This window comes from Motacilla alba, chromosome 2, assembly GCF_015832195.1.
Source record: "Motacilla alba alba isolate MOTALB_02 chromosome 2, Motacilla_alba_V1.0_pri, whole genome shotgun sequence".
Taxonomy (NCBI): Eukaryota; Metazoa; Chordata; class Aves; order Passeriformes; family Motacillidae; genus Motacilla; species Motacilla alba.
The window spans coordinates 107,185,063-107,329,241 of NC_052017.1; the positions used below are offsets into that span (position 1 = coordinate 107,185,063).

At 37.3% G+C, this 144,179-nt stretch overlaps 2 long non-coding RNA genes across 7 annotated transcripts; both read left to right on the forward strand.

Moving 5' to 3' along the window:
- Window positions 1-17,261: 17,261 nt before the first annotated feature.
- LOC119697868 lies at window positions 17,262-69,030 on the forward strand. 6 transcript variants are annotated; one of them, XR_005255964.1, is made up of 4 exons: window positions 17,262-17,390; window positions 18,863-18,946; window positions 38,297-38,487; window positions 68,315-69,030. It is a non-coding gene; the product is annotated as an uncharacterized LOC119697868 (long non-coding RNA). The 6 variants fall into 6 exon arrangements; XR_005255966.1 differs by lacking the exon at window positions 68,315-69,030 and adding an exon at window positions 19,861-19,960 and having other exon boundaries at window positions 38,297-40,231; XR_005255965.1 differs by lacking the exon at window positions 68,315-69,030 and adding an exon at window positions 38,791-40,231.
- A 1,069-nt stretch (window positions 69,031-70,099) lies between these two features.
- Window positions 70,100-107,823, forward strand: LOC119697869. The gene is made up of 3 exons (XR_005255969.1): window positions 70,100-70,125; window positions 80,726-80,922; window positions 106,615-107,823. It is a non-coding gene; the product is annotated as an uncharacterized LOC119697869 (long non-coding RNA).
- Window positions 107,824-144,179: the final 36,356 nt, after the last annotated feature.

The following is a 144,179-nucleotide window of genomic DNA, read 5'->3' on the forward strand; positions in this document are numbered from 1 at the left end:
TGTATTTTTCTTGAGTTGTAGCTTTCCCTTCCAAAGATATTATGGCAGGCCTCCCTTTCTCCCTGAAGCTGGGGTCAGCTTATTGTGCTGTTTTAGGATTACAGTAAATAATAAACTTACAGAAAACATAAACAAGAAAAAGAAATGGCAACTCTGAGCCACACATCATTTTTCCTTCACTTCTTCTTTCACCTACAGCTATTACTTTAGTCCTTTATGAACCCCAAAGACTCCTTGCTCTACTGTGGCAAGCACTTTGTGAATTGTTTATTAGCTTGGAAAACTGTTTCTGTCTCTCAGGACAGGTGTCAGTAGAAGATATCTAGGACAAATACTGTGTGAAGAAAGTACCTTTTTGCCTTAGGAATCAATGAACTATTCCAAAAGATCCAGTGCTCTGAACCACGCTGCACTGAAGACCAGCAAATGTTACCTTCCATCTCTTCCAGTGACTTTAGTGCTGTCTTCATTATCATCTTCTGTTCTCCCTTGCCAATTCACTCAGCAGTTTGCCTCCTGTGCTACACACCAGCTGACAGATGTATCCTTTTCATTTCACATACTCTTAAAGCCTTGGGCACTGCTTTCTGGAGATATTTATACAGCTCTGGGACCCAGTTGCTTGAAAAGTAGTTTGTACTGAATATTTGTTACATGTTCTACAAGATCCCACACACTATTACTTTGCATAGAGTAAAACAACAACAAAAAATGCTGATGCCTTTGCATTTATTTTGGATGAAACTTAAACAGTGCACCTCGCTGGCAGTACGCCTCATACTGACAGCCTTTCAAAGTTAGCCTCTATAACAGCCTGAATTACGTGACTAAAAATTTTCCTTTATGCCACAGTGCCTTCAGAACCTACCTACCACCAAGTTTCTTCATCTCTCACAAGCAAATAGAGTAGAAGTATATCTTTTGCTCGCCACAAGACATTTCTTGTGTCCTTAACTCAAACAGTGGTAGAGGAAGGACATCTGCAACAAAATGCACCACTGACTCTGTCCCCCCCCATTAGTCAGGAAGAGCAATCAGTTTTGTGCTAATTGTGCTGTTGTAGTTTCTTCCCCTTATTTTAGTCAACACTGGGCAGAGTGTGGAGCTGATATACGAATCAGTTGGTTTTATGTTGAAATTCTCTTCATGTGCATTACATTTCAGCATACCTTATAGATATGTTAGCTGTCTATTGAATAACCATTTCATGACTCTGCCACAGGAAGGTGTCCGAATCTGAAAGGTTTTTTTGCCAAGTGTTTTACCACAGTTTTGTCATTTAGATGGTCTGCTAGAAAAAAGTGATAAACACAGAATATTTGAAAAATGCCACAGAAGAACCCTTAAGGTAAACCAGCTGGCCTTTGCTTCAGTTTCTAGGGCAGCATTTTAATAAACATTAGTCATGGTGATTATGGAACATTTTATCAAGGATACATCATTTCCAGCATTATCCCATTTTTGAGTCTATATTAGCATAATAACTTGCATTATTAGTATAATTTGAGACATTTTAAGGACATGGCTGGAGAATAAGAAGCTCAGGCTGGAAAGCCTCTGATTGCCAACTGCTTGTCTTGCTTGCCAGGGCCAATTAACATATTTCTTCCATTTTTGCCTTTGTTTGACTTATCAAAACACGACTGTGCAGCAGACTTTCACTTAGGCTCCTTGTTCAGGCTTTAGAAGCACATAGCAACACGAAGCACATTCATGCAGATTAAGTGCTCTTTGGAGTATTAGAAACCACTTAATCTGTACAAATATGCTTCAGGTTGTTCAGCTTTTACAACACCTTGAGAAGGAACTGCAGTGGTTCAGAAAAGTGTGTGATGCATTATTTAAAAGAAGATATATAATCCGTGATAAGTTTATCTTCCAAGTGACTATTGTCAGAATCATAGTTTATATTTTTATATTTTGGACTTCATTGCACTGTGTTAATGCAAGTGACAAAGGGAATTTCCTATTATATACTCTATTACTTTAAAAATTCTGGTTTTATTACTGTTGATTTAGAAGATAAGCATGAGAGATGTATAAGTACTGAGCAATTTTACTTTACAAATTTGTGCAGCAGGAAGAATTTACATTTTTAAACAGAAAAAGGTAAACAGTATTTATTTTCTCACTGACTTGATATGTTATTCCATGCATAAAATACCTTTTTAGTTTCCATTGACTCTAATTTTCATTTGCAGTAGAGCTGAAAAGAATGAGGTATGAGACAGGACTAAGAACATCATATTGTGATGTTAGATATTTTGCTTTTGGGGTTTACAGTGTCATTTAGTCTAATAACTCTTCATAGTACAGTTTAATTATTGCCAAAAATAGAAAGCATGGTTGCATTGTGCAGCTTTCCCAGAGGATGTCTTATGTGTCCTGAGATAAATTTAAGCTCTATATTTTAACATATGTGCAACTGTGACTGTGTCGCATTCTGAAATCCCTTGTTAGACAAATGCTTGCAGCAGCCATTTATAATTGGAAAGTAACATGGACAAGAAACAGTGTTCATCTTAAAATACTGACTCCAGATACATAAATAAGAGTTTTCCAGACTGGATGGCCTCATGATGAGCTGATTTCAATATATTGAATTCCATTTTTCTTGTGAAAACACGGGACTTTTAGCATTAATAGATACCTATTGTAGGAAAAAGCCTACGCTCTGTGGTGGAACTCAAAGGATGATTTAGTAACTTCCCTACATGCACCTCTGGGGCTATTTGCCCCCTGAGTTGGTGGGCAGCATCCTTCCCAACTGTGGCAAATAAATGCCAGCCGCTGGAGACAACTGCCAATTGCTCTACCCTTCACCAGGGAGCTTCTTCATTTGCTGAGGAGACCCCACTGCGAGCCAACTCATGCACATTCACTGCTCCTGGAGAGTATCCTAGATAGGCCAAAATATCCACAGTGGTTTATATTTTGGTCCCAGAGGAGCACTTCCCTTGGCAATATGATCTTAACCTCACTGTAGCTGTTAAGAGAAGCTGCCAGGGCTGATGTTTCTGGCCCTGATACCTGTAAGGAGATAGGGGGAGCAGGGGAATTCTTATTTGCATACAAGAGCAGGCTGAAAACTCCTTTGAAAGATGTTTAGTAACACAAATGGGACTTGCAAAGGGCAGAAGGCCTGTTTTTGGAGGCAGTTGAATTTTAAACTTCCTTTTCTCCTTTTACATAAAATAACCAAGGACATGACTTTAGCTGTGAAAGAAACTGTAATATGTCTGCTCTGGTCATTTCACTGTCCCTGTAATGAAGCTTTTTGTTTTACAGAGATTTGAAATTTTTTTTTTCTTTTGGTAAGAATTACAAATATTCTCTTTTGTAAAAATAAATCTAAAAAAATCATAAAAAAGTTTTGGAAATTCTAATATTTTGCTGTGATATTAGTGTCCAACTGCAGTAAACTAAACTGAGTGAAAAAGGTTTCTCAAATTCAAAATGGATTAAAAAATTCAATCAATTAATTAAATTCATTGGATTCAAAAAGAAGACTAGGTAATTAAGGAAAATTTCCTAATTTTAATCCACTTTAAGGTGCAGGTGGCATTGTTTATGAGGCACACAATAATACTAAGATTTTTTCCACTGTAAGCTTGGAGTTAATTCCCTGGGTTAGATCCAGTGCAAACACTGAAATGTTATATGACCTCTATTGCACAGAGGTCCTTTGCCAAAAGCTCATTGCAGTAATGGGCTTTAATATTTTTTGCATTGGATTTTACTCTACTGTTGGTTTTATCATTCTTGATCTCATCAAGTGTGCTTTATTGTCTGGATCATTTAATTTTGTTAGGCAAACGTGCTTCATTTTTTAATGATAAAATGTTAGCATACTCTTCAATAATAACTGTTTTTTCCTTTCAGAGCTACTCATGCATAAAGTCTAATCTTTTGTAGTTGAAGGAAGATGTTCTTTAAGAACTGTTTTAGGGTCTGCCTTTGTTTTACTAATTTTTAATTACGTGCAGTCAGACCTGATTAATCTGAAATAGCATGCAATGCCCCTTTTTAGAACTAAATAAAATCAGATTAACAAGTAAAGGATAACAAGTAAAGGATACATACAAGGATGTGTTCTAAGGTTGGTTAAAAGTTAAATCCTTCTTATTCTTAAACATACAGACATTTCTGTCCGAACAATTTATGTATTCTAATTGGGTACACTGTTTGCTGTGTAACAGAGCTTTAATTCCTTTTGACTTTTGAGCAAAGCATCTAGGCATCATAATAATATTATGCAAGGAAATGCCTTTGCAGGGTTTTATAACTGGAACTGGACTTAACAAGATCAGTTCATCCAATGCCCTTATGAACACAAATGCATTTAAAGAGGTGGAACTATGTTGCAATTTCAGAAGTCGCATTACTTTTTTAAGGAGTACTTAATGCAACCTGATATGAACTAAGAGCAGCTGCTATGAGGGTGAAAACCCTACCTTTCCTCCAAGCTCTCTTCTGCTCTTGCTCCTGGTTACCCACTTTGTACTGGCTCTGGTGATGGAGCTCAGCACAGCACCTCAACAAAATGAAATGGCAGAACATAACCTGGGAAAAAAGTGTATATGGATTTTTTCAGTTTGTAAAGCAAAGTGAAGGAATTTTCCTCGGGGTCAGCCAATCACTGAATCTGATGAGATGATGGGGAGAGGGTAAATATCTAGTGATGCAGCATGAAGGAGAATAGAAGGAAGAAAGAAAAAGAAAAGCTAGGACAAAATCTGTCTTTCAGGCATTGTGGACCATTTGTCACTTCAGTCCCAGAGTGGGACTGCGCTCTGAGGATGCCAAACTCTTTAGCTCAGCTGTGCTTGAGCACCCTGTTTACCTCACTGGAGCAGTGTCAGTAAATTCAGCTGGATTTAAGTATGCGCCTTAAGCAGAGGTAGATTTGACAATCCATTGTGGGCGTCCAATTAAAATGTTTTCTGGCCGTGGTTCACACACATGCCCCTGCCTTGGTGGGAGCACACAACTCTCCTGGTGTGTCGCTAACAGGAGCAAACGTGCTCTTCTCTGGGCAGAGGCCACAGGTTTGCAGAAGCCTCCTTGGAGACAATTGCCTTTTTAATTGATTGCAGACTATTATACTACTACTAAACAATTACTTCTAGTTGTAAGAACTGCACAGTATAGTAACTCTACATCTCTATGTTTCTAAGCCAAAACATGGCAAATTGCACTCTTAGCATTTTGATGGGGAAAAAAAATATTTAAAAGCTTTTTAAACATAATGGAAAAGGTTACTGTAGCAGGATGTTGGTTATTTTAATTTGAAATGATAAATATGCATCTAGTAGAGGACAAAAAAGCCTTTCTACTTGACTAACCTGTGCCCTATTTATACTACATTTTGCCCTGATGTATTTCCGTAGTGTGTACAATAAAATACAAATTACTCAAATTCATCAAGAGGGGATTAATTGGCATATAATAGGGGATCTGGCTACTATACTGGCAAGCTGCCAAAAGGAAAGATGAAAGAAGCTTGTGGAGAAGGAGGCATAAAAATGCATGTGAGTGCAAAAAGCCAGCAACTATAGGAATAAGTTTATGTGCAAGCTAAGTCCAACTATGTGACCTGGCTTATATCAAAGAACAGTAGTGACATTATGAGATTCCCAACATGGAATTATTTCTATGAGTCATTCATATATTTAATTTTATTTAGGCTGAAACTGAATTGCTTGAGCAGACAAGTGGAGTTTTGATATGGCTGTTTGGAAGCTGTAGGAACCCAGATGATCAGAAACCACAACCATGCTAGCATGCTGATCACATATTTTCAAGCTGAGAGGCCAAACACTGCAAATCCTTAGCTCTCTGATTAGACATTTTGCTTAGCTGGGGCCTAAGTCAGGAAAACTCATTACTCTTTTCTTCTTGTTTTACTTTTCTATTTTCCTTTTTCTTAAGACTAAATTCTACATTCATTTTTTGTACTGCTGTAGATTTTGAACAATGATCACATTATTGGTCAAATCCAGACCCTCTTTCCCATCCCCCATCTGGAAAGAACAAACAGTTTCTTACAGTTTCTTAAAAATCTGCTGTTGCACTTATGAACTTTAGCTGCCAGGCACTTAGATGCAATGTTTTTCAGGAGGGAATACAAATCTGTCCATTTCAGTGCAATTCCGCTTACCCTTAATTCTCCTCCATCATTCTGGATAAATAAAAAGATTAATTCCCACACATTCTTGAAGCTCTGCTTGGCTCTAAATTAGATCAAGTTGGGAGTTTTGCTCATTACAGCTCTTCTTCCCTGCTGGCAGAGAGACTCTTGTATTTGTCACTTGTATTCTTCCTGTCCTCCTGTCCTTACAATTCGATTGTAAATCCCGCATGACCATTATTCAAGCAAAGAACAGACTGTCGGGGCTTTCAAACATGTTTCTTTCTGTAAAAAGTGTACAAACAAACACACGTTATTCCCAGACAAACCCTTACTCTGCTAATAAAGTTTTAGATGCGCAGAAAATAATGCAGTTGAAAATACGGTGGAGCACAAATTTTAAATGCTGCCTATCTCATTAGAATGGCATTTCAGCATTTCAGAGTGCCAGCGTGTCGCTTCTGTTCTGTGGGTTCTCCCCTTCAAGAAGAATTACTGTCTCTCTTTAGGCAGGCATATCCTGCAACAACAGTTCCCACCATGTTTTTAATGCATATGCATATATATCTCAGGCACAGAAAAAGCTATACATAGGATGAATCATCTGTTTCATAAACTCAACTGTGCTGTTGTCAGAACCTATAAAAATAATGTGACAGGCAGGCCTCAGCAGAGTGTCTATCCACCAGCTATTGTGAAGACAATCAACCACCTTCAATCTTCATCATCTTGGCTGGAAACCTGCCCCTGGAAGCCTGGGGGAATACAGACACGCAGGAAGCCAAAAGTTTGACAGATCTGATTTTTCAATAACCAGGAGTATGTGTTCCCTAGCAAAGGGTTTTGAAAACACCTTGTCAGTCCCACCTTCCTGTTTATACTGAAAGAGCTCCAGGCTGAGCAATTTTGTTGATTACAGCCCCCGTGTGACTGGCCAATATGATACCATGTAGAAGCACCTCTGCTTCATAAACCTTGCAACTTTTTTAACAGCATGCTGAAAGTTCATGCAGACCTGTGAGGTATGGTATGCTCCTCAACATGAGCACACACACAGGAGGTCTCTTTCCCGCTTGTCATTCTAGATGGCCACTGACAAGCACCACTGAAAAAATTTTTCAATAGCTGAATATGTTTGTATTATACTCAGCAAGGTCAGGTTGCGATTGCTAATGTTTGCTTTTTTCTCACAAAGCCAAATGACAAAGTATAGTGGGAAAAGATGGCAGTAGGTTCTGGTCTTCTTTCACCAGAAAAAAACAAAACTGACATTCTTCAATCCTAATGCACAGGAGTTTTTTCTTAGAAAGGTGCTAAAATACCAGGATTGATCAACACAAAGTGGCCAAATCACACAACAAATTGGCTTACAAAACTATTAGTTCTGTGGACAAGGAGCCAAGGAAATGATCTTAGCAATTTTATCCCCTTGTAATCTCTAAGACGATTTGAGTGGCTGGTGTGGACATGGGGATTTTGATTATCACCAGATCAGTGAGACCATATCAATTTTATCATCGTCCAAAAATGTGGGAAAAATAGAAAAATAACCCCCCAAACAACTGTGGAAATTCATACAAACCCTATTTTAAAATTTTAAAAAAGCCAAAATAAGGTTGAGTTCAGCAATCAGAAAGTAAGAGTTGTGTCCACTATGCAATTATGTGAAATGCTATGTGATTTTGTTTGATGAAGTTTATGATTATGTGCTTCTCAATAAATCCTTCTATATTTGCACAGTTGAGCTGAATTCCATGGAAGACACTTGGATTTAGAGAAAGTTAGTAGGTTTTTGTACTGAAAAGCATTTATGAATGAGAACAAGAAATCATACATACCTTTCTATTTTTCTTGAACTATCATGTTCCTTAAGGATGTTTAACAACAGTTTAATTCATGCTTGATCTTGAGCCCTTATTTGGGCTTGACTTTAATGATATGCAATTTCTTATTTGCTCTAGAGCATAGGTTGAAGCCTCTTCAAAAGGGAAGATAAATTTCCATAATGCAGATTTGTCTGAAATTCAGATAAGATACAGACAGGTGAAATGTTACATCATGTTGGTATATTGTACATGGCTTTTTCTTCAAAAATTTCACCTGTCAACCCCTACATCCTGGTTACCATATTCAGAGACATGGAAAGGTTCAGAAAGGAATAATTTTTTTTTTCTAAATTTCAGTAACCTCAATTCTGCCTAAATATGAGATACAAAGCTGTCTTAAAGAGAATGAATTTTTAATTTAAATGAAGATGGAATTGTAATAAACATTTGGCTAGTACAGAGGCATTTCTGAAAGTGAAAAAAATGTGTATTTAATAATAACACTTGTAAAGGTAGAGAGCATGTAAGGCGTGACTGTCTGGTGAGATGAACTCAGCCACATTTCTATTTCCCTGGTTCAGCACTGGAAGTCCCTTTGCTTCTTTGAGAAACAGCTTGAACAAAACACTAATGAATATACATAGACGATGCAACAAATCCTGTGCTGGCAGAGGGACAGATTTTATGACCTAATAGGTCTTTTCTCTCTCCAAAGGCTATAATTCTCTGAAAAATGAATCCCTTTCCATGGAAATGTGGGTATCTACTGCACAAAGCAATATTATTTTACAGAGTGATGTGACTTGTTTATACTATGTGGAGATCACCTGCACCTAGAGAAAGGTAGAAAATTAAGAGATAACCAGTCTGTTAACAATAAAGGCCCCAGGAGCGTAAATGACTTCTTTTTTAACTACCTTAAACAATTACCCCATTTCTAGGCAACCCAGCCTGCTGCCCGAATAGTTTTGTGTTTTCCATAATCCCACTAAAGTCTTACAGAGTCTTGCTGAATTTAATTTCTTCAGTTTCCTACTTGTATCCCTGTACTTTCTCAAATCAGCCATTATTCTAGTGATGTTGAATTATACAGAACCTTTTGATTATAGTGCTACAAAACACAAGGAACCTTCAATATAATTGAGGCTTCTACAGCGGTCAAACCAGCCTCATCTACTTCTTTATGCGGAATTACAGAAACTGTGTGACGTGGCACACATTCCTCACCACTTTGGCAATCCAAAACATTGTTTAAACAAGAAGGTACTCTGGCACTGCTTATAATTCCCAGAAATACAAAGAAGAAAATTTCAGAAGAGTATGACTCAACAAACAGCCTTAAAAGAAAGATCTGCTTTCATTTCCTGCTGGAATCAGTAACAAAATAAATTTCAGGCTCCCCCCCTTCCCCACCCCCCCCCCCCCCCAATCCTTCTTATTTTTTGACCAGCATTAAAATCAGCTCTTTCCAATGTGTGCCAAACTCTGCTGCTGTTCATTTGGTACTGCTTCCCTTTGCTTTCCTTAGTGCTCTAGGCTAGACTATGCAATTAATTTTTACCAAGGTCTGTTGTGTAATTTTACTGAAGATCACTAATTTTTACCAAAGTCCTCTGAATAATTTTATTCAGGTCTGCTCAGCAGGAAGCTGCTCTGGCTTCTGCTGTGATGGTCTAGCTAAATGCTGCATGGTGCCCTCATATCTGGAATAGGAGCAGAGCACTGCAAGGGCTTCTGAAAAGAGCAGGGCATGTTACAGATAGAGTGGCAGAAATGTGCCTGCAGTCTGGGTGAGGTCTGCTCAGAATTGCTTTTATTCCTAATCCATCTGGAATCTCTTGTTTGAGCTGATGCAGTGTGCATTTTATTAATCTGATGTTTTCTTATCCCATATTGGTGTAATTCCATGAACTTTCAGACTTATTTTTATTTATAGTATTGTTAGGAGGGAAGAAACAAATCCTTTACTCATGAGTTTTTTCCTCAAACTTAGACCTCACTGTCTGCTATTTGTGACAGCTTATCTGAAAAACATCTTTTTGATGTGATGATTATATTATTTGTGAATGCATTTTGTCCTCCTTTTCCATAACAGGTTAAACTATAGATATTTCAGTGCCTTGACTTAATGAGGTCTTTCCTAACCTAGTAAGCATAGCTTTCTACTTTCTATGTACGAAATAAAAGGTGAACAGACAAAAAAAGAGATTTTTTTCTTCCTTTTTATGTGAATAACATTTTAATAAAATTGTTGGTAAGTTTTGTATGTGTGTGGAAAATAAAGACAATGGAGTCATGTATCTAAAAGCCATTTTGAAATCCACAGGGGCTGGAAGTACTTCAGGATCTATTCTTCCTAAAGTGTGAAAACTTCAGAAAATATTTCAATTGTCCATCTACTTCAATTGTAACATCTACTTTTGCTTCAAACCATTGCCTGACATATTGATGTGTGTATTTTCCATATGCTCCCTTGAATGAACTGAGGAATCAGATGATGAAGACTTTCCTTCTCAAAGCACACTTTCCTTTTTGAAAATCAGGAGAAATTGTTTCAAAAACCCAACTACGTTACATAGGAGATATAACCATAGTTCTATGGATACCAGAAATCTCAACATGGGAAGGTTTTCCTTTCGTCTTCTTGATATTTTACAGATTCTGCAATCAATGTTTTCTTCCACCTGTAATAAGGAGACTGGAAGAAGTAGAAACTTCTGTCATTTACATACCAGCTGAATCCACAAAGCCATTTAAACTCTTTTTCTCATTGATTTTTATTGAGCAATGGCTCCTAAATGCTTTTGTGGATCTAGCAAGTAATATTTTCATCTCTTTATTGAGAAAAAGGTAATTTTATGGCCAAATTCCATCAAAAACCAAGAATATTCATGTCACTGTAATGCATGATTTTGAAAACTTGTCAGTGTATTTTACTGCTGTGCTCAGAAACATAATTGCATATTTTATAAAGTATAATCCATATTAGTAGGCTAAGGCAAAGAACAACCTAGATTTCTTATTTTTGCATGGTTTCCATATTACTACATTTTGCAATATGTTTGGCAACATTAGCAATTAAGTACCATCATGACTTTGAGAAGGAATTAGAAATAGCCTGGGTCTGGTCTTCCAGCTCTTCTTGTGCTTCTTTAGAAATATGAAACAATCTCAAATGCTGGTTGTCTGACTTATCAGACTACTTTTATATCTTCTTTCTATAGCTGGGGCAGTACAGAACAGCCAGAGCATGCTGATGACTTTGGCTCATTAATTTTAGTGAGGCACTGGGTCTGAAGGTTGTTTAATACTTCTGGACTGAAGATTTCTCTGCCTCTTTGGAGGCCTGATGAATGCAGTTGGCAGTCCCATGTCTAGAGCACCAGTCTTCTGACTAACACTTCTTGGAGCCACACTGAAACACAGCAATGAATGCAGCTATCCAACAATCAAAAATTCATCCTGTCACCCTTTTATTTCCTTGCTGCACTTTATGGCCAGCTTGTTTAGGCAGAAAAAAAATGCTCCATTTTTTAGGAGGCAAAAGGGAAATCAGACCCTGTGGGCAATGGTGCAGGAGCAAGTCTGGTCTGCTCTGCCAATTTGCAGTGGTCCCATGGGGCAGTTACCACCCATTTGAAGTTGCTCTATTTACCTCATTCTTACTATACAAGAGCAGTGCATGAATGAACTTGTGTGGAAATCCTCAGCTGCTGTTACAAGGCTTTTTAAAGTATCTTGCAATGTCAGGAGTCAGTTTGGCCCTAGTATACCTTAACTTCATACTTAAGATCACTGGGGCAACCCAAACATAAAAATGAGGAATGCATAACACCATTAATCTGAAAAGGTACTACATTTAATGACACATTACCTAAAATATATTGTCTACTGGTTTCAAAGTTAACACAAAAATACAACACATAGGTAGCTCAGTCTGTGAAATAAGGTTTATGTCTAGAGGTTGTCCTGGTTGTTACTGGAACACCATCAAACTCTCTTCCACCCATAAATATCTGACTTTGGAATGCTCCAGAGAAGGGCCAGCTATAAAAAAATGTTGTGTGCTATTAAAAAACTCTGTGCACTATCCACACAGGATTATGGAATTCTAGGAGTTGGCAATGAATACATAATTACACAAACTAAACAATTCTATGATTCCATGATTTCAGCAGAAAAAATTGTAAGGTCTAATATTAAGAAGGCATCATGGCATTAACAAACTATTAAGAAGGCATCATGGTATTTAACTAACGTCTTAATAATCTCAGAAAGAAAATCAGATTTCAACTCTATTAGACTAACTACTGAAGCTAGCTGGTACCACCAATCATTAATCTGCGTCACTGAGATACAAGCCAAACCCATATATTTGTCAGTCCAGGGAAAATATTGAGTTACTTAAAAACAAACAAACAAACAAACAAACAAACCAATCCAAACAATTTTTTGCCAATATTGAACCATCATGGGATGCCATAGGGAGTAGGATCTCTGACCCTGCACCAAGCCCAGCCATCTCAAAATTCTACAAGTATATGATTACTCAAATCCTTTCTTCTGACTAAAACACAACATTTATTTTTCAAAATGGATCTTTTGTGCTCCTTCCCATGATCTGCTCTTACTAACTGAAAATTACCAGAAGTGCCAACCAGTCCACAGAAAAGATGAGACAAAACTCTAACACTTCAAGGTTCAAGTGCCTCTGAAGCAGCAGCAGCCCTCACCAGCCTCCCAAAAGAGCTCATGGGAGACATCCCCACCAGTCAGCCCACTCCTCCCAACCTCACCCCTTCCTACCTGCCAACTAATGAGGGGGCTCGTTGCAGAGAGGCAGAGTTGCTATGCCCGGAGGCAGCTGCTTTAAATAATGCCCATTTACATTGGTATTCTAGTCCTGCTTTCCCTTAAAGCTGAAAATGTAGGGGCTTAAGCAGTTAACTGTCCTAATGCATCCTTATGAGGATGTGAAGTTCAGCCTATGGGGTTTCCCTTTATGGGTGCTCTTCAAGGAAAGAAAAGGGGAAAATCGATGAGTAGAGAAACTAGCATAAAATTAAATCTTATGAAACACACAATCCTACATTTATTTATGCTCATTTAACATGTTAAATGGGCTATTAGGAGGCCATAACTTTTCCAAGTGTCTCGGCATAATTCCAGGCCTTACATTGCTACCTCTTTAACTCTTCTAGGAAAAGTGAGACAGCAACGAGATTTAAAGTTCATTTGTAACAGGTTTCTGTGAGTAGCAGTGCACTGGCTGCATGTTTATCAATGTGCCTTCCAGTTTTGGAAGCAGAAAAAGGGGTGTTGTCCTCTTAGCACTTGCACCCTGTTAACAGAGTAGGGCACGTTGTCAGCTCCTCTGAACTGTTTCAGCAGCTTGGGCTGAAAATTGGACAGAAGAGGAAAACACAATCCAAACAAAATTGACAGCTGTGAAGCAGCACAAATCTGTCTGTTCACTTTGGTGACCCTGCACCTTGTTACCTTTCTGTAGTGATAGGATATGAGGAAAAATGAGGGAGACATCTGGAAGAACACTTAGAAATGCACAGGAAAGAGAAGTAAAGGAGCCAACAGCAGACAAAGTAGCTTACTAAGCAGTTACATCTTGGAGGGGCTCTCCGAGGCTGCTTCACTTGGTGTTTGTACAAACTTGAATTGCCTTCCTGAGCCATAGTCCCATTTCTTTCTCTAGATGTTTGTATCTTTGTTGTCCTTATATACCCCAGCTTATCTGTTTTGTCTAGTTTTCTTACAAAAAAGTGAAATAAAACAGCAAAAGAAAGGAGAACATCTATCTGTACATAAAATGCTTCAGGGAGATTTTCATCTGGAAAAATATTAAGGAATGAAAAGGAATGTATAAGTGAGCTACTGTGATCAACAATAAACTGTAGTGATAAAAAGTACATGTAAAAGAGAGCTGAGCCATCAGCAGACAGCCCACAGGTTGCTCCTGCAGTGCTCAAATGTCCAGCCTGACATTTGAATGCCCAAAAGTTCTGTATCATTTGCTTCCTCAGTGCACTGTGAACAGTGCTCTTTAAGTTACTCTAATAAATGGTTTGAGGGAAACACCCTCGTATTTTCCATTGATATGCAAAATGTTTTCTTAGAGAAAATAAATAAACCAAGCATGAATAAATTTAGGCTGTTGGGTTGTGACATTCTTTACAAGTGAAAATCTGGGCCAAGAGTCAGCTAAATGCAACACATATATCTCCTGAAAAAAAAGCAGCCCAACCAAAACCTAACAACTCTGAAAGAAAAGGTACGATACAGAAAACAGTTATAGAAATTGTTCCCATTATTATTTCATTTTATAAGTGGCTCCAAAAGGGACCCATCAACATCAGAGCTGAACCTTCACTGTATCAATCTATTAGTGGCTGCTCAAAACATCCCTCCAGATTAGTGCTGCTGATTCTGTTCCACAAATGGTGTTTGAGAAGAACATAAGATGTATAAAAGAACATAAGGGGTGCCTTTCCCCTTTGTATTGCTTATCTGCATCAACAATCCATTTAAAGTATGAGCAAGAAGAGAAAAAAAAAACAAAACAAAACAAAAAAACCCCCAAACAAACAGAAAGAGCAGGTTGTTCTGAGGCCTCTAACCCCTTTCAAAGTTGAGAAACAGGTCAGGAGGCAATAGGGACTGAGGTAAAAAGGAAGTCTTGCTGTGATTACTTTCTTCATGGAGATAAAAAAGGACCAATGTGGGGCACTTGTGTCTCTTCATTGCTTTGGGCAAAGAATTTATTCAGCATTTGTTTTAGGTTGCAGGGTTAAGCCAGGCTCAGTCCTCTTGGCCATGGCTTCCTGCCCATGGCGAAGCTGGAAGCAAGTTTGCATTTATTTGCTTTGAACTTGGTAGCCTACACATGTGGTTTCACTGAAAATGAAGGCTCTCTCTGTGATTGCTGATGTGGTCTTTCCCTTCCTTCTTCTGTGGCCCTTCTTTTGTGGAGGGATTTGGGCAGAACTGCCCTCATTTGGCAGTAGTTGCTGCAGGACCCCACCCTGTGCATGGGACACACCTTCTGCCCTAATAAAAGGGTCATATTGCAGAAGAGTAATGTGTCCTTCTGTGGGATCACCTGCAGTCTGCTGAGTCCTTGCTCTCTGGTGCTGTGGTGTTGGGACCCCTTCTGTGGGGCATGGGTGGGCTTGTGGAGTTTGGCCTCTGATTTCTTGGGGACCAAGTATCTACTACAGGGCAGCCAGTGAGGGGCACTGGACTCAGTAATGCCAATGTACTCCTTGATGCTACCCTTGAAGAAATGTGGAAAATCGTGTCCTTTACATATCAAGAATCAATCTTACTTATATCAAGGATAATGGCAAATTTACAGTTTATTTAAGTGGAAACAAGATCAGGTCACGGGTTGCTAGAATTAGAGCTTGGAGCAGGAAAAGACATTGAAAATTAGGAAGGTGGTTGTGGTTACATGGACATTTTTCCATCGTTGTGCTGACTGAAACAGCCCTGCAGTCACTTGTTCTTGCCCTATTTGTTACAGTGACCCCGGAGTTTGTACATGGAGCTAAATTACTTTTCTGGGTGGAAAACAAGGAGTTTTGGGGGGGGTTAATTTGCAAATGCATGTAATCCCTTATGTTGTTCATTCTGTGCTCCCACTTATGCTTTGCAGCCACAACAACTGAGGGTGACAGGGAGCAAGGGCAAGTGGCCAGAGAAATTGGGAGTTGCTTAAGCTACTTTTAACACCACCTCACTTTACCTTTTTCCTATTTCCATTTTCAGACATGAAATGCAAAAAGAAAATTATATTTCATCTCATCTCATCATTGCCATTGCTGCCTATATGTCCCTGTTGTCTTCTGTCTTTCAGAGATGGTTCTGTGGGGAAGCACTAAGGGCATGTCCACGTAGATGAGGTTCAGCTTCTTATCCTAGCTGGGACACAGAAAGTTGGCCAACCCCCTCACAAGTCTTTGTCTTCACTGGACTCTAACAGTGTGTGAATTAACAGCCCATGGCTTATCAATCAGAGTACAATAGCTGCAAACCTGTGTATCCTCAAGCAAAAATAGTGAGCTGCCTTACTTAAGTCTCTCTTGTAGAACCCTGAACTAGGGCAAATTGCCTCAAATTTCCTGGGGCAGACCACTGTGCTGATGCATGGTGACCTGCATCTGAGGCCTTAGTCCAATAGGAAGCACATTAATATTTTAAAGGACTAACTCCTAAATATTAAGGCATTAGTCTATACATCATCAAGCAACTATAGTATGGCATTCCCTTCTGGGAAATAATGCACTGTAACTTACCCTGCCTTACAGTTCACTTGCCATCCAGTTTTGTACTTTTTGCCCAGGAACATTCTTGTTTCTTAATCTTCTTTTAGAAGTGCCATTAATGCCATGGGCCCGTGTCCAGCTGCCGTTGCTGCTGTTGGTCCCTCCCCCCAGCTCCTCTGACTCAGCGTTTTGTGAAACCATACTTGGCAGGAAACACACTTTTAGAGGGACCAACTGTAATTTAGACAAAAAAGACCATTAGCTGCACTCAGCAGCAATAGCAAGGCTGCTATTTTGCTGCTGTGTTAAAGCAGACCAAGGCCAGGAAGAGATATATTATTTATGTTCACTAAGTTTTGGATAGACAGCTTTTCAAAACTTACCCTGCTTCTTTTGCAGTATTTTGTTCAAATAGATGACAGGCTCTGCTGAGAGATCCTGCTCTGTGGCATAAAGTAGTTAACATTTAACAAGGATCAACCCACAAATCCACAGATGTTTCTGTGAGCGCTTCAAAGGAATGTGGAATTTTCTAAAATGGGAAGACCATAGCATGTGGCAACCAACAACAGCATGGTCTTTGAATTTGATTCCTTCTCCCTGTAGACTGGATTCCCTCCAGAATTGCCTGTTATCCTCATTAGGACAGAACTACCATTTCTTCCATGGCCAACCAGCCACAGACTCTGGATCTCCTTTTGGATGTCAAACACAGAAGAAAAACAGAGGTAGCTTTAGGTGATCTATTTACTTCTTGTCGAGGCTAGGGGATATTTCTTTTAAAAGAGCAGAACTCTTTGCTGATACAGCCCAAGGTCTCTTGGAATTGTCAAGGCAGACACTTTAAAAAACTATATGGCTCCTAACAGAAAAAACAGAAGTTGTCTGTGGGAACAGGGCAGTCAAAAAGTCTATTCAGCCCTTACTACAGCATTAAGGACAGGTCAAGGATAATGAGCTGTGATTGCAAGAGTCATGTGTAAGAAAGATGTAGCAATGTGTCATTTCAATCACGGGAGAGTGAGTGGGAAGGGTATTTGTCTTGTGCCTTCTCAGGGAGAAATCTGTTTCCTCCTGCAGCATTGTCATCGCCTCACAGCAGTTATTGGTCTGAACTGGCAGGTTCTGCTCTTGATTCTGGACCTATGGAGAAGGGTAAGAACCCACTGCAGCTTTTGATCTGTTGCAATGCCTGGCTGCAAGACAGCAGACTGGGTATTGCAATGCAGTGAAAAAAGCCATCAGCAATTAAGCAGAATATTCATGACAGTGATTGAAGATGACTTTATTTCCTGCTGCCTTTGTTTAAAGAATGTCCTTTCCATATACTCATAATGTACACAACAAATGACTCCATAGCTGTGGGGGAAATACATAATGCTCTCTGTCTCCACTCCAAGGTTGACCACCAAATGATTAAAGCAGTGTTGTTTAAGGTTATTCCCATGAAGGACTTGCTAACTTCTTTGTTATTGATGATTATTTGGGCAATTTTGCCAATGTATGTTATGTCTGCAATTGAAAAACTTTTTAACCTCATATTTTAACTCATGTAAACATATCTATGTATAAGTAATTTAAAATATTAATTATATTTAATGTCTTTCTGACAAAGAAATGACTGTGGAAACAAGCATGGGCAAAGGTAAGTGAACACACATTTGTTTTAGCATGAAATCCATTCTCTTTCATTGGAAAATTTGAACCTTTTGGCTAAAAAAATTCTGAGAAAGGTTAGGGTATTTCTTCTTTTTTTTTTTTTTTTTTTTTTTTTTTTTTTTTTTTTTTTTGCCTGGGAAGGAAGGAAGGAAGCACCAGCAGGTGTGATCTGTCAGTGCAAATGGAAAACCAACAAAGCAAACAAAAACCCAATGAAAACCCTCTTGAATGCAACAGGTTGGAAGACATTGATCTCAATGGAAAAGAAATGCTCACTGGTTGAAATCTCTCCCATGAATGTTTTGACACGTATTTATGGATTAATTTGAATAGAAATTTTTAAGAAATTATCTGACAATCTAGGAATTTAGCTTGTTCAAGCAGCTTTCCAGGACTGCTAGCCTGTTTGAGGTATATGCTCTCTTTTTAAATAAAATTCCAGTTATTTTAAAACAGAGCAGAACTAAAAGCACTACAGACAGCAGATCTGATTTCAAATTTAATGGCCTGATTCACCCCTGCTCTCCTTCAATTTTGGAGCAGTGTGAATCCAGTGCTTTTTATCTTCTCACCCCAGACACAATCTGGACTAGCACAGCAAGAAACAAGTTTCTGGGAGCTTAAGCTTGTTCCGCTTTATTTGGTTTTTTTTCTGTTTTTTTTTTTTTTTTTTTTTTTTTGAGAGCAGCTGTTTTTGAGATTTGTGATCTTTTCTAAAAGCATGACCATAGTGATCATAAGGGCTTGGTGAATTTATTAACTCTACTTGACTAAATCCTCCTTTGACTCCATTTTGAAAGAATTAGTTCCGGAACACAGATTTAGATCTCCTCTACCGTGTATTTGCCAGATGCAGGATGAACTTTATAAGCACTTTTATTGCTTTGGACCCAAACAAGACATATCACAATATGTAGTGTAAACCACTAAACTCAGAAGTTAATGATCATTAAGATTTCTTATTCCAGGTCCTGAACTCCAAGAATAGATTATCCAATGGTACCCACCTTCCCTTGCAGTCCAGGAATGAATGTGTTACCCTGGCTTGACAGGTAAGTGGCATTTTGAAGGATCCATAAGTGGTTATGGGTTATCCCTGAACAGTGTTTTCCTGACTAAAAGACCTTTGTTGAAGGAGGTTGTATTTTAATCATAGCATCACGTATTTCTGAAAAGAGATGAAGCTTATTAGATCTCCAATGCAAAGGCATCTAAAGGCTCAGGAAAAAAACAACCTGAACTTCTAAGTTGTGGAAATTATATTTTCATCACATCTACGTAGCTATTAGCAATGATTTCTTTTGTTTAAATATGATGAAAACTCTCGTCTCCTTCTCTCTTTCCTTTTATGAGGATTTTTTTTTTCCCACAGAAATCAAGTTAATCCTTGATAATCCAAGAGAAAAAAAGTAGAGGCAGTAGTTCAAGCTCTTCTCTCTCTCTCTCTCTCTGTGTGTGTGTGTGTGTGTGTGTGTGTGTGTGTGTTCAGCAAAATGTGATACAACTCCACCATTAAAACTCTTGGATTTCTATCCAAATTCTAATAAACACTATATGATGTATAAACTCATAAACGTTCACAGCACGTGAATGGGCTGCCTCTAGAAATTACATGGCTTGAGCACAGCATGATTAGATGTAAAGGAAAGGAAAGAATTTGTTATGACATTTCAAAGCTTCTTATAGCACAGTACCCTCACCTACACTTGCCAGCCTCTTACCACAGGGCTGTGGATTGTTATTTAAAAGGCTTATAAAGGTTTTTCTTTCCTCAAAATAATAATGAAATTGAACATTGTAATTTAAAAATATTTTTTAAACGGGGTTCTTATCTTCTCCCATTCAGTAGCAGTGCCTGACTTAGGGAAGTGAAGAGGATATTCATGATTAGCTAATGTCAGATGGCATCCTAAATGACACCATGTAGTGATTAAGACACTTGGATTTTTCTTAACTTATATTTTAGTGCTATATAGAGGTGTTAAAATGACAGCTCTGGAGGCTGAATCTCCTCTTTGCTCAGCAGTGGACAGAAGACTGGATAATCCTGTCTTTGCTTCATTCAGGTTGGTTTTCATCTGTCTTCTACAGCTGCTGTTTGTTTTCCAATCAACCAAGGCTTGCAGTAAGGATTTCTCAAAGACAATTTGAAAATTAGATTAAAAGTGGAAGATCACTGGTATCTTTTTACCTAGGAATCCATTGTAGCTTTTCTTTCTTGAATTCATGGGTGAGTGATCTAGAGGCAGAGACTCATTTTCTAATAATCTTTGACTTCTTTACCTGCTTTCTAGCTAAAAATGTACCTTATAACACGGAAAGCCTTGCAGACTGGTTTTGGTGTGAAAGTGTATTTGAGAAGAGACTGGAAACTGTTTCCACAAGTGAAAAAGCTGATTTACACTTAAACAGACAGTTTATTCAGAAAGGAAGTTTACCTAGGGTAAATGCTGGGTGGGAATGTTCTTTGAAAGGATGTTAATTGTACCTTGGTTCAAAGAACTCCTTGAAATTCCTGTAATGCAATTATGCTAAGTTAGAGGAAGTTAAAGGATTGTGTATTGGCAAAAATGCAGTTAAAATCCCAGCTGAAGTCATGTGTCAGAAGTGCTATTGATGATAACATTGACACCTGCCTCAGATAACTTCAAAGCCTGTGCTCTCTGTATGAACCTAAGTTCACTGAGCTCAGCTAGCAAAAGGACAAACTCAGACAGAGAAACCAGTCCAGACCTCCAAGAAGTGCAAATGGAGCTGTGCACTTAACAACAGCACATCAAACCCCAGCTCAGCACCTTTTAACACTGAGGATACAATGGTGTGCTCTACCAAATGAAACCCAACATCTGTGGACCTGCAGCTGTTCATCACACACAGAAAGGGATCTCTGTGACTATCTGCTTTCTCCATGCTGGTGGGAAAAATGAGATTGCTCTGTGTGAGTTTCTGAGGAAAGACGGAGTGCAAAAGACAAATTCCACACAGGTTTCTGAAAGCACTGAGGTTCTAAGGTTTCTGATGACTTCTGGGCGTGAGTTCCACCCTTGTAGGGAGCCTTCTTCAGACAGAATGGTGCAGGGTTTTTTTCTGTCCCACAAAGTACTTCAGAAATAATGAAGTCTGAACTGATGAATGCACCCAGAACTTTATCTTTGGCAGTAAAACTCATTGCTCTGTATATGACCCAGGGTTTTGTAAACTGCTGTTTAACAAAAAATGTTTGTGCATTTTGAGTCTGCCTTGATAATTTCTCTCCTTTCAAACATAAATCACTTATTTTATTAATTGCTGCTCTGCCCAGTTCTGTGAAATGACAAGCTAGAGATGAGAATTCCTAAGATCACACACCCTGTTGGGATTTGGATATGTATTTGAAATAAATATCTTAGCAGAAGTTAAAATAATGAAAATATTAGTAAATACATTATTAACCTTTTTAGGTTAATAATCCCTTTTTAGAGGATTTCATAGTAGAAAAAAAAAAAAAAGGTGGGAAAGGGCTAGACTTTTCTGCCCAAAGCACTTCTAATTATTTGGTTCAATGTCCTCCCTGTCACAGAGGGTCTACCTTTGGGTTCTGGTCCTTTGATTTCCCCCTCTTCACACAAACTGAAACTTTCAGCAGTTTGCACCTCAGTCACAACCATATTTTCCTTTTTTGAGGAACTCAGAAGTAGGAAAATTGCAGAGCAGTCTGCTCTTCCCCAGTTTGGAGTTCCCCTGCAGGTGAGAAACATAACAAGATCTAGGAATACAGAGCTCTTCCAGCTTCTTTAGCAGAGATGCATCCAGCCCAGGCCCTCAAATGCTAAGGGACCCAGGTCCTCACTCTCTAGATTCAGTCTTTTTGCTACTCTCCTCAGCACTGAGTTCTGTCCATAGCATAATTTAAAGAGTAAGAGCCATGGACTTCATTTGAGGAAATAATGGAGGATTTCAGAATTTAGAATTTTGCAAGGGAAGATACTCCTTCTTGGTCATACTGTCTTGTGTGTGTACACAGGCCAGAGGTGCTTCTGATCTGTTATTGAAATGAATTCTCAGTGAAAAATCAAGCTTGTGTAGTGAAGAGGAGAAAAAATATCACAAATGCTTCTATAGTGGAGCTGAAAAACATGGAATCATAGAATCCAGATGATAAAAATAGATTAATATTTTATGTAGTGCACTGTGGTTAATCCTTGTGCTCACAGTATACTTTATTTAGAATCACTGCAGAATTCCTCCTCTGTTTTTTCTCCCTGAAATTAGACTGTAATGATATGCTTCAGACTTCACAGGAGCCTAAAGGTATTTGATTTAATTTATATCTATGAGTTTTGTTCTTTGTTCATTTATTTTAATCACTGTTGGTTTTCTCTCCCTTTGACTATCCTAGATTTTTGTTCTGATACATCATTGGTTATTCTGATCTAAACAGCTCTCCACTGAATTCAGGTTCCCAAATTTTCAAAGTACAGGAATCTTATTTGAGAATGAGTATCATTAAAGGGAACTGTGGGATTAAACTATCTCAAAGCAGAATGTGCAGTTATAATGTTCCTATAATGTTTATAGTGGTAAGTCCAATCCCCATGCTAGCACCTGAGGTTTTAATGAGATTTTGAACTTAGTATTTTTAGATACAATTATTATTTTAAAAAAGACATAAATATTTCCAAATATTACAATGCATTAGGATGCTGGGTTGTTTATTTTTTTGTTGTTGTTGTTAAGTATTCAGATGCATTATTTCATAAGGTATTCAAAGTTAAACCAAAATATTTCACTGTTGTATGAAAAAATATTTGGATACTGAATCTTAAAAAATTAAAATGATTGATGCCAATTGCATGAAAAAATAGAATAGCATATTCCACAATTTGAAGCTGACATCCATTTGTATTTACTTACTCAGTTATCACTTTTCAGAATGCAATTACATTAATATTTTTAGATGTTGGATGGTTTGACATTTTGTTCCAACCCTAGACAGCCAACTATGCCTTCAGATGGGTCTCTGCCAGCTAAAAATACAGTCTTAGACAAGAACATACAACTTACACATTAATATTAGTGACACTCAGAAACAGATTGCTGTGCTGAAATAATTAACTCCAAAGGAATCGGTGGCTTGTCCATTACTATGCTAGGTCCTAGATTGAATATATGCAAGGGTAGAAAGCTAGAAAGCTGAACAGCCTGCATATCTGAGGAGTTAATGGCTACTTTAATTGGAGAACTGTGGTCTGGTACAGCCCTGCAGCTCCTAGCAATTTTGGAGCATGGGATACAGGGGAAAAACGAGTGACTGGCTCATGGAAACAGATTCTCACACCACGATGCTTTCCACAGACATTGCCATAAATCAATACCTTTATTTACTGTTTGCAACTGTCCATTTGCTTGGAGCTTACGCTGTCAGAAGGCTGCTCCGGACTGTGACTTGTACAAAATGAGAAAACTTTTCATTTAAAAATTAATTTATAATCAGTGAGACACAGTTTTGTCTTAAACTCTATGCTGGTGTATCTAGCATGGCAATGCAAGTTGATTCACCTCTCCACAAAGAAACACAGTGGAGGCTTCCCTAGCAGATGGATAAAAAACTTCTTACTCTTGCTAGAATACAGTGAATACAGAAATTTCTGGTCACTGCCAGAAAATCTCTGTAATCCAAGTTTTGAATCTCACTCTGCATGAGATGAACCAGTTCTTTGATAACAAATAAAAGCCTTTTCTGCATAGGTGGGATTTATGATTTCCTTTTCAATAAGCAGAGGGATGTTTTATTATTTGCATACCAAACTCTGAACATGAGACAGTGTTCTAGATTGCCTACTGTTTGAGAGTTCAAAGACTGTAGGGAACATTGCTGCCTTGCAGAAAGGAGATTTAGAAAAAGAAAGGTTGAGATTTTAAGTATTTTTCTCTCTGTTTTGCTCCTTATATTACATTTGCCAGTTCCACACACATAAGTAAAAAATTTCAGGAGTATATTTTAGCCACAACAGATAGCTTGCTGTAGGTTTTTCTATCTCCCTCTGTCTGTGCTTAAACCATTACTCCTGAGATAGGTGAACCTGTATTTGTTGTGCCAATATTGGTGAACCAGTATTGCCAATATTTTTGTACTCTGCACACAGAGAGTAATGTCCTGTGAGCAGAAGATGCTTTTGGGAATACTTCAGCCCTGGCAGTCAGAGGTTTCACTGAGGACAGAAAATTGCTTCACTGAGGACAGAAAATTCAACAGTAGCTGAATTGCAGAGTTCCCAGAAGACCATTTTACTCTAAAACTAGGGTGTGAGAACTTTTGCTTTTGAATCACTATGCCATGTAGTTAGAGCAAAAGATGTTATAAAAGCAGCATTTACTTATCTGAATTCCTTGAATTTCTCTTCCACTGTTTATAATGGACTTGTGCTCAGAAAAATGTGAAAAAGCCTTTTACAGAAAGCAGTAGAAAGACATTTTATGTTCCTTTTTACTGATTACTTTTCCTTGATGCTAGGAAACAATTATTTTAAGTGGATTACTTCCAAAGAATAACTTAATTTGATAATAAAACAAGTACTACTTTCCCATTTATTGATGAATCAAGCAAGGTAATTGGATTTATTACTTCTGAATCTATGAGTAATCCTGTTTCCAAATCACATATGTGTTTCCCCTTCTGCTTTTATGTTTGTCAGGAGATGACAATTATTTATTCATTCTCTTTCAGGCAAAATTTATCATTATTTTTATTTTTAATACGGACAAAAACAGTTTTATGCACAGTTTCTGAGCTCAAAATAGAGCTAATTTATACTTAACACAATATACATCCTTGGTGGAGAAAAGTGAGTTTCAGCCATTCTGAGTAGCTAAAAAATACTAGTTAATTAAAACATACCTTGCATTAATATCTACAGTATGCACACTAATTGGGGAATAGATACAGCATTGTTATGATGCTGTTCTGTGCTATTGAATGTCAGAGTCCTGGAAGCTGAGAGGCCCTTGGGACATATATTCCAGGATGTATTACATATATCCAGGCTGTATGTAGGAAATGCCTTTTCTAGGCATATGCAGCTAATCTGGGGAGTGGCCATGCTGAGTGTTATTGACATTTCTCCTTCCTCTGCTTTTCAGCTTTATACTACAAATCCACCATGCTGAGTCTTTAGAAGATTATAGATTATTTTAGACATAGTAAAATAATGGAAGATTTTTCAAATAACTGAATTAGTCAAATATTCCTTTTTTAGTAGTTAATCTAGCAGCATTTAAGAATTCCTTTCACTGGTAGATCTCACATCAATTTGCAAACATTAAGTAAACTTCTTAGAATCTGTACTTAAATTCTTAATTTGTTTCATAGGGATTGTTTACATCTACAATGATCTACCAGTATAGCTATACCCATTGACACCAGCATTTTTCTGAAGTGGAAATGCAGCTTCCATTAGAAAAACTGTTACTCTTTCAGTAGAGAATAAAATCTCTTTTTTGAGGAACTAAGTCTCCATATTCTGGTTTTAAGTGTGATTTCTTTTCATACTCCTCTTCCACTCAGTAATGCTAGCAAAACTTTTAAGAGTAGATCAAATCATGAGCTGGAAGTGCTAAAGAAGCTCATTCAAACTCAGATTATTTTCTTCTGTAAAGGACAAATGACCCTTTTGCTTGAAATACATTACTGTATTGATGGGATTCATTGATCAGAATAGGCCTTTGGTCACTTGATAAAGATGGGAATCTGTTAAATTCCCCAGCTCCATCAACTCTTTTCTCTGCAACAGTGTTGTACTGTTGCCTGATAAAGTGTTGCTTAAAAAGGGACTTCCAGAGCTGAACGAAGCCATCTGTAGAGCTTGAATCGAAGAGCCAGCTTTTGTCATGTGGAACCATAACAAAACTGCATCTGCTGCAAAGCACACTCTGCTGTTAGCTGTCATGGTTTTACTATGCATCGGATAATATTTAGACATTTCTCTTGGTCATGTTCCTTAGTGGTGGTCAGCAGTGAAGGATAATAATTCACTTGGGAGTTTCCAGGGTTTCCGGGCTACCAAGCCCCATTGTGGTTTTCAGTTGAAACATTTCAATCCAGCTTTTCCATTTGTAGATGTCATTTGAAGCCAGTGCTGGACTTTCTTTTTTTTTTTTTTTTTTCGAATGAGAACAGAATGTGGTGTTTGAACTGAAATACATTATTGGGTGGAATAGAAGAAGGGAGAAGGAAAGACGTGTTATTTGCTATGAAAAACATGCTATGGGCTTTGTGGTACCGTGGCAACATTTGCTCCTGCTGAATCTACCAAAAGACCCAAAGCCAGTATCCACATTTCCCTGATTCCTACCACATTTTTCTCTGTGCCTCCTTCTATGAAGTGACAGAAAAAGCCAGATCTTTTGGACTAATGTAACATACTCTTTCCTCCTCAGTTGCTTCTGTCTCCCCTCATTGCTCCCAGAAAGGGAGGGACTATTGCAGACCATTTCAGGGCGTCCTAGGGCTTTCTCACATCACTTCCAACGCATTCCTTGCCTCCGGTCACCCAGGAAGAATCGGCTGTGTTTGATTTCTGTCTCAGGTCACTTGTCTCACAGCTACGTGCCAGGTCAGTGCCAGTGAATTGTCCTGCATGGCAGAGCTTTGGTATACAGGCGGGTGGGTCAAGTTTCACACGCTCAAAAGGAGTTGGTGTAAAGACAAAGAGACACAGCGTGTGTTTCAGTGCCAGTAATGAATAAACTACCACATCAACTACACAGCATGAACATCTTTATCCAGCTGCGTTTATAAATTATTTTCATTAATTATGGTTGTTCCTATCACTTGACACAAACAAGGACTTTTTTTTAAGTGGCTGTTTTATTAATCCATTATTCTTCTGAAGAATAATATCTGCCCTCCCCTCCCTGCCTTTAGCTGGCCAGAGATACATCACTTTCAAAAATAAATCTCAAAATGCAGCCCTGCAAACTACTGCTCTTTGAATCATCACTTATGAAAGAAGTTACCTTTTTCTTCTGTCCACCATGAATTAAAATAAAATTGCTTATAATCTATCTTTTAAAACCCTGCGGTCAAATTCATGCCTGGCATCACAGTGCAGGAAACAGCATAATTGCACAGTGGATGAACTCAGTCTCAAGAGTTTAGTTGTGCTTTGAAAGCTTTTTGATGTATTGTTTTACTTTATTTATATCTTTATTTATATATCTTTTTTTTTTTTTTTTTTTTTTTTTACTTTTTTAATGCTAAGGGTGTTTAGGACCTGTGTTAGTAACCTGAACTTTGTAATACTGACTCTAATTGGAGCAGAACCCCAATAAAGCTAAAGGAATTTTTGCCTTTGTGTCAAAGATTACAGTGCAAAACCAGCAAAAAATAGTTATTTTTCAGATATGCATTTTGAGAGAATGGAAATACTTCTGCATTTTTTGACTACAGAGAAGCTTTTTGAATTCAGACAAATGCATTTCACACAATTCATTTCAGGGCTGATTCATTTTATCTGTGTGTCTCCTGTGCCAAGTGGAAACATTAGGCCTCTTTAAAAAATGATGGGGGATAATAAATGCTCCAGGCATTTGTTTTGCTCAAATGAAGTAATGGCAGGGAAGCATATGGTGAAATATATTTTTAATTACTTTTCAACAATGTTAAATGTTTTCTTCTTATTTTCATATTTAATGTTGTTGATCAAGCTTGCTAAATAGGCAGCTCTTATGGAACACACCACTTTGTGCAATAACACATGACTAATTTTATGGGCAGTACTGTATATCCCTGCATATCAGCCTTGTATTAGCTGTAGAACTTTGTTTATGATTTTTTGTGCCATCCAAGGAAGCTGGGATTGTGAGGGGGGCTGTTTTGTTCCTGTTTCATTTTTTCCCCACTAAGCCCACAACTCTCAATACCTTTGTTCAGAGGTTTTGTTTTCTTATATTTTTGTTAGTGCATGCAGAGCAGGAAATATGATTCTCTTCTGTTAGACTAAACAAAAGGAAATCCACCTGAGACTGAGAGGAGACACCAGTCTCCCTTTTAACAACATCACTTCTAAATCACCCTTCCATCCCCTTCCTTCATCTCCCTCCCTACAGCACAGGTTCCACACTAAAGCAAAGTGAACAAAGGACACCTGTTCGCAGCCCTACTAAAGAGAGAAAAGCTGCTAGTGCCTAAAGGCTAAAGCTGAGCTGAAAGTATTATGGCTACAGGTGGTGTCCAGGCTGTAGATATACCTGTGCAAGGGAAACATGAGCCTATTGCAGAATTCCAGTAAATAACAACTGAGAAGTAAGAGACATCACAGGAGGGTGGCAGGGGGAAACCAAGGCACAACAGTCACCACTTGTCTGCACATGTATGTCACCTTTTTGGGATGTACACAAAGATTCTTTCAATACAACATATAAAGACAAAGTAAGAAAACCTGGCAATTTGCTGTCAACACTTACAGCAGGCGGCCACATTCTCCTCTCACTTGTTACAGAGCTGGCACAAATTTTTTTTCTGAAGATGTCACAGTCATCACTGGTATGAGCGGAGGAATGCTTCTTGTAGCACGCCCTGGAGATCAAGAGTCCCAGGCTATTTCAAACCAGTGACTCCTTTCCTGAGATGAGAACTCCTCACCACCATCCTCTTATTCAGCTTGAGTGGCTTTTCTTCCTGCAGCCATGGCAGTGTGGCAGAAAGGAGTTGGGATGGCTCTCTCACATGTCCAGCACTTCCTTTCTCACTGCTAGTGATTCAGGGGATTAAAGCAGCAGGATATAAAGCAACAGATGGGGATTTCATTCATTCTCTGTGCTTTGAAAACTGACTCTGAGGAATACATCCATTGTTATTATTGTGACCTTCAGTATGCTGCATGCAGATTTCAGTCTGAGGTGGGAGGGGAATGTCTATGGGTCTCAGGCACTGGCCACCACTGTGGAGAGAAACACTGTGCTGATAGCTTATCCACATTATTCAAGCAAAAAACCAGCTTGTATCAAAGGTCATAGCACTGAACATGTGAAAGGTACTCCTTTTTCTCCATGCCTTCCCCTTCTCACTGGGAACCAGGGCAGAGTAGCAGAAGCAGACGATGTGGGAGTAAGGAGAAGTGAAGCCCGATATTTGTCTTGTGATAAGCTGCTGACAACTCAGACCTTCCCCTGGTACTGGGAAAAAAGCCAAAAAACAAACAGAAAAGAGAAGCACGATGTTGCCTGAGGGAGGAGCAAGGCCATGGCAGTCAGTGGCCTGTCTCCCACGCTGCCTGAAGCTGTGGAGGAGGAACCAGCCAGCTCTGGGACTGCTGGTGTGACTTTTGGGGCACACTTCTGTGGCAGAAGAGGGAACCACAGCCTTTCAACCTCGGATCAGTGGGGCAACCTTGTGTGGGTGGTCTCCCAGAGGGAGGAGAGAATTTCCCATAGTTCTTTCCCTTCTTGGGAGGTTGCTTGCCAGAGGACTCCCTGGGCAAACCCAGGGCTTCAGCCGCGGGAAACGGAATGAAAGAAACAGCCTCCAGAAATGGTCTCATTCTTGTTTTAACAGATACCAAAGGGAAAGATTTGTTCCAGAGAAGAATTGGCTTCTGGGACTCATAACTTGGAAGTGCTGTGAAGCTTTCAGAACTGGGATGTGGGGGTCAACATCATCTTTTCCAGAGTCTTCGCTTTTAATCGCCACATGTAAAGAATTGGGTCAGTTATGCATGGCCAGAGACAGCAGTTCCCCTTGCACTGTAGCTTGCATACTGGAGATAACACTTCCTAAAAATCAAGACAGCCTGTAAAAAAATGACAAAAACTGTGAAGTTCAGCTTGCCAGGAAACTGTTATCATGCATGTGTATTTTTTTTAGGAAAAAAAATTAATATCCACATCCCGTTTTGTCAATCTTTTAAAACCCCTGTCAGGGATGTGAATGTTGTTCAAGAGCTATTACATGCCATGATGATAATTTGTTCCTTTTGAAGAGTGTGATGTCTAAGTCGTTTTTGATGATTACATTTCCTTGGTCTGTATTTATTTGAAAGCAACTTTTCAGACCTGAGAATTGTTTCCAAACAGTATGCATAAATGATTAGTAGTGCTTTCAGTCATGCAGTTTGATACCTTTTCCCTTTAGATGTTAGTCTAGATGTGAAGACTCTGCCCTACCTGGTGAATAAAGAACAGATCTTAACAGCTGCAGAAGCTGAAAGATTTGGAATTACTTAATTGTAAAACCAGTCACTTCCCATAGAATCATAAAATCATAGAATGGTTTGAGTTGTAAAGGATCTTACAGATCATCTAGTTCCAGCCTCCCTGCTATAGGCAGGGACACTTTCCACTAGACCAGGTTGCTCAGAGTTCCATCCAACCTGGCCTTGAACCCTTCCAGGAATGGAACATTCACAATTTCTCTGTAAGGTCTCACGGTAATCTTCTCTTTTCCAGGCTGAATAGCCCCAGCACTCAGCCTGTTTTTACAGGACAGGTGTTTTAGTCCTCTGATCATATTCATGGCCCTCCTCTGGACTTGTTTCCACTGGTCCACATCCTTATTTTTTTGGGGACCCCAGAGCTGGACACAGTACTACAGGTGAGGTCTCACTAGAGCAGGGTAGAAGGACAGAATTGTCTCCCTTGACCTGCTGGTCACACTGTGCATTTTCAGGTTCCTTAGATATTCTTGAACCTGATCTTCTACAGCTGAAAGTTCTTAATTGTCTCAGTCCCTGCCTTTGTCTTCTCAACTTGGGCAGTGTAGCTGGAGCACTTGCCAGTGAAGACTGAGCAAAAAAAAATATAGAGTACCTCAGACTTCTGCATATTCCAGGTAACCAGGTCTCCCATTTCCTTCTGGAGACAAGCAGCATTTTCCCTAATCTTTCTTTTATCACTGGCATATCTGTAGAAGCTTTTATTGTTGCCTATGAAATTCCTGGTCAGATTTAATTCGATCATGGCTTTAGCTTTCCTAACATGACCTCTGGTAGCTCATACAATTTCATTGTGTTCCTCTTAGGTTACTTGTTCTGGCTTCCACCTGGTCTAAACTTTCTTTTTGTGTTTGAGTTTGTCCAGGAGCTCCTTGACCATCCACAGAGGCCTTTTAGTGATTTTGCCTGACTTTCTCTTTGTTTGGATCCATTGCTCCTGATTTTGGATGAGGATTCTGGAGTATTGACCAGCTTTCTGGGGCCTCTCTTTCCTCCACGGATTTATTCCCTGGTATCTTACCAAGCAAATTCCTGAAGAGGCCCAAGTCTGCTTTCCTGATGTCCAGGATAGGGAGCTTGCTGTGAGCCCTCCTCACTGCTGTAAGGGTCTCAAATGCCACCAATTCATGGTCACCACAACCAAGGCTGTCCTTGAGATTCACCTTCCCCACCAGTCCTTCTCCTTGTTGGTAAGAACAAGGTCCAGCATAGCACCTCTCCTCTTTGGTTCCTCTGTCACTTGGAGAAGGAAGTTACCATCATTGTTTTCCAAGAGCCTCCTGGATTTACTGACCTGTTGTGTTGACCCTCCAACAGAAGTTCCCCCTTAGGACCATGGTCTGTAAATGTGAGGCTGCTCTTGTCTGTCTGTAGAGCATCTTAGGCACTGAGTCTTCCTGGTTGGCAGCCTGTAGCAGACGCCCAGTATAAAGTCACCTGCCCCTGCCCAGCCTTTGATCCTGACCCACAAGTTTTCTGTTGTCTTCCCATCCATCCCAAGGCAGATGCACTCCAGCTGATCACTGACGTAGAGGGTGGCACCTCTTCGTCATTTTCCCTGCCTGTCCTTCCTAAAGCATCCTTCCCTCCCAACAGTCCAGCCGTAGGAGCCACCCCACTACTCCTCTCTTGATCACAGCCCTGCAGGTGTGAAGAGTGAAATCAGTCAGAGCTCTGGGCTATCAAATCCTCCAAGTATTTTACACAAGTTAAGGATGTGGTTTTGAGTAGCTGAATGCTGTATAAGCCACTGCTGTGCAAGTAAATGCCAATGTTTCAAACACAAGATTTCCTGTTTTGAGCTTCAGTCTATCTCCTACATGTGGCATAGTCCTACTTTGCAGCTACTATGCTACAGGCTCTGAATGGTCTTCTAATTTTTCAAATTCAAAAGAAATACAGTCTGTTTAATTTTTTAATGGTTCTCTAAAGAATCTAGGCAGTTTACACTAGGCTCATCAGAATAAATGTTTATCTCAGTCATCTACCTTTGAAAAGAAGGTTCTTCATCATACCAGTAAAGAAAATATTTTGTGAATACGATTTGTTTTTCTGCTAAGTGACAAGCAGCATTTCAGTTTGGATAGAACAGGTGTATGTATTTTTATTGCTCTCAATTATTGTTTTGTTTTAATACTCCATTATTAGTGTCCTTTACCATTTGACAACAGCAAAGGAACAACTTTTCTTGAGAGTAGACCTTTATATTCCCTTTAGCTACTTCAAACAATAATTAAACACCTAGTGAATTGTCAAAGCCAAAAAATTATTGTGTTTCAATAGAACATATTATATACTGAAGTCTGTATAGCTCCTATATTCTGATGAGTTTTAGACTTGAATCTATTTGGGGGAAAAAAAGTAGGAAACAGTTGCTAAGCAAATTGTGTTTCAAAAGAGATATGATTGAATAGAGGGATGGATTTTTAAGCGTGCAACAAACATAAGATGCATGCGAAATGAATGCCAACTCATTTTATCTTTGTCACCACTAGAAGCAGTCTATCTGATAGCTTTTATAGTATTTGTTGTTTTTTTTGACCAGAGTTTTCATCTCTGCTGATCATGTTCCTGAATCCATCCTTTCTCCTTCCCTATCTGCTTTGACACCTGTTTCCAAATGAAATATGCCTTCTATCCTTTAGTTCTTGAGCAGCTTCTCTTTTCTTTTTTACCTTTTTTATTATTTATGTCTGCAAATTATATTTAAACTCATATGACAGGCTTCATGTAATGTGGACATACATTTTTGGGAACAAAGGGACAGGGTTTCTTCACTTGTTACTGGGATATTACAGTAATGGGCAAATGCCATTTAAGCACATGTTCTCTGAAATGCAGAAAAGGTCTTGAATGGTGTTTCCTCTTCTTGTTGGTGACAGTGTGTCTTGAAATTTACCTGATGCCTCAGTTCTTCTACGTGTCAACTTGTGGCTGCAAAGCCGGATGGAGGAAGCACATCCTGCAATTTTACCACAGAGGACAAAAGAACAAATGTCTCAAATCAGAGAAGAACTGAGAGGCCACCGTTATGCATGGAGATGAGGAATGGCACAGCTGGAGTCATGCATACAGTTTCAGATGGCACTAAAGTGTTTATCCGGGGTTGGTGTGAGGGTGGAGGAAAGCACTGATGTGACATTTTTATTACCCTGGTAAATCCATTCCTAGTCCTTTAGCCTTCTCCTTCCTTTAAAGACCCTGTTCATCTATTTAAAATGAATTGTAAATCCTTTCCTGAATTTGGGCTTGCATCAGAAATGGGCTAGGAGAAGAAATTACTCAGTTCTGGGAGACAAACAAGACAGAGTCTGTCCCCCTTAAAATTAGTTACTCTCTTCTTCTAAAAGCAGTAACAGTGTATGAGTTGTCATCTTGATGTTCTTAGACTGTCAGTTTGGCACTAACTAAGCTACTATTTAAGGCCAATTTGCACAGGGGGTAAGAGACTTATAAAAATAATCAACACTAGCTGCTTCCATCAATCATTTTCCAGTGAATTATTTTCTGTTAAGTTCTTACTGATATTTATAATCAATTTTATCGTGGATATTTTTCAATTTTTTAAAAATATTTTTTGTTCTGTAAAATTTGCTTGCTAAAGACACTGTTTAATTTCAGGTGAGGGCTCTGAGTCATAGATGCTTTTATAATCAGCTAAAAAGGAACAAATGCACACCTCCAGAATTGCAAATTTCAATACCTCTTCTGACAGTACATGCAAGACAGTATCATTTTTGAAAGTATTATAGTATTTCTAGAATCAAATAAAGATCTTACTTGCACATATCTTATTTTCTGTTCCAAATAATCTTCAATCCACAGAGTAATTTTGTCATCCATAAAAAAGGGAAATTAAGAGAAACATTATATGATCCTAGCATCTATTATGCATCTTTTTATATGTTGAAGGCTTGCTGTAGGGTTTGCTTGTTTCCAAGGAATGAAAATTGCTTATTATCCTGGATAATGAAAGAGAATGTCATAATCTATAATTCTTAGTTTAGGATACTTACTGTACCCTTGTCTTATAAAAGGGTTGGTAGAAAAAGAGTTCAGTAAAAGAAGCAGCTCTTAAATATTTTTTTTAAATAAAAGAGGGATTTGTTTGCAAGTGAGATTTATATGTCTTTGGCAGCAAAATACATTGGAAAACCTTTCTTAATTGGCAGATCGTAACCTGGATATGAATGCTATTTACTGCATACAATTCATGACTATTAAAGTTATTTTTTCAATGATCATAGAAGTGTGCTTCTATATATACACCTAAGTATATAATTGTACCCACCTGTCTATGTATGAGTGTGTGGGTGTAATTGTATATGCGCTTACACAGAGCTTTTGCAGTACCTAGACATTTTTTCTAGTCTGCTCCTGTTTTGTTTCCCTGATTAAAGTCTTGCAAGCTAATCTCTATAGCATGAGAAGGTTTGCTTTAACACCCTCTGCCTAAATATGACAGTTCTGTAAACAGCAGCTGTATGTGGTCAGTCACGAGATCTGGAAATCAAAACTATATGGGCCATAGTCACAGCTCATGAGACAAACATGATGTGCTGGAAATTGACTGCCAGACAGCCTGGATTTGATAAGTTGCACTAGACTCTATGTCAGACTTGCTACAGCAGTAGCATTTCACACACACGCACAAATGTTTATACAATCAAAAAAAAAAAAAAAAAGAAAAGAAGAAAGAAAAAAAAGAAAAAAAAAAGGAAAAAGGAAAAAAAAAAAGAAGAAAAAAATAAACCTACTCCGAACTCTATGATTAAAATTATTCAACTAGAAGGACATTCTTAGGAATAAATTTTTCAAATGTTTGTGCCTAAAGGGCTAGAAAACCAGTTTAGACCTAAACCCCCGTGAACATCAGGTATTCAGAGCAGTTAGCTCCTTGCGCATTTGCAGAAGTGAGCTTTAAAGATGTGACTGCAGTCAGCCAGCAACAATTTATGCTTACATGGGAGAAAAAAGCTTGGCACTGGAACAGTGAAACCAAAAACCTGCAAGATGAAGAAAATGTGAGCTTTTCTAATATGGAAAATAATAGTGAAAAACAGAATTAGTATTGGTATCAGCAGTCAGTATAGGAGTTCATAAAAAGTCTCCTCCTGATATCAGTCATGGGTTTTTCATCTAAGCCAAGATAGCTTTCATCCATCTCACTGACATGTCCTGCCAGGCTCAGGCTAACTCAGCCTCTGTTTTGGATATCATTGCAGGGATGTCAGACTTGAGAAAGAAGGCTTCAAAAATGTTGCAGATCATTTCTAAATACACACACGTGCAAATCCCCCGTGGCTGGCAGGTATAGCATGTCCCTGCAAGCACACAGGCGCAGCTGGAAGCCAGCTTCTGACTTCTGTCTCTGCCTAATTAAAATTATGCTAATTCTAACAACAAGATTACAACTTTGTAAAACAAAGCAAATAAATGTGCTTTCCACAATGCTTCTTTATTCATCTATCCTCTCTCTTCACCTTCTGACAGAAAATAATGGGAAAGGCCTGATGGACAGTAAAGGAAAAGTGAAACTGTCCCTGGCAATTCTTCAAACATTTTTGCAGGGCTTTCTATTTGAAAAACACCCAAGCTTTTCTGGGATATTCACATCCAATTTTTTTTCCAAATTCCATCCTGGTGAAAATCCCAAAACCTTCAACCACATTGCAGCTCCTGCTGTATTCAATATCTTTGCATGCAATACTGAGCTTTCAAAACTTTTTGGCCGTTCTTCCCCTACTTATGGAGATGCTAATTAATTACATTTGTGGTGTGCAGGTGATGCCTGAGAGGCTACCTAGAACAGAGGCTAGACAGTGTTAAAGGAGTAAAGTAGGTATTTATTAAAAGGCCTTCAAAGTATACATCTTGGGCAGTACAAGAGCCTGGCCATGGCTCCACCCAAGATGGACCCAAGATGGACTCCTGGTCACAAGTATTCACACTTGTAGAAGTTTTGGTCCATTTACATCTTGGGGTTAATTGTCCAATTACAGCTTTAGGTTATGAAGTCCCATCCTCCTGATTTGCTCTCATCAATTCACTGTTTGTACTTTTGGGCCTGAAGCTTCAACGGTGTCCTTGGTTCTCAGGCTGGAAAAGGATTTTTTTTGTCTAACTAAACTGTGAAGAGAACTTGCTAACACTTTATATGAAATTCAGAGTTACGTACTAAGGCTGTACAGAATTGGAAAAATATGAAAGCTAAAACTTAAGGTGTCACAGGAATGCTGTTGCTTTGTGAAGAGCTAGAAAGAAGTTCCCCTGGTGCTGGAGTTGACAAGAACTTTTGGGTCTCCATCTAATTAGGCTGTACACTGCTAGGAAGCAGGCATCATGCTGTGCTTGCTTGTTTGCATCAAGTCAGACACACTCCAGCACAGCTCAGGTGTTTTGTAAAAGGCAGATATAAACCATTTTTTTCCTGAGATGGTGGTTGGTGAGGGTGGGGAATAAGAGAAAAGTTTTGGTCTCATAATTCACCAGTCTTAGAGAAAAGAGGGAAGATTCATGTTTCAGCATTTAAATTGTCATAAGGTGTAAAGATTAGATACCTTTTATTTATAATCTCTCAATTGTTTCATCTGAGAATTAGACAGGACAAATCTTCTTTTTAGTGTGGCCATAGCTATGAAATTGATCCTCAAGGGGAGGTAATCTTGGCAGAATTTGCAACAAGAGAATGTATATTCCCTTTCTGAAGCCATTTGATGTTGTGAAAACTGGATGCTGTACCTGTGATGATAGAAAAGTCCGGAATTTCAAGATAGTCCCAGCTCAGCCACTTTGTTTTCTAGTATTTCAGCCTGCAGCCTGTGCTCGGAACTGGAGTCCACAAATGGAAAGTAGACTTTAAAACAACTGGAAATTCTGGAATAGAAACTTTAACTTCATCCTTCTCCATATATTTGACTGTTTTGTCGTTCTACCAGCCTAGAGTTGCTGTTAGCACTTTTGCTGGATATGTGCATTCAAGAGCACTCTTGTTGTGTGACCTGAGGAAGGTCAAGAAATATGAACCTTTGTCATTTGTGCACCACACACAAAATTAGCCCTCACCCACACAGACTGCAAGCACAATATTCGTCTGAATTTGGATTCTTGGATGCAAAAGCCATCTCTGTGCTGTTAGCCCATGGCCTCCCTATGGTCTGTGGTTCTCACAGGTGGCACAGGTTTAACAGGACCCCTTCAGGAGCTCTGCTGTGGCTCCATGGCTGCAGGGAGCACCTGGAAATCCCTAGTTTGGCTGAGAGCTGCAAAGCAGGTGATCCTCTGGCTTTGTTCCTCCTGGGGGCTGACAGTTTTACCTGCTGTCTGGATGCTGACACCTTGGAAATACCCACAGAGTTGGTCTTTAGGCCTCACAGATGTTGTGAATCCCATCTCACATCACTCCCCTATCCAGGGGATTTTCACCAGACTCCAGGAGAGATGAGGATTTATTATGATTAGGAATGCTCTGCTACAGTTTATGCCGTTTAGTTGCCTTCAACCAAGGACAGAAGGGAGGGTTATGAATTCTAATGCTGTGACCTGGAGGAATTATTTCAGAAGGAGAGGTGGAAATTTGGTTAAATTATAATTTTTTTAGAGTGGCAAGGAAATGGTCCTAATACAATCAACTATCCCAACCTGCTTGATTTGAGCTGTGGGGGTCCAGGTCAGTAGGTCATCTTTGACTACAAAAGAGGATCATTTCTACCTTAATGAGGCAAAGATGGCTTATTTCCGTCTAACAGATGGCAGTGGATATGAGTCATGCATCTGTCTGGGATGTATTTTTCTAAACAAAGTAATTTGACCAGCAGTTTCCAGCAGCCCCATGCTCCTCCCTATGGCTCCAAAGTTTGCACGTGCTTTATAGACTCTGACTATTTATTATTATATCACATTTGAGAGGAAGGAAATAAAACATAGTGCTAAAAATATGTTTATTTACATTTAGGAGCACCACATTGTTTCAAATCACAAAAGCACAAATGTGGAACCTGCTTGAAGTTCTTATATTGGTTTTTCAGTCTTCATCTTTCTTTTTTTATTTTATTTGTTTTTTTGTTTTTTTCTGGCAGACTCCAACCTGCAGTGGGAAAGGAAGAAGAGGATGCTCAAACTCTTTGTATATTTATGGAGCTATTTGACTTTTAACAAGTTGTTCTGAGAGTGCTGGACTTCTTAGTAATGATTTTGTATCTTCTAATTATTCAGGAGCTCTGATTGGCATCTTTGCTGCAGTGGTCCTGCAACGTGGATTATTAGACGTCTGATAATGTGAGCTTTCGTGTTGGAAGTGGTCTCTTGGATCTGCCAGAGCATGCAGAGAGTTTCTCTATGCTGCCAGTTTATGAGAAACTTGTAGAAAATTATCCTCGTGCTTTCCGCCTTTCTTCACAGTTGAGGTGAGCCACAGGATTCAAATGTGTACATACACACTTGTACACAGTGGAACTGTTCAAGCCTTGCTTCCGAAGGGAATCGAGCTAGAATGATATGATGACTCGGGGGCTGCAAGGATTTTCAGTTCTGACATATTGCAAGCTGACAGGTTCAGAATCAGGGTCTGTCTCCAATTTGATTTTAGAAGCTGATTTTCCTTTTGATTTTAAGAGCTACTTTCTGAAGGAAGTAATGGAATTTTAAGTGAAAAACCAGCTTGCTCAAAGTATTTTTTTTAAAGTAGTAAGTATTTTTTTTCCTTTCAGCATCTCTGAAAATCACCAAACAGATCGTTTTCCTGAGAAGGATTAGTCTGGGATATGGCATGAACTCTTTCTTCCTAAAGCAAGTTTGACCAAAGATAGTGAAATACCAGTGAAAGCTGGTGTTTTTCAGCTTCTGCTGTAAGTGGACTGAGCTTTACTTGAGCTTAGTATGCTAAGTGAAATAGAAACTAGAGCTAGGAACAAACCAGCAATCTTTACCATATAACAGATTATTTTGATACAGGTCTAACTGAAAAAAAGAATATGAATTAGGATTCTCAAGGATGTACATGTACATCCTTGAGAAGGTAATTTCAAGATATTTGTATCCAGATTTTTAAGGCAATACAGGTTACATGGTTGCAATGTGTATTAGTGTTCTCTCAAACTTTCAAACCTGTTGGTAATTTCAACCAGATTTGACTGTAAAGTAAAAAATATGAAGCAGTAATTATTCCATTTCACAAAGGTAAGTATATTCATCTTTGTGGGAAAAAAATTTCCTCCACGTCCCTTTCCAGTCTTAGACTGACATGGTTGATGAGTGAAGTGCTTTTAAATAGCACCTTCCCTCCCATTTTTGGAGTCTCTCTTGCGAGAGACATTCCAAACCCACCAGGATGCATTCCTTTGTAACCTCCTCTAGGTGAACTAAATGGACTAAATGAACTCCAGAGGCCCCTTCCAACTCCAGCTATTCTGTTGTTCCTGGGGCTGTGAACTTTCCAGGACCTCTTCTCACCGACAGTTGTGTCTAAGCACCTGAGTTGACAGCAGTTTCACTCTAGCTGGAATAATGCTGCAGATGTAACAAAATAAAGCAAAAAAAGTGTTTGAAATGCATTTGAGGCCTTTTGTATTTAAAAGATGACCATCAGGTTTATCACCAAAAGCCAGATTACTTGTGGAGAAGAGAAATGGATTGTTGTCTGCAGTGATTCACCTGTTTTCTGGACAAACAAGCATGGTCTGGGGACAGTTCTGTTACACTGGATGCTGTACCAAAGCAAGGTGCAAGCTCATTTGTTTAAGGCATTTATATATATAAATAGCCCCTGTGTCTTAGATCTGGCTAAGCTGCCTGGCTAGACATTGACCAGACACTAGAATATGTGTGCCTTAAGCCTTGAAATCTGAACAAAATCTGTATAGTTTTAGGATTAACTTTAGTCCTTGAGATTTGTCCTTACTTCAGATTACCCTTTCCCAATTTTTATCTAGCATGAGCATGCTGAGCTGCAACCCATTTCTCAGGTGCATGTGGTGCTGTAAACAAATTATCTTTATTCTCTGCTAAATAGAGCAAGAAAATCTTCAAACCTGCCTAAAATAACAACTCCTCTTTATATTCCCAGTGTGAGTTTCTTTTCATTCTGTGACAACCTAAGCTGCTTCTGCAGTTCATGTGTTAACTCCTGTTTGGCTTGTCCACAGGGATCTTCTTTCTTTACTTCCTTCACTATCTCCCTGGTTTGTTTTTTTTTTTTGTTTTTATTTTTTTTTTCTTTCTTTTTTTTTTTTTTTCCTGCATTTCTTATCTTTATTTTGCCTGTGGTAACCCTTCCTGGCTCCAAACTCTCTTTCTATGGAGTGGTGAGCCTCTTAAACGTCAGATTTTTCTGTCCCAAGTGTTTTCATCTCAGCAGATAACCATTAAGGTTTAATTACTAACTGCTGCCTAAGTTCTGGATAGGTTGTAATGCAGACCTTGGTCAGCAGTACATGTGCATAGGGATATCCCAAAATACACTTCACTTCTTAGTAACAGCTTCATAATATCAGCCAGAGATAATAGATTGTGCACAGACTTTGCCTAGAATGTAAACCAGCACTTCCTTGATGCCCTACGATGCAGCTATACAAACACACTGATTTTCTTCTTCCTTTAGCTCATTTGCTCAGCACTCAAGCACCAATTTAGAATGATGGATCTGGTTTTAATCCAGATGGCTTGATGTAGTGGTTTCTCTCCCTCTCACTAACTCCCTCCTTCCTCTCCATATCCTGCAATTTCTCTGCATTTTTTGCTTCTGTTTTACAACCTTTGGTAGGACAGGTATTCTGCTTTCTCCTTTACAGGATATGTGACATTTGTGCTGCCATTGTCTGCTGAGTCTTTCAAGTAATTTCTGAGATGTGGTCTTTAACAGCAGCTCTGCATTAGAGAGGCACAGATGTGCCTCATGATGTGGCATCACTCCTACAGGTAGCAGGTATTTTCCTGGCAGCTTGTCTTAAACTTAGAGTGGAATAGCATAACTGATAAGGGCTAAAGATATCTGCAATATGTTATTAGAGCTCTGTGAAGAAAATTATGCAGCATTTGTTTGTCTCCAGCTCTGCCCAGTATTGTAATCATGATATTGGTAATCTACTGGGCACTTCTGAGAATTAAGGAAAAAAATACAGCAAAACTGCTCATACTCTCAAGATGTATGTGTGAAGATAATGAATATTATTATCCTCTCTTTAAAAACTGAGAGGCTGTGCATAAATGATTTACTTAGGGCCTCAAAGGAGCCTGTGTTTGACTAGGGAGCTGAGCTCTAATTGTACCTGACTTTAATCCTATGTTCTGACTGTACCTCCCTCATTACCTACGTGTCCATTTTCATTAATGCTTATATCCATCAGCCTCATTAATAATTATGTGAGGGTGTTTTATCATAGCTACTAAACAAGAAACTTAATCGAGACCTGGTCTGGAAATGTTTACTTGCCTCAAACACACATTGCCTAAAATTGCTGTCATTTACGCTGAATGCCAGCTCTGTTATGACATTAACCATGACTCAGTTAATGTCAGCCATTAACCTCAGGTTATGGTCACAGAATCACAAGTGACTGAAGTACTGTTTTTTTAAAAGACTAGTGCCTGCAGCTGGAAATTACTGTCCCCAGAGGGGACAATCCTCTGACAATTTCAGTCAGTCTAAGTCAGCGTGTCCATGGTCTGCCTTTATTGGCAGCTCCTGAAAGATGTTTCCATTCCTTTTCTTTCACTGGCACCTGCACCTGCATGCACTTCAGGATGAAACAGTTCAGAGAAAAAAATACCTCTAAACATATTTCATTTTTTAATTATTATTATTTTTAAAGGGCTACTTTGACTCTCTCAACTGGGTTATTCTCCAGTCATTCAAGAAGCAGTGCTGGCACATCAGACAGTACAAGGTCATTGCCTGCTCTGGTTTATGCTGTTCAGCAACCTCAGCTGAAGGTCTGGTGGTTGCCTACAAGGGCTGGGAAGTTCTCAAGTCCTTGCCATGCAAAATAAGAACAAATAACTTGAACACCCCTGAAAACTAGCTAGGAGTAGACAAATGATCAGTGTCTGTCTCACATGAAGAGCATTAACTTCTCTTAGCTAGCTTACTTGATGATGGGAAGTTATCCTACCCAACCTATAGAACTTGTGTTGGACTTGGGAACAGAGACTGGAAAGATTATAGACCCAGTTACCAGCTCCAGCTGAAGTTACTGCCTGAGTTCATCAAGGGATATGTTTGCTTGGTGATTGAATTTTAAAACAGAAATATGTGATAAGTTAAATCGCTTGCCTTGGTTATGAGTAGACCTGCTCTCAGGAGTAGATCTACTTGCTCTGCTGCTCCTAGAACAATCTTTTGCAGGGAAGGCAGGGGATAGGAGCAGGGGAAATAAGTTCCTCAGCTTACCTGGGAAGGAATCATGTACCAGAGTCCTTTCCAATGGTTTAACACAGCTGCCACCTGCAGCTACTGCTGGAAAGTCTCACTTATGGGGGGCGTATTTACAAAGGATTATTTTAGCAGCATTGAAACCTTGAAAATACAGAGGAGAAAATGAATGATTTTTTTATTTGCTGCACAATATAATTTCGAATTTGACTGGAATAGTTTATGAGTTTAGATCAAGTTTAGTCAGAGGTTTGGCAGAAAAAAAAAGAGAAAATAATATTTACTTTTAATTTAAAAGACTTTGGTCTTTCTCTTTAGAAGCATTTATTAATCCAGCTGTCTTTGCTTATGTATTACTGCCCTACAGAGTTAGTTTGTGAGCTCTTGTTGCAGCTGATCTATTTTGAATAACTAATGAAATACTAATTTGAACAGAAGTACCTTAATCATCAGTTGATAAATTCAGTCTTCTTTCAGTTCATTTTTGTGATTAAGGACTAAGCTGGGTTAGGGACTAAACAACTTTCATACCTGCATAGGAGCTTTCATTCAGCCTTAAATGAATGTTCTCACTGCAGTAAGGGGGTGTAAGAAGTGACTTGCTGACCTTAATAACTCCTTTTTATCTTGTCTCTCACACCAAAACCAAGGTTAAACCAAACCAAACCAAGCCAAAATAAAACAAAACAAGCTGATAAAACCTGTGATTTATTGGAGCTGCCTTAATGGCAGCTTGGATGAGGGACTTTATAAGAGTTACAAAAGTACCATAGCTTGTGGGCAAATGAGAGGACTGCATAGACAAGAACAGGCCTTCAGATGTAGCTTAGACCTGCTGCATCTGTTGAAGCAGTTGGGAAGCAGGATATCAGGGAACAACAGAGCCAGATACACCAGCACATCAGTGGAGAGCTGTGTGTGTGGGTCACAGCATGGCAGTGCCCGCACACACACGGGAAGCAGCCCCGTGGGACTCCAGCAGGAAGAGCAGAACAGGTCCAGTGATAGTACCAGAGTCAGCCCCAGTCCAGATCACTCTGTGGGTCCATAGGGATGGGATAGGTCTAGGGACAGCCTGGAAATAAATCAAGGTCAGGATTAGCAAGGTGCACAGCCAGTGCAGGCAAGTAGCTCAGGCAAGGACCCGAATGTAAATGCAGCTCTGGAGCAAAAAGGGAGGAGGAGGGACCAGCAGCTCATCCTGTATAGCCCTCTCACAGTATCCTGGTCCCTGGTCCCAGGGTGGCTGTGCTGTGTTAGCACTGACTTTGAGGACAGTTGGGAAGTCACTGGGCGAGAGGAACTTGCAGGGCCTGATGGCATCCTCAGGACCAAGCACCGGATGCCAAAAATGAGCCCATAGACTTCAGGTGTAACTACATGTTTATGTTACTCAGCTGAGCTCTCTTCTTCCCTTGACCTTTTCTGTCCTCTCCCACCTCTCTGTTCAACTTTTGCCTCAGCTGCACTACTGCAGGCTGGGGTGCCAGGCTCTTAAGGAGGTTCCTGAAGCCTTGCTGGTTAAAAAAATACATCCCAAAACAATAGCAAAGAGTTTTCCCAAACCTTTCAAATCTCCTCAAACAAATATATCTAATTGTTGGGAGGACTGTTGGGAACATGGGCTCTTAGGTTGCCCTCACTGCCAAAGAAAACATGGGGTCAAGACAAAGCAGCAGTGACAGGTTCTTTGTGGATTTTAGCCTCCTAGTACAGATATTTCTCTTCCTGCTATACTTACTTCATGCGTTTAATTTGAGAGTACATAACCTGTTTATGTTTTTCATCAAAGTGCCTTCATCTCCTTAGGAGAAAACTACTTTAAAAAAAAAACCCAAACAAAACCAATAAAGCAAAGCAAAACAAAATAATAATGAAAAAATAATAGGTGGGCATTTGCAATAGATTGCTTCCTTCCTCTGCCTCCAGTGGTGTTTTCAAGTCCATGAAATGCATTGCAGTGCTTCGGGTCATTTTGCTTAAGCCACCTTCCATAATGTTACAGAGTAAATGCAGAAGACATTAATAATAACATGGACTGATGATTTACAGAGGGATGTACTTTAGAGGGTACATGGAAACAAAGGTGCTTTCCTAGGATTGTACTGAGGAAAAGAATAATTTGACATATAAATCTATTACATAACTTAAATGTGCTGCATTATCACCAACACTAAAGACAACGACTTTGCTGTCTGAAGTTTTCTCTGTCACTGCACAGTAATTATCTGTCCTATCTCTAAGGCCACTGTATACTGTGGTTGTGTTTCTAGTTGTTTAAGATTAATGTAATTATTAAATGCATTGCAGCTGCATAGACTTTTCTAGTAGGAACTCCAGAAAAAAACGAATCCAAATGCTTTTATGGCCTCAATATCTATTAAACTAAAAAAATACTATTTTAATCCCAAAACTCTGCCAGAGAGAAAGCTCTAGTTTTAGTTATGTCTTGTGGTCCTGAAGAGTTTTCTTCTTCCTCTTATCAAGGCTGCAGAATGCACACAGCAGTAGATATGCTTGACGTTATCTGTAGGAGGATAAAAGCCCACACAGCAGCTACTTTGTGCTGGACAATTTTGAAGCTGTTTGGAACAGTTTCTGTCCTTTCAAAGTATTAACTGCATGCACATCAGGGTCTGTGGTACTGTCTGGTCTAATTTAATCACTGTAATGTGGAAGATAATCTTTCAGACTACCACACAGCGTGGGATTTGGGTCTGGCACCCTTCAGTTTTGAACATCAGTGCTCCAAGACAGCATCCCTTACAAAAATAGAATGCAAATATAAAGAAAGAAACAGAGCTGATTATCATAAATTCAAGAACTAAAAATGAGCAGAAGAGAAATGAAGAAGAAAAAAAAGAATACATGGCTCAATATTAAATGGAATATTTTTCAAGATTTTACCAGTGAAACTAAGAATTTTCTTTTTGTGAGGCCCTTATAACAGTATTGTTAAAAAGTTTCATGAGATAGAATTAAGATATCTTATGATCCATCATTATTTTCTCTTCTTCCCCCAAACCCAAAAATCTGTAGTTACAGAGAATAAGACAGTCACTGAAGAAACAAGTAAAGCTTTATTAGGTAACAAATGCTGAATGATATATGTTGAAGCCCAGTGTAGACATATGTGCTGTATTTTAATGTGCATCAAGCTTTTAACTTGTGGAGTGGCATTAAAAAACCCCATATTAATAAACAAGTTTCCTGTCATGGAATGAGTATAATCCTGGTCTAACGTTTTTTATGTAGCTCGCTTAACTGTGGCTAGCATTCAGATGCCTCTTTGATAGATGGCTTAGAAATCATGCAGATGTTTCTGTTAGACAGTAAGATGCACTAAAGGTCTTTTAAAGTTTCTTTGTTAAAGGAAACAGGGTTTTGTCAGTTCACTGCCAGGGTAGTTAATTAACTGACATCCATTCAAAATGTTCAAGCTGTCAGTACAATGCTTAATTTGGATTAAAAAAAAAAAAAAGAAAAAAGAAACCTAAAGAAAGTTTACGTTCTCCAAAGCTTTCCTGCAATGTCAATTAGTCAAATAAAAGCTACATAGCTTCTCTGTTTCTTGCCAGTTGCTCATCACAACTGCAGTAAAACCATCTCAGTGGATGGGGGTGGTAAAATGTATGAACTCCCCAAATCACAGAAACTTACAATCATAGAAGCATGGAATGATTGGGGTTGGAAGGGACCTTAAAGATCCATCTAATTCCAATCCTACTGCCAAGGGCAGAGAAACTTTCCACTATAAAGTTTCCAAATATCCAATCTAAACCTACTCCCATCTCAGTTTAAAGCTGTCTCCCCTTGTCCTGTCACTACATGCCCTTGTAAAAACTCTTCCTCCAGCTCTCTTCCAGCCCCTTTAGGTACTGAAAGGTGTTCTAAGGTCTCCTCAGAGCCTTTTCTTCTCCAGGCTGAAGAAGCCCAGCTCTCTCAGCCTGTCTTCATAGGAGAGGTGCCCTGTGCTCTGATCATCAATGATTAGGAAAGGTTCTTATTATAAACATTGGTACATAGGAGACATTTGGCATGTGTAGACATAAAGCAGAGAGCTAGACATGGCTTTTTTGCATTTCAGACATTTGGAACAGTGATATCTTAATTTAATGTTAACATTTATTTATGTTGCCACTCACGAGTTTCAGGCTGGGAAAACTCCCCAGCTGCTGCAGGAAAAGGTGACTGTGAGTTTTAAAAGTAGAGACATCCCTTCAAATTAGGAGTACTCAGGTGCATGCATTGCTGTGAACAGGCTAACTTCTCTTGATGAAAAATAGAGCCATTATGGGTATATAGGGGGTGATATAGAATAACGTTGGAGGTCAAGGCTGTGGATTACTTCACTGAAAACTGCATTTTATCAAGGTATTTCAATGGCTGAATTTGTCATGAAAATACCTCTTCTCCTCCAACATCATCTTTTCATGTACCATTTTTTATCAGGCTAATTCCTGATGATTTTGCCAGGAAATGCATTTTCCTTTAGGCAACCTCTCCCAGCAGTGGTCAGCATATATCATATCAGAGCTGAAAAGCCAGACAGTTTATCATAAAATCAGAGCTGTAGTATAGTAAGCATTATGTATGCATTATACCAAGGTTGGGATTGTAACAGACTGTATTAAAATATATAATTATGTTATTGCTAAATCCTCATTCTAAGTCAGAAAAGGCATGAAAAAAAATTATTCTCAATATTCAGTATTTTTTCTATTTTATAAATTGTGCCCATAAAATTAATGAATATTCAACTCTCTCTTAAAATTCTTTTAAATTTGGAATTATATTTGCTATCATGAATTTTAAGCCAAAGCTTTAAGAAACTGAGGATATCTTGATTAAAAAAAAAAAAAAAAAACAAAAAAACCAACTAATCAGAGCTATCAAAGTTTAAGCAATAAAACTATAAATAGAATATTTTAAAATATTACAGAATTATAAAATAATATTCCTGTTACACCTAGACATAATATTATTCCCACTGTACACTGTACTTGTTGTGTTTCTAAATAATATGAAACAATTAAGAAATTACATGGATTAATATTTAAACATTTTGAAAATGTTTAAAGCCCAAATTAATATTTCCCCAAAAGAGTTTAGATTTGCTTAGACAGCCAGTTATTCTGAGTGGGTTTTTTATCAGCATTATCTTTTTGGTGCATTTCCAATGCACTGAATACCTTACCCAGGATATAACTAGGGATGCCACACATATGTTAGGGAAAGACAGCAAAGAAATTCAATTCACCATTCATCCTGTCCCCAGAATTTCAGCTGATGATCAGAAGACCGAGCTAGCAGGCACGCACTGGAGGAGATTTAACCTGTGGCACCACTGCTATTTCAGACCCCAGCCTTCCCTAAAGTCGAACAAGTAAATTTATGACAATTTTACTGTCAAAAAGAAGACTTGGAATTTTTAACATATGCTAACAGGGGCATATTATTAAATATATATGTAGTTATTAATAGCTGAGTTTTCAAAATAGCACGGATATCTTGAATACAGCTCATGGAAATATAGCTGGCAAAATTTTTTTTCTGTGTTCCACCTGGGCTGGCTTGCTCATGTGTGCACTGTGTATATCTATCTATCTGTATCTATCTATCTCACTCCAAATTATAGCAATGTATTTGTATTTCAGCAGTTTTACTTGAACAATAAAGTATTATTCAAGGTGAAGAAAAATATCCTATAGCCCCTATTAAAACATATAGCTAATTTTAGGATGTATCTCCCCCTCCTCATGCTTTGGAACTTCACATTTTCAGTGGGACAAGACCATGCACATGGCCACTTATTGCAGACATGCTGTAAATCAGGACCATGACTTACTGTATCTGTGGGGAAGGAATTGTTTCTAGCTTTATCTTTGAATAAATGAAGGGGCCCTGGCACAATCCATGAATGCTACTTTTATATTTATAAATGCCCTTTTTTTCTTGCTCTGCTTCATGAGAGTTTTTGCAGTTGATCAAAGTTCGGACCCAAACTCTGCCACCTCACAGTACAGAACATTAAACAGAAATTTATGGCCAAGGCAGAGTACCTAGCAGTGGTGTCTGGTGTGCCTGGCACACAGCACTAAGTCATTTATATTGGCACTCACTACTTACCCAGAAATTTGGTTGCTGTGTGTTGATTCACACATTTCCTACTGTCTGCATAGTGTAAATACTTTTTTTTTCTTTTTTTTTTTTTTACTTTCATTGGTAGATGTCCATCTCCTGCACTGGCAACTATCTCTGCCTCTGGTAGAGAAGACATGTCAGAGACATGGCCAGGAGAATGATAAAAGGAAGTTTTTTGTGTTGATTTCAGCTCTTTGGGTCAGTGATGGATGACAAGGCAGCTAACACAAATTATCGCAGCAGCTGAGGGAGTTGTAAATATTTCTACACAAATCCTTCTTTCATCTACAAAGAAAGAGATGGTTTGGCTTAAAAAAGAATGAAAATATGAGTATGCTTAAGAAGTCCAGCAAATCTTAGTTGAAGGAAAAGTGCAGAAGTAGGACAGAAGTAGGACAGAAAGCTGTAGTGGCATTATCAAAAAGTGATGCTGTCATGGTTGCACACCAACTTCTTTCTGCTGAAATGAAAAATCGCTTGATTCTGATGGCCATAAAATATTCAAATTATCAGATTTATTTTAAAAACAAGTGGAAACATCCTGCTTGCAATAGAAGCAAACACAAAAGTTGTGATTTGTAGCTAAAGATATGGATGTTTTCATACAGTGAACGTGCTGGCTGCTGCTAGCAGTTGTGGTGACGTACTAGGCCCCTCGGGAAGGCCATTGCATGGTTCTGTTAGGGGAGAAAACACAAGCCATATCTATGTTTGTGACTATTCCCAGCTGGCTTCCCTTCTAGTGACAGAAATAATTAGCATAAATAGATTTTTAGCTCTTTAATGCCTCTGACAGTATATTGCACTGAGAATACATTTCCAGAAAATCATGCAACTTGTTATAACTTTTTAAATGTTTCATATGTGATTTATTACTACTTATTATTTATTATGATTTTTTCCTATTGTGAATATATTTGCACTGAAAAACTCTTTAGGGAAGTGTTGCCTCAAAGTGGAAAATGAAGTAACTGTGAAGTGACTACTCCCAGTACAGAATATACCAATTATGTAGTCAGAATATATCTATTGCAATTCAATGTATAGCTCTGTGATTTGGCTTATTGCCTAACTATGGAATTGACATGTTCAATGGCAGGGCTGTCTGCCAGCTGTGATGTACAATAAGGCAAAGGTCTGATCAGATTAAAAGTTTTCACCTGCAATTTTGTGAGTGTCATGAATACACTCATCAAATCCGGCCCTCGTGTGTGTGCCGAATAAACAGGAATAGTTAAATGGTTGAAAACAACTGGTGGAGAGATGCTCAAGCAAGTGCAAAATGACAGATTATTTCTCAGAGTGTGACTCCATATAAATAGGACATAGAAGTGTGCATGAACACCCTTTATCATAGGAAGGACATTAAGTATGGCTGACTAAACCTTCAGCTGTGTGACAGACCTGGTTTTTCATCTCCATCAGAGAATGCTTTGTGATACCTTCACACAGGCATCTTTTCTGGTGCTGAAAAAGTACAGAGTGTTACTCTCTATGAGCTCTTTGACTAGTGAGGATGAAAGTGTCTATTGTGCTATCTATTCTAAAATGCACTTAAAGGTGAAATCATTTATATATTGGCATCACTTTGCAACCAGAAGTTCTAGACAGGTAGCTCTCAGGAAAGCAAATTCTTGCTAGAAAAGCCAAGATTTCAGTAGTGGAAAGGCAAAGAAAGCAGGAATTTCTTCTTTAACTGTCCTTGCCCATTATACAACCAACATTAAAGGTACAAATTTATTTACCTGAAAAATCGGACAGTTAAAAATGACAATGTTGAGGTATTTGAAATACATATGGACGGGTTCACTAGTGTTCTTTGGCTGCTTTCTGCCGTTCCAGTAATACAACAGAGCCATAAACCCAGCTGGATTTACAGCTGCTTTGTTTGCTAGAGCAATGAAAAACGGGCCAGGGTGTCCCTGTGAAAATGGCTCTTATTCTGCAGCCTAGATTCTCAACAATAGGGACTTAAATCTACATTTAGGAGATTAAATAAGTGGCCTTCTTTTTTGAAGTGCTGAGCCTACTTGTGTCCCACTGAGCTGCTAAAGAAACTTGAGTTTAATAGTTTCTGATGTGTGAGACTCTACCAGCAGTGGTTTCAGCTGTGAAATGAAGGACTGGTTTGGAGATGGGGCATATATGGAGTATGGAACAAGTTTTCCAAATTCCTGGATGAGGAGTAGTCCTAGGACTGTGTGGAGAAGGGATGATTAGGTGACAAACACTTGGCACTTGAGATGTAATAGACCTGATTCAATGCTCAGCAGCCTGAAAAACACAGTGTGCCTGAGTGAGCCTAAGAAAAATTTGACAAGAGTAATTAATCCTAATAGAAAATACATATATTGTTAGCAGCAAACTGTCACTTCTTTAAAGTTGGACAAGTAAAAGCAACAGCACATCAGCATGTCTTTGCATCTTCTATCCATGTTTCCTAGTATGTTCCTTATTGCGTTTATTTCTGTGAGGCTGGCAAGGATTTCTCTTGATTCCAGAGAAAGGATTAAAGCTGCACCTTACTTTAACCAAGACGGAAATGGACATTGCAACAGCAGAGAAAAAAAAAAAAAAAAAAGATAGTTTAGATTTTTTTATCTCTTCCAAATCTGAAAGAAAATCCTTTGGTAGGGATGTAGATGGGAAAAAAAAAACAAAAACCCTGCAAAAATATGGCAAACAGTGCTCCTTCAAAATGATTAATTATTTTTAAACCCTCTACTTCGGGAGTGAAATGCACTGTTATTAACTTTTGGGGTCAAACTAGATAGTTGGAAGCAGACTGGTTCTGAAACAGATTTCTTACAGCCAAATCAGAAAGGTTTGTTGCAATATAAACTTCTTGAACTATTGAACTTTTCCTCCTACACATTAAAGGACCAGATTTGAAATTTGTTCAGATCAGTACAGAGCAACAGACTTAAGCTCAGTGCAATTTATTTACGTCAGTTGAAGATATGATTTTCTCTGTTAATTTTTGTGGTTCCTATCAGTGAAAATAGACCCATGATCCAAGTGTTTTAGAATTTAAGCAATGTAGCCTACATAGGAAGGTTAATTTTGCAGCAAGACTTCTGCTATAAGTAGAAGCCAAAGGATATTAATTTACCTTGATTTTCTATGGACTTGTGAGGCAAGGCAGAATTTTTTTCTGCTCCCTTCAATTTAAAAATAATTTTTATTTTCAATATCGTGGAATAATTTTTAACTGGAAAGGAAATGTGACATCCTGACTTACCAAAATGCACAATAAATAAGAAGAAAACTGTAAGCACAAAACACAATAAATGTAGTCTAGATTTCAAGTGTCCTTTAGCTATGATTCAATAGGTCTAATGGCTATTTTTTATTTCACTGCTATAATCCAATAGACTGTAACTTAAAAACTGAGTTTATCACACTAGCCTGTCACTGAAGCAAAATCTAGTATGGTCATTCTAGTTCAAGAGGTTAAGATAAGGTTGTTGAAACAAGTGCATTACAAAATGGAAATGATTCTCCACTGAAAAATTCCTGGAGCAATTTTTATCCTTATTTGAGAAACTTCAAAATGGAGTAGAACATAGGCAATCTTAAACTGAATAGAATTCAATCTCCCCCAACCTAAACCCCCACCTAAACTGGCCTCCCCACCCCAAACCAACCCTCCCACCCACTGTCTTCTTTCTCAGCCTTGAAATGTAGTGTTTGTGAGCAGAGAAGTCTCAAATGCTTCCCTGGTCTGGGAAGCACGGATCTAAAACATTTTGTCGTCTTCTGTTAGAGCCCAGAATTCCTTTAGTACCTTTGCTTCAAAGATAAAGAGATACACAGAGCAAGGTCCAGGGGAGGCAGACTTGCTGCTGTTCCATACAAGCTTGGTGCCCTAACAGAACATCCTTGGGGCCATTCCTTCATACGGTTCCTAACCTTAAGCCAGCCTTTCCAAAGGCTTTCATCTGTAGCAGAGCAGAATGGGGTATCACAATATGTGTGTTTGCCCTCAGGAGGCATGGCAAAGGTTATGAGGCATTATTGACCTGCAGTGTAATAATGTCCCTCAAGACTAACCTTAAAACTTTCAGTTCTGAGTAAGTAAGACTAGCTGGATCTTTTCTATGTGTCTGGGAATATTACAGCTTTTCATAAAACTCTGTATAAAGAGTACTGAAAAAGGGCAAGAGGAAATTGCCATCTTCTCTGAGACAGGCCTGCAAGGCACACACATACTTGGTTTAAACAAATCTCTCTTTGTTAAGAGGGTTGCTCAGTCTTGTATTGCCAACATCAGTACAATCTTGACAATGCTAGGAAGGAACGATCTGGCTACATCATATCTTCACCCTTTCATTTCAACAAGTAGAATGAAGCTTAACATACCGCTTTACTGGATTCAGAGTTGGTGTACATTGGCTTGCAACTTTGAATTTGATGGAACTAAAAATCTTTACGTTAGTTGAGATTCTGGCCTCTACTTTAGATTACAGGAGCAATTTCCAGCACTGCCAAAATCTTTCTAAAAAGAAGAACACCAATTATTTTTCAAAATTAAGCAAATATTTAATTTTCATATGGCGTAGCAGATTACAAGACCTATCTCTTTTTTTAGGAAGGTTTATTTTGGAGGCCAGAGATGCCTAATAAGTGGTGTAATGTCCTTCATCTCAGGTGAAGAGACAGACAAGCATGGATTTTAATTTAAAATTAGATGAGGCTTGCAGAAGAGTTTTTGAAGAACTTCTAAGACATTTAGAATCACATCTAATAGAAATTTTCGATTTTAATACCTGGTCTTGTGGTTTCATGTAGTGGATCAAAGTATATATCACAGAGGAGGGTTACTGGGAAGGGCAAATTTGTTGAATTTGTTGGAAGGGCAAAAATACTTTTTTCTTACAATGTCAGTGAAATTTATATATTTATAAAGTAGAAACTGCATGCCCCTTCATACTCATGTTTTTCAATGACATTTACATTTATCTGTACTGGAGCTGCTTCTCACATCAACCAGCATCTGCTTTACCAGTTCATTTACCACCTCAGAATGTTGATGATTACACAAATCTTTTAGCTACTTTGTACCAAGAATTTTTTTACAAAGTATTCTTTAAGTGTCTTTGATATAGCTGGAAATCATATCAACAGCAACTTCAAATAGATAACTTTTTGATTTTCTATGTCAAAGTTTAATGTAGTCTGTGGAAAAATGAGCTCCAAATCTAGACTTATATAAAAAACAAGCGAATACTATTACTGAAAAGTCCAGTACTGCCTGTCAATCTCTTTTTCCAGTTTGATCAGAAATACTTGACCTTGATGAGATTTTAAAGCTAACCCTAATTAACTGCAAAGAAGAGAAAGGTATTTCATTAACAATTAACATCTTGAATAGAATTCTGTCTCATTAAAACTTCACCTTATAATTTAGCTTAGTTTAACTATCAAAAATACCAGGAAATAAATCTTTGCCTTAAACTATGTGATAGGTATGAAAGATCTTGGTAATTTCTACCAAGTTCCTAATAGACAAATATCACAAAACTGCTACTTGTCATAGACTCCAAGGAAGGAAAAATGAATGGGTGCTGATTCACTTAAAATTTTCAATCAGAAGACTGGCTGTAGTGAAAATGTCCTGTAAGAATATCACCCTTAAGACCTGGTGAAGACCTGCAGTCTGTGCATGCTAATGTCTCAGTGGCACATGCTACTTGAAAATTAGTTTAGGAATCTCAGTTTCACATTTAGTAATTACTTTAGCAAACTGCATTTTTCTCCTTTTCTGTTCCTTTCTAAATATTTATTCAGGTTTTTTTTTAGGTCAAGCCTTATATAAGAAAATAGTGTAAAGGAATTTTATATGGTCATTAAACTGTTTAAATCCATATTGCTAACTTAGGTCTTCTTCCACTGGTCTGATTCTATAAATTAAAATCGTAGGAAATACTAATTCAGTCAAAGCCCTTTGGGTTTGGAGGGTTAGGAGGATGAAACCCCAGCCTATCTAGCTGCAGATCTGGAGTCCTAATAATCTAACTAATCTCTTTCAGACTATCAGTTTCTGGGAGACGTCTGTTAATCTGGCAACATGAGAAAGGTAGAGGTATTATAATGTGATGAGATCTGGTCATAAATTGTTTTAACCTGAGACTATCTGGCCTGGTAGGACTCAAGTTTTGAAATAAAGGATAATGAAAAAACTCAGCAAACAAAACCATCACCACTAGCAAAAGCAAATAGGAAAGATATTGAAACTAATGAGTGCAATAAACGTTTGCATTAGAAATCAGTTACCACTGAGTATCACTAAACAGGTAATTTTCAGCAGGCTAGCAGCTAGATTACCTGCTTTAGTGAATACAGGTTATAAAGCCAGAAAACCTTGTTATGTCAATTTTCTTGCTGGCAAAGTAATCATGTTGAATACCTTTTGCCCTAACACAGCTAGGGAGAGAGCCATTTTCTTATTACCAAAACCCAGTATCCAAGGCTAATGCTTCAATAACACTAAAAACTCTCCTTACTTTCTTTACATATTGTTGTTTCTGTCATTGCAAGGGGAGTGATTTTATCAGCTGAGTTAGAGATGGCCCAACATTCTATTTTGAATGAACTTTCCTATTATGGTTAAGCAAACCCCAGGTCAGTTCAGAAATCAGTCCATTAACTGAAAAGTTGTGGAAGGGAAGAACTGGCAATTGGAACTGACAGCTGACTTTTAAGATAGAAATTGGGGAACACTCCTGAATGTAATTGCTAAGGAAGCAGCAATCTGCAGCCTGAGTTACTTGAGAACTGTTCAGCACAGTAGAGTAGAGTGCTTTTTCTCGCCTTCTGGTGACAGGGAACATGACCTGGCCACTACACATGGTCACTAAAAAGCTTGCAGTCAGCTTGCCATTGATGGACAAGTGTATCCTGCTCATTATTGCTGCTGCTTAGCTTTTACTTTGAGAATGAAGCTAGGCTGCCCTTCAGCTTAACTCCCAAATCTGTACAGTGGCACTCTCCTCAAAGTTAAAAGCACAGCCTCTGCCACTTCTCTGGTTAAGACCATTGGTCAGGAGGTGACTAATAAGGTACTCACATTGCTCCCTGCAAGTGAGTAAATTACTTCCCAGAGTTTTCCAGATCTTACCCAGCATTCTGCAAAATATGTGGACTTTCAGGTCCGGTGTAATCCCCAAGCATTTTTGTGTGGAAACCACCTCATATCTGGTTCCATGTTTGGCTAAGGCAATCAAATATCTACTCCTTTGCATGTCATGGAGATGTCATATTACTGTCCACATGAAAACTGACTGGCCCAAAATGACTTCTCACATCCCACCGCACAAACCCATGCTCAGACAAAGTGTTAGGAGGGAAGCAGTGCTCTGTTACTACCCTTGTGTCATGGGCAGTCTTGGCTGACAGGCATCAATATGATGAAAAAACCCCAGAATGTACACCTTTGGATTTCTATTTTGACTGTCCAGTTGTTTCCCAAGGTAAGGGTATGAGCTTTTGGATCGTACATCTAAGGCACTCGATTCTCTCATATTATATAGGGAGCACAGCTCAAAGCTCTGGATTTTGGATGATACTTTTGGGGACAAATTCTTTAAAACACGCATTGTTCTGCCTAACGCAGATATATCAAAGTTTTTTGGTCGATCCCATGAGGAATAAAAGTCTTAGGCATCTTTGACTTTCTTTGTCAATCAAAGTCAGTGGGAAGCACATCTAAGTCTGGAACAAATACCACTGTGGCTGTTCAGTGGTAAACCTGCACGGAGGTTTTTCTTCTACTATTACTGAAGCAAAACACAGTGCACTATTTCTTAAAGACTTTTTTAAAAAAGCTCAAAAGTTGGAGGAGTGTTTTTTGCCCTTTTCTCACAGCTGCTTCTGGTTCAGCATAAAATTCTTAAGTGTGATGCACACTTATGAGAGAGGAGTTCTGCAAGATGACACCCTTTTTTCTGTTTACCATTTTGTGAATATAAACAGCAAACACATTCCCTTTCTACAGAACACCATTTTTAGAGCTTGATTTATTGCCTGTTTCATCATATCCCTACTATGAACTGGTGAAAAAATGTGTACACACTAAAGAAGGGTGTGGTGATGTTTTTAACCTGTGATTTCCAGAGATGACAGTTTGAGAAACCCTGGAGTGTTGATACACATGTGGTAACCCCAGATAAAACTTCTCTTTAATGTTTGATAATACAATTTCCAAATAGTCTTTTAGTGGAAGACAGTTGGTGCTTGGATCTAATTTCACATAAAGAATGAGGGGTCAGAGGACTTGCACTGGAGTTTGTTCCGTGTCCACCCAAAGAATGTTAACCCCCTTTTTTTCTTGCTAAGATTCTCCAGGGAGTCTCTCACAAGTATGTATTGTAGATGATCTTGTCTCTACAAGAGATTCTAGGTGAATAATAGTATATAAATTCAGTATTTTTATTACAAACATAGTATATATTTTTAAAAAGCACAGTACTAAGATGCATTGGTGCAAAATAGTTACTACAACAGAAACATATATTTTTAATGAGCCCTGAAGCCAATAAAACAGCAATTATGAATGTAATTCACTACCATAATAAAGTAATTTATTTATCATAATAAATTATTTCAGAATTAAAAATAAGATATTACTTTAGCTACAGTCTGTCAGAGGGGGCAGATTTAAGCATTCTGCTTTAAATGAGGCATTAGAAAAGACAAATCAGGCAATTTTATATTAGATAATTAAAGACCTCGTGAAAACCAGACACATTTCGAAGAAAGAAAACAAAATGTAATTCCCTCTGGAGCTAAGAATCCAACTTTCTCTTCAGAAAAGTCTATAACTGAGAAAAATGTTTTGGATTTTATTTTTTTGTTTTATTTAAAGAAAAAAACAAGTGTAGATTTAGATTCTAAGTATTAAGTTATAAAAAGCCCCTCAGACTGACCTCCAGAATTTTGGAAGAAAGCCCAGTGAGTAATGAGGGAGTAAGAGAATGAGAAAGACAGAAAAAACTTTTTTTTTTTTTTTTTTTTTTTTTGTATGCTTACAGTGCCTTTAGGGACTTTATCTCAGTATGTTGAGTAAACAACACAATGGAATTATACAGGTAGTCTCTCCCTCACCACATGTTTAAATTATGCAACAAATGTTTGATTGGTGGCTTTGTACTGAAAAGTGCCTGATCACTTCAACCTTCTGGTAAAAGACAACATGACTTAAAGGGAAGTGAGTTAGAAAATAATACAGCAACACACAAAAATTTGGCAGCAAAATCACTGTGAGAGATTGAAGCATCATCTCTAATATAAGCAAGCAACCCTGAGAATTGGAAGAAGAGAATTTCAGATAGCTTGGGAATTTGGCTGCCTCTGTGGCAGTTACAGTAAACAGCTTCAGAAATGATTGTATATTTCTGCTAATCACTTAGGCCATAAGATAACAGCTAAGTTGACATTTTGTGTGCAAGAAGTGAAACTGCTTACTCTGGTTCCCTATTTTCTGTCATTTTTGCAGAACACTGACTGTCAGCAGTGCACCCTGAGTGCAATAACAGTACAGCACATTGGCAAAAAGACAACCTTGAGACTCATGTGCCCCCAAACACAAGCCCTCTCTGAAATTTTCTCAAGTTTAAAATGATAAATGTTGCTATCTTTGCACATCATCTAGTAAGAATGCAAAGAGTGCAAAAAGAAAAGAAGTTGAAGGTTTCTTGGACCTCCTTTATTTTTAGAAATATGCCCAGCACTTGCTCTTTAGCTTGCTTTCTTATCACACTTCAATATGCAGTTCCATCACTGCTGTTTAGTGATAGTTTCATGACTTAGTGTTGCAATTTGCTTTGTTATTAGAACTAATTTAAAGCATTACTCTTTCTTTATCCACAGACGTACATTTTTATTTGCACTCAGGTACTGTTGCTGAAAAAAATGTTCATGAGACCACAATGTATTTTCATTGATGATATATCCTTGGTGAAGACAGTTCTTTAGGGAAAGGAGAAGTGGTGTTATAAACAAAAAAACTTGCAGAACCATTTATCTTGAAGTCAGGTAAAATTTGCTTTTCATCAGGGGGTGTGAAAACTCACACGTAGATACAGGATAACACTGTTTCAGGCTTAGGCATTCAGCAAAGAGTTTCTTTCTTCCTGTGCTCCCTTTCTTTTAAATTTAATGAGAAATACATCAGTATTGAAATGATCTATTCATGATTTGTATGTAATATTCCTCATAGTCTGTAGTGTTTTCTTCTGATACTATGTTTGTCCTAAAGGTACAATTAAAGTACTGAACCTATCAAAAGTACCGCTGTAGAAAAAGAAGCAATACATTGTCTTTCCAACCTGTATTTCACATTTCTACATGCACATCATTATGTGCTTACAGTTATTACCTTTGTTAATATCACAGGCAACATGTGATTTTAATGCTGAAGAGAGGTGCACATGGCCTTCAGCAGTTCATCCTCCCAGTCTAAGTGGGGAACATCCATGATCTTTTTGAAAGAAGCACATCTAAAATAGGAACAGTTTTGTGTAGAAATTCTGACAGTCCATCCTCTCCTCTGGTGAAATCATGGGGATTTTGCCAATGGGTGGGTGAAAGATTATCTCGAAATCTTGCTGGGTGCTTCCATCAATGATAAGGGAAGTGTCAAATCACATAAGGGGTAAATATGGAGAGTATATTCAATTCAAGAATTTTGGGAAGCAGAAAGAAAATACCTAGAGACATGAGAAATAATATATATGGTGATAAAGGAGAGTAGAGGTGGATGTTTCCATAGGAACCAAGAGAAAAGAGATTCTGTCTTCAGAATTACTTGCATGACATTCACAAAGGGGTCAGCAAGTTTCTTGGTACAATTCTTCCTTTTTCTTCTGTTCTTGAAAACTCTTTAGATACTTAGAAAAGAAAAGAGTTTGAAAGGTGGACAGAACTCAAGAACTCAACTAGGTTAACTGCAAAGCCAGTGTTGCCTAATTTGCATGAGGTCTTCTATGATATCAAGTATCTTTCAGTGATAATTAATGCATGTGTTTATAAGGAGCTGATGAGTACTAATTAGGACACACATGTCTTCTTTGGATTGTTGGGTCTGTGAAACATGGAACATAACACTTTTCTCCTTCTGCAGAATGGTGAGAAAAGCAAGTATATCTCACCAAAAGAATACTGGCCAGAGAAAATATTACGATTTTCATTACTCTAGTTATAGTGACTAAAAGTTTCAAGGTTTTTTTTCCTATAAGTGGATACTCTGACACATGTTCAGGCAGAAACATGTGATTTGTTTGTAGAACAGAACAAAATGCTTCCAAAGCCCAGATATTCAAGAAGGAGGTGTGTGAAATGCCTTGTGCTGGAAAAGATCTGGGGCTGACAGCTAGCAAATAGCTAGGAAGGAGCTAGTAATGCATTGCAGTGGCAATAAAAAGCAATGTGATCTTGTGTAGTAAAGCAATGGAAAATTACTCTGCACAGCAGCATTGTGGTTGTACCTCTCTGGCCAGATCACACCTGCACTATTGCCTCCAGTTCCACCACCTACAGAAAGGTACCAATAAATACAGAGTTGCGATGATTGAAAGAGTGAGTTAAAGATGAGGAATAATGAAAAGGTCCCTGCTATTTTACTCAGCCCAATAGCAAATATGGAAATGGATGAACTCATATATGACAAATATAATTATGAAGCAGAATGAGAAAAATATCCAAGCTTAACTATGGTTAAATAAATATAGGCTGCATATGAAAACAGTGTATTTTTTCATGGTAATATTTTCCCCATGGGAATGCCAACATTTTTACAGCAAGTTTGAGGAAAACCCTGGAGAACATATGTCAGAGAGCAATCATGAATTTGTAGTTATAAGAATGCATTTAGCATATCTTTCTCATTCTCATTAGTATTATTATAATATAAATAATCTTCAATTAAATATAAGAGGTAGGGGAATCATGAGCTGCAGGAAAGAAGAAAAGTTGTAGCTATATGCTCCTCATTAGATTCACAAATTATTGCAAGAAATAATTTCTTTTTAGTCAGATGTAAAAGAAAAAATATGGAATGCAAAGCGTGAGTTAAAGATCAGTGGGAAGAAGACTTGAGTACTCAGAGTTCTGCCATGAAATCATAGGAGCTTTATCAGGTGACATTGAATGGGATATCTCTTCAAGGAAATTAATTTTCCAGAAGTCTGGACTTATTTTCCCTACAGCTTGAATTTCTGTAGACCCCGGAGACAAGGTTTCTGGTAATGCTGCTTTCTTAAGGCGACACATCAAAGAGAAGCTTTGCCTTGAGTTAACATTAGGGGTTAGTGAGAAGAAATACACCAGACAGCCAGACCGTCTGTTTTAGAGTCCCTTCAGACCAGTGGTGGCATGAACATGGCCAGGCAGAAGCCAGCTGAGAGCCTGGGTTGATTGGGGGAATTTTTCACCCTTTTCACTTCCGTTTAAAACAGCAGCTGCTAGCCTTGCTAAAATGAGTCTAAAATTTGTTCTTGACAAACTCATGTATAGTCAAGGCTGTGATTCTTTCACCATCATGGAGATTATTGTTGTTCTGCAGACCATGCCTGGATCTTGAAAATGACATACTACAGCATGTTCCAAAGTCAGTCATGTAAAAAGTCAAGAAATGAGCCAGTAAACAAAAATTCAGATTATCCTGACTGTCTGTGCAAGTTGCTTTAAATGATAGTGGTAAAGTTATGTTTCCTGCACTGGCCCTGTAGTTCTTTCTGTAGTTTTCTATAAGCCTGTTGTGGAAGACAGAATTTAAATGTCATGGATCATTGCCAGCAGAAAAATGAAACTTCTCTTGGGTGGGAGCAGAGAATGTCAATGGCTTGTTTGAGCTTTGGATTCATTTTGCAGACACACAACTCAATTCAAGGAGATTTGGTAGGATGAGATAAACAAGTGTTGACAAAACGTAGAAAAGAAACAGACTTTCACATACTTATGGAAGGTAGGTAAGCTGCTTCTCTGAAAGGGAGCACTTTAGAGGCTGATCTCTTGCCAGGCTTAAGCTGCAGATTGCTGTGTAGCTTGTCTGTGTTTCATTCCTTTCCCTGGGTTAGACATGGTTTCTCATCCCCCAGAAGTGAAAGGTGGATGGGCAGAAAAAAAAAGAGGGGAGGGAAGGATATCTTTTTCTCCAGTTTTGATGGTGTCAGAACAGACATGATCCAAATGTGGCACCATCACTGATTAATGTGAGAGCTATCCATACACAAATCAAGACAGTCTGAAAATACAGCTAAAGAGAAGACCTTGATTGTGTTCCTGCACATTAAGTGGAAAATTCAACTCAGAAACACTTTTTAGAATAGAGTTCTTTTTTGTTTGTTTGTTTTTTTGTTTTGTTTTTTTTTTCTTTTGCCAAGACATTGATACAAAGTTCTAGGCTGAAAGGAGTGGTTTTCTAAAAGAGACTGAAGGATGAAACTCTCTGAGGTATCTTACTCACTGATTTTGTAAATAGATTTTAGTGGGATAATTTCCATTGTAGTTATGATATTTTATGAAAATCTCTTTGCTAGGATTTTCTTCTCTTGAGAAGCTGAGAGGGCCTCAGCTTCAAGTGTAAACAATTTGTTACCTGCTACTGTGGAATGCAGCAGGTGCTTTCTTGATTGGTCAAAGTGAAATGTTTCTACTTGGTGACCAATCAAGAAAGCAAAAGCTCTCGAACTCTCTAGGAGTCACAGAACTTTATTATTCATTCCTTTCTATTCCTATCTCGCCTTCTGATGAATCTTTCTTTCTCTCTGTTCTTTGTAATATAGTTATAGTGTGGTCTTTTTAATGTAATATATATCATAATATAATAAACCAACCTTCTGAAATAGAGTCAAGATCTCCCCTTCACCAAGTCCTAACTGCCCTGAAGACCACCACATTAAATGGTGACCACAGATGTAGAAATATTCCATTATTAAAATAATCATGCCAATAAAGTGTTTGCCTGAAACAGATTTCAATGCATTACTGAGCTCAACTTTTCCTGAACAGGAAACAAGATTAGGGCTTTGCAGACACAATTATCAGTTCTTATTGGGTGGATATGATGTATCATTTCTTTCTCACCTTGAATCTGTTTAGTTTAAAGTTATATCTTTTTGAATTCCTAATCTTTCACAATGTTTCTGTGCACTTACTACCTAGGGCATCTTTTCATTAGTGCAGACTACTAATTAGCCTTCTTTTTGAAATAACTTTTCCCATGTAGATTAAATGAGGTTTTAACCAGTCTGACTGCAGAATTTAGTTCAGCTCAAAGACAATAATCTAGAGAGTTTACATTAATGTAAAAGAGAGTCAGATATGTTTTCTCAAGTGAGATAACAACTGGGTATGGTTGCTCCATCTATGCAGGTGTTTTGTAATTTTATCAATGCCCCTGTGACACTAGTAATGCATATTTTGAATGAAAGGTAACCTGTCAGGGAATAGAAAGATGGATAGAACATTCTTAATGTATAAATCTTGTGCATAGTTTCTCATTGTATAGATTCTGCATCCTTAGTTAAGCTCAAATATTTATGAAAATAAGGACAAGTTCCATAGGTAGAATAATATGAAAATCTCTGTCTACATTGCGAAGTATCTATGGAAAGTAAACAAGAAAATTAAATTACTGTATAAAGAAATAGTTTCTTATATGCTGTCAAAGTCCTTTGTGTATACAGATGTTCATTTTCAAGTACTGCTTGGTATAAAAAGTGCATTGTGTCCATGAGAATCTATATACAACTCAATTTCAAAATTAACCTCTCCCTGTATAGATACCATATTTCTCAAAGGATCAACTATTAAATCCTCTTCAAATTAGCAACATAATTCAATCCAAACTCTGATTCTCACAAGTGGTGCTCATTATATATATTTTGGTGTATGACAACTGTTTTAGCTTTTGTCTCGGAAATGATAATATACCAAGTCCTATTTGTACATGGGTTTTTCTGTCTCTTTTTGGCCCAAGGAAAATAAAATAGAGGAGAAAAAAATGGTGGAAGGCATAGGTTTCTGTTTGTTATTAGCAGACCCTGGGTACTTTATTTTACATGATGTAAACACAACTGATGGTGGAGGTATGACTGACACCTGAAAGAAGGCTTCAAGCACTTTCTTGTTCCCCAGTACAACCTTTTATACCCTTCTTCTTACGTGCATTACAGATGTGTGTCTTTTCTCCCCTTTTTTGATTGATCATTACACCTCAGCACTCCATGTCTCCTTGCCTTCAACACTTTCACCTGTCCTACACAGTTGTAGCCCATTGGGGATGAGGTTCAGCCACAGCCCCACTCCAAATCGCCACAAACTGTGCCTGCAATGAACAAAAATGCTGACTGTGCTATGGGTACAACAAACAACTCCTCACTGACACGGTACTGAAGAAGAAAGGCGAAACAATTTCAATCATCATGTTAATAAACCCCCTATATTTACCGTAAGTTCTCATTTAAATATTTCTTAGGAAATTGAATGGGGATGTAACTAAGCAAACAAGCATCATGATTGTTCTTGCAGTAGGCTGGACCGAAGAGAATTCAACACTGCATGTGGTCCAAAGCTGAAACTGAGGTGAAGGAAGGTGAAGTACTGCTCAGTCAACCCTATGATACCCAGTGACTACCCTCTGTTTTGATCTCAGAGCCATATATGCCCTTCAGCAAGTCCTGAACCTGAGTGCTGTGGCATAAACAAAAAAAATCCCACAGAACAGGGTGACATCCATAAACCAACTCTAGGGCAAAATAAATGTCATCAGGAAAAAGAATCAGAACCATCATATTCATAAGCAAAGAGTCTGCACATCATTTTCCTTATTCATGGCTCAGTAATGACAACTTCAAAAGATTATATTTCCATTTACTTTGACAACAAACACATTCAATCTATAGTTATTGAAGCTGGTTATTTCAATATCAATTTATTAGCAGCATTAACATGAATGCTGATTGTTTTTAAATGCAAAAACAATGTCTTTGTCACTAATTTTAGAACTAATTTTAATTTGAACTTGACATTAATATAAACATGACAATGCCACTTTGCCACTGTGTATTGCCATCATGTATTTTTATTTTCTCATGGGAACTGACAGAATATGATTCATAATGACAATATTAATATAAGCCTATGAATAACAATACGGATTTATAATAATATTAACATACATTACATCATCTTTATTGAATCTGTCAACATTAATATCTTAGATTTTTTTCCCAACCTGATATACATTTTCATGTGTCTATAAATGTCTTCATTAATATACATTTATGATTACTCTTAAGTTTATGCATAGTCTCTTTTATTATGCAAATAAGGATTATAACACACTCAAAGAGAGCAATTCTCCATACATCACTTTTATCTTTAGTAAGTCCTGTAAAAATGAAGTAGGTTAAAAACTCATCCCCATTAATTAAAATTGGTTTACATTCTTGAACTGAAAATATTCATAGTAAAGGATATCTACGAAACTGTTACATAGCTTTTGTATATAAAATCTCTCAGAAAAAAAAAAAAGACCTATGCAAAAAAAAAAAGAGTATTTTTCAGTACTGACAAAAAGAATAAGGAAAAGGAAGCTTTGTAGCTTTACAGCTTGTAGTGAAAGTTATATCTCTACATACATCCAGGTGCAATTGGGGACAATAAGACAGTCACAGAGGCAGTTCTAAATGATGCATAGTTGTTCGAGGGCATATGGTACATTTCACTTTTAACTGAGATTTTTTCTACCCTTTTAGTTCTTTATGTTAGAATCTTAACAAGATTTGTTAGTCCAGCTTATTTTCTTTAAAGTAAAGTTGCTAAAAAAAGCCAAGGAGGAAAACTAGTGTCACAGCCATCTGTGAAAAGAGACAGAGCAATAAATGTGTTGAATTGTGGCAAGATCTACACCAGTAACGATGAAGGTCTCTGGGGAAATCTTCACATGCTGTTGATCTTCTAGTGAACTGGACCATCAAACACATCATCAACATTGCAAGGAAATAAAACCTTTTTCCTCCATCTTCCTTCACTGTGTTTAAGAAGAAACACCCGTCTGAAGAGATTAGTAATTTAACTATCTCAAGATGAAAGTGTGAGTGACATCTTTTAGCCCCAAAGAGTTTAGAAATTATCCTTCTGTTCTTGTGAGAGTGGAATTAGATTAAGTAGTCTCTATTGTCCATATTGAGAAAAAAAGCTACCTGGAAGTGAAGACTTTGATTCAAAGAGATTTTTTAAGAATGTCTGTAGGCAACTCATATGTTCATATTGAAGTTTCAGCACAGGAGTTTTCCTGAATGGGGATGTAAGGTGATTGTTAAAATCCACATAGCCATGCCTAATGCAAAATTTCTGAGGCCCAATACCATACTTCTTTCTCTAGCCAGTGTCATCACTCATTAGGAGATACAACTTGTCATGTATGATTAAAAATGCATTAATTAAAACTGCTGTGTCAGAAGGCTAACTATATGATTTATGCTATTTGATTATAAGTGTCTTCAGAGAGATGTTAGTCTGGATTCCTATTTACGCCATAAGATATATTCCCTCTTAACTCAGAAAGATGAGTTTCACCAAGGGAAAGGAGGAAGGATATGTTGAGAGAATACAGCTTTTGCTCTGAAATGGCTTCAAGAACCCTTTTACAGGTGAGTTTGTGTTGGGGTAGGCAGAGGGAACCTTGCCCAGGAAGTGGCCTGGCAGCCACTGTTGCACATATGGTACAGGGAGAGATCTTGCTGCTTCTGGAGGGGGCTCCCCAGACCTGTACTGCAGCACTCTCAGTCACAGGGCAGCAAAACCTGTCTCTCTCCCCTTTGGTGGAAGCCATCACAGCCAAATCCGACAGCCAAGTGGCTCAGCCAAGTTCTGGCAGGAGTAAAACTGGGAACTTCCCACTCCTCCCGATCCGTCTGCTGTTAAAACGAGGGTTTGTGTGTTTGTGAGTGGCTTCCATGCCAGAGTCAAACATGGACAACTGTGATTCTGTTGTAGGGAATGCTATGTGAAATTACTGCAATGGATGGCTGCTGTCAGTTTGAATACTGCAGGTCAAGGTACTGTTTCAGCAGCTGCACAAAAAAACCCAATGGCTAGGAGTAAAATTAGTCAACATGTTTAAGAATGTTCCTCAGAAATGACAGTTATTTGTGGCTCTGATTTTGGTCCTTTGGGAGTCACACAGCATATGATGAGATCATCAATGTTTCATTTGTTTTACTCCACCATGTACCTCAACTCAAAATTGGGCTAGATTTCATATTATCTGTTATATTTAAGTTCCTTGCTGTCTTGGTTCTGTACACAAAATCCTTGCACACCATAATCAACATGAGATCAACTAGAGAGATGACTGGTCAGTTCTTACTGTATGAGATGTGTTGAGTGGTATGTTTGCTGTCACTCAGGGTTTTGAGATCTGATTCACACCAAGTCAATCGTGGAAGCAATGGAATCCAATGTAGAGATTTGTATTTGTTATAACTTTAAAACTGTATGAGACAAAGAGTAAAAGAAAAAGTATTTGTGGAAGGAAAGTATTCTGAGGTGGCGAAATGAGTTAAAATTATTTTTTAGGTGTGTAGGTGCAAAGGAGAGCTATTTCATCTTTATTTTCTGAACTACAACTTTTGTCATTGGTATATTGGTTGTACTTCCACTTGGGTCCTGTGTTGTCTACAGGATATGCTGGATCTACTACAGGAGTGGGAGTTGGGAGTAAGAACCAAGGAAAACAATCTATCCTTATGCTTTAGGAAAGATATTTTGAGCAAATCTGTCTGCAAATTTATTACTCTAAGCTGTTTGTTTTCAAATATTCAATGAAAAAAGCCAAGACTCACACCTTCTCAAACCTTCCTCAAGAGCAGCATGTAAGTGTGCTGCTTAAAGTCAAAAAAAAAAAGGACAAAAATGTCAACAGAAACCCTAAATTAATGATTGTTCTTTCATATATAATAAGAACGGAAATACAAATAAGTATGAAATAGTAATCAGAATATTACATTAAACTCTTAATTTGTAGGCTTTCACAGGTATTGAAAAAGGTCTTGTTTCTGCAATATTTATTATGTGGTTGAATTTCTGTGTTTTATTTTCATTTCAGATGCAAACTCTTTTATATAGTGACACTCATGAATTCAGAAAAGAAAATGGAATTTATTTTATAAACCCTACTTATAAATTTCTTTATAGACTAATGGAAATCTGCTAAATCTCTATTATAAAATGCTACAAATCTTTGATTAGATGTTTTTATTCTCTAAGATTTTTCATGCCATTTTGACATGACCTATAATACCATTGTAATTATTATGTATGTAGGCATTTTCATAATATTTGGAAATGAATTACCTATCAATTCTGTTGATTCTTGCTTTTAATAAACAACTTAATCTCAGAATTTTTGCATTGTCCTTATAGCCTTCTCTAAAAGCTAGTAATAAGTAGTTTAATTGATTTCAATAGTCTGTAACTCTAAGACTTTATCAGAGGGGCATAAAGTCATGCACAAGGTGTAAATCGTAGTAAATTTATATGAGAAGTCTCTGGGGGGGGTGGATTGAAGGGTGGTTTTATCAAATAGAGATCAACATTTATACCTGATGAAATCAATTTTAAAAATTTGGAAATATTTTCCCCAATCTTTGGATGCTTTTTAGTGAGTTTTTGACGGAATTATATTTATTCTTTGGATCTTCTTCATTTTACAGACATTTATAGTGACCACGACCAAGCTGACCACTGCCCTTTTCCCAGGAAAACTGGATGATACTGTTAATATATCGGCTGCAAAATATTCATGTTAACCTTTACATTGTCCCCTACTAGCTTCAGCATCATCATTAACTGAAGTGTGACTCACTTCCCTGAGGGTAAATTGTTCCATTTAAGAGGCCACATGAAGAGCATTACCTGCACAAGCAGGAAAGAGTGCTGTGCAGTTTAGCAGATGCCTCTTAAGAAGAAGAGTTGGAGCAGGTGACGCATATAAGGGGAGCATAACGAGGGCCACAACTCCATTAAACTGCACTGCCCTGTTAATTGCTCTCACTCCTATTTACCCCTTGGAATACCCATGTGGATAAATGATACACAGAGGTACCAAAAAGGTGAGAGAAAGCTGTAGACAGCTGAGCTGTCTGTCTGTTTGCTGTAGGAAAGAGTCTGTGGGTGTGCATATAAATTAATTTATTGGCTGGTCTTCTCCACTTTTTTTTTTTGCTACTGTTAAATTTCCCTGTGAAATGTCTTTTCATGGCCTGACTTTTTAAAGGAAGACTCATGCAAGTTGATGCAATTATGAACTGTCCTGACTACACTGGATTCAGAGTGGCATGATATGTTTCAGCCTCAGCAGTTTATCAGCTATATTGAAAATAATAAACATAAGACTGAGAAAATATATATTTTTAAATTAAATGAATGTATAAAAACAGATTCAATTGTCAGCTCGTGCCTTGAAAACTGTTAAGTGTATAATACCACAAACCATGCAATTGGTATAATTTAGGAACACTTTCAAAAAAGGTGCTGCCCTTACCAGATCTTCTGTGAACTTCTGGACACGGGTTTTACTAAACCTTGACTTTCATAGTTACTTTAAATTATAGACTTAAACTAAAAGAGCAACCTATTAATAAATACCATTCTATTTCAGCACAAAAAAATTGGGCCAAAGTAATGATAGGTTTCTGATTCAAACAAAGATGGGATTTAAGGAAATAAATACCTACAGTGACATTACAGCATAAATTTCAGCTATCTGAATTGCAACCCATTGAAGGCAGAGTTTGCCTTAATGGTTATAATTATTTTGGAGTCTTTTTCTCTGTTGGCAGTTCAGCTTCTCAAAAAAAAAAAAACCACCACCATTTCTTTTGTCCTTCTCTTTGCCCTTATCTAAATCTATACAATCTAAAGCACTGTAACATTCAAATAATGAAAATCATTAACAGAATGTGTGTGGGAAGTATTATAATCCTCAGTTTTGCATATGAAGAATTGAAATCAAGACAGAAGTAAAAGGATTTGACCAGTTTCACCTAGGAAGTCTGTGGCACAGTAGGGAATAGAATGTGACTCTTCTAAATCTAAGGTTAATTTCCTAACTTCTGACCCATCTAACCTCTGTAATTAGTCTCCTTTCCCATGTCCCAGCTGAGTGTGACTAAATATAACACTAAGATATTGTGTCAATCCTTGATTTGGTTTGTTTTATGTTGGCTTCATCCCATTACCACATTCTTATTCTGTATTCCTTTTATATAAAGGGTTTGTTTTTTTTTCTTAGGTGATAGCATCTGGAAAATAAAGAAATAGATAAGTTCATTGCTTGGTTAGTCAATTATAGTGTCCTCGACCCTTAGTGTTGATTCATGCTTTGACAAAAATGTACACTACATAATTTTCGGATATGATGACAGACATGATTTTTTACCTTTGCTTTTCAAATACATAATTCATAAATCTTAATCTTCTATTAGGAACAAAATAAGGAAGAGAAGAGAAGAGAAGAGAAGAGGTGTGTTTGTCTATTCTTTCCTTCATCAGATCTTGCAGTGCATTAGTTTCAGAAGACATTTGTTTTCTGTGGAGTTCTGTCATCTTTAGCTGACCCCATTCTTGCTTTCATTGCCTAATAGACTGGTCTGGGAGGACCTCATTTGGATGGAAGAAGGAAATATTCTTCCTAAGATAGAATGAGGGCAAATCTAGTCATCTTCAGCAGCTCGATACACAAGCCCCAGTTACATCAAAGCAAAGCCTGGGTGAGATCATTTATGAAAGAATTTCTGAATAAATCTGTATAAAAGTGTTTGAAAAGGTCAATGTTCTTACTGGCTAAGACCTCCAAAATTAATTTTTCTGCAAGCAGATTTGCACACTAGTCTCCTTTGAACACAAATACATGCAAGAAGTACCTTCCCACAAACACATGCAAGAAGCACCTTACCCCACTTTCTGTCAATCTTAGTTCTGTCTTTAAATATTCAAAATTTTAACAATCATAAAATATCCAAATGTGTAGAAGTTTCTGCAGTTAACTGAGACTGACTTTCAAAGTTAGGAGTTTTTTGATCTCCTAAAGATCTGAGAGCATTTTGTAGTTTACACTTGCATAGAGGTGTTTCAAAAGAGATATGATTATTTCATAGTCATAAAAAAGCATAATGAGTTATTTTTATTTGTTAAAATATACAAATCATTTATTTGTGTGACTATTTTTACAGAAAACCCCAAAGGTTTGTGAGACAAAAGATCCAAAGAGCATTAACTTTGAATAAACATAAGAGCACATGTAAATTTTTTATTCTTTTTTTTTCATATGAAAAATGGAAGTGTTCTTTTAAACTGAAGAAATCCAGCACAATTACTTTTCTGAATCAGTTTTCTGTCATCATTAGTGGAGGAAAATACATATAAAATTGTATGGGCAAGAACTAACTGGTAAGAGAAATGTTGCAAGCTAAAAAGAAATACTGAAAACTTTTCAGATCTCTATTTTCTGGGTCATGTATGACTTTGGAACAATCTGCCTATGTTTTAAGCAAGTAGAGATCATAATCAAGAGAAAAATATTTTAAATAATTCTGTAAATAAAATGTCTATTTTTCTGAGTAATTTCTCATTTGCATGAATAATCTAGATTACTTAAACTCATTCACAAAGTTTAGTATATCCACATATGGAAAAAACTGAACTTTTGCTGAACTGTCAAACATATAATTTAAACTCAACTAATTGTTTTTATTGGTTTATTTTTTTCCAAGAGAATAGGGAGGCTAGTCAGTTATGGAATGTCTGATAAGGAAAAAGATACATTCTTAAACATTGTTCACACAATGATTTTCTCCTCTAGAAGTGAAGGAAAAGCAATGTTGTCTTAAAATGTCTGTGCAGAACTGACAATAATTTCTTTTTTTTTTTTGGCAAAAAAATGTGGATAATATTGGTTACACTTGAACTGAGTACTGTGATTTATTTTAGAGTCAGTGTTATTCAATTTGGTGTTTAGCTGCCTTTTCATCATCTCTATACTTATATCCACGGAGAGCAGAAGTTGCTGGGCACTGCTTATGATTGTTTGGTATTTCCTACTGGTATACTATGTGTGTTCCTTTGAGATAGGAAATATGAATCTTTCCTGGAGCATATGTGGCCCCAAAATGAAAAACCCAAACCTCCAAACTCCCTCCTGCTAACCTCTCCAACAACTATTTTCAAAGGATCTCTCCAGCTCCCTTATCTCATTAGTACACCTGATGGCTCTGCCCAACAGCTTTCCCATCTCTCTTCAGGGCCCTAGAAATGTCCAAATTGACTGCTATAAGCAATGTGTTTGGCTGTTGTTTCAAGTGAAAAATGGACAGAATGTAATTTTCTTTGTTTCAGTATCATATTTTTTAACTACACACTGTTGTCTGCCCAGAACACGTCTGATGAAACTGCAAAGCCTTATGCCTTCCTGAATTTCTAAGCACCACTCTATTTATGTAAAGCTATTAAACATTATATGATGATTAATGTATATAATGAGTGATCGGCTCAGCTAAATTTCCATGAAAACCAGTGCACAAAGAAAAAATGGGGAAAAAAATGAAGTAGAGATGGTATAGGTCTGAAAATTGTTCTCTCATATCACTGCTGTGTGAAGGAGACATACAAGTACAGAATTCACGTGCAGCCACAGTGGTATGTGATGTGTTAAAAAAAAAATACTACCAGCCTTCCATCTGACTTTCTTAGGTAGCCAAGTGTTGCAGAAATTTTGCCTTATATGTGTAATGAATTTATTATTGAAATGCCCATTAGGTAATGTAAGAAGATAATCTCCATTTGCATATGAGCAAGATGTGTACCAAAATAGCTGCAGTTTAAACTTGCAAACATTGTACCACAAAATATTGATTTTTTTCAAAGACTTTAGCATACTTAAAGCATTTTCTATGTGCCTTTCCCATGGCTTTAATGACAGATGTAACTATTCAGGACCTTTGAAAAACAAACTCAAAGTTTTTAAGATGGTTACTCAGAAAATTAGAAATCAGGAGAGTCATTTATGAAAAGCTTAATATGAGTGACTTCACTTATCTGACACAGGAGTTTGTTGACAAAAATCAGAGATGAAATTCAGTTCTTTGGCCTGAATATCATTTTTGTTTGGTACAGATATACCAGCTTTTAGTACAAATGTTGCTGGGGACCTAACATTATGAACTGTACTACCCTTCTTCATGTGCAGAATACTCGTCTCTGCACCTCATTAGAGTTCCAGACTTCAGATCATGTTTTGTCTTTTCCTGCTAGGTTAAAAATCATTGTACTATCAGAAAATTTCTAATTATATTTGTGTCAATGGTATTTAGAACTTGAAAAGAAGTAATAAATTTAATATTATATTCAAATGGAAGGAATTGACTTCACTTTACCTGTTAACACGTGATGTATTGATCTGTCTCCATCTGCAATGACCTGCACATTTACAGTTCTCTGTTTTAAGAGACCTGAAGATCTAATCCAAAGCTATATTCACAGAGAAGATGCATAGTGGGCATGCACTTCCTAGGAGCATGATTAAAAGGTTTAAACTGGAGAAGGCTGTGTTGGATTTGGGACTGCAAGATTACATTTCCATTTTTTTGTAAAATTAGTGTCTGGCTTAACATGTTCTATTTAGAGTCATGGGTCTGCATTAGCAGGACAGCCTTTGCTTTCAATACCTAGTTTGCATCATGCTGGCCTAAAATGCGTGGATGTAGAAATCTGACCACTATTAGCTTGAGGAGTTTGTGCCTGGCCCTTGCACAGTCTAGATGAATTCCAAGGGGCCTAAATGTTCTTTTGTGTTTCACCAGCATTTACATCTCCATTCACCCCTTAAATATCTATGTGCACCTTAAATTCTGCTTGCAGTTTTTCCTCGTGTGAATTTTTTGGGTATGCTCATAATGAGCCAAGTCCAAATACAGTCGAGCAGCTCAGTTCCAACTTCCCAGCTATCTCCTGGAACAAAGGAGATAATGCTCTATGCTCTCTCTGACACAGTAAGAGCTCTCTGAGGAGAATGAGGACAGCCAGCAAGGGGAGGGAAAGCAAACTGGAGAGAGTCATCTGAGCCAGAGCTCCCACCTCCCCAAGGACCCTCGCCAACAGTGAAGCCTTGTCTCCAAGGCACTCTGATATTCACAAGTGCAGCAGAAGCATGGGAGTTGTTAGAATTGCTTGGGGTTTGTTCAGCTTCCCACTAAAATGCAGTGTGCTGTACTTGCTATCATTACATCTGGGAGAAAGGTTACCTGACCAATTTTTTCTGAATATTTTTAGCTTATTCTACGTCTTGTCCCCTATAGTTTAGTGAAAGAACTAGAAAGAACAACACGTATTTGTGAAATATTTCTCTTTGTAAGTTTTTTGATATCAAATGTTTTCATTATTTAATCCACAGGTTTTCCACCAGAGAAAGGCCCTCAGTTCAGTCTGGCCCTCAGTTCAGTCTGGCCCTCAGTTTTTATCCTATCCACACTGAAAATAATCTTACTGGCAACAAACATAATCTTATTTGAATGAGGGAGACTGAAAAGTGATATCAAATTCATTTCTACATTTAAAAAAAATTTCAATCTGCTTTGCTCTTTTTTAGCTCCAAGAATGACTGTATTCAGTTTATTATTCCAGACATTTCTTCCTGTAAATTCCTCACCAGGTTTTGAAAATACTTTTTTTTAAGGGAGAACTATTTCACAGACAGAACTACTTGTCTGAGACACAGAAATGTGGGAACTGATTCCTATCACCTGAAAGGATGTTTTCACTTAGAATTAACACAGATTTATTTATGACACCGCATGACATGATAAATTATGAATTAAAAATATCATTATTTTCTGTGTGAATGCTTGTCATCCATTTTGATAGTAAATTAACCCTGAAGCTTTGAAAAAGAGCTTCCAGCAGCACACAGTAACATCATTAGTAGCACAACCTCAGAAAAGTCCTTTTGCAAATAGGGAGTTCTAGAATGTACACTGCTCTGCTTTGTCTGGCTTTTATAATTTACTAGATTTTCTTGCACAGTATATTGTATTCAAAGCTAAATAGAATGAATTGTTTACACTCAAACAATAGTTTATAGATAGAAGGATTTAAATATGACACATGTGCTGCCCATCAGTTCTAGCAAGGACAGGGGTATGGATCCAGCTGACAGTACTCTATGGAGAAGCTTATTTGCAAATTACTAATTTGCATATCTGCCCCAGCATACAATGCAAAACATTTTTTTCAATTTATTTTTAATAACTTCCTATTGTGCATTCATTTGCTTTCAAACTCAGCCAGACATGAAAAAATATTCGGCATACTGTGAGGTATATGTATAAAAAGAACCTTTAGGTTTTCTGAAAAAACATGAGGATAATTTTTCTGTTATTTTAGTATTTTAATTTCACTAGAAAAGATGAAGTGATGGGCTGGAAATAATAGCAAAAAGCTAACTAAACCCCTTTTATCCTAGAACATTTGAAATTGTTTGGCTGAAGTTTCAGTCATAGATTTGTGCTGTTTCTTCTTTAATCTGAACTGATTCACCCATTCCAGTGAAGCTAAGAATAGATTTTCTGTCTTTGTATGATTCCTGACTGTCTGTAATCTGAGGAAATTAAAAAGGAATGAAATTACTTTTACATTTGCTATGGGACAGTACTTGGCAGAAATTCTTTCTTTGGTACTCAGTTTTAAAACAAAGAATCTTGAGAACAGCTTCCAACTTATTCAGCATCACACAGAAACTGAATCAACAACACCTCTGGGCTGAGTTTCTAACTGTGCTGCTTGACTGAAATATCTCACACTGCATCTGATTTTCTCTTTTTACTGATCATAGCTTTTATGGCTTTTGTTTAACCTAGGCTACATTTTCAGTTAGGGGAAAAAGAAATGAAAGTAGGGGGCAAAGACCCTGCACTACACAGACATCATAAATCCCAGTAATATGAACCAGATAAATATGGCTCAGAAAAACATGATTAAACTTTATGGGTGAGCTTGCCTTTAATGTGCTGTGCAGAACTTTATTAGCAGCCAGTTCTGGTCATTGTTCATTTCAGACAAGAAAGGTGAAATGTGGTGGGAGCTACAGATAATTTGTGTGAACTCTATATGGTTATGAGTCAGTGTCTGTCTGTCTGCCTGCCTTATTTACAAATACAACAGCTATTTGTGGTGGGTGAACTGTATGTTAGGAAGAGAGGCAGCTGCAAAGAAAGAAAAATCAATAGCAAAGGGAAAAGCTTATTCAGAGGTTTCTGCCAGGGGAAAAAAAATAATCAAGGAAAGGTCAAGCTAGAGAAGGTTCTGAGGGTAACCTGACAGTGCCCAAGGCTGAACATCTAAAATAAAATGCATTCACTGTAAACACACTTAGGTTGCTGCTTATTCTAGTGCGAATCATGTCAATTGCACCAATGTCTGGTGGGCTACTTGATGGCAATGTGTTTCCTTCACTGAAATTTAAAGAAGAAGCTGGTTTATAGCTTAGTACATACAGTGGGATGGGAGAAAATAAATAATAGAGAAGTTAAGTCCTGGGAAGTTTGCTGGGGTGACATATGTGTAAACAAACACCTAGAAGAAGATCCTTGCTGATAATTAGAGTTTGACACTACAAAAGTCTTCAGCATCTCTCTAAGTCATGCATTCAATGAAGTATTCAAGCACAGACAATTTCACAGTCACAGAGGTAGAGCTGTGAAAGACACTGTGACAATTTCCATAGTTAAATAAGTGGATATGTTTAGGTACCTCACACTGAACCATTGTGTTCAAAATGCTGTTTATAAATTCTAGACTCTAAAGAGCAGCAGCACAGCAAATGTTCAGGAAGCTCAGACAAAATAGAGGTTATTGAAGGAAAGATGATTCTTTTGATAGACATGTTAGCTGTATAAATGTAGCCCTTTAAAGCAGAATAAAAGAGAAAATTATCAATACATTGCTCCAATGACAGTTCAGTGAGACTTTGAAAACATTTATTAGATTTGTATTGCTGTTTTTTAAACTGGATTATCAGAAGCAGCACATTCTATGCCATTAATTTTGTCTGTTTTTTTTTTTTTTTTTAAAGATTTGTAAATTGATCTTGGCCACTTCATCAACAATAGGTTACATTGTCAATAGTTAGCAAAAAGATTGGTTTTTTTAAAGATTTCAAGTAAATCAAAGGAAGCAAGTTAGAGGAAATAATTTTTCTTAATGATATGTGCCAATCACTTGAAAATATTTTACATTTTACGTTTTCTAAACCTGCAGCAAAAACAGTCTTTTGATTGTTAAAAATATGAGGGAGGAAAAAACAAACAAAGCATCATTTCCTAATTTTTTTTTCCTTCACCGTTTTAATGTAAGTGTTTAGGTTCATACAAGAAATTGCTTATGGTCCTGTCAATGTAAAACAGGAAGACATAATTTATTACAAAGAAACACACAATACCAAAGATATACTTTTGAAACAACAAGCCCTAAAATCTCCAAAACACTAACACTAAAAAAGTCAGAGCAACGTTTTAATGCCAGCCTTAATTCTGTCTCTGTTTCAGCAGTCATTATCTGTGCTCTGTATCGTTATAATGAAAAAGTTAATTTTCAGGTGTAGCAATGGAATACTCATTCCTTTATATTTGATCATCAGTAAAGAATCAGAAAAGACACAGGCTTGCTATGAAGAAGGTAGAAGGAAATTCAAGATGGAAAACTATTCATTACATTGATTATGGATTCCCTTGGCTCTTGTATACATGGGCCTAAAGTCCACCAGAAAATTTGGAAACCAACAAAACACTGAGTTTCAAGAGTGTTGACTATTTTTACATTTAGAGTTTTTTCTGTTACTACACCACTCAGGGCTAAATAAGGCGCTAAGGGTCTGACAGTTTGTTAGAAACTGTGCCATAAAAGCCCTATGATTCAGACTTGAGCTCTCCATCAGCTCGCTGGAGATGCTGACTAAGGCAACAGTTCAGTATAATTTCAGTTATTTTAAAACTTTTCTGTGCTTACTCAAAAACTCTGCTGCATTAATTTCTATGCTTGCCATACCTCAAGGCCTGCTGTTGGAGTCAAAGCTTTGGCATCAGAAGGACAATCACAAATTGGCAGCCCAAGTACCTGCCTCGGGTTTTTAGCATTTTCACACATTTAACTATAAATATGTTTTCCACTATCTGAACTGCAAAGCAGAATTGCAAAGCCTTATGTTTACCTCCTGCATCATCATCCAGATGGGTGGGTGTGGTTTTTATTAAAAAATCTTTATCACTGAAAAAGAGAGTAGAAGAATATTGTCTGCTTTCCAAGGAACATGTGGAACTGCAGTATTGGCAGTCAGAAGGATCTTGTTTTGACTTGCAAAATGAGCACAATTGATAAAGAAGTCACTGAGGGAGTATAAATGTGAGATATTATATACCATTTTTATAGCATTATTTTTCTGATTATAGCAGCCACTTTTAGGAAAAGTAGCCTTGGCAATAATTTTATTTATTGTTTACTTCCACTTTGAATAAAGTTGAGACATGGGAATGAAAAAATATTACCAACAACACTTCTGAACAAGTTACAAAAACCTGTGTTTATATTCTGCTGCATAGGACAAATGCAAGGAATAACACAGTTTATTCCCCTCAATTGTACATGTGGTCTTTATTTTTTTCATTAAATCAGGCCATTTTACATTTTCACATATAATTGCCTTCATATATTAAACCTGGTGCAGATGGAAAATGTAAAAAAAAAAAAAAAACAGGCATGAAACCGCTTTGACTTATTGTGAAAATAGATTTGGAAAGCTGACTTTGATATCTATTGTAACTTAGGGACCTGAGGGGATACAGTAATAAAACACAGTTCTGGGACAGTGTAAAAATCAGAGTAACTTTGCCCCTGGCCTGTTCCTGGTGTGGAAATTTTAGTGGTTGAATTAAAACAGTGCAATAAGTTCCCTTCCAAAGGGAAATGCAAAAACAGACTCCAGAAACCTTTGGAATAGCTGTAAGTTTTCATTAAGAAGCAAGTATTTTAGGAGAAGCAAAAACTTTTAACAACTTTTTGAAAACCCAGTCTTTCTGTTGTTCGCTTTCATTACTCTTTTTTGTTTCTTCTCCACCCAAACTCAACTACAATAGATCAGATCAACTTACCTTTCCAATTATATTAAATTGATAATAGTTACAATATTACAATTATATACGATGATTGATAAAAACAGGTTCCTGGTTTTGGCTGGAATAGAGCTAGTTTTCTTCCTAGCAGTTGGTATGGTGCTGTGTTTTAGATTTAGGACCAGAATATTGACCAAAAAAAAAAAAAAAAAGGAAATTTTAGTTATTGTTAAGCAGTGTTTACTCTAAATCAAGGGCTTTTCCTTTTCTCGTACCACCTGACCAGTGAGGAGGCTGGGGGAGCACAAGAAGCTGGGAGGGGGCACAGCTGGAACAGCTGACACAAACTGGCCAATGGTATATTCAACACCATATGACATCACCCTCAGTATAGAAACCAGGAGGACAGGTAGCTTTGGGGTGATATTTTGGAACTGACTGGGCATTTGTCAACTGATCATCCCTTGTTTTGTACATAGGATTGCTATTATTATAGTTATTATTATTATTATCATTGTTAATTCTATTACTGCTCCCTTTCTCTCCTATCATACTGGTTTTATTTCAAGCCATGAATTTTACTTTTTTTCCCCATTTGTCTTCCCTATCCCTACAGGGCTCTGAGTAACTGACTGACTGTGTGGTATTTAAGCACCTGCTTGGTTAAACCACAATGGTCCTTTTCTGATGTCCAACAGGGGACTTCTTCAGTGCTTGTCATCTCTTTCTCTAGTGATATTAGGAAATCTTTGCCTTCTGGATAGTCCATGACCACTTCAAAATTCCTGAATGACTGGGGTTTTCTATTCAAGTTAGTTGTGTGATCGGTGTGATCCACTTACTCTGCGTAGAATCAGCTGCATGATGTGTAGAGGGGACCCTTCCTTTGAAACATCCAGCCCAGTGCTGGCAGGCAGTGTGCTAGCAGGAGCTGTGCTTCAGCACAAATAATTTCTGAAGCAGCTCAAACCAGTATTTTTTTTTTAGTTGGAGCAGGCCTCAAATCCTCTATATTCCAGACACAAAAACCTAAAGGGTTGACCTAGAGTCTCACCCAGTGCTTTCTGCCAGAGGTTCCTGGTAGAGATATTTCACTTGCCTATGTTGTAGAGCACATTTTTTATGTCTTGCTCTGTCCAAAGTGGCCCAAGATCTTCTGCGTGAGCTATCTCCTGTTTGATTTTTTTCAAAGGCTCGTCATTGCTCAGGGCCTCATTTGAAATCATTCTTCTTCTGGGTCACTTGATAGAGAGGACTGACAAGCAGACTTTAATTTGGAATATGCATCCTACAAAACTCTCAGTGCCTAAGAAAGCAGAGCTGTTATTTTATTGGTCACACCCATTGACCCATTGGCATCTGACAATGTCCATCTTGCCATTGTTTTTCTAAAAACTAATTCTCCCATGCAGGTTCCATGACTTTAATTTGTTCTATGGCAACACACTTTTCAGAAGGATTCAGACCATTTTCTCCCCCTTCTCAAAAACGTCTGCTGCTATATATCATGGCACAATAATTTCATCAATGTATCTCAGATTTCTGGAGCTCCACTCAGTTCCAGTGCAGTCTGGATCAGCATGTGGCAGATGGTAATGCTGTGTTTCCATCCCTGGGGCAGCTGATTCCAGGTGTACTGGACACCTTTCCAAGTGAAAGCACATTTTGACCTTCACTCTTCTACCAAAGGGATGGAGAAAAATGAGATATCAGTTGTGGCATAACAATCACTGCTGGGAAACAAGCTGGGCATCAGTCAGTGGGTGGTGAGCAATTGCATTGTGCTTTACTTGGATTTATTTTTCATTTATTCCTCTCTCTCTGTTTAAACATTATTATTATTATTATTATTATTATTATTATTATTATTATTATTATTATTATTATTATTATTATTATTAAATTATTATTGTTGTCTGAACCCACAGGTTGTTACTTTTTATCTGATCCTCCTTTCCGTCTCACTAGGGTTGTGGAGATGAAAGCAGTGAATGAGCAGCTGCATGGTACTTCGTGTGTCTGGGGTTAAACCACAACTGAATTACGAATAATTCACCCTTATGTTGCCAGCCCAGATCCACCTGAGCCACTTCAGCCTTAGCAGCCTGATCCACCTTCTGGATGTTGTTCTGCTCTTCAGTATCCTGGGTTAACCCACAACAATGGTGAGTGTTTAATCACTTTTATGGGCTTCAATTCTAAAAGTTAATCCTTGCAACCCAGTGACGTGGCAGAAGGGGTTCACATGCCTCATATCTTGCCTGCTGGCTATTACTGTACTCCTGCTGGAGAGTAGCACCCCTCTTACACAGCTGCAGAAGGGAACATTCATCCACACCTCCCTAGCTCCAGTTTAGCTAACAAATGTACGTTGAAGGCTTCTATTGTTTTAGCTCTACTGAGACCTGCAATGTTTTTTCCTTCTCTGTCCCCTGGAGGAGTCACAGGCTGACAGCTCCAGATGCAGTTAGTGAGGATGAAGAATCTGGCCTATTAATGGTCTATATTGGAGCCATGAGACTGTTTCTAAGACTATGACTGGGAGGCAATCTAATGCTTAAAGAGATTCTTAGTTCTTGCACTTGCTAAAACCAAGTCCTGACAATCTTTTTCTTTAATTCTGAGCTTTCATATAGCATGTGTTTTCCTTCTTCTGCACACACATTTTTATTCCATTTATTTTCCTGCTACAATCCAAGCATTTTATCAGAAGGCTTGTCCGGATGTTCTTTTAAAAATGTTTTTATTGCTATAGCTAAATCCAAGGTATTTTTCCCTTTCTTGGCTGGGATTTTAACTTGTGCTATGACATAAACCTTCCTAGTGCTTGCTATTTTCCCACTTTCCAAGGACCTTCTATTACTGCATGAAGAAAGAAAATTCTGTAATTTGTTTATGTCCCACACAACTCACAAAAAAATGAGTCATTTAATTTCTATCACACTGATTAGGCCTAGTTATATTCACCTTGAATGGTAATTGCTCTTTTTTTTACTTTGGTTTCATGCTTTAATCTGTGCTCTCAAGCCATAAGCAGTTTTCCAGAAAGCAAAATATGGGCTGATGAGGTGTCATTTTCTCCTAGAGGAATAATCTCTCCACAGCCCATATTCACTCAGGGGTAATCTCACAGAAGAAATTGCAGTAGAGCCACATCTGGCCCCACAAGCAATGAAACTACTTGTTACATGGGTCTGCTTCTGCTTTCCTTCCTCTTATACCTCTTAAGTTTGCTGAATGAACACTAATGACCTGGTTCCAAACATGCCTCTTGTACTTCTTGCTTGATGCATTCCCCTTAGTTTCACAACTAAATGGCAGAAGAGAGGAAGAGAAAGGAATAATCTTTCTTGCTCTGTGATCCTGCTGGCTGTGCTTTGTGGGATGAGTGTGGGATGAGTGTGGGATGAGTGTGGGATGAGTGTGAGCCTGTCCTCTTCTTACATCCTGCTTTACAAGGACAGGAGGAGAAAGTGGCAAAGTGAGTGGAGATCTGTGGGAAAGGATGAGTTTGTGGATGATGAGATCATGCAACTGCACAGCAGAGCCCAGATCCCCAGAACTATGTACACTTCCTTTCTAAATCTCAGCTTATCCTTGTGACCTTGGTTAAGTTAGGCAATCACAAGGCAAAGGAAAGCTAAACTGTTAATTTCTGTAAAGAAAATCCCACACATCAAACCAAATGAAAACAGACCCTGAGTAATATTTGCTTCAATGTATTACAGCCATAAAATAGATTTCTGAGCTCATAAAAACAAACTTCCCACATTAGTGAGGAAAAGATTGATGGATGGGAAGAAATTTCAGCAAAAAATTCTTCCACTGCAAACATTATCCTAACTTCTTTTCCCAGAGAGAGGCAATTAAATTTGGAAACAAGTAACTGCTGTACTCACATATTTACTCTAGTGAATCTGTGCTATTCCATCCTGCCTCAGTTGACCCACTAAAACCTCTTATGAAATGTATAATGTTCAGTTCCCTTTGTTATTTTAATTCAGCTGCAGCCACTCAGAAGTCATTTTTGTATGATAAAAAGGTTAATTCTTTACCATAAGCACTATATGGGAGTGTAACTGGGATAACCACCCTGGAGGCAAGTAGCATTAGGCTAATTTTCAGGGGTCTTCAAACACTTGTTTAGAATTGCCTGCAGATCTTGGGCAAAGCTGGTCTTCGAAGTATGGGGCTTGTCTGAGGATGAAAGTGGGCATTGTTATACGTAATTAAAGAGAAGGTTGAAATTGTTTAAATATTTGTTTCAATGGGAAAAATATCGCTTGAATATATTTTTTTATTCACTACAAAGAAACCTTCAGACTGTGTGCTAAAAGTGATGCTTTCATCAACATTCACATAAAGCTAGGAACAGATCTGACCTACAGCTAAAAATACTAGGTATAATTGATTTAGCTGCAAATAATAAAAATAATGCTTCAAATTGAGCCATATGAGGTTCTGCTGGTATTTTGTCTCCTGAGTATTGGTTTTATCTGTCTGCTGTCACCTCAGCAACATGAGCTTCTTTCTTTGTAGTTGAGAGAATTCCTAGGGACTTCAAACTACACAGATTTCCTTTTATTCACTTAAAACTGAAACTGAGAAACAACAGGAGAGAGGAGTGTCAGCTCTTCAACTGCACAAGTTTTTTTGTCTGTAAATTCATTGTCTTCAAAGGAAAAATTCAGACTCATTTTATTAGAAAAGTTCCAGAGGTTGTGTGTAGAAAGAACACTGTAATGTTGCGGAGCACCCCAGTAATAATTCTGGGGTGGAAGAATACTGATAGTGACTTATGCTGAACAAAGAAATTGGAAGAGAATTTTTTTGTGGGAGTTGCAGTCCTGCTGGTTTTGTTAACCTAAACTCTGTATATGCACTTGCCTGGACATGACTATTTAATTGACATGCACTATTAAGCTTGATATGGAATTCAGAAAAAACAAACACAGTTTTTCTGTTATTCTTTAAAATGAGAGGTCTAGATAAACCACATAGACACCAGTGTGGTCATGAAGGACTGAAAGAGAAGCGTAGGTACAGAATGGGTCATCACAAGGTTGAGACTTCAGCTCTGCTCCTGTTATTTTACACTCAAATATGTGTTAGTGTGATACTAACCCAGCAAAGCAAAAAAAGAAAGTAAAAGCAACCTGTGCTGGGACTGAGTGGCTGCTGCCAAAATGGAGAAGTGGAACCTGACTCTCAAGTACCTGATGGGCTGTGCCACATCACATCAGGCAGTAACATAACTAGATGTGTCAGTCTGATAAACTGCTGGGTACCATGTAGTTCTTCAAAAGTTAAAGGGAAAAAGAAAAGAAGCAAATGTTGTTGCATTCTTGTATGTGGGAAGTTTGTTTTTCTTCAAGCAAGTGTGCTGACTTAACACAAGTACAGAGTAGCCAGAATAGAAAGGATAAGTGAATCTAATGGCTCCCAGTGATTTTTTTCATGGTGTAGGTGACTAGCAGTTCACGCAATCACAGAATATGCTGAATTGGAAGAGACCCACAAGCATCTCTGGGTGCAGCTCCTGGCCCTGCACATCACCACCCGAGGAGTCACTCCAAGTGACACTACAAAAACTATTCACCCCTTGGGTGAACCAGCAAGTTATATTTGTGCCTGTGGGATATCTAAACAACCCTTTTGAACGCATGAAGGGTGACATGCCATCCCTCAGAATCAAGGCTGGATCTAGGGCTTCTGATTTATTCAGTGGTGTATATAACGAAAAGCTTTCGTGTATGCCATTTTCCCCTTCCATTCCTTCAAAGTGCAACATTTACTAGTTTCTTTGCATCCTTTGAATAAACCCAGTATGCTGAGCATGTAAATCATACTAGAAATTAAATGAAATTATTTGGTTCAGTAAATGGCAACAAAACATGGACATCTACAACCCCTTCTGAACTGCTATAGATATGAAGCTGCAGATTTTGGAATGCTTTTGATCTACTTTACATAAATCACATCTTATTTCTAAATACCTATCACAAGAGGTGTTTCTGAAACACTGTCTTTTACCTTCAAAGTTCTCTCAGGATGCTCAATCTTTAAACAGAGTCTTTCATTGCCTTTATACAAAGAGCAGGTCTTTGTTTGTTTTAAATAATGAACAGTTGCCAGGAGCAATGGCACAGGCTTATTTGTGGTTGTGTATTTGTCTGTCTGATCATTATTTCTGCTCTTTGGCCGTCTCTAACCCAGCAGGTACAAATAAATCCTCAGGGCTTAAAACCTTCCTACAAGTTATTTTTTCTTGTCACCTGTCAGCAGCATATTTTTTGCTTTCTTTCCTTTTTTTAAATTTTTGTTTCATTTGTTTTTGTTCTGAAATACACAGATTTTGTTGGTTTTTTTTTTTGTTGTTGTTGTTGTTGTTTTTTTCTTTTTTTTAGAGAACAGATCAAGATGTTGACATCCAGTGACTTTATTTCTGTCTTTTACTATAATTTCTGTAAATATAACTTGATGCTTTACAGATAGCGGAGTTGAAACATACGTAGGAAAAAAAAGCACATTGCTCGATACTCTTAAGAACAGAGAAAAAGGAATAGCACAGAAGTTATTAGATGGCTACTTCCTTTAATTTTCATCTTTCTACGTGTCGTGGCTGTAGAGCAGGAAAGGATTTATACATCAGTGATGAACAATAATACGTCCTATGTAAACACTGTGTCTAATAATGACGCTTTACATGTCCCAAACCTGATTTTCAGTTGGTGCAAGTAAAAATAGTTCGATTGAAATCAGCACATCATTTACATTCCTTGCAGAAATAGAACATTCCATGAATCAGCAGTAGATTTGGTATATGTCAATAAAGACTTCTCATTATACAACTTTCACTGCTACCATATTTATACTCTGAGTGAATATTAAAATATTGAAACCAAGGGAACAAATTTTGCAGATGCAATCTAAGAGCATGCCTCCATCACTCTCCAAGGAATTGATCCCATGTGTCCAGGATCCTCACTGGATGGGGTAGCACAGTCATTAACAGGCTTAATGCATATTTAATAAGTATTAGAAGGAGCAACCCTGTCTCAAATAACTTCTGTAAGCTTCTTCTGTACCTGGGAAGTTACAGTTGTTTGGTGTGATGGTTTATTAAAATGGAAAGTTCTCAGGAAAATGCTTTTTCTTTGTACAGTTAATGAGAGGAGAAGGGAAAAACACATTGAAAAACAGTCCATAACATTTTGAGAATGGCAGACATCCGTCTACTGCTCTGAAGGGACTTTCATGTCCCTGGTTCTGAGCTCTAAAAGGCACTTATCAATGTGGGTTTCTTCTTTCTCTACACTTTTTTTTTTTAAGAATTAAGTTTTATTTTAGAGGAAATTATGAAATTGCAAAATATTAACCAAATTGCTTAAATTTCAGAGCAGCAAAACTGCAAAGGATCTTTCCATCAGCAGTTGCTGCACTGCTGCAGAACACACAAATCAGTTTCTTCTCAAACCAGTAAATCTGCCTTTCATTTGGGTGCAGTAGACATTCTGTGAGATTATGGCATTTGATTTTATCCTATAATCTGGGAGGCTTTCTAGTGTGTTTTCTTTAAAGTTAACCTTTTAATGTTTTTTCAAAAACCTGCAAAATTCAAGATCCAGAGAGTTTGTCACACAAAGCATGACATAACAGGAATTGAATTCTGGAAGTTTGGATCATTTTCCCAACAATTCATCTCTGTGTGCTTAGAGTGATTTCCTTTGTAATTAGATGCCATAAGCCAACTTTTCCCTGAAAATTTGGTGGTGACTCAGGAAATTCATTAATTTAAATATCCTAAATATATTCTAAATCCACCAAGTGATTGTATATCTTAATAGGATCGTTTAAAACCTTTGGAATGGATCAAATATTAATATCAATTCATGAGTAGTATGTTTTATTCTTGACAGACTATGATACTTTTTAATATGATCAAATTTGATTTAATAACAAAAAAAAACTTGGCTTCTTGGAAGTAAGCTAGGATGGTAAGAAATACATTAAATTAAAGGTAAATTTTCACCAGAAATAAGGAAAGATTAAATCAGTCCCATTGTACAACTAGTTCAATATTATTGATGGTTATTCAGATAACTGTCTGGCAGTTTTGAAAACTGTGCAAAGGTAAAAAACTTTGAGGAGTGTATTCAAAAATCAATATTACTCTTAAAAATTCCCCTAGAAGTATCATATGCTGCATATCACGACCCTCTGGTCTTTTTTCTCTGGCTTTATTGTTTTAGCTATCCAGGTACAAGAAGAAGGAGTATTATCATGTGGCCAAGACACTGACTATAACAACTGCTAAATAATAAAAAAGAGAAAGAGATACTGTGTCAAGTATTGTTTACCTGAGAAGTGTACTTATTGAGATCAGGGTTGACCGTGACAATTTGTGACTAAGCAGCATGTAAAATCACATAGATTAATCTGAAATTTCATAATTGGGATTGTTGTAACAGTTCCTTAGTAAAGTAGAAAATAGATATTTTGGAGGGGAAAAAAAAAGGAAGTGGGACAAACCCCCACTTTATTCTTTTAATATTAAGGCAGCTGAGCAAGGTTTATGGAAGTGCATATGTCTCAATAATCAAGTTATGCCCTTATAAGGTTTGTGGTAACTTCACTGAGTATGTCAGGAAAACTTGATGTTTCCTTTTCTGCTGGGTCACCTGAAGGCTCTGCACATTAAAGTGTCATTTCAGGCAAAATCATTCCAGATCTAACCTACTCTAGCTTTCTTAAAGTGTCACCTTCATCACTGTCTGTATTGAAGCTTCAGATTTTGCTCTGGAGGGAAAAAAAGGCTCAGAGCTTGAAAATAGAAGGCAAAATAAATGAACAAAAGAAAGAAACAGCAGAGTTCCTGATAATGCTTCAGGACATATGGGAGATTAATTTTAGAATTTTGAAAATTTCAGACAAAAGTTTTGTTGATAGGAACAAGCTTTCTCATATTTTTCTTAAAGAAAAAAAAAAAAAAAACAAAACCAAAACCAAAACTAAAATCCCACATCATCATTTGGCCTGAAACAAATCTAATAGAAATAAATGCTGATATTACTGACTTAACAATCAGAAAAGAAGTGCCATTTAATCGCAACTAGGAAATTTAGTTCTCTACAGCTACTGAGAACATAGTATTGAAATAAGCATATCAAGAATGTCCTTGTTGTGTTGGAAGCCACAGACAATAACCTAATATAGGCCGTAAAAATTTGGAACAGTTTCCAAAGGACAGAACATTTAATGTTCTTCCTTTTAGTCACATAATCCTTCCTTGAATGCAACCCATCTCAGCATATCCATGTGTCAGGAAGGGATTGAGTGTGTTTTTCTCCACATCCAATCAAACACCATTGTTTCTGTTAGAGCTGGATGACAGATTAGTAAAGGCCTGTGAATGATTATTGGCAAAAGAATATTAGTAAATGGTGGCCAGGATTAAAAACTACCTCTTAGTCTAGACCAAACAAGTTAAAAGTTTAATCTATAATTTATTTTCCTATCTTATATAGAATTAAGGAAATATTCAAGAGCAATTTCATAGTTCTTCTCTGTGCTCTCTTCTCCCTACATGATTATGCAAGCTCTGTATCAGATGCATTAAAATCAGAAGCTGCAAAACAACCTTTTCTAGGTTAGACATGAATGAATGAATGAATAAATCAAATAATTAACCAACATCCGGAAATAGAAAAAATGAAAAGAAGTCAAGAAGGATTGAATAAAAAAAAAATCTGTAAACTTACTGCCTTACATTGGTGAAAAATGAAGGAATATCTCAAGAAATAACTGTCCAGCTCTTGTCTTCTACCTCCAAGTGACTATTCCATTTCCTGCAAATACTGTTCAAAATTCTGAACGTTAAGAACTTTGTTCCAAGTTGAAGATGTATCATAGTATAAATAAATAAAATGGTACAGATGCTGCTAAAGAAACAGAATGCCTCTATTATTTGAGTTAGACTTGCAACTGATTTTACTGGGCATAGATCTTTCCTCACTTATTTTATTCTTCTCTCAGGTTAATGTTACTGTTGACCAGATATATGTCACACCATCTGACATAATTTTTGATTATGTCAGATAAAGCCAGATATTTCAGCACATATAGAGGGGCAGGGTATTTTTGCATTTTTTCATTCGTTAAAGGCGCTGGAAGTTCTCACTCCAGCAGAGAGAGTAGTTAGTTATTTGATAAGCAATTATGTCTAATGGCCTTTTTTGTTGAATTATTTGCAGTTCCAATGAAAATATTCAGCTCCTTGGTGAGTCAACCATCTTGTCAAATTATGTAAACCAAGTCTCCTGCAGACAGTGTTTGGTTCTCTGGATGGGGAGTCACTCACAGCCACAGATTTATGAATCAACATAATTCTGATGTCCTTATCACCAAAGCTGATACAAAGGCATTGGGATCTCAAGATCCAGGCTTGGAAACCACTTCAAGCCTGCCCTCTTGAATGACAGTTTCTGAAAGCTGTAACCCTTGGATTTTCATGCCATTTGAACTGGGCGGGTGACAGTGACTGGATGTGGATTGATGTCAGCCCCCATTAAATGGTTATCGGGGAAGACGAGTGTCCCTGCAAAAATGAGATGACAGTTGAGCTTTCCTCCAGAGCGCGAGAATTATTACTCCATTTGGAGGCACAGAGTGTGCGGTGTGTAGGTACTGAAAGAATTCACTGTAGCGTTGTACACGGTACACGGAGCTGCAAATAGGGTCATTCTTCTGTTCAGAGCCCCAATGCCCAGAGTAATTAACTTCACATGCCATGGCTCAATGCTGAGGCTGAGTTCAAGTGAAGTGGTGAGGAGCCCAGCCCTGAAGGGCATGGTTGCTTGAGTTCTTTATTACAAACACAATGAAAAAAGTAATATATTTTGCTACACAGTGTTTCAGTTCTTCTGCTCAGGAAATGAATTTTGATGTGTTTTGTATCTCATGAATTCTGCATATTTTATTCCCTGGAGTTTAGTGTAAAAAGCACTTTTTGTACTGCTAAGTAACATGACTAATTGCACAAACAAAATAAAATCAGCCTGGTACGTTACGAGGTTGAAATGTCAGGAGCCATCAGGAGGTCCCCAGGAAAGAATGCCTATGTCATTTTAAATATTCTTTACACAGCATTATCTTAAGGCAAACACAGACTCTTTTAGCCAATTTGTGTTTTAAGATTTCAGTTTACCTTTATTTTTAACCATCCCAAGCAAAAAGATTTTCAGCACTACAGGTATAAGATTTTCATGTAATAATTTGTACATGTAAGTATAAATAAAGTAAAAGGTAAATAATAATGCTGAGAAATAACTCTCTTCTTTAAACAAACCAGAAATCCTAGCCTTAGTACCAAACCATCTGGAATACCTTGACACTTTCCTTCCCCTGTCTTTCAAATTTTGGTACTGATTTTCATCCTCGGATTTAAACTACTTTTTTAAATTGGTATGGGAAGGCACAGGGAAGGCGGTTGCCACTAGTGGGCATTTATTGAGCCTGAGGAGTGCTTTGTTTTTTTTTCCCTGTCACTCATTCTGCTGCCTACCTAAAGCAGGTCATCTCTGTGTTTCCTTTCAGTTTGTGCACTGATTATCACATCTGTGGGTGGATGAAGTGTTTGAGCTGGCTGCTCCGTGCATTGAAGCTTCAGAAACCGACAATTTAGAAATCCAGAGGTCTAACACCCTGGGTTTTTTAAAATTTTCCCTGGCCTCTTTCCCTATAATCTAGGGGTTCCACTTACATAGCAGAGGGGAGTGTGTGGTAAAGTGGGTGAGGAACAAAAGGGAAGTTTTCTAGACTTCTTTAACAAGCTGTTTGTTGTAAGCAGTTTTGTTGTGCTGCATCTCTCCCACAGGTTTCAGTGAATTGATGTAGACAATCAGCATGCACGTAGGCATACCTGTTATTTCATCTCCTAGGGAAGTTTTTGATCAAAAGAAATAGAAGTGGCTCACAGCAGAAGCCATCTACAGTGAGTGGTGAATGCATGAGGGTTTGTCTTGTACGTTATCTTTATTGTAGGCTTCAAACCTCTGGTTAACAAGTCCTGATGACTGTGATAGTTGGGTAACATCCTTCAGTTTGATAGAAAGCTGCCTGAAGAATACTTCTACAATTGGGGAATTGTGGTCTTTGAAGTCATGTATTTACAAAATATACAGGATAAAAAAGGAGTAAATATTTTAAAGAAATCCTAAAAAAGACCTTCAAGAGTCTATCATGTCCAACCTTTGCTCAATGATAGAATAAACTGTATCTGTACTTCTTGTCTGACAATCCTTCATTCCTGTGGAGAACTCCTTCACATACTGTGAGTTATGATTAAAAAGCTGTGGTGAATTACTGAATAGTCTGTGTGTTGGGGAATTTAATTTGTAACCTACTGACAAGAAGCCTGTATCTATAAAACAGGTTGAAGGACAAAACTCATTGTCACTACTCAACTAGTAGCCTTTTAAATACTGAAAATCAGAAATTTCAAGACAAATGGCTTTGAGGTTTCAAGGGAAGGGGATACAGTCACTTCTCTCTGCAGCAGTAGTAAAGTGACCTGTGGGGTTCTGGGTCTTTGCCTAGGGCTTAATAAACAGTTTAAAGTGGATGATGACTGTAAGTCTAAGCAAAATTCTCTCTGACCTAGGATTGATCACCACATGGAGGTGGCTGTGAACATTTCACAGAAAAAAAATAAAGAATCATTGCCTCTTCCTCAAAACTTCTTATAAAATCCCGGAGTCATGAGATGTGTTTTAAACCATTGGCTCAAGCTCTCCAATCTTCTGTTGTACAAGTGGATTTACAGAGCTGCAATATGGACTCAGCTGCTAACCTGTTCCTTTCCTCCTCCTGTCATTAAAGACATGCTGCTCTGCCCTGCAAAGAGGATCAAGACTTGAAAAAGGGTTTCTATAAGCACTGGAAACAACAGGCAACGTTAGTCTGCTGGGCAATGCACATCCAATAACAGAGCTCAATATGTATATAATGTAAATTACCATGCAAATTATTAAGAACTAGTCAGAATACCACTACAGATGCTATTGTGCAAACTGAAAAAATGGTGCAGTGATGGTTATATAAAACAGAAAAAGATCAAGGAAAAAAACCTGCAGTTTGACAGGTGTAAGGGGTAAGGAGAGGAGAAAGAAAAGAAATAAGCTGGTACTGCAGACAGAGCTACGAGGTGCCTTATAGGTGAATACATAAAATTTGAGCTTGATTTGGTTGATCAAGCACAGGGAATTTAAAAGGGTCTATATTTTCACCATTATTTAAAGATAATAATGCCTTTTGAATGCATCAGAGGGGAGCAATTAAAATATCAGAGGACAAATCTTCAGCAGCAGATTCATTCAAACACTGCTGACCTTCGCTTCCATTTACCTATTTACTGCTTGATAGATACTTTGTATAATTTATAAGGCACAAATTAGTACTCCCTAGAACATCAGAGAAATATGTACTTCCAAAATCAGTTGCCAAGCCCAAGCTGTTTCTCCTGAATGAATGAGCTCACTGAAGATACGAAGAGTGATTTGAAATTCTCCGACAGGCAAGTATGTGAAGTTAAGCCAAACTGCTGCTTCCCTGCCAGTCTGGTTTTTGTCTTTGGAACAACTGGCAGCCTCACTGAACAGCAATACAGACATCCCAGCACTACCTAAAATGTTAGGTACTTATTAGATTAGTTAGAATGAGAGAAAGATTCTATCAAATCATCATTCTCCTCATTAAATGACCTCTAAAATTATGGAGAACTGAAAGAAATTATTTTCCACATACAAAGAGATGTCTCCCTATATATTAATTTAAAGAAGGGAGAGCAGACATGTGGTTTCAGATTTGTAAATCTCAAAGGGTAATGTACGGTTTCATTATCTCAGATATATTCTCACTAGATGATAAAAAAGGCACCAACAGTACAATTTTCGACAGCTGAACTATGCCTAATGGAAGAGATACAGTACAGTATATCTTTTTATAATTTACAATGTAGTGCTAAGAAAGCTCTGGCCCAGTTGGGAGATTCTCACTTATTCAAGTGGTTCTATTTAAGTCAATGGAAAGAGTAGTGCCAGGGTTTCTTTGCCTTTTCATGGGAAAGGACCTCTTGAATTCAGCTGATTGGCACATTTGGATTTCAGGGATAATGGTCTGATTATTTTTTTTTTTCCTCAGAAGGGGAATAGTCTTATGAATATCAACATACTTTTTTTTTTCCTCTGTGTGTGTCATTCTATACCAGAAGTGGGACACTATTTTTTTTAGAAGTGAAAGATTGAAGAGACTAATTTATTATTTGCTTTATGCAGTTTATATCAAGGCTTAACAAAATCTCACTGGACTAAACTCTGTAAATTGCCCAATCCAAAGTTTATTTGAGACTGTTACCAACGTTAATTTCCTTTACGAATTGCTGTATTTTTTTTCCCCATCTTCACATATTTTTTAAAAGTTCATTTCATATTTTCTCAGGGCTTTGCTACCTACTGGGAATCATAGCATGTGTGATAGAGGTGCCAAGATTTATATATTAAAAAAAACCAAGAGAATTCATAAATTTAACAACTGAAACAACTACATTTGGAAAGCATGATAATAGCTCTTGAGAGACAACACATTTGTACATTTATGCTAATCAGCCAATTTGCTATTGCTTTCCTTAATGGTGAAAGATGCTTTTAATGCTCAGAGTTCTGCTCCATGAATGATAGATTGTACATTAGGATAGTACCCCATGTCAGGTTTTTTGCTGAAATTTGAACTGTGTCCCTATATCCATAGGGATGGATATATAGTTAGTATTGCTAGTTATACCTAGCAAGTAACTGAACATGTTACTAAGTTAATGCTGGACACAATTTTAATTATCATTTACTGTCTTTTATTATTTCTAGTGCTTTCTCTGGTGAAATTTCTGTTACTCCATTTACACCATAAAGAGGACTCTGGAATTTAGTGACTAACCTGTTTTGGGATATATGGTTGCACAGCACAGAAACAGGTGGCAAGTGGCAGAATAGCCCACAGGTGTCTCACACCTGTGTGGTGCTTGGTAAGTCTGGTATAAATGCAGAAGCAAGCACTTTGAGATGAGAGGATTGCATGGATGAGTCACAGGTGGTTTGAAAAAGTCCCAGTTCAGCACTGAACTCAAATGAAGTGGGAGTACTGTCAGCTTTCTGAAGCTCTACTGGTTTGCATTGATAAAACTTGGCTTTCTACACCTTGGTCCTTACTCAACCATGATTGCAGTTTCAGATTGAATAGCTGTAATAATAAGAAAGGACATGGCCAGGACCTCTGGCTTATCTTGGCTGTTTTACTGGCCTTAGGGTGGTGATGTGATGGTTGCTCCAAAAGAGTAGGGAGAATATAAGGTCAACATCTCTCACAACCTACTGTCTGTGCTAGAGGTAATTACATGTCATGGGTGTTGCTGCTCTCACTTGGATCCTCTGAAGTCATGCGATCCCTAGCAAAAGGCTTATCTTTCTTGGATATGACTGTTTATGCCTGCTCCTTGCTCCTGATAGCATCAAAATACAACTTTAATTGTGAGGGACTACCACTTAAAATTACTATTTCCAGGGAGGCTAGTAATCGGGTATGATGGAATTGGAGAAGTAGATTTACTAAGCAAACACAGCTTAGTAAGACAAATAGACATGAAAAATAGTGGCTCCCTCTTAAACAAAGTTTAAGACAAACTAACATAATTTAACTAATCTCACATTTAGAAATATCATTACACTTTAAAAGAGAAATGCATGTTATATATATATATATATATATATCAGAAAATAACACTAGTAAGTGGTGAGTTTATTTGCAGTAGAAAGTAATGATCAAAGTTTTAAAATATGTCTACTGTCTTCTACACCAGGAATATATCTTCTGAGTTTCCTCCTTAGCCTTAAGCAGAGCAAGCATGCTCATTATTTTATTATGACTTGTTTTCTACCATGCCTGATGTGTGCCTTTCTGTGTGGGGAAAAGGAAACCAAAATCTAACATCCCTTTCTCCATTTTCCATACTCCCTACACTAAAGTTGCAGATGCTCAGGGAGTAAAGACTTGCTCCTGACTCCAGATGTTTGTAATTTCTCTCACCAATAGATGGGGCTGGGACTTGTGAGAAGCTGAGTACTTTCAGCTTTTAGGAAAAGTGGTTATTATGTCACATCAGTTGATAGACTGACAGCATCATAAGTGCTATACTTTTAAAAGACTTTTTACTAACCCTACAGCATTATACTGTGTTGCACTTACTTTACTAATCTTTATTCCTTTAATAGACCACTGCATACAGTGCACCTGCTGTGACAGTTCCAAACCTATGTTTTCCTCAGGTTCCTGTACTAAAATTTTAATGCAAGCTGAAAAAATGATGGTCACAGTCTGGCCTTTCACTAGCATGAGGTAATTGTTGCCATCTAGTATACTATGCAGTTTTACTGAAATACAATGTTGGACAGAAAAAAAAGCAAGTATTTCAGGGTGTTTAATATTTTCCTTGCTGTATAGATTGCCAGCTTTCAGGAGAAAGTGAACATAATTATATAAGTGCTGCTTCCATTAAAGAAAAGCTGATAAGGCTAATACTTTTGAAACTGTGTAATAGGAGTTTGTAACATCTATAAATAGTGGCACCTTTTGAAGACTTGATTTTTACCTCTTAGAATACTTAGTAGTTTGTGAGAAATTTCTTCTGGACAAATAGTTTGAGTTCTGAAGAAGAGATAGACACCTGAACTTTGTTTTGTACTGAGTGATGTTTTGCATGATACTGTATGGGATATTCTGGAATCTGCCAAAGAAGGAATCAGAATGTCTAAAGACAAAAAATGTAAGGAAGGAGTTAGCATTTACATGACTATTTAGGAAAATAAATATTTCGCCTGCTTTCAGTTACAGATGTAATGATAGAAAGTATTTTATATCCTCAGAGTGATGTTGGATGGATTGGTTAAACATTGAGCTGTCTGGGGAAAAACTACTTCCTTTCTATTTGGAAGCATCAGATATTTCTTCCATCTGACCAACATAAATTTATTGTGGACTTCAATGCAACAATTTTTATCCCGAGCCCGGTCAAAATTCACGCTGCAGTAAAGTAAACAGGATTCTTCCCAAAGTCCAGTTTCAAACGCTTTGCCTTTTGGGCAGAAAATTTGGATTTTGAATATGAACATTTTGTATAACCCTTCCTTCCATTCAGATATTCATTCATCTGTCTCAAGAATGTGTTTGTTCCAATAATGTGCAGCTAACCCGTGGCATTTAATCTAGTGCTTTACATCAGACTATAAATTGGCATACATCTGGTCAATTTCTTTTCTCTAGGTGTGGAGGAGACCTGCTCCATTCCCATTATGTAACTTCTGCAATCACTCCAGTCTCTTCAAATGTTTGAATACTATCGAGCAGTTTGTTTAGCTGGGTGACAATTTTGTGCTATAGGTAAAATTTTTTTCTTATTCTCTTCCCAAGAACAGATTGCAAGAAATTGCTATTTTGTTTTTAATTTTTTAATTGGAGAATGTTCCTTTCTCATGCTCATTCACATGCACTTCCTTCATTAGTGCAGGTGTTGGTAATTTTTTATTTTTTCATGAAGGAATATTAAAAAGGGCTGAAGAATGTACCTTGCACAAGGAGAGGCAGATATGGATTAAAAAAAAAAAAACCATGAATGAAAATATATTTAGATAGGGCATCAAAACTACAGCTAAGTGAAGATGCAAGTTAGCCACAATTTGTGGGATAGTAGTGTCCTTTACAATTACTGACACAGGCTTTAATCCTGTGTTAGACTTATCTAAGGCACCTATGGTTTTTCAAGTTCTATTTGTTTCATTTTGAGGCAGAGGGTGAAGACTCATATGCTGTTTATTTAGGAATTAACATTCTTCTTATTATGTGTTAACCAGCTATACACAACACTTCTGGTTTGAAAATATGCTGTTTACAAAAAATATGTAAGCTATTTTCTGCAATTAAATATGGGCTGATATAATCCTTTGAAAAGAGGCATGTGGCATCAATGTGGCAGGGTTGGCACATGATAGGACATTATCAAAAATACGTTTTTCTTTTTCTGGCAAGTTATTTATGCAAATCCACTACATTTTATGTTAGGGATAGGATCTGAGAAGCCCCTGAGCAGGCACCTTGCTACTATTTCAAATGAACTGGAAGGAAGGAAACTGTGCATGTCTATCAACTATTTCTGTAAATATCATAGCTATTTTTCGGGGTCATTAAACTGGGCTATCCATTGTGGATATGTCTAAAAGCTGAAAGTATGTAAGAAGAGGTGACAATAAATATTTATGTCACCTTGATTCACAGTGTTTCTTCATACAGATTTGAAAGGTTTATGCAGTTTATGGCACTGTGCACTTTGTCCTGCTAGTTGGGTAATGTTAGTTTTGAAAACTTGTAAGTTAAGAACAATGAGCTGGGCATGTAACTAATGCTAGTAATGTCAACTGTCAAAGAACATTATAATGGTATTATGGGGAAAGCCAGAAGGCTCATAAAAAAGAAATGTATTCTTGCTGCAAATCTGAGTGACTTCAAAAAAAAAAAACAAAACTAAATCAAGATAAGGAATGCAATTTTTTTTTTATGAATTATGTGGTCTGAAGAAATTAATTAGCTTAGTTAACCCTCTTGTAACCCTAAAATGCTGAGAGCGTTCCAAAAGCTCCAAGTGGCTGTTAGCATAGGTGCTCTTTCAAGCAAACCGTGTAACTCTGTGAGTGATTTTTGCCTTCAGATAGTGTCATGCTGCTACGACAAGATTCTAAGAAAAGCACTGGCTCATAGCATGCTACATGTCCAAGTTAATATTTCAGCACCTGGTAGGTGAGTTTTCTATCGTATGCATTCCCCAGCAACGTTTTCCACAGTGCGCATCCAGAAAAGATTATTTTTATCCAGTTTTTCATTCTTTTCTCTCTTTCACTGTAGAGTTGCCAAAGAAATGGTATTTCATTTAAAACCGTCTCACAGTGGATTGCAGGGCCATTAGAGCAATCCCTGAAGAATCTCTTGGAACTCACATTGTCTGGGGGAAAACAGAGCCAGGAATAGTTTCCACGGTGGGGACCAGCTCCAAAGCATGGAGGAGTCTGTGATGAATCTGTCAACTTGCAGGGAAACATAGCCAGTAGGAAGTAAATCCCCATATTTTTTCCACAGTCTAGGCTTCCAGAGGAATGAAACTTTTCTGTGACTTGGGACCAAGAGTGAAATGCAGGCAGTAAATGAAAGGGAGGGGTTAAAGCATTGGTCAGAAGATGACAATGGCATTCTCCAGTAATGGCTATCACAATCCCACACTTTCCAAGAAATATAGCTGCATTTATAAGAAAGCTAGTCTCAGGAACTGAGCCACAGAGAATGTTAGGATGAGGCTCAGAATGTACTAAATAATGGGAAATGCAAGATACACTGAGCTTGTTTGCATGACCGTGACTTGCTTTTCGCAATAACTGTAATCTACTACTTTCTTATCTCTTACAATATTCTTTAATTCAGCTGATTTTGTGGGTTTTGGGGGTAAAGATTGCATGAAAGCCATGATTGCATGGCTTGGGACCAGAGATTGTCAGTAACAGCAGCCACTGATAGCTTGCAACAATTAGTGGCCAGTGTCTGTTGAATTTATACTGGTTCAGCTGAAAAAAATAGGGGAAGTGGTGCAGCACAAGTATGTGTAAGACGAGAAGGAAATTGCAATCAGGCTCAAAGTTAATCTAGGAGAAGTTAAATGTTAGTCAGCCCAAGTTCCATTACTACAATTGTTAAATGGGGAATTTGCATAGTAGTTGTTACAGAAATCAGTACTTTCTCATTAAGATTACATTTTTGGAAAATCATCCTAAAAACATATTTTGATTTTTTTTAAATTTATTTGTCCCGTAAAAATACTAATAGAAACTGTCCTGACCACGAGGGTATGATAAGAAATAATAAATATGTAATTCATAAGCTGCTTACATTTACTTCTCCTTCAATATATTTTGTACACATGTAAACATTGCATTAGTTCACATGGATAAATATAAAAGGAAATTTGAGCAGAAAATATAATAATACTAGGAGGGAAGAAAGTCATGTCATACAAAATGTTTCTATTAAGAAGCCTGATATTGTAAATCCTGTAAATAAAAGGACCTAGAATTTTGAAAAGGGTTTTGAAAATGCAACACACAAGTTTCTTCCACAATTTAATAATCAAAGCAGTAATTTGAAATTAAATGCATTTTCTACTTTCAAATATAATAATGTTGGACATGCCATAGTAGTTCAAATTTGTGCATACTACAAATTGAATCTTACCAAGTGTTCTAAAGACAGCTCCAAGAACTTTCAATGGTCAATAACCTTCTTACGGGGAAGCTTTCTTTTTTTATCCTTTTCAGTCATGTCACAACTAGTGCTTACAAGCCTGAGGATTAATAAAAAACACTAAGGTAGTTGCAGTAGTCTCCATTAACTAGAAATGTAGCTGTTCATTGTCTTCTTGGTAATGCTCAGTCCTGTGCTGAACTGTCACCCCTGTGGCAAAGATTTTGCAGGTGAATTTTGTGTACATGGAGGATTTCCTTTCAACATTTTGAAAAATGCTCTCTTTCCAGTTTCACTGGATGCTTCATTGCTGGTTTAGCAGACCCCTTTATGAAAAAGGAATACTAGAAGTGTTTCTCCAATACTACAGCCTGTATTAGTATATTTATCATGATCTTTCTTTCATTTTCTTTTAAAATAAGGCTTTTCAGTGAACATCTCTGCGAATTTTTTCATGGCTGCTAGCATTCTTGTTTTCTGTTTTCAGAAACTGCCTAGTTACAATGCTATTTACAGAAAAAAGGATTAAATTCTGTACATTAGAGGAAGAAGAGAAAATCTTATAAATCTGATGGTAAAATAAGTCATACATTATGTACATGTAAGTGTGGAATATATATGTTTTACACATAAAAATATATTAAATATTTCCCATTCTTTTTGTATAAATTTACTCTTTTGATTTTTAATAGTTACAATTTCAACAATAATTATGGGTCCTCACATGCTTCTTATGATGTGAGGAGAATACCATTGAAATATCCCCAGCAATTCCTCTTCTGTTCCCTGACACATTGCAATTAATTTGATGTGTATTAAATTTTATGAGCTGTAGAGACAAGTCAATTCAATCCAGATCCACTAAAACATTTGAATGTCAGGTATAACAGGAAATCTGTTGCAGAGCATGGATTTGCATCCAGGTTAGTACTAGCTCAATCTCTTTGATTTGAAAGGAATGCGCCAATGATCTTTAGTTGAAAGCTTATGACACAAATATATAAAGGACATGAAACAGACAAGTAAAATTAATCAGTTTTGACTAAGCATAGAAGTATTGGATTGGTTCTTTTAGGATGCTTAGGTTCTTTTAGGATCCATAAAAAAAAAAAAAAAAAAGAAGAAAAATTCCCACCCCATCCTCAACACTCCAGCAAAGTAATCAATAAAGTAATTAGAGAAAAGTGAACTGTATTAAGTTTAAATAGAAGTTCAGCTCACTTATTTGAGGAACTGTCAATACTTTCTTATCAGAAAAATATAAATACGTGGGATTTATAGATTATATTGATTGTATTAAGATACACCATCTGCTACACAATCCTGTAACCTAGGGCTTTGTTTTCCATTGATGGTTCCTGAAGGAACAAAGAGAAATAACCGGTCAAAATATTTCTGAAAATCTTTATTAGTTTATAATCTACCTCAAACTTGCATTCTTGCTTCCTCTACTGAAGCACTACTATTAAACATATCTACTTTAGTTTTTATTAATCAGGAGAAAAATCTTTGTTGGTATGTGATGATATTTGATAGTCTCAGTGTCATTATCAGCTAGAAAATGATGAATCACTAAACAATAAGAAGTGAGATTTAGGAGAATGGGTATCAATTTATCTGTTGCTGAGCATCTTAGAAAAGAATTTAGTCCTGAACGTTTCGGAGGAATAGATCAATTTGAGGATAACTTTCTTATATAGAAGATGTTTAGCCTTAGATTTCCCTGTAGTGTGGCTCAAAGACCTGAAACTGCTTTTTTTCCATTGATGGGTTGTCTTACCAGCCAGTTGCTTTCCTCTTTTTCTCCTCCTTGCATTTCTATCCCTCAGATTTAGTGTGCTTTGCAATCATTTCAATGCTGAAATTTCTGGGGTAAGAAGGGGGATTTTACCTTATCATGTCCATACACTGAATTCCTCTTGGTCTTAACTTCCCACTTATACAAATTTCTGAGATGTCAAATAAAAAACCAGAATTAAAAAGCCAAGTGATTTAAGGAACTCAGATACTTGTCCATGACTGAGGCCACAGACAATGCAAGGGTATCAGTGGTGTTGTACATAATGAAGTTTCCCTCATGTCTCAGTATTTTTGGCTTGATTTTGCTTGCAAAGCTATCGATGCTTCCATTTTGTTGACTTGACTAACTTCAGTGAGTTAGAAAATATTCTTTTGCTCATCTCATCTATGATTATAGTGTTAATGCTTGACTATGGCACAACCAATATACCAAATATTTTTGACATGCATTTGCATTTTTATTCTTCTATTTTTAGTTTTTATTTGGAAAATAGTTTGCTCTGAGACTTTGTGTTCTTTCATCTTCTCCACTCATTGTCAAACTTTTTATGGAAGAATTAGGATGTCTGAAGAAACAGTTTTCTCTTTCTTTTTCTGGCACGACCCTAAATAGGTTCGCTGTTATGGTAATGCAAACACTATGGGACAACAAACCCCAACTATTCTGAATACACTAACAAAAAGCATAAGAAATTTTCCACTCTAAATAGACCAACCTTGATGCATTTATATCAGCTTAGTCTTGCACAGGAATCTATAAACTGTAACATAACACTGAGAAAAAATTCAGGAAAAATCAGTGTGTGGGACAAGAAAAAGGAACTCCGACAGCTTGACCTTCCTGATTATAACATAACATGAAGGCAAAGAAAATAAGATACACTGTTCATCCAGATTTTCACTGGCATCCTCAGCTCATTAATACCTTTGCAGTGCAGAGATTGTTATGAGCCAGTTATTATATTTTGTCAGTAAAGCAAAGCAGCAGAAGTAAACAAATTAGAAAAACTCAATGTTGCTTATCTGAATTCAAAACAAGAAATTAAATTGAATGTGAGCAATCTTAAATTTGGTCATAATGTAGATAAACAAGGATAAGTAAATTGGTACAACATTTGCAAATATATGCAATATTTTAAAACATTTTATTTTTAAAAACCAAATATTTGCTCTATTTAATAACTATCTGTTTATTTTTGCAGATGAAATAATTGCTCCTCTCTCTGTCTTTATTAAACATTGGGTTTGGAAAGGAAGAGTTCCTACAAACAAGAAGTCAGCTTTGCCTGTGCCACACTGAATTTTTAAAAAAGTAACAAATGTCATTATGATAATTTGATGGCTTGTGTTTTGGTTTTCAGTACATAACCAAGCATCTTGATATACTTTATAAATAGTTGATGCTATCAAATTATATTTATTATTTGAAAAATATTTTGGCACAAGAGTTTATTCTCATTTTTATTTGATGTTTTCCAATAATTTTATTTCCCTCCTGGCCCCAAAGAAGAGCCACTGAAAGTCGGTGGATTACTGAAGAGAACTTATACAATAGAGAAGTCACATTTTGAAGCTACCTGAAGTATCTTGAAAGGTCACTTTCAACTGAAAATAAAAATACATTCCTGTTTACAGCTCTTAAAACCGTATGTCCTGAGCTACCACATCAGTCAGAAGTATACCTTTCTTTTCCTTTACAGGCATTTCTAAGGTAAGTACTGACTCATTTATGTGGGAAATGTGTCTGTCTTCCAAAGGACAGTGAGACAGCTGAAGGTACTTCTTAAGAGAGGTCTGTTCACTTGAGTAATACAGCAAAATACCAAAATAGAAACTTCATCTCTTGGGACACATACTTCTTATGAAAAACAAATACAGTAGGCTGTGCAGTCAGATTCATACACTTTCAGTTTCCTGGAATTGCCAAGACATGTCAAGCTGTTAATCATGTTCTGAAGATCATCTGCTGACTCCAACACTTCATTTTAGTAGGAAGTGTCATTGCTGAGGGCTGAGTTTTGCTTTCCTATCTATCTCCAGCAAAACTTCCAGCAGAGGTGTTTGCTAAGCAAAGTTAACAGGATATTATACAATAGTGCATATTCATATGGTTAATTCTTTTTTCTCTCTTCACTCTTGACAAAAGACTATTGGATGTAGTGAGAAAGAAAAGCATACTGCAAAAGAGAATAGCATGGCAGTGATGGTACAACATACTGCATTAATGGGCAAGAGTTGATTTCTGTTTTGATAGCTTGGTGTCATAACTTAGTGAGGTGTACCTTTTTTTCCACACTACACAGACACAGAAAGGTGGAAAATACAGCAGGTTTTACCTGTGGTAAAGGGGGAGCATTCTTTTATTTTGTATGAAAGGCTAATTCCCTTCCCTGAGATTTTGTGGACACTGAAATGTTATAAGCACATTATGTCTGCCAAGCCTGAGAATGCATTACCAAAAAAAAAAGCACTTTGACAAGCAGCTTTTATTACTAAGTGAATCTATGATGATTTCTAGAAGATACTGGATATAGATCTACATATTTCCTGGTCTGGTAACCAATATAACATTTACTAAGACTTCATGTTTAGCACAACATTTTATTCAATGTTCAAGTGGAAATTTCATCACCTGTTAAATTTGAGAAACTTCAAAACTTGGAAGGTGTGAAAGAAACTCCCAAACAAACTAAAAGGAGCATTGTCCCCTTTTGCAGCTTTTTAACCCCTTTAATAATGACCTAGCTGGGAAATATCCCTCAACCAAGATGAATTGAGTAACATGGACATTGTCAGCCTCTGAGTGATCATGGCAAAATGGTATATTCGGCGCTAATTATAGCTGAGAGCAATCAATAGTCATCTGATTTTTACAGCTAGTAGCAAATGTTCTCATGCACCTATGAGGACAAGGAAGACTAGGAATTCAAAGCTGTGTAGTCAAGGTGCTTCTACTTTGTCCCAAAAGTGGGACATGAGGTACCCCCAGCAAAATACAGGATGGTTTCTATTTCCATTTAAACTGTCAAGGGAGCACAGAAGGATGCCTTTGTTTACCACTTTTTAGAGCAGAGATAGATTTGGACAAAAGTGTAATTTTAAAATATTGAGATAGGATCAGTAGGCAGAATTTAGATACTTGTAACAGAAAAGGCATGCCTGTTTTATGCTTTATGTCTCCAGAGAGTACAAGCATGTGGAATGATATGTATGTTTACTGTGGAACCATTTTCTTCTTTGATGTTCATAGTATGTTATAGAAAAACAAAGTATTGCTTTGTATGCAGAAATCACTTTGTGGCATAGCTTTGGGAATCTCTGTGCATTTAATAAGGCTTGCTGTGAGAAAGAATCCCTTTGGCTCTCTGGAGGAGGGGGAAATAAATAATTAAAACAGGCTGATTATATAGCTAATTCTACATTATGCAAATATGCAACCCAGAGAGGTTTGACACACAATGCATTGATTTATATGCCATTTAAAGGCACCTTATCTTTCTGTTTCTTTATTTATAAGCTGGACTTGGTTTGTGCATATCCAGAGAGAGCTAAAGAGCTGCTACTTGCCTTGGTGTCTCAGCCCACATTTGGAACTGGTTGAAATGGGGATCCAATTAGAGAAAAGGGCTTAGAATGCACCCATAAATACCATGAACTTCAGCCTAAGCTGTAGCCCTCGGGCAACTTTAAGAAGAGGGAATGGATATTTCCTTCTTGGAAGTTTTTTTTTTTTTTGTTCTTTGGGTGATGGGTCAAGTGAAAGAATGTTTGACAAGGGTGATTTTACAATAGATTCCTGTCAAATTGTGGTGGTGAGTCACCGTATCTATTTACAGAAAAAAAGGATAAATAGAGGTACTTTTCAATGCAGAATCTCTCTTTACAAAGAGGGCTGGATTTAGAAGAGAAGGAAGTTCTTATTTACAAGGATGTCAGAAAAGATTAATTAATATGAATTCTTAAGACATGAGTCTGCATCAGTGGTTTATTGAATACAAGAGTGAAGCATATAAGTTCCACCATTTGTTTGGGTTACACACCTCCTTTTTTGCTAGGTGTAAGCAGGGAGTCCCACAGAAACGTAATTCTGGAAACACACAGAATTAATGAGTACTTCTGGCGGTAGCCCTGGAGGCTAGCAATGCATTTTTGATCTTGCCTTTGATTTGCTAAATTTTTAAAATGTAGTTTTCATCCTAGTTCATGCTAGTGTCAGTGCGTGTGAGAACTAAATTAGCGTTTGTTCATCCAGTGCTGCTTCCACCAGATGGAAACAGTGACGTTCAGCCTGTCCTGGGGATATATCTGTCAGAGAAACAGTAAAGAGCCATCAGCTGGTGATGGCTTTTGGGTATTACTGACATAGATTACAGTTGATCTGTGAATTGGAGTCTTGTATTTTGTATCTTTAATTTGTGAGAAGTAAATGTTGTTTTGGGTTTTGTTTAAACGATATTAATCTAAGTTGTTAAATATGCAAACTTTTTTATACATATATTACCCTCCTGTATATATTCAGGGTAACATAAAACTGCAATACTAAAGTAAATTAATCATAAATCTAGCTCTGTAGCTTTAGGAAAGACAGCCTACCACCATATCTTCCCATTAGGAAAAGAGAATAGTAGAGATTTATCACAGTCTTTCACAAGCGTAGACGTCATTGTACAGTGGACTGAGATGCCAGCAAAATGTAACTAGAGACTCTACTAGTGTCTTAGCATATGTTTCTGAAATGCTTTTTCCTATCAAACCTGGCCCATGAGCTGTTGTGAAGCCACTGATGGATTATCTATCAACCCCTCTACCATGATGAGTAAAAGCTCTGTGAAACAATGACAAGACAGTTTCCTTAAAATTCAGCACCAGCAGACTATCTTTGAAGCAAACTTCCCTGCATATTTTTTCTGATATTATTTGACTGGGAAGAATTCTCTCTTTATCAAAGGTCTGTTACCCCAGAGCCAAGATGTTGATGGCTGATGAAAGTGCTACAGTGCCTTGTTACTTTCAGTTGCTTAAAAGCCAATAAAAACTAGTTTTTGTCTTGTTGCACTCCTTTCTTCCTTTCCTCTGGAGGTGCTTGCTATAGGCATGGTAAGCTACTAAGTGCTTCTTTAATCTGAATCAGAAGACATTTCACACAAAGTTTAATATTTTCTTTTTAAGTAGCCTGTTATCAACTGGAGGAAGGCGGAAGACTAGAGAGTCTTCATTTATCTTAGCAATGACAAGAACTGAGGGAAAAAAAAAAAAGCTGTTGATGAATGTTGTCCCTGTGATTAAAAGCATGTGAATAGCAGTCGTGGACACTATTTGAGAACAATGGCCATATACAGTACTTTAATTGAACTGTAAAGGCATGGGTGATCAATACAGAGTAAGAGTTGTTACAATTAAGATTTTGAGTAAAAGCCTGGATGGAAGAAATGTAACCCTTACATCTTATTTGGGTAAAAACCAAGAGTCCTTGGATTTGGGTCATTTCATCTCTGTCCTAGGAGATCCAGGGTCGTCAGGTTTAAGCAATGGGATTGGAAAGTTTTGTAAGTGGTTTGTTGAGCCACAATTTTGGAAAATACCTCATTGTACTTCTCTCTTCCCCTCTTCCATTAAAAACAATAAATGGTGTGGCAGAACATTGCAATCTCAGGACTACTTCCTTTATTTTTCAGGCCTTACATTGTATTGGACCACTGCATGACAAGAGCGAGAAAATCTTAGGAATCCCTGTGGTGACCACATCAATGTCAGCTTTCTAACTATGCAATTTGAACTGATTTCCCATACTTCCTTACTTCCACTCCTACTTAAGGAGGACAGATGCATCTCTGTGACCTGCTTTGACAGACATTTAAGTGTTCTTCTTTGTTGTTTTTTCGTGTGTCTTGCCATCCTTACCAAAGCTGAAATCTCAATATCCCAGTAGAGCAGCTGGAGGCTGACAAGCTATTACAGCAAACAAATACTGTCACAAAATTAAACTATAGTGCTAAGGTTTATATGGAGGAATGTGTTTCTATCACTTGATAAGATGCAGATTCATCCTATGCAAATCGTACTAACACTGTTTTCTCCTTGAAAAATACCTGTTCACTTTCTCCATTCCGTCTATCCTGACTGATAAAACCACAAATCTCATTGTTTTCCCAAAGCAATCAGCTTTCAGATATTTCAGTTACAGCCAAGAAGCTTTTATTCTACCAAGTGTCTGAAAAAAAAAAGATAAAAGTAAAACTACTTTTTGAAAACTTATATGGTGAAGATACCATTAAATGAATTAACATCTTCTTAATTTTCCCTAATATTTAGACATTATCTGTCACAGCACAAGTTTCTTCTTTCTAAATTTCACTAACACCCTACCTCTCTCAGATAAGGCATAAATTAGTCCTTCTTGCCTGATCTTGTGTGTGTTCATGTAAATACACTGCTTTATTTTGTAAAGTCTGTTGATAAAATGTGTCATTTATGCTCTGCCACTGTTCCATTCAAACTCAAACCATGTGTCTTTTAGCCTTTAGTGATTGCAAGCTTAGCTGTAAGTGACCATAGTAATTGGTAATATCAGAGTCTGATTCACTGGCTACCTCTCACTGTATTATTACCCAGAGCAAAAAAACCCACATGAAATCTACTCATCAAATTGGAGCCCTATTTAAATAATGACAGGGATCTCACTCTCTTGTGCAGGGGCCTTTCAAGTCATTCTGCGTCTGCTAACGTAGTTTTTGCATTCTAATTTTAGGTATTAACCACATGGCTGAGAGGAGAGGATTTTCTTTTTCAACTCCTACGGCACTGTGTGCTTTTTTCCCAAGTACTTCCTGCTGTAGTTATTATCAGTGGAGCTGAACCAGTTGGAATGGGGGGTGGAAGTGTTGGTGTAGAGCTGGTGGTGGCCTGGGTGTTGGCTGCATGCTGCCAATAAATCTCTGGTGCTTTGGATGAGCATTGTCTGCTCCTGTTGACATCATTTGGACACTGTGTGATGGTGACAATGCCAGAGGTCACCAGGTTGAGCCAGGTCGATCCTGAGCACTGTGTTTCCCTAATTGCAACAGAGGCCATTTTGTCTCTGTAGCAGATAAGGCATGACAGGACTATGTGGCCTCCTGATTGTAGGTTTTCCAGCTCTATGAAAGCTTGGGTCTAGAGGATAACATGATTTTCCTTTTTAGCAAATCTGCTCATAATGTTTGAATTTGCAGGCTTATTCTTATTGGGTTTTTATTTCAGGGAAATACAAACCATCTGTTATAAGTTATTCAAATATATATATTGGTTTATACAGAAATGCCTGTATCACTGAATAAACATTAAAAAGTAAATTAATGCCTACTGTTCCTACTTTTGTTGATTTAAAAGTTTCTAGAACTGAAGCGTTGATATAATTTAACCTGAAAGGAAATGGGACTGCGACAGCAAGGGAGGTTACAATTCTGAATGTCACTTATTCAGGTGCTCTAGATGTAAATGAAATGTATCATCTTCCACCAGTTGTAAACCTTCAAAACAAGAGCATGGTATGTGTAAGTGCACAAGCAAAACAAAACACACCTATGAGTTGTCTTGTCTCACTTATTTCAAGAACTTACGTATATAAATATAAAGTCCAGCAAACCAGGACCCAGCATGGAGTTGTGCAAATCCAAATGTCTGTGAAGCAAAGACTTCATTAAAATTAATTTGGTTTATTTTGTAGTATAATAACATTCTTTAGTTTAAAAGTCACCGAAAATTTGATGAATTTGATTAAAATTAGGAATAGACTGAATTTTATTTAAAGATATTTCCAAATATAGCCAAGGAAGGCTTAAATAATCCTGAAAATTGTTTGGAAAAATATTGAAGGATACATGAATTTTCTTTGCATGTTGGTAAATTTAAAAACCTGACATGAGACCACCCGTCTGAAGAGGTAAACTGCTCCTAAAGCCAGTTCACACTTAAAAGCAAGCTAAAAAGGAAGAAAAACAAACCAAACCAAATCCATTCAAACTCTTCCCTTCTATTATGATGCAATGGGATATAGAATTGTGTTATGTGAGATTTATGATTGCACCAGTTTTGTTGAAATGTAGAGACAAGGACGAATATTATTGTCTGTGTAGGGGGCTTAGATGTGACCCTGTTGCTCTCTTTGAGCAGTTGGAAGGCATCAAATTGCTGTTCCACAGAAGCAGCTGGGAAGTATTAACTGAAAAAGAGCTCTGAATACCTCTCACTTCATCCAAGTGTGGATGTTATATTGGGAAATATCTTGAAGATATTGAATTTGGACATAAAAAGCAATAAAAGTTTGCTAAATTTGTCATTTTATAGTGTCCTAAAAACCCAGGTGTCCAGCAGCCCAGGGGATGTCATGAGCACAATAGTGACCCAATTTCATCCATTTTTTCCAGGGAGATAATGGAAAGGATAAGACATTGAGTCTGAATAGGCTAGAAATAATGAAATGACACATACAGATTTGAAAAAGTGTAGTGAACTATATGTGGATACCTTTCAGACAAAGATATGGTCACAAGCTTCTCATTTGTGGTTAAATTTATACACAAACATTCAGCAAAATACACAGCTGAGTAATGTAACATGTGATATAGCTTATCTTTGCTTTAGGAAGTGTAGGGACACAGGTGTTTTCTCTGTGCTCCAGCAATACTAATGTGTGGTAGCATAACAGACAATTCCTGACTAGTATGTTGGAAGAATGGAGGAAAAAAGTGTGTACGAAAATGTTAACTTTTTTTTAAACTTAAAGAAGGCTCAGTGGGAATTCAGGTCTGCTCTTATTTTAGCAGATCTGATTGACTTATTTATTGTAATAATAAAGATATAATAAAAACAGCAACAACAACAATACATTATTATTATTATTATTATTATTATTATTATTATTATTATTATTATTATTATTGTTGTTGTTGTTGTTGTTGTTGTTGTTATTATTATTAATTTTATTCCTTTGAAGTTCAATGACTGATGCCTGATCCTGAGGACAATGGGCTTTTGTTCTCATTATAGCATTTCCCTGGAGCTATTCAATGCTCTGGAGCCCTCACACCCCATCTCCCTCCAAGCTTCCTTTAGTCTGTGAGGACTTCCTTGTGGTATAGCTTCCTACCTGAGGAACAGCACTCTTGGGGAGAATAAGGTTTGACTTCCAGAACTGATGGAAGCTTTAGAAGAAAAACATCATCTTCAAGGAGATGCAGGTTGGATCAGTGACTAGGCTTCCCAATAAAGTTGATCCTAGAGGCATAAGACTGCAGCTGCTTAATCAGAAGCTTGAGTTAGGCTTGATGAGTCTTGCATTAAATTTTGGGCTGATTGAGGAATGGAAAAGGACCTGTGTTTTGGTTGATGTTTTTCCCTTCTCCACCCACAGAGACATTTTCAGACAATGTGAATAACTACTTGTTTCTACCAGAACAGCTGAGACCTCTGAAATGGCCATTTTTATTTTTCATTTTTTGTGCCAGTGACAAAATCTAGTATTTGGACACAAGGTGAGTTCCCTGCAGGAAAGCCACGAAGCAGAACATACACAACTCAAGTGGAAGATTGCTGAGCTCCAGTTTTCTGTCACCTCTACTCTATGGATGCAGGATTCCCTCTGTGTGTACCATGGGCACCTTCCAAACCCACTTCACACTATCTTCATCATCTTCTGGCTACCACAGAAATGCAAGGAACCTGTATCCAAAAAGGATGATTTTTGGATACCTAGATACCATGCCATAGGGTTGATTTCTGGATTCCCAGATAAGCACATGCAACTTTCCTGAACTTGATACCTTTTGGTTCTTTTCACGGTCAAGATTATACAGATATCTCCTACAGGAATAATTTTCCAAGCACAAACACAGTTTGGGCCACCTTTGAAATTTTTGCTGTGTCTTTTGGTAACACAGTAGGGTGCAGTGTGTCACCAAAAAAGTGTTGATTTTTTGTTTCATGTAGGAGAAATAACAAATGCCCATATGGTAGATGTCCATCATGATTTTTTAGGAGTTTTTAAACTCTTAAAACATTAAAATAATGTTAAAATAATAAAATAATAATAATAAAAAATTATACCCATTATTTTATATATCTATTAAAAGATTAGGACTATTTTAAGATTAAATAATGCCATTTAAGGTTTTGTAGAAGATCTTGTTACTTAAAATAGAAAAAATAAGGTCTCTTATCTAAAAAGAATAGGTAAAATACCCTCAAAAGATTCAGAAACTCTTTATTCATTACATGTCTAAACTAAAATTTTCACAGATGTATATATATTTAAACATATCTATAAATATTTTGAGAGTAAAAAATAAGAAGACTGTACATCTGGATTGAAAGTTATATCAGCGACAAACAGTTGTGCCACATTCCTTGTGAGATGTCCTGGCTAGCATAAGATGTGCTACGAATTCAAGATGAGGCTCCAGATTTCATCAGGACACCAATTACTCTGTACGAGTTATGAAACACTTCTGTTGTTTTCCTCTGAAATATTTTTTGAGTAAGTTTAGCGCACATGAAAGATATGAGAATGACAGCTCCAGAGAATGAAGGTTTCTGTTTATCTCTGTAACTGGCAAAAAAGCAGACAACTGAGGAGTGAGTTTCCCCAGCACAGTTCTGGGAGGAAACTTGTAGGACTGGGAGCACAGTAATGTATTTTGACCTTTATTCAACAGCCTAAAGAAACCATACAGACACTGTCAGTCCAAATAATCACAAATGCTAAACGCACCCTGCATGCAAAACTAGTTATGTGTATTCACAGCTGTTTAGACTAATATAAAAAAACCAAAAAACCAATGAATGAACCCGCACAGAATAGTCATGTGAAAATAAACAGAATATTATCCTCTTTTTTTTTTTTTTGTACTACCATGTTTTCATGTTCATGGTCTTTGAACTCTCCATTTACACTGCTTCAGCGATATCCATTAGTGCAAAAGAGGTTTTCTTTTCCGTAGATGTTTGCAGAAGCAGCAACCTCCACACCAACTCCAGAAGCACTGCAGCTCACTACAACTACTGGACTGTAACAATCATACAACAAAGCAACAGGAACTGGGCAATAGCTGTATAGTCACTAAAAGCTCATGCCATGGCTTAATAGTCTTTCTAGCTGTTTTGGTAACAAAACAGCAGGAAGTCAGTTCAATAAGCAAGCAAGGCTGGGTTTTCTTTGTTTGTTTGGGGTTTTTTTGGGCTTTTTTTCAAGGTTTTTTTTTTCTTCATTTTTTATTTCTTCTTTTTTTCCTGTTATTTTGATTTACAACAGCAGCAGATACAGAGCGCTTGTGACGAGATCACTCTGTGGTCTCATTCCATTGCATTTAGGCACATGTCTAACTGAATAAATGAATAGTCATCTATTTATGTGTAGGCACTGTCTTAGTGGAATCCAATCTTTCAGACAAAACACTCACCCTTCTTTGTACCTATTTCAAGGTTTTAATAGAGTGCCAGCATCTAGAATGCAAGCTATTGTTCCCTAGAAACCTTTGGATAAATTATAAGACATGAATGCCTCTCAGTGAGATTTTGCAAACAAGAAGAAGAAAAAATTAATGGCCATCATTGGCTGTATGTTTTCAGTAAAATATGCTCCAGGGTATATTGACATTTGTCAATTAACAATTAATCACCCTGAAACACCCAGTGTGGACAAAGAAGGATTGCAGCATTCCCACAGTACAGCTGTTAGAGAAAACTTTAATTATCTATATCATTCTAAATTATCAGGGATGTGAAAGGAAGGGTTTATCCTGCTTCTCTTCAAAATAAGTGCTTTAAGATGACTTACATTTTCTTCCACAACTTTCTAGAAAGAGACTTCAGCCCCCCCTTTCATCATCCTATTTTTTAATCAACAGCTGTGTGTTTTGTTATATAGGATTCAGGCATTTTGGGACACTATTGCTGTAAATCTTGATGGATGACAGAACATCAGCTGAATTGCTGTAAATATTAAGTGGCTGTATTCTGGCACCGCTGAAGAAATTCAGCAAGCATAAAAAATGAGATGGCAAAGTCTAAGTAATATGATAGTAATAAATGAAATCTGAGGGCTAAGTAAATAATAGCAATACTTACTTTTGTTGCTGAACCTTCCCAGACCAAGAAAGGGGAGTGGAGTACAATTAGAGAGAAATCTTTCCAGCATGGCAGTATGTTGTCTCGTATCACACTGGATTAGATGCAATAAATTTTGTTCTTCTCTAGGGTTTAGAATTTGTGATTCAGAAGTGTTTTACAGTTCTGTGTTTTTCTATTCTTTTCATGATTTCTTTAAGGAAAACAAAGACTATTTTCATTGTAGATAAATTACTTATAAATAAACCTCAAACACAGGTCTTTATTGTAGGCCGTTGTATAAAATTGGACTGACATTCAAACATTCTGACCACTTAGGGCTCATACTAGTTTTTAGTTGCCAAGACTTTTTAAAATTCAGCTCTGCATGTGCTTTAGTGTAATATTTGACAGGAGTCTTATGGTGTTCAGGGTGTGATTTAGATGGACAGGTTTAAAGACTGAGATGGTGTGTGTGCTAGTGTAGATAAATGTATCTTTAACTTTGAACACCTAAGTAGTCAATATATTTTCAAGTCTCATGCCTAAGACTAAGGCTGTATTTATCTGGAATAAACAAGGACTTTGTTAGAATGGGGGTCCATGTCACAAGGATGAATGTAGCCTACACAAGTCAAAAAATGACGCATCATTTGCTTCAAAATAATGTATTTAGTGTTTTCTGTGAAATGTTTATGACATATCTTGCCTTGGGGCTTTTCCTTCTGCTTCTCCTCTCACTTGGTAAGTTCCTCTGCTCAGGGCCCACCTTCTGTCAAGCCCATTATTAATAAATGTCACTACAATAATGACATAAGAGGGAGGTGAGAAAATGACATACAAGGCTCCGTGTACAGCAAAACTCTGTTGCTCGTCTGTGATAGGAACCCATGATAGAAACAACAGAAACTCTTTCTTCTGAATAGGATAGAATCAGTTCACATGAAAGGGATAAGCTACTATTTCCAGACGTGTGAGTATATTTTATTTTACCCATAATTCTACACGAAGATTTGGGGTTGATTTGCAGCACATTTATAACTCTCTCGAGCTCTGTGGATTACAGTGGCTTGGTTTTATTTTGGATTTGATCACTGTTTTGTAGTGTATCCCACCAGTTTTATATTAATGAATCAAACCTTAATTCTGAAACGATATCTGCCATCTTTTCATTCTACTGTACATCACCTGGCAGCTGCATATGTAGTTGCCATGTAATTTATACTTTGCAGGTGTTGGTAACTCTGTGTCAGAAAACAGAAAGATGCATGGATGTATTGGTAATTACTGTGTTACTAACAGGGTAATTGCACACTTATTTCTCTCTACAAATTACATGGTAGTCACACTCAGAATTACCATTAAAGATGTCTTCAATAGTTGCCAGTAAATAATTGCTTTTTAATTACAATATAATTACATGCTTATTACTGTCTGGTGGAATAAAGCACTACTTGATTTTGTATACTTTGTGCCATTGTCACAGCAGCCAAAGGTCCATGGATGTCATTCGCATGAGCACTATCAGTGGCAACACACCAAACTTTTTGAAAGTGTGTTTATCTGAGAATAGGAAAATGCTGTCTCTAAGGAGGAAGCCATACTCTTGGCTGTACTCTTAGAGGAATCCGTTTATCCTGTTATCAAAGTACCTCTCAGGTAAGGTTAAGTCTGCCACGGTTTTCAAATGTCATTGTGACTCTTCTGTTTTAAATTGACAGGAATGGTGTCCATGGGTGCCCGAAGCTCCAAATAATTCTGTGTCACTTTCCCGCTGACAGTGGTGAACTCTCACCCAATAATCGACTCTAAGCTACCCTACAATAGACTGGCTACAAATTCGAGAACCAAAGTAGTATAAAGCTCCTAACCAGTGAGGAACAGCAGAATGTTCAAAAGTTTGATCTCATGTCAGGGAGGTCCACTCAAATGAATCCCAGGAAATCTAAAAGAATCTGTCTATATGTCATACCAGTAGCAAAGAGGACTCCAGATCTCATGAAGAAACCAGACTTTCAAATTCTGAAAAATTTGCTGAACATTCTCAGACAGGGATGCTTTCCTTTCTGAGCCTGGCCTAGACGAGCTACAAGCTTTTACTACAGCCTCACCTTACAAAGGACCACAGACTTGCTGAGATATGAGTAAGAATAATTAAATATTTTACTGTAAGATTTTAGAGTCTGGTTTATTGCAAATACAATAAGAAAATTACTTGAGGTTCAATTAATCATCAGGATTTGGATAGCCTGAGTTCTGCAGAGTGTTAATCACAGTTTAAACCAAGAGGTAGCATTTTCAACCATTTAGAGCATGCTGTGCTGTTCAACATCCTTTACAAATGAATGAAATTCTTCCTGCGATTCTGCACAGAAAAACAAAACAAACAAACAAAACCAGGCACTGAAAAACTCAATCTCTGTTTTGACTTCTAAGGTGTAAAAAGCCTTTCTATTTGCTAGTTTATCATCCTCCCTAGTGGCACTTTCAGGCAGTGCTTATTCTTATACATTGCCACTTTCAATAATGTTCTGATTTGCAGATAATGGGGAAAATATTTTCTATTTCAAGTTTCAACCTGAATCTGATCTTTCATACAGGCAGAAAGTGAACTGATTAAATGTAATGGAGATGTAAAAGTTTCAGCTAATCATTGATATTGAAATAAAATAAATTCTTTCAGTTAATCTTCAGCCACATTTTCATAAATTCCTGCCAGTATTCCACTCTGCCAACATTTTCACCCTCAAGGATAGTTTATATCTTGCTCACAAATTATCTTATCAATAGATGAAGTTGAAATGCAAAGAGCAGTCAACAACTGCTGTGAACAGAGTCACCAAAACAATTATCTTTTTCACATACTCCTTTGATTTCAGTTCACTTAAATTTATTTTTGAGGGTTAGCAAAATAGCAGTAGGCTAAAATAATAAATTTCTTTGTGCTAAACTAAAAATACTTTTTTTAAAGTCAGAATTTACAAAAGGATTTAGCACACCTGACATGTTGGCAGTCTTAATTTTCAGGGACTTCCTTTTTAATCTAAAATACTGCACTTTAGTTTTGAAACCGATTTGCTGGGGTGGAGAAAAAACTGCAGACCATTCAGTGGTATTGCAAATAATTCAAAAGGAAATACAGTGTTTGAAAGGAGTGTCATTTGCTAAAGGGCATTTGCTAGCAGACAGAAACATGGACAGAGTTACTGTCTCAGACGAAATCTGCAGCACAATAAAGCCTTGTCTGTACTGGGATTTAGAAATTAAAGATCGTCTACTGAAATAGTATATTAAGATATGAGTGTTTAAGAAAACAAGGAACTGCTGGACTCCCAGTATTCTCAGAAGCCAATATCAAGAGGGAAAACAATGCTTTCTTCATGGACTTTGGGAGGTCTAGCATGATTTCCCTGGAATGTATCCTATCCATATACTGAAAGTTTTCACTAAATTTTTTGCTTTTCTAATGTTGAAAACCTGTTTTGGTTATTTTCCTTTGATCCATCCCCTTCATAAACCAAAACAAATCTGCATCATGGTTTATATAAGCTTAGAGGGGTTAACAGGAGATTCTGACTCTACTGGTAGGGAGAGAAGAGCAGTCACAGGAGCTCCCCAGTTCAACATTACATCTGCACTTAGAGGCTACATGATCATACACACCACATTCTTGGAACAAACTTTTTCACCTTCAGAGCTTTTTGCTGAAGCAGGAATATTCTGTCAAGAGCATTGAAGCAGAGGAGTGTTATACAGAGTGGAGAGAAGCAGTAGCTGATCTGGAAAAAGGACCATTTCAACTTGATGCATTCATCCCCCCCCAAAAAAAAAAATCAAGGAAGACTTTCATCCACCATAATCTTGATACATTCATGCTCCATTACTGGAATAATTGAACCTGGAGTAGTTCCACTAATAAAAAACCCCAAAAAACCAATAAAATCAAAATACAGGAGGAAATCAAAAGAGGAGATGGAAAAATCTGGCGAGTTGGGGCAAAAGGACATGGAGCAGATGTGGGTTTGCAGCTTGTTTCTGTCTTACATTTCAGTAATTTTAATAAATTATATAAGATTTCAGTATTTTAGTACTCCAGGTACAACACAAGAATAGCAATTCTTCCTCTGTTTCCCTCTTCAACCCTGTCTATTTAGCCTGTCAGTTGTCTGACACATGGGCTTGCCTCAGTGTCTGTTTACAGCATTCCAGTTTTGATGGGTGTGTCTGGCTGACACTCCTAATTGATGGTACTAACACAAATCAGAGGTCTTTTGCATGGACCTTTGCTGTGTGGCCAGGATTTACAAGTGATTATACATGGCAAACACAGTGTGTTACCCCCTTGCTCCCTCTCCACACAACTTTTGTTTCCTGTTTCTCTTCATTTGCTGAACCATCTTACCATGCACTTTTAAGCCTCCTTTTGAAACTGTATTTTGATTTAATCCCTTTGCGCTTCTGAACACAACTACAGGCTCATGGTTTCCTGGAATTTTCTTATGCATAGAGAACTGATGTTTTACAGATATGTCTCCTTAACTAAGCATATTATTTTAAGCTTTCCTGTAGTCTCATTAAATGACATTTAAAAAGAAAGGAACAGCATGCAATTAGGCTAGTGTCATGTATAGAGTGGGTTTAGGATTTACTATTAAGAATAATAAAGAATATTATTTACTTAACAGTGACTGTGTGCTGTATCTGTTCAGGGTTTGGACAAAAAGGCTCAGAAGAAAAGGATATTCTAACGAAAGTTGGTGTGAATGGAGCTATCCTCAAAATACTGAAGTAGTGTTGCTTGTACCTGTTTTATTTGTCATTTTATGGTAGGAAGTTGAAAATGCAGCTGGAGATGAAAAGCACCAGGAAAAAGAGAGGGGTATGAGTAAAGCTAAAAAGGTGGAAAAGTCTGAAAAAATGTATGAGGAGCAGCTAGTTTGGTAGGTTGTATTGCCTGAATAATGGGAGGCGAGAGAATAAGTGGGAAAAAGGGGAAGCGAGGATGAGTGGTTTTATTTTTAATTGGGTGAGGAAGCCAGGAGTGAGGTGTCAGCAAGGGACACTCAGGCAGTCATTTACTTTCAGCATTTTCTCCTATCCTTTTTCAAAAAGGATACCCATCTTGACCAAATATTCAGAATTTCTTTTACAGGCATTGTCTTAATAGACACAATATGGACATCATCAGCTGTCTCTAAACTGAAGCTTGTCTATGATATTTTACTCTAACTGTGGATCTGTACACTACAGAGGATAAAGACATATTGCAGGCGCACACTGTAAAGAAAAATCTGGTAACAAACAAATATAGGCTGACTAACAAAGAGTGGTACATCATATCCAGAAAGACAGAATGATTTCAGCTGACAGCATTATTTTATTTTTATTATAACATGCCCCTGAAATGTGTTGTGACTAACCATTTGGAAAGTTAACATTTGTTTTTGAATGAGTGGACTTGGGTAGGCATGAGAAAGCATACACTCTCTACTAGCAAATCATTTTTATATTAGTCAAAGCAAAAGCTTCACAGCAAATATATGTAAATCACTAGCTTTCAGGGCACCGAAGGGAATGTACTTCATGCTATAACTTAAATACTAATGAAATCAAGTGAAAATGATAGTCATTAGTCAGCTGTGCCTTGATAGGGTTCCCTGTGGACTGATACAAATTCACCATTAGAAATGGATTCCCTCACAGTCCGCAGTGAGCGTTTAATCCCTCTGTAAAGCAGATTTAAAGTTGATGTTTAATATGTCGGTTTATCATTTCAGGTCTCTTATGTTTCCGTATTTGCAGCTTGTGTTTAATCTTTTTTAAGTCTCTCTAAGTTTTTTATCTGCATTCTCTTGGTTTTATGTGCATATGATTGGCCTATGCGAATCATACAGTCACAGGTATTAATGATAATCAGTGAAAGTGAACTAATTAGCACACAGCTCAATATAATGACATCTCTTACAAGCCAAATGACCCACTTTGGTTTCAGTTCATAAAAGGAATGTATTTTAGGGGTAGCATCTTGAAAGGTGGCCAAGAAAAGGACAGCCATGAACATTTTTCATCTCTTTCCATATAGAAAAATAATTTTAAATGATTTTTGCAGCATCTGATTCTGACAGATTAATTGAAAACAAATAAACAGAGGCTCACATGTCCATGTACACAAACACACACGTTCACACACACAACTTTGAAAATCTTAGCTGGGATCATTTGAGATGAGTAAGAAGTGAATCTTTCCAACAGTCCTGCAGGTCAAATCCTGGCATTGGGAGTATGTTCTGCCTACTCAAGTTTTTTTACTAATGCTATCTCCTCATTCCTTAACATTTTGTGAAATTTGCGTAGGAAACACCAGTGAACCAGCATCAAGCCTTGATTTGAACAGAATCTTCAGTCAGAGAAACCTTACACTTAAATGAACAGAAACATTTTTCTACATAGGAAAAAATCAGATGAGAATGTAAAAGTTGTAACATTTCTTAAGAGTATTGTGTTATCTCCAGGTTTTCTTGACTTACTTCCACATCTAATAACATTTAGCATTAAAGCATTGCCAGACTATGAAAGAAACAAAGCACAGTATCAGTGTCTCACGTGCACCGTGCACTTTTAAAGTTGGAAGGGAAATCTCTTGGAGTAATAAGCATTACTCTGGGCTGTGTGTTTTGCAACATTATAAATTATAAATCATAATGCTATGTAAAACCAAACCAGAGAATGAGCTCAAGCACAGATTAATAATTGTCTAGATTCCTAATAGCCAGCATATTCCCTGCTAGTCAGCACCTTCCAGTAGAAAAATCAGCCATGGTTCAGGCCTTGGCTATATCATTCCTAACAGGCAATGTGGACAAGACCACACAAGATATGGTTCTCTCCAGACTTCCAGAGTAAAGTGTAAGCCCTAAAATGGCCCTCCATACTATCATTCTATCTTTTATGTGCCTTTCTTCCATGTTCCTCCTGCCTTTCCATTCCACATAACCGATCCTTTTCCTCGTTCATTTAAAACAGATGTACATTTCTTCTCAATCAGTCTTTATACAACCTCCCCAAATTCTTAAAAACTTATAACAAGCCCTTCTGGTGCTGGATTTGAAGCAAACCATGATGGTGTTGATGCTTAAGACACCTTTGTGGCAGACAGATGTGCAATAGTTGATCTGCTTCTTTCATGAGCACGCAGACCTGACCTGACACTGCCTTGAAGCCGGGTGTTGAAGTGCTGCTCTCCCGTTCCTTTTTGATGGTGTCCTGTCTTGGTGATGATATGACAATACTGAACAGGAATTAAGCTAATTCCTACTTCTGTATCATAAGATACTTACATACATACAAGATAAACAATTGGAAAGCACCTCCATACAAAATTCTTTCAATTGCTAGGTCTGAACTTCACCAGCACAGGAAAAACTGACAGCTTTTGTGTGAATCTGTTCTTTTAGCTATTTTGGATTGAGTTTTTAATAAGTTTTCCTTTTATTCTAGCAGACTTCTTGTGCAAAGGTATAAACTTTTGACTTGTTGCTGTTGCTACTAAAAACCTTTGCTAAGAACAGGACACAATTTGCATGTAAACTCCAATCAGAGCTTACAGGCAAAAATAACACAAATCAGGCATAGTTTTCAGCACTATTCTGATTCATACAAGACTGGATAAAAACCTGTGGGCTTAACATGTGACTCCACCTTCCCATCCCGACCTTGCTATTGTGACTGTGCTATGCAGTCTGTCATCCCTCTTCCTCAGGGCTCCATCTCCACAGTGTTTGTTTCCCACTCTTATCTTTCACAGTGGTCTGGCCTCTGCCCTGTGGAGTGCTGGTAGGTGGGAAAACATAGGGTAAGGGAGAGCAGTAAATGCTTTCAAAAACATGATGAATGTACCACTTATGTTCAGTTTACAATTTAGCAACGTTGAGGCTAAGTGTGCTATTTGATGACATATTTTGTTTTCACAGTTGCTAAGCAGGAGGTGAAGTGAAATTAGTAACCTTCCCTCTAAATCCAAAAAAGAATTCAAAAAAAGCAAACCTAAACTTTTTTTTTTTTTTTTTGACGTAACTGCCCTTTGTAATAAATTGGGGACTGTTGTCTAATAATTTATGCTGGCCTGACATTAGTTTGTTTTCTGGATGAATGCGTTGGTCTAATTCCAGAGGCATCTGCCTGCAAAAATACACAGAAAAGAGAAGACTGTATTAAACTTAGCCACTGCTTAGCAAATACTTGAGGGGGAATCATTAGGTCAGACTCTGGTTCAGTGTTGTGAATCTACTGGACTTAAAAGACTAGTTTGACTGATAAGGCTTGAAGGCCAGACACAAACTATAAGAACTAATGACAACCAAACACTGAAGAGTGCCAACAACAATTCTTTCTTCAGACAAAGCTCAGTGAAGTGACCAATTCCTGCTTTGGTTACAAGAAGAATTTAGTTTAGGGAACCTGAACCAGCATGTGAGAAAGCTTTTTTTTTTTTTTTTTTTTTTTTTTTTTTTTTTTTTTGGTAAAAGAAAAAAAGGAAATAAAAAAGAGTATGGGCACCACTGATCTATCAAAGCTCCAAGGCACTGACGAGGAAGGGACTTTGTTGCTACTGATGACATGTACACATTTGGTTTCAAGAGGGCTTCCAAAGGGAAGAAATGCAGGTTTCTGAACTTATGTCAACCTATAGATAACTACAACACTTGATGCTTTAATGCAGGGAACTTTAAAATATGATAATTTTGAAGATTGTGGAATAATAACATAATATAAATCAAAATGTACTATTTTTTTAACAACTAAGGGCTTGGGTTTGATGCAACTACTTTTCTTGGAATATTTCATGCTCTTTTAAACAATCTCTGATGGTCAAAAATTGCAGTAAAATGGATAAATAAAAAGAAATGGAATCACAGAACAGGCTAATTTTTCACAGCCAGTTATAAGACCTACAGTAGATTGTGACTTTTTTTTTTATACCTAGTTTATCTACAGAGTGTAGTGATATTGAAGACCTTAGTCCTCAGTCTCAGTTACTTTTCACAGGTTCTCCCATTTACAGAGCCATTGTGTCCAGTATGGTTCCTTCATGGAGAGTTGGTTTTCCCAGTCTCACACACCTCAGATAAACTGAGGCAGCAATAACAGAGACTAACATGAAGCTACAGAAAACACATGGACACCTGGAAAGAAGTGCTGAAGCTGAGGTCTTCTGGAGGGAAACTTATGGCCTCTAGAAGATTTCTTCCAATAAGTTTTAAGTGACAAGGTACAAGGGCTATGTTTTTGGCCTTTTTCACAGACAGAACAGGTTCTCCTCCTGAATGTGCTCAATAAAAATGTGGAGAAAAGTCTGATGGCAAAAATTCTCAAGAATCTTCTGTAAAATGCTCTCTACTTTCTCCCCTTTCTCCCCCCAGGCACCACACATAGTCTGAAATCAGAATTTACTGCCATTTTACTGATGATTCAAGAGGCAGTGACCTTCTTTCCCAGAAAAATAATGAGTCATCAGCACAAAGCACAGTAAAACATGGTCTTTGAGTGGCCCTTTTTCCATGTCTGCCTATTTATCTAAGAACTGTGAAATACATCATGAGCACTAATGCCTATAAATTAGCTGGCAGAAGGTGGGTTGATATTTCTAATCCAGAACAGGTTCCTGATGTATTCAATGAGATCAAGTCTATTTTAACTGTACTACCTTTTAGTCTGTTTATTTAGCTGAGTAAGACCCACTAGCTTAGCAACATTTAGCAATGTGTTCAAGGTCCTATATGAACATGGTGACAAAATCAGAAATGAACACAGAGATTTTAACACTCACACCTCTGCTTCCACTATATCTTTTTGTATGCTCCATGGATGTTACTCAGACGACTCATAGGAAGCTGATGTTTTTGTTGGAAATGCCACTTTCCTGGCAGTAAAATTTCCATGTGACAGTTATTTGAATGGCACAAATATCCTCCCTCTACCTTTGTTGTATCTGCTTGAGAATTTTCTTTCTGAGTTTTAGCTGGTAATTGTATTTTAAGGGCCACTTCTGGCACCTTAGTAGCACAGCAGATATTAATTCTGACTGCCTTGATTTTCCTTTTCTCTTCCCTTTAACAAGTCTTCCACGAGCTTTTATTAGCAAAGATGAGGCCAGTGAACATAAAAAATATAAACTAGATCTGAGACTCACTCATTAGACACATTTCATTTAAACGTGGGTGCAGCTTGCCATTGTGCCAAGCCCGGCAATGCATACAGGTGAAGAGCAGAGTCAGCAGTGACGAGAGAGGGGAGCTGGGGTTGCTCTCTGCTTTGCCTTGTCCTCACACTGCTATGTGTGATTAACCTGCGTTATTCACACAAGGCTCGACACACGGAGAAAACTGGACGGTGGGTACGATCCAAACATAAAACCTAAAGCTTTAACTTGAACTATACATAGCTAGCCTTAAAACATAAAACATTTATTTAGGCATGAAGCTAAGAATCGCAATGTTTTTAAGCTTTGAGGGTCAGCAGTTTTCTCTTTCCTTTCAGCGGGATGTTGTTTGCTACATTTTAAACTGGTGTGTGCTGCTGGTAACATGTGCCTGTACATATATCTTTATGCATGCTTCTGTATGTATAGTCTGTGGTGTATGTATGTCTGTGTAAGGAGAATATATGTACTCACACAAAAAATGTGTGTGCATACAATCTATACAAAATGTAACAGATTTCTGTGAAACTCTGTGAAATACTTATCTTTACTCTCAAGTAGCCTGAAACTGAAAAAGGAGAAGACCAGTGTGATACCTTTTTTCCCCCAGATGAAATAATGCAATTTGAAGGATGCAACTGGTTGACCAAAAACCTTCACACATCTGGCTTATGTCATCCAACATCCAATAGTGTGTATCGCATTCAAACCTCTTCATCTTCCTTGAAACCTTTTCATCTGCTTGCTTTTTTGTCATTCCACTATGTGCAAATTGTTTGGCACACAAGTGGGATGTGGATGATTATCTTGCTAGTGCTGATGAAATATACATCCTAGAAAAATAAGAGGGCATAAGATCTTCTATAGGTATTGGAAGAAGGAATGTGTCCCTTATTAGGTGTTTTGTCCCTTCTGCAGCCCTCTGTCTGTAATTTACTTTCCTATTTTGTTTTTGTAAGTACATAGATCTAGACCTTGTTTTCATCAAAAAGATTGCAATAGTCTCAGGGAATGATATAGCAGGCCTTTATTCCTGGATAAAGTAAACTTTAAATTGATTAATTACATCTCTTTTTACGTTAGATCTGCTTAAAAATTCTATTCAAACTATAATGTCATCATTAAGGCTCTTTCAGCATGGCAGAACTGACAATAGTTTGTTCCAGTGTGTAATTAGGACATATAAAAACCTTCACTATAAACAGAATTTTAATACCTACAACATCATCAGAGGAGAGATTTTATTTTATGGATTGCTTTTATCCTATTTTGAGCATCTAGCATGAGCTGGTGTTTTTGTTAATGTGCAATGAAACAATGACAAGATCAAGTCAACTAGCATCTAAATTGTCTCATGTCAGGAGGAGTTGTGGGATTTTTCCCCCAGCAGCCTCACATGGCTTCTCAGTGCTAAGGCAATGCTGCAGCAGTTCTGACACAATATGCAAGATTTAATAGTTTCAACAATGTTCCACTCTTACTTAGCCAGTGTCCATAATTTATTTTCCTTTACTGATTTTTTTTGATAGATGTGAAGATAATAAGAGAGCTAACTTTTATTTTAAATAGATAGGTATTAGAAGGGTATTCTTTACCTTCTGTCTGTATGGATTTAGCTAACATTAATTTTCATTTACAATCCTGATTGCAAAAGGCATGCCAAAAAAATCCTTATATTGCTCAGTGTTCTTACTGGAGCACAGAGGTGTCAAATACTATCAGGTACTAAATTAGCAAGGACATTTTCACTGAAATTGATTTCTTGAGTCTTTAGAATCCTTGAAATCACTCAAAGTCCTTGTTGCTTTTCAGGTACCCTATTAATCTTTATAGTGTTGTATTGGCATTGTTGGCTAAAGCTTTCCTGCTCTGCTCTCTGGACAGTTGTGAACAAACCACAAAGAGGCAGGGATCCACTTTTAATTTATAAGAATACACATCAGGTCTCTAAACTGGAGCGAAAAAATCATATTAAAACCAGTCATAATCCCAAGGTGTAAATGAAACATAGGGTTCTGAACTATTCCTGGATAATGTTTGTGTTGATCCCCCTGCTGACTTACCTTTGCTTGTCTAAGTGTGGTTTGAAATCTCATGGAAAAGTGGTTCTTCTTCTAAAGATCTAGGTGAGTGATTCTTATCGAAACTCAACATCTACCAAAAATTAATAGTAGAAGTGGAAAAAAAAAATAAGAAAAGGAAAAAAAAAAAAGAAAAGCTTGTAACAGGGAGTAGGGAGTGTGGTAGAAGGAGGGAAGGAGGTGGACTGCAATTGTAAACCCCATTTGCAGGGAAACAAAGAGCAATCAATGTAATAGCAGTATAAAGCAGTCAAAAAAGGACAAAGGCTGCAGTCTGACATCTTTTATTCCTGAACCCAGGTGGAGCTATAATTGGCAGTCCCAGCTTGAAGATGAATACAGTGTAAAAGAGCCCTCCCCTTGGAAGAGCAGACAAAGAAGTGTCAGGTTTTCAGAAGAACAGTCGAAGAATCTCTGTAGTTTTTTTAAGGGGGAGAGGGGAGGAGATGAACAAAAAAAAAAAAAAAAATACCCAAGAAATTAAAAAAAAATTTAAAGTGGTCATTGGAGGAAAAAAATCCTGCCAGGTTTTGGAACTTGTGGCTGGAATCTGTGAATTCTGTGGCTGCTTTACTTTCCTGTTTACAGTCATTATAGAGCAAGAACAGTCACCTAAAGAGTTCCTGACGTGCTCACAAAATGTTGCTGGCCATATCTGCTAATTTGGGTGCCAAATGCTGATCTCTCTGTACACAGGGGGAACTGTTCACATTTAACAGGTATGACAGAAAATCTGGGCACAATCAGTCGTGATCACTGACATTTAGATTTAACTAAGGAGAATGGCTACTTACTTGCTACACAAGAAATATAAAGCCTTTTACCTCTGAATATCCTCATCCCGTGCTCAGAATTCCAGCTATAAGGCCCCTTCCACAAAAAGGAACACAGGGACTGTGTTGAAACATAAAAATATTCAGTATAAGCAGAGAAGTAAAAATGATTTATGTCTTTTTCAATGTTCTTTAATATCAATACCTTGTGTCTCTGTTTTCCTGGCTCAGCTCTGTAAAATTAATTTTTTTTTAAGTTAATGAAAAATCTCTGAGGTGCAGATCCCAAAGTACATAGATTTGGTGACAAGAGTGCTTTATTCCTTTTCTGAAAAACAGCAATGGAAAAATCTGAAAGTGTATAAAAGACAACATCTAGGGAAAGAAGTGTAGCATATAAAGCCTCACCTAATAAACTAGTTTCTAAGGGAATAACTGCATTAAAATTAATCAGAAAGCTCCACTTCAAATTAACCAGCAAAAAATGCTCATTTTCTTTTCAGATACTATGTTTAAGTGTGCTTAACTATCATTTACTCAGTGGGGGACAGGGATAAAAAAGGCATGTAATATGAATGCATTGGTTTACTCTTTTCTTCTGGCCAATAATAGATCGGGAATGAGGACTTAATTTTCTGAGGTTGTTAGTTTGTAGTCATTGGCCTTCTGTTTCAATTTTTTATTTGAACTCTGGACGGAATATTTTTAACCTCTAGAAAATTTTACTATTAATTGTTGATCTTGCAAATTTATGATCTTAGAACACCTACTCAAAGTGTTCCCTTACAATTTTGGGGGTATGTATGTTTCTGTCTATGTCTGTGTGTGTATACACACATGTACAAATGCAAAATACATCTTCAAGCCTAATTTAGTGACCTAATCAGGTCTATTAGAGGATTCTCCTACCAGCAGTGGCCAGGAGCAGATGCTTAGAGTAGGTGCAGTATGAATGGTATCCTTGTGACCAATATTTTCCTAATGCAAATTATTTTTGATGAAGAGAATTTCCTGATTTGGATTTTGTGTCTGCTCCTCTCAGAAGGCAGTGTCACAGTGTTCAGGCTGGCTAATGGAAATAGCTCCTGACAAGTGCTGTCCCACAAACCACATCCAGGCATCATCTGGCATGTGCCAAAACAATGTTAGGGGGAGTGACAGTAATAAAAGAGTGAACAATCCTGGTACAGTACTTTATTGTACGTCTGACACTGCCCTGGCCTTTTATGTATTAGGATAGGTGTAGGCTAAATAATTCCTTACTTACTCTCCATATGTGTTGTGTGGGCTCTTCCCAGAGATCAGTCTACAAAAGAAACAGCACCTGGAAACAGATGTCATCTCTGCCTAAGTGTCTCTAGTGCAGCAGCAGAGGGAGTGTCAGCAAGCCTTCATTCTGCTTCCATTTCTGTTTTGGATCTGCTCATGTACATTCCTCCATGTGTAAAAAATAGGAGCTAAATATCAGTAACTAATCAAATACATGAAGCAGGTGTTGACCTTCTGCTTGCTAAAAAGAGAATGAGGAGAGAAAGGCAACAGTTGCAGCATATGAAGACTGGTGAGCAGTCCAAGAAGTGTTTGTGCAGAGACCACAGATCTTGTTTTCACCTCAGATGTGCACAGCCTGATTTGAAGGGTCAGCTCAATGAATTCAGTGAGACAAATCTCTTTTAAGTTCTAGAGCACTTTACAGTAGGATAGTTGAATTTTTCACTGACTCACTTTGCTACTGGGCTTTCTGTGGTTGCTAGACCTGAATGTCAAGCGGCACTTGTTTGCCTAATGTCATCCATCAATTATCTCTCCCTGGAATCAGTGTAACTAGGCTGATGAAATGTACACCATAAACAACAATTATGATGAACATTAAGGAGAGTTTTCTAGTGAGTACATATATGGACAGTGATTCAAGGCTGTGACTTTGTCACTCATTTTGACTTCTAAAAGCTGTCTAAACTGCTTTTTTGCAATCCATTTATCTAGCTTTTTCTCCAGTGACTTTCCTATCCTTACAAGTATGAAACAGAAAAATGATGTTGCAATATATCAATATGTATTAGCTCTACACATGCAACGAACTGAGGTATGCAGTAAAAACATCTACATGCACTCATAATTACATGCATTCTGATATACATGCAAAGCTTTATGATTGCCATTAGTCTTCCTCAGTAATTTTTAACTTTTTGTGTAATGCATATACATGTGGTTTCTATGCATATTTAAAATTATTATGATATTTTTATTCATGGAATTTATGTGCATGTGAGCATAAAGTAGTAACTTTCATACTGAAACAAACTGCTAGAGTGGGATGCCAAAGACAAGACAAATATAAAACCCAGGTAGGAAGTTGGGACATCTATTTTCTGATAAATGTTATGCATTTTATTTTTCACTTATCCAGCCTTGTGCTATTTATCACTTGTGTTTACCTGCTGTACTTGCTACATGGACTGCGAGTGCCTGAGGCAGGGACTGTTTTCTTTGTTATATGTCTGTATAATACCCAGTACAATCGATCCTTGATTACGTGCCGAGGCAGTGGCAAGGTGTGTATAAATAATAATAACTTTCCAGTGCATGGCCTTTTGTGACTGAATTAAAGACAGAGTGGGACGGTGAAATAGCTGTATTGTAAATTGAAGTCAATAAGGACACCAGACAGGCCTTGCTGTCCCTGAATACATCATAAAAATAACATGCATGAACAGTGAAACTCTATTTTGGTTCAAAAGAGCCATTAAATAGCAGTGACTTATATTCACTTTATTTCTCAGTGAAATTTGGATGACCTTCCCTATTTGTCAGCCAGGACCCAGCTGGATTTTCTGCCAATGCCTTAGGGAATGACAGGTCTGAGTGGTCTTCATAATCTATTAATCTTAATCCAATCTACCAGTATAAAAAAAAAAGGCTGTTAATTAAAACAAGCAGTCCAAACAGTTCATGCACTGGACATTTATCCCCTTGGAAAATATTTGGAATAACAAATTCATGGGTAGATATATCCAATATGGAAGAGTACAGTTGCAAGATAATTGTGGTCTTGTCCCACTAGTATTCATTTAAAAAAAAATATATATTCCCCCAAGTTTATGTCAAAAGAATATGGAACTACTTTGTAGTTGGGAGCTTGAAAGGAAGATCAGTGAGCAGAAGCCTATGTGTATGGCTGGGTCCTGCAATCTTCTTTGATGGTCTGCTATTTCAGCATCAAGTAGCTGAAAGGAGGGAGAGTTAAGGCTGTCTGAAAAGCAGAGTTTGTCATTGTTGAGTTTCTGCAGACACTGTTGGCAAGTGTGCAACAGCCGGACTGGACTGCCATAGGGAAAGATGTAGCCTCCTGGGTACACAGTTGTCAGCAGAACTGGGGGATTTAAAGAATGGCTTTGGTCCTTGAACAACTCCTGAAAGTGGATTTTAAGACCTAATGAGGTCCCTGTGGTCTGTGTAATGAAGCTGACTGTCCATGATAGTCCCCTCTAGACCAAGCTTCTTCCTTGGAGACAAAGTTATGGAGGTGCATTTTACTCTTCTGTTTTGTAGGTCACAGGGGTACCAGTAACTAGGATCAGATTCCCACCTAAAAGACATTGTTGAAATAGTTCTGTTGAGCATAAAATTAAGAAGGAAAAACACTACAAGGCATGAAAACCTCTTAGGAATAGAGAGCAATCAAGAATATCATTATGAATTTAAATAAATTATGCTGCAAACCTTATTTCTCAAATTACTCTTTTCCAAGGTCTTTAAAAAAATGTCTCTAGTAAACTAGCTTTATTTCTGTCTTACTTTGATCTTGACTCATCCAGACTGTTTTTATCCAAGTCTCCATTTCAGGGAAATATTAAGACAAAGACCTTTTGGAAGAGGAATTCAGAACTGCCCTCATGACAGTGGTGATATCATCACCTTTATCATGGCTTGGCTAAGCTTATCCATTGTTCTTGACTGTGTGTCAGAAATGTGGGGTTCCAAAGAGCCTTATGACCACTGTGGGAAAAAAAAAAATTCCTGATGTTATTCCTGGGAATATCATGGCAGCAAAAAGCTGTCCAGCTCCTGAGTAATCCTATTCAAGTCTGACAGGGTCTGGCAGTGCAAAACTTGACTGGTTTGAAGTTCCTGTTCACTGAGGTGCTTATTAATATTTTCTGCCCAACCAAACATTTACTTGGTAGAGTTTTGACATGATGCAGAAAAATTTGGGCCATCCCATTTTTTAAATCTGGGAAGTTCTCACTAGAAATCAAAACTGTGAAAAAATCAAACAAGTTTGAGAAAATCTTCTACTGCATATCTTAATATTTTCCAATATTACAAATGTTTACATGCTGCTAGCAAAGATTGAGTGATTTCCCTTATTTTTACATTTAAAATTTGTTTAAAATTTTAGGGAAGACATTTAGGAAGTTTCCCATAGCCATCTGGACCACCTTAAATAATATGTATGACTTGTCTGGTTTACCCTATGGCAGCTTTGAATTTGCTCAGCAGAGACTTAGCAGTATGTGTGGTATATCACATATAGCTGTTGGGGAAGAGAAAATAAAAGCAAGACAGCAGGGGAAGTGGAAAGACTTGCAAAAAAAGCACTCTAGACTATTTATTCTTCCTGGATTACTTTGTTGCTTCTATGATTTGAAGTTTTGCATGCCTCACAAAGTAGTTTATGAGTTCATAAAGTTCATAAAGGCAGTTAGTGCCCAGAAGTACTGTTTTTCTTGTAGTGTAAGCTGACTTGCCACTTGGAAAGATGTTTGAGCTAATGCAAAATCTTCCTAGGTAAAGAGAACATTACGCTGTTTAGGCACAGTAAATTCAATTGACTTATGTGTGTGTGTATGATTGTAAGTACACGTGTGTGTGTGTAGGTATCATACATTTAAATTGGATTTTCCTCTTGCCTTCTTTGATATTCTTTATTCACAGTATCTCAGTCTTGGCTCAGTTACTGATCCATTTTTACATCTTAGGTAATATTTTAAAAAATGCCATTGTATGTAAGGAAGTAAATGGCATTCAGACTCTGAAGTCAATTTAGGTGCTTTTGAAAATGGGGTCAACATTTCCTTGTCATTCGGTTGCATAATTTTTTTTTACTTTCTGTGGTTATAACAATTTATTATTAGTATCACCATAACACAGAGGAGGCCAGTCATGCGAACAGAACCCCATTGTGCTAGGTTTTGAATAAACATATTCTAAATAGACAGCCTCTGGCTCAGACAATTTAGGAATTACTTTTTTTCCTCCCTCTGTCTGCTCCTCTCTTTTCGTTTTTATTAATTGTTTTTAAGTAGAATGCAAGTAATGTTAAGATTTAAATGTACAATGTTTGAGTAGTTTGGAGGGAAATGAAACTGAATTCACTCATCCATGGTTTTTAGTAAGGAAAAAGAACTAAGTTGCAAAAATGCTAAAAATTATGATGCTAAAAATTCCACTTGTTGGTCGAATAAGTCATTACATTTTCATGTATTGCACATTAACACAGATGTATATTGATTTACAGGAGTGGGGTTGCGTTCATTTGTATCAGATCCACCTGGAAGCACTTAAAGAGTTCTGGCTGGATAACTGTGGTCAATGTTCTTTGCTTGTGTAGATATGTACATTTGTCAGCAAGGTAAAATAACTTTTCGCTCTTCTTCTCTTGACATGGCCAGTCTAAAAGCCAACACAACTCTGGTACATTGTCGCAAAAGGTTTCTTGTAAACTGCAAAAAATGAGTGGTATTTTCTTCCCTGATCTGTGCTTTGATTCATGAAAAAGAAGCCACTGATGTCAGAAAGTCTGAGGTAACTCCTCAGGAGATGGATGTACATCTATGATTAGACACTGCTTCCAAATTGATGAGTAAATGCGTGCTGTGGTGTGTTCAGGTTCTCAGCATCTGCCACCCAGAGCACCAGAACTCCTCCTTTCTGCATATTTCTGGAATTATTCATCACTGAAACCACTGTGTGGAGGCTGGTATTTTCCATGATTGTCTCAGCAAGTGAAGTTGGAAAAAGTATGTGTTATTTATCTGACCGCAAAAACTCAGGAATTTTCCCTGGAAATGAAAATACTAGAATTTGTTCCTTCATATCCTTAAAACATAAAAATACTGAGATGGTTGTGTAGAACCTAATTTTGTTGTATTAGACATAGGAGATCTCAATTTATCATTTATCTTTAAAGTCTGTGAGCAAATAATAAATGATGTTTTTTGTTGCTGCATATGCGAGTTTTCCAAATTGATTAAAATATTTGTAAAGGAATTATCAACAGTAACTGAAGTAACTGCTTGGGAAAGGAAGAGTTTAATATATCCTAACTAAGATTTAGTGGGGTTTTTTTGTTTGGGTTTGGTGAGATTTTTGTGGGGGATGGACCAAGTAGGAATTTTTTTGTTGTTCTTTAACCTGGAGCTGCCTGTGAGCTAACTGGATCATGCAGATAGCTCAGGTCTGATTTAAAAATTAGTAAAATATGAGGTTTCAAGAGCATTTTGTTAGATTTGTAAATGCAAACAAGAAAATAGAAATATATTCAGAAATTGAGCCTATTTCCTTCTTAGTTTTTAAATTTACTCCTTTCTTTCATCTCCCATACTTTTTTTCTCTCCCTAAATATTGATAATTGACAAAATCCCTAACTTGCATTATATTTAGATTTTTTTAGCTGCTAATTGTTGAAAATTAACCATTTACTAAGTAGTTTTCAAATGGCCACAATCATTTCAAGCTCTGGGGCTCTTTTGTTTTATGAGTGAGACAGAAATGCTTCACAGAATTACCCATGCACAGAGAAACCTGCTAACAAATAGAAAACAATACTATCAATGATTAGTAAAAGTGTCGTGAAAATCAATGCACAGTAGGGATTTGAAATGTTAGTGATTTCACTAGTGTTTCAAGATTCATCTGCCAATCTCAGCTACACCTTAACACTAAAGTAATTTCATTTGGCGTGAATCAGTTAAGTGTTCTATGTTTTTAAAATTACAAGAGGCTTCTTGCTGAAAAAGCCCTGATCTGCAATCAAATGTTCCACAGACTTGGCCATATTGCACACAGTCAAACACAAAGGGAACAATTACTGCATATGATGATCTCTCTCTGCTCCTTATAGAAGATATAGGTGGAGCATTAGGGAACCATCTAGCCCTAGTTAATCTGTAACCCTTGTCTTGGCAATACTTACAGCAATTACTGTGCTCACTAAAATATGTCTCCTTATTTCAGTGTGATGATGGAGCTGTGGTTCCTTGTGCCCATTTATATTGCAGCAAGATCCCCTTCCTGCATCACAGGCAGGCTACACAGCCCTGGGAAAAAGCAGCTGGGACAGGCCCAGATGACTTGCTGGTTCATGAGTGCTATTGCACTGGAATTTTCCAAAATTCTACTTATGTAATTTACCTCACCAGACTGATGCTTTAAACAAGGATGTTTTGAAAAAGACCTTTCATATGTGGAAGGCTCACATTTACTTTTTTGCCCTACTCTGACATTTTAAATGGAATTCGTGAATCTGCTTCCTTTGGTATGCTGTTCATTCAAACTAGAAGTTGATAACTCCTACAAGAACAAAACAGAGCTTTTTATTTTGGAAGATGGAGAGATGTTTGGTTTGCAAATAAATAAGAAAAATAAATCGAGATTTTCCTGTGTACTTGAAAGCATTCCTTTGTCAGAAAATCCATTTCTCCTCCCAATCTATTTCTCTTTGAAGAAGAATTCTTTGCCTGACCTTTGCAGCCAGTTTCTGACCTCTTTTTACCTAATTTTAATATATGTGTGTACATGTATATTCAATGCTCAAAGATAGAATACTGGTACTTCTTTTCTCATCTTTGTGCTAGATAAATAGATGAACAGATCACATGCTGAGGATTTTCTTCTCCCCACCATGACTGCTGTGAATATGTATACACACATAGAGAATTCCATCTAAGTCTCTTGTTTCTGAAAATGTTTAAACAAGAAATAAAATCATAAACCTAATAAAAAACTTAAAAGACACAAAAATACTTATAGGTTGGAAAGTTGACATAAGTAGCTGAGAAATCTTTTATCTCCTGTTAACTCAGGTGTGTTTTTTTGGTCAGACACAGTTAGCTAAGAACATTTTCAAATACAGATATGCAAGTTGTATTCTGCCTTGTTTTTTTTCTATGATTTTTATATTCTTGGCACAAACATCTGTTAATAGAACCAGTCATAAGTATGAATGAATTATAAAAGGCTGATAAGCTTTTTAAGATCATGTCTATTTTAGTAAAGAAAGTGAATGCTGCATCTTGGTTTTTGCTTAGTTAATCCTATTACTTCCTAAAATAATTCCTCATGACAGGCCAGAATTAAATCTAATAGGAACAGCAAATGCCAGTTCAGTCTCACTTAATCTGATCCTAATCTGATGGTAGACATAGTGACTTGCTTCAGCATGACCTTCATGTGTTTCTTTGTTCTTAATTGGCTAATTGTGTTTACTTGATCAAACAATATTATACAAAATCTGGAACACGACAGTTACCCTTATTGGTTTTAAGCTTTATTATTACAGAATTGGAGTTTTCACAGAGAAGCAACAAAGAAAGATCTGAACTATGTTAGTTGTGTTTTTGCAAAACTGCAGAGGAAAGAGCTGGAGGAGCATCAATGATGAAACTGGCACTAATACTTCCTGAGAGCCAAGACAGTTCAACTTTTTTTTTTGAAGGCACCGTTTCTGTTCCTAGGTGTCCTTTCAGAGAGCTTTTTTTTATTTTTTATGAAAGAGAAAGTGAAGAGAGAGAGAGAGATTTAACACTCTTTCAATGGGAAAGATCCATGTAACCAAATGAAAAGCTACAAAGTTTTTAACTTTCATTTTCATGTTATATTAATACAGTTTTCAAATCTTAATGAGTCAATTGGCTAAATATGGGGTTAATTAGCATTATTTGAAATTGACCACACATATTAGAAAAACAAAAACAAGGCAAGGAACTCCAATAAGTAAAAAAAAAAAATAGTGGAAGATATGGAAAAAGTTGATAGACCTATTTGGAATCTAGCATATAAGCTTTATTTTCTAAATCTTAATTAATCATATTTCATATACCATTTAAATGTATTAGATTTTCACACACTGATATTCTAGTGATATAACAAATAATTTTTTAATCTGAAAATTTTATCTGATTTTTCCCTGAATTTGCATTCATAGATTTGTTAATTTTATTTCTTTTCAATATTGATCTAGATATTCTTAAAGCAATTTGAAATTGCAGTTGCTGTTGCAGGTAATTTTTTTCCTCCCAATATTTCTTAATGTTTAAGAGGAAAAATAGTACAGCAAATGATAAAAAAAAAAAGATCTTTAATTTTGGGTGGAAAAATTTCCACTTTCTTCCCTTATGTATTTATCTTGGGAATTTAGCAGCTAAAAGTGATAAAAAACTGTTAAAATGCATTTGAACACGTGAGGACTGATTTATTGTAAGAGCTCTTCATTAACAAGGAAGGCAATAAGTATTTTTGAGCGGCTTTAGAGACATTAATGCAGCTTCAATGATCTATGGGTAATACAGATAAAATCAGACCTGTATTTTTTTAAACTAATTTTAGGGTTTGGTCTCAGCAAAAATGATATTAATACCGATGCCAATCTTAATTTGTTATCAAAAATTAATTTGATTTTTTTTTCACAAGGCTTATTACAGCTTAGTGATCACGTTAGATGTAATTAGTCATCACCTCCTGCTTCTAAAATTTACCATCACCTCTTGCTTCTAAAATTTACATGCACAATAGCTTATTTCCAGAAATGTGAAAGACTCTTTAATCAAGAAAAAAGCCCCAACAAACAAACAATCAAACAGCAAAACAACAACAACAAAAGAACTCAGAGGATTTAGTTGTTGGCTGATGAGGTCAACAAGATGTGAAGGAAAAGTGTATCGAATTAGGTCCTCAATGAAGCCAGAAGCTGCATTGTTTTCCTAAAGAAGTTTTACGACAAAACTATTCAAGAGAAATCATAACAAGCAAACTACATACTGCTATGTAATCCTTAGTGTCAAACCTGTCACCTAATTAATCAACATTCTCTTCCAGGGTCACTTCATTCTCTGTCAATATTCCAGTTTGCCTTGCCCATATCTTGTTCCCTCCCACTCCCAACAGTTAACAGGGTGAGACATGGAAAATAAACCATTGGAGGAGGGAGTAGCAGTGTGCTTCTCTTTAAAACTGAGGAGATTATTACTTATTGCAGGAGGTACTTGATGACATGATGCACAGCATTCTGTGTCACATTTGCTATGTTTCACAGGTGTTCTGGGTACTTAAGTTGTTTCTGGATCACATGAATTAATAATGCCCCAAGTGCAACCAGGCAGCTCCCATAGCCATTCAAACCTGCCTGGACGGGAGAGGATGTAGTAACTTTTAGTTTCAGTGGAAACTCTTATTAGTTTTCAAGTGAGTTTTGAAGGTAACATTCTTGGTGAACCTAATTTGTAAGATAAATCAGTCTTTTTTTATGTTAAAAAATGGTAATCCAGACTGAAAGAAACCTGCAAACTGAGACAATAAAAAAAGTGAAAGTACAATCTCTCTGGTGTCACCATAAGAAGTTGAAAAATGGTTGGGACTTATGTGCCCATACTTTGGTTTTGGTTTGGTACTGTGGCAGTGTAGAGGGCCAACATGATCAAATCTAAAGGGTACTAAATGTCAGTCCACAAGTGTGACTTGACTATAGGCTGTACTTGCTTCCAGTCTCCATCTCAAGGACATTCAGCCTTAGCCTTTAGCTTGTGAGTCAGAACTCTCCATGTCAGCAGGGGATTCAGATATATAATTCTCACCTTCCAAAGCCTCCATAATTTGTATCTATGGACCAAAAGGTAAGGAGAATTTCGTGGGAAAAGACTGCTGCTATTTTTTCCTAAAATGTGGAGGTTCTGTATTCTACCAGGGGTCTTCCACACAGCTCTCAGCTGGCAATACTTCCTTCTGACTAAGAGGCTGTGTCAGGGTTGGATGGTGCACTGGAGGAACAGCTAGGGGACCAGAGGTATAAAATATATATTGAGGACCCTCTTCGTCCTCAATAGGGTGAGCAGGGAGCCGCCAGGCAGTGCTGCAAAAATCAAAAGTATGGGGAGTCGTTTGGAGAGCTGAAAGTAATGTTCAATTTTTCTTTACCCTAAGTCAGATTTACTGGTAAATATGGCCCTAGGCTAACTAATAAATGGTTATCTATGCACTGGTTTTCAACCACACATACCATAACCAAGAGTTCAATTACTCTGGAGCACGTAAAGAATTCTTTAAAAGGAAAGTTATTTTCCTTTTTTCTACAGGATTAATCTGACTAATATAATGCATCAGAAGAATAAAGAGTGTTTCAGATGAATTAAAATTGTTGTTTTGTTTAAGTTTTTTTCCTTTCTAATTTTTTCTATGGACATATTTCTCCCACAGAAAATTGTTAACAATATATTTTACCTTAATCATGTTTTTCTATAAATTTTATGAAGCACTATTTCACTCACTTTTTTAAAATTAGAAAATTACCATAGAAACTGTTTCACATTTTAAAAAAGACATCAGTATGGTAAGGAAAATGTAAAAATAATGTCCACCGTTCAACAGAAGAAAACACATTTATGTTCCATCATTTACCTAACTAATTTTGCTTCCTATTAAAAATAAATTTTTTGCTAGTAGTTCATCTTGGTAGCCTCATTTAGTTTACATTATAGCAAGTAAGAGCAGCTTCTGACAGTAAACTGTGGATCTCAAATGAGAGCATCCTGAAGTGACCTTCAGAGGTCCTCTGGTCCAAGCCCTCCAGCTCAAGCAGGGCCAGCTAGACTCAATTACCCAGTACTGAGTCCAGATGCAGGTTTAGTCTCTCCAGTGGTGGAGACTCAAAAATGTCCTTGGGCAACATGCTTGAGTGATTTGTCACCCTTACAGTGAAAAAACCCACAACATTCTCATGAGGTACAGTGGTATTTTGAAAGCAAGATATTTAGGTGGAGACCAAACACTCTTCTGTGGATAGAGTTAGAATGTTCTGCATCTTTATTTCTTGTTTAATTCAACAGAAGCTGATGGATTTGATATATACTCAAAACCTTAAAAATGCTTTTCTTTACATACCAGAGCCAAATCCTTTGTGTTTTGCACCCTTGTTTGCGTCCACTTTAAGGGCTCAAAACACGTACTCCAATTTGTGCCCTCTGGGCCTGTAGGTACCTTATTCTGATCATGCAAAATTGAAAGCAAGGATGCATCTAGTTTGAAAATATAGCTTTTTGAATCAGAATAAGTGTTTAATATATTAAAAGTTCATCAGTTCTGTGATCTTTTCTGCACTGGTGGTACAACAATTATTTTTTTTCAGAAACAGCATGAGATGTCATAAACACAGGGTTATGACTTCCCTCAGCTGAAGGAAAAGCTGATTTGTGAGGGAGAAAGCTATTCAAACACCAGCATCTTTAATAATAGCAAGAGGCATAAAGAATGCTGCTATCTAAGGAAATTGTTCTTGTATGAATGCGTTTAGGTTGTGGGGGTGTTTTTAATGCACTCAATGTGAAAGGCTTCTTCATAGGAAATTCAAGGAATTTCTTTTTTTTCTTCATTTTTCTTTTTTTAAAATTTTAATTCTTAAGGAATTCTTTTGTGTTTTTCCATTTTTACTATTCAAAGAAATTGAAGACAAAAAGGGAGGGTAACTGATTTTATATAGCCCACATTAGTCATCATGTGTTTGGAACAAAAATAGTATACTTTGAATCCAAAAACTAAAGGTCAAATCCCAGGATTTCTAGACAGAACTGTGAGTTATGAATGTGAGTTATGGTTCCTTTGAACAAGGACTAAAGCAAGGCAATCTATTAATGGCAAATACTTTATTTGGTTTATTTTATTCAGATTTTATATGTGACATTTTTTCACAGATGAGATTTTTGCCTATTAATTGGCATGTTCAAGTTTGTGTGAGGAAAAAAAAAATGAACAAAAACCCATTTTTCATCAGGATGTTTTAGCCTTTTATTACAAAAAGGTTTCCTTCAGCTATTTAATGTTTATTTTTGTCAGCAAGAACATGAAAGCACCAAAAATCATTAGGCAGAGTACTTTCTGTAGGCAGAGGAGTAGAAGGGAGTTTTAGCTGCTCCATTGACTGATAAGGTGGATACTCTTATGCCTGCCTGCATACCTCAGGGATTGCATCTGGATTGTGCTTACACTGTTGCACAGTGGACTCTGCCAGTGCGAAAGGAAGGGAGAGGAACCACACAGCTGAATAACTACAGTCTGTGATGGAAATAAGCATTTCCACTGTATATTGTTTTCATCTATTTTTTTTTTCTCTCTTTCCACTCAGTTTCCTGAAAATCGGCTGATTTCTTGGACGTATTTTTGGCAAGATGGGATTTGAGGAGAGGTTTACTCAAAGGTTTGAAAGAGAAAAGAGTTTAGCTGGTAAACAAAGGCTAACATTGCTGAATTAAAAGGAATGCCTACATTTATGTTGACAGAGAAGCAAAAAGAGCTAGTGTATACATGGAGCTGAGACGGTGGTGCATTTCCTTTTGGAGAGGATAGTGCTCATGAGCAAGGAAAATCTAGAGCTGAAAGCTGAATGTGCTATACACGACAATATATTATAAGTAATATTATAAATTTATAATCTTTATTACAAATGAAAATATAACTATACCATTAAAATTTCTTTGATATATATTTTAATATAAACAATTTTTAATATTTCTTATAAAATTCCAGAACAAAGTTTATTTATATTCAGTGGTCAAAATAGAAAACTACAAGTCCCCCCACCTCATTGAGAACTATTCATCAATGTCCAAAAAGTGTCAGCATCTGTGATTATGGTTTTGAGAAGTGCTGAGAAATCATCATATATCAGCCAAATTTGATCAATGGTTATATTGCCTTCAGTTATAAACTACAGAACTTCTTTTTCCAGTTGCAGGAGGAAACTTACCACAAAGCAGCTGCTATTATAAAATTTTCATCTGAATTTTTGCTGCTCCCATTTTAGCACACAGCCTTTGGATAACATTTGGATAATCAATCTTTTGGCTGCTTATCTAAACCACACCCAGTGTGTTGATATTTGCCCTTCATCATTGATGTAAATTTGTTTTATTAGTCACATCATTTAAAGTACTTTTAATTATCATCATTATTCAGTAATAACCTCATGTCTGACAAGAAAAAGGATACAAATGGATATTGAACCTCTTATCCAAGAATAAGAAGGTTATTGAGTGAAATCTATTTTAGGAAGAGGAAAAGAGCAGATGAAAGGCAATATTCAAAGCCCTTCCTAATAGATTTATAGCTTAGCAATAGATTATTAGCTATAAAGATAAACACATGTGGATACTGAATTCTGATACTACTTTCTTGGTTTTGGATACTATTTAAATGTGCATATTTATAAAATTTTAAAAAGAATACAGGCTTTTTTGAAGTCACACCTCCAGTACTTCTGAAGTTTCACTTGAGGCACTTGATTAAAAAAAGAAAAAACAAAACAACATTTACCGAGGACAAGCTTTCTCCATGGGAGTACAATGAAAGAATCGACAAAACCAATTTCACTCTAATTTGAGAATGCAGTGGTAATACCTCTCTGCTGATCCTGATCTGTCTCACCTTGTACCCTACTGTGTTAGGGATGGGGAAAGTATCTGTTTGAGCACATGTCTAATGGGCTTGAATGGTGTGGAACTGAAACCTATTCTGGTAATGGAGCTTTATAAAAGGCTCTATGGTCTTTGAACCTGGCACTTTTCCAAAGCAGAGAGGCACTGTTGTGGCTTACTTGTCATTTCTGTGCACTAAATAAAAATGAAACCAGACTCCAAAGTAGCTCCTTCCCAGATCACCTTTGAAAATCACAGAGGCCCACTAGCAGGGAGCAGCAATGGAGGAAATTGGAGGCCAAAGGGTTTATTCCAAATATACTGCAGAGCTCCCATGGGAAGTAGAAGAGAGCAGCTGAACTACCACAGGGCATAACAGAACAGTCAGTTGGAAGGAGAGTGTTCAAGCTATTAATGCTAGAGGTGACTAAATTGGTGTACATAGGTTTGTATGTGATGAATTTCCCTTCTGTTTGTGAATCATTAGGAAATTGGTTGTCAGAGGTTGGTGTTTCTTGCTGTACACAACTCGCAATTTTGTGCAGCTAAAAAGGAATGATGTCCAGTCTAAGTATGTGCATTGAAAAGAGTATAAAATTTTGCCTTTTTTTTTTCTACTTTAGAGAAGTTTTGAATAGCAAAAAAAGCAAACTGTTCCCAGCATGGCACATTGCAACAATGCTTTTCCCTTGCGAAGCAGTGAAGTTCCAGTCCTGCTAGCACTGGATCCAGTGGAAAGAGCTGTGCCCTGAAGCTGATCTTGCAGCATACTAGCCTTCACCATCCCACCATGCAAAACTAGAGGAGCTCAACGCCTCGTCTGAACACATGCCTCCCTCTCCCACTTTTACAGATGCCTCCCTGGACCTCAGGAATTTTCCAATACTTTCTAATGTCAAAGGTGGACTACACCAAATGCTTTCCAGTGTTTTTAGATAGCTAAGCCAAACAAACCTTGAGGTGAGAGTCCAGGAAGCAGAATGCTATCATCAGCCCTGTACATTTGGCTAGTTAGAACTAAATGTTAAATCCTCCATTGCTTCAGATCATAGGGATCATGGATAGCAATGGATCATCACCAGACTACCCCAACCACTCAGAAAATAAGCTTTCCTCCATGCTGCTCTTTTTCTCTTTGTCATATAAACTGACAAGTTTGTGTGGACAGTTACTGCATTCAGGGAACCTATTAATGGAAAATGACAATTTCAGGGAAAAAAAACCCAGGTACATTTCAGTCCAAATAGGAAAAAAACTGGTTTTAGTTTTGAAAAGTTAACCATTTAAAATAACAGAAGAGACGATTAAAAAAATAACCACAATTTCCTTAACATTAAAAACTTGAATAGTTGAGTTACACATTCTATTTAGGTCAAAACAAAACAAAAAAAGTTTTGAGATCTTTTTTCCTTTCTTAAACCAAGAAATACAAATACTCAGAAAACTCCAGTACTGATGTAATACCAGGGTCTCTCTAGTCTTAAAAGAACTCACAAACTGAATGTCCCCTCATATGACAAAAGATGGAATTTTATACCTGCTAGCATTAAGTTGACCCTTTAGTACAGACGGAGCTTAATGTTACAATACCATGTCAGTGTTCTTCCTTTTGTCCTATCTGCATTAATTGAGGAGCCCTTTTGAAGAAAGGAGTGTGGTGCCAATTACCACAAAAATGTGTGAAATTCTGATTCATACCTGTGATTCAGGGGACCATACTTATCTTCAGTTTCTTTGAGAGCAAAAAAATCAAGGGGAGATTGACGTTTTATTCCCCCTCTCTTCTAGATGGAAGTAAATTAGTACATTATCCACCTCTCAACTGACTCATAGAATTCTTATTTCAGATCATAATGTTGTGCTCTTTGTGACAGAGACAGGGTTATTTTTTACAGGGCTCTGTGGAAAAAAAAAAAATCATGAGCAAACCGTTAACTCCACTAGGTTTGCCTGCTGTTGCATTTTGTTAGCATTTTGCAGTACTGACCTTTCTAAACAGAGTCAGCAATTTGCATGAAAATTAGGGCTCTGGACATGATCTCCATTCCTGAAGTAGTGCATGAAATACTGTTGTACCACTGACTTGTGAGCCTACGAGCCATTTTCTAAGGCGCTGCAGAAAACACCATTACAGAAAGAGACTGTGAGTAGAGAATGGAGCAGTAAATAATGTTAGAAAACTGGTAGATGAGAACATTAATTTTTTAGCCCACTTAATTCTTAATTTTTTTTTTTTTTTTTTTTTTTTTTAGTTCTATTATTAATCTTACTTTGTTTAAAAGCAAACTTTAGCTTTTCCTATTAGTTCTTGATTTTAGTGACCGCAGATGTCTGGTGTTTAACTGCAGATTCAAATTCAATGAAGGAACTCAGTCACCTTTGCCTTTCCCCACTCCAATTTGTTTCAAATGTAGCAGTGAGAAGCAGAAGAAGCAAATCATTGAAGAAACACACAAGCACAAAGGAAATGCAGGGCAGGAATTAAGTCCAATGATTATCTTCTGCTTCCACAGTCATTTTCACCTTTTCAAAATGAGCCCAAAGTGGTGCTAAATCACTATCAAGGCCAAGCAGTACCCATTCATATCCACTTCACACTCATACAAGTCACTACAGGAGGATGAAGGTACTCAAGGATCAGGGCCCTAATCTCTTTATCCTAGTCAATTCATGACTTGCCTTGGACAAATTGCCGAGCTGCTGTCCACTCCTGCTGAGCCCGCAGAGGACTAAGCCATGCTGTGAATGGAACATATGGCCCTTCTGACAGCACTTAGGCTGTAATCAAGTCTCAGCACGACAGAAGGGTATCTCTTAGATCCATTATATATACATTCCAGCTCAACCCCTCCTGTTTGTTGCTCTGTCTTTTATAAACTAGGAGGGATTTTAAGTCCGATAAGCAGGACACATGTTCCTGTGCATTGTGGTCTGAAACATGCTACGTCTTCATGTTCACAGCAACGCTCTGCAAGCATGGCAGAGGTAATTACTAAACCTCAGCTTTATGCAAACACTCAAAGGGACAGACACTGGCAGCCCTTCTGGATTCTAAGGAGTCCCCAGTTTACCAGGTAAAGACAGCCTTTTTGTGATGGCCACAAAACTGCATATAGGATAAGGTCTCAAAGTTGAAACAACCAAGTGAAAATCTTTAGTTCACAAGTATAGAATTATAGAATCATAGAATGTTTTGGTTGGAAGGAACCTTAAGGATCATCCAGTTCCAGCCACCCTGCCATGGGAGGTTATACCTTTCCACAGTTTTGTGGCTTTGCCTAGCCAGAATTGAATGCTAAATTCTCAATTGTCAAAAAAAGCCATACTTCTTCTGGCTGTTGGGAGAGGGCTCTGAGTTCAGCTTTCTACATGATTAAACAGATCTGATGGCTGCTAATATTGAAGATTCCCAAAAGCTTGTAGGGG